The sequence below is a fragment of the Coccinella septempunctata genome, chromosome 7, assembly GCF_907165205.1.
Source record: "Coccinella septempunctata chromosome 7, icCocSept1.1, whole genome shotgun sequence".
NCBI classification, from domain to species: Eukaryota; Metazoa; Arthropoda; class Insecta; order Coleoptera; family Coccinellidae; genus Coccinella; species Coccinella septempunctata.
Window position 1 is genome coordinate 27,228,455 of NC_058195.1, and position 119,343 is coordinate 27,347,797.

Consider the following 119,343-nt stretch of genomic DNA (forward strand, 5'->3'; position numbering starts at 1 on the left):
GCAACAATATTCAGCAGCCGAAAAAACCAAAGCTAGGGCTGCCGTTCGAAGAGTGGCTGCATCAGCACCCCATGAAGTGCCAGCTAGTTTATGGAGAATATTATTCCTGGTTTTTAACTTAAGACGCAAATTTTCCAAATGGGCTTTGAAATTCAGAGAGGAATCCAGTTTAACTCCTAGATATTTCGGATTGAAGTTATGTTCCAAAAAAGAATTACCGAAAACTACACTCAATTTTCTATATTTTTGATGATTATTCAAATGGAAACACGAAACCTCGGTTTTATTTGGGTTAGGACGCAAACGCCACTCGAAAAAGTAATTCAGGGAAATAATTAGAAGTTTGAAGAAGAGGAAAGCTCCCGGAAGCGATAAAATAACGAATGTTATGTTAAAGAAATTACCTAGAAAAGGTATAGCCGCTCTCACAAATATCGCGAATGGAATTATGAGGACAGAACACTACCCAGAAAAATGGAAAACAGCAGAAGTCATAGTATTCAATAAACCATTCAAAGAGAAGAAGTTTCCACAAAACTACAGACTGATAAGTCTACTGTCGGCGTTAGGAAAAGTAGTAGAAAGAATTATCGCCACGAGGCTAAATGAGGAAACCGAAAATCTGAAACTAATACCACCAGAACAGTTCGGATTCAGAAGAGAGCATTCAACAGAACAACAATTATTAAGGCTCACAGAGTTCATAACAGAGGGATTCCAAAATAAACAAGCTACAGGTCTTGTTTTACTAGACGTCGCCAGAGCATTCGACAGAGTATGGCATGAAGGATTAATATATAAGATGAGATGTGCTGGATATTCGATCAAAATATGCAAGTTGATCAGGAATTATCTCAAAAATAGAAGATTTTACGTGAAAGTGGGAGGAGAATGCTCCTCAACAAGAGATATAGAGGCTGGAGTACCCCAAGGATCAGTACTTGGGCCACTTCTGTATAACATATACATCCACGATATTCCGAAAAATCCAAGAACCATGCTAACGTTATATGCTGACGACACAGGCATAGCAACTCGACACCGCAACCCAGAAGTAATAGAACGAGTTCTACAAGAGACGATTGACGAAACAAATGACTGGTGCATAAAGTGGAAAATCAAGCTCAATGGACAAAAGAGCCAAGCAATATTACTACAGAAGAGAAGACTGCGACCCACAACGAAACTGGATGTTGACGGCGAAGAAATCGACTGAAAAATGAAGCCAAATATTTAGGAATAACGCTTGACAAAGGACTTACTTGGAAAAGTCATATCAAACAAGCAATCGACAAAACGAAAGCAGCGATGAATAGACTCTATCCTCTGATAGGAAGAATAAGCCACATGTCGAAAGAGACAAAATTGAAGATAATCAAAGCCGTTGCTAGACCTCAACTGACTTATGGATCAGTTGCCTGGGGCTTCGCGGCAAAGAGCCATATCAAAAGAATTCAGGCCACTGAAAACAAGCTGCTACGATGTGCAATAGATGCACCCTGGTTTGTCAGGAATAGACAGATCTATAAGGACCTGAAATTATTGAAAAATTCAATAAAGTGTTAATCCAATAGAGGATAAACACATAAATCCCAGCACGATAGTGTGCGAGAAGTAAACCGACCAAGAGATGAACGGTTTATAGGCAAATGCCCGGAACCAAAATTCAAGAAGCAGTTGAGGGTTTTTAGTTGGTCTCGAGCTCACGAGAGTGAGAAATCCCACACTGTTCCCCCTCAGGAGAGGGTGGTTCGTCTGTCTTGCAGTTTTTCCCCCTGCTACACCAAAAAAAAAAAAGATGTACGCCGTTTTAACTGAAGCAGGAGCACAACTTCGCTGTGCACAAACGGTGAAATCTACGGAGATCACGTTCGGACTATTTATCCCTCGACACGCGACGTAATTCATTAGGTGAAGTAGAAATTATACGTTCATTGTTTGCATTATGAATGCAACAAAATTTGCTGTGGAATATTTAAAACAAAATTTTAATTCATTGAGTTATGAAGAAAAACTCCACGTTAAAAAAAATGGTAGACCAAAACCTGAACGGCATTACTTTTTTGCGCAGACAAATTTGAACAGTATGAAAACCGTTTTCCAATGCAGCATTTAGATTCAACAGTGGACGCATATCCATTTTTTGATAAAATTAGGTTGAAAACCGAATTAGAGATTATTTACAGAAGACCTGATTTCAGAAATTTTAGCGGTGCTCTCAATTTGTTGAAACTCATCATTGAAAATAACCTATAACTGATATTTTCTGCCACTTTGTCCCTTCTCCAAATACTTGTGACAATTCCGATGACGACAGCTGAAGTAGAAAGAAGTTTTTCAACATTGAAGAGAATTAAGACCTTTTCAAGAAGTTCGATGATTGAAGAAAGACTTAAGGCACTAGCGATGCTATCTATAGAAAAAAAATTTATTGAAAATTTACAAAATTTTAACGATGTGGTTATAGATAAGTTCGCTCCAAAGAAGGAAAGAAGAATGGATTTCATTTTCAAACACTGTACAGAATGGTGAACACTTATGTAAATTCGTGAACCTTTCTCATTCAATAAAATCATTGGCTTTTTTAATTTTGTGAACCCCTGCCTCTTAGGCCCACGAGCCGCCACTGGCTGTGGACGGACTGGCTGAGGCTACTGTCAGCACAATACAGAAGATCTCTAAAGACAGAAGTCGCGGCTATGAGGAGCGATTTAGGGGAGTTACGGGACACCGTCAGTTTTTGCTCCAATAAAAAACAGATTTTGAGAGCAAATTGGCAGGTCTTAATGAAGTCTTGAAGCTCGCTAAGGAAATCAAAGTGGAAAAGGATTTCCTTAAAAAAGAAATGTCTAAGCTGCACGTAAGATTGGACAAAATTGAACAAGATGCAAGAATAAACAATGTGGTAATAATGGATATACCCGAAAAGAAGGATGTAAGTTTGAATCATGTTGTTGGTCGGATTGCCGAGTATGTTGGCATGGCGTTGGAACCTGATGTTTTGTCATCAGTTACCCGGGTACCCACAAAAATTGTCGGCAAACCAAGGAACATTGTGGTAAAAGTCGTCTCCAAGTTAAAAGGGGATCAAATGATGTCAGCAGTTAAGAGCAAGCGGTTAGAGTTGGGGATGAAGAGTGCCTTCAAATTGGATGGACTGGCTGATAGATTTTACGTCAACGCACACCTCACTACCAAAAATAAAATTATTTTTAAAACGGCTCGTGCGGCTGCCAAAGAAAAGCGTTATAAAATTGTTTGGACTCAGAATGGTAGCATACTGATGAGGAAGGACGATGCGTATAAATTTTTCATGTTCAGAGTGAGGCTGACTTAGCCAGGCTTATCTGATCGGCAGTCAGGTTCACTACTTACGCACATTCAAAGATCCCGCTTAGATGGCTCTACACGTTTTGTATCAAAATATGTGTTGTTTACGCAGAAAAGTACCTTTTAAGATGAATATGACAGCTAATTCTTTCGATGTTATAATGGTTACAGAATCGTGGTTGAATGGGAGCGTAATCGATGGTGAACTGGTGAACGATGAATACACTATTTTCAGGCGAGATAGATAAGATGTCTAAAATACTACTATTTGCAAGCATCAACATTTCAGAAAATCGGGGATATGGGATCAGTTTCGTGGCGGCGCCACCATGTCATTTGCTTCGATCTATCCTTGTTCTACCAGAGGAAGTAGAATGATACTCTCTCGTTTCATTTTGTTTTGCGTTGATATCGAACATCGATCAACGAGTTCAAAACATGAGCTGGCCCATTTATCAGCTGTTAAGGAATATTTGTGATTTATGTTTAATTTTCGTTGTAAAAACAAAGCTGTTCTATCGAATAAGGGTTCGAAGGAGTATTTACTATTCTTCTTCAAGGTAATTACTGTTTGACAAATTGTATTCATGAGGAGAGTAATTCAATTTGATTTTAATAAAACACAGTTGATTGGTCGAATATCCAATATATTCAGTTGACGGATAGGGAATTTTCACTATATCTACTCAGGAAGAATATTCAAAGAACAGACTCGAATAGAGATATGTATTTCTGATTCTCAATACATGCTCACAATTTACATTACGTATCTCCAATACAGTTTTTTTGAAATATTGCTGAAGTTGCCATAAAACTTAGCTATATCCGTCCCGAATATTCTGGTTCTGCCTCAAATTCCAACAACACCGAATTCTTAGCTATAATAGTTCTTGATTGTCCATACAGTAAACTGAACTTAATGAATGACATGTTAAATAAATGAATGTTCTACACCCTTTCTCGAAACTAATACATTTTCACACACCAATAATCGCTTATAAATACAACATATTCGTAAGTCGCAAAGTATTCAAATTATTTTCAAATATCAATTGACAATGCTCTGTCAAATTCTAAACAGGGCTACCTACAGTGGAAAAAACGAAAATGATCCCATATCCCCACGAAATTAAAAACAAAATCGAATCAGTGAATACACCAGAGTTTTAGACATCTTAGAGATAGGTACTTGAAAGATGGCGGTGGTGTATTTAGTATTGTGCACAACGAATTGAACGCTAGGGTCGTACCGGAGTTCGAAAGTGGCGAAGAAGACAAGAGTAATATTCATTTGTGTTGTGTGTACCCAGCAAACACAATTGCATAACATCAACGTATCATACATATTGCAACGTTCCATGTTACATAGCAAAGTTCCGTACATGATCTATCCGTTATCTGTCCAACGAGAGCTCTATGTCCGCCTTACGCTATGTATACTGTAACGAAACTGCAATATTAAATGTTCGGTACACATATAGGTACTTTGTACCTTACATGCTATGTGCAAAGGATGATAGCTCTGGTACAGAACATCTGCTACCAATTTGAAATATAACCTCAATAAATACAAGGACATCCAAAATTCAATGGATCGCCATATTTGATGAAATATGTACTTATTTTGGGCAAAAACTGTACCAAAACGATAATTTATTGTTGCACCTGATTGATTGTCAGTATTCATACTTGAGACTTCTTTAGTAACCTATGTCTACGATCCGTGGTTGTCTCCCGCTCCGACCTAAAATTCCTTATCATTCCGGGCTCGAACCTGCTTACGTTTCGACATCTTGTGTTCCTGAGTGGTCCCCTCCAACCTATCTAGCTATGGAAACATGTGACTATTCATATAAAAGCACCATATTAACTGTATGGAATAAAAATTGCTTCTTATATCAATGCGGAAACCAAATAATTCTCAAAACTCGAACTAAAATCACATTTTTTATGTTTTAAAAAATAACTCGAGTATTTGCTTTTCATTTGTCACACAAAATCATCAGATATACACAATATTGTATCTCTGACGAATGGAATCAGGTTTACTATCCTTGCAAATATTATAATAAATTTGTTGATGCATGAATGTGAACATTCAGCATAATCACACAACCCTTCTTTTTTCTCCGAACGTCAATAATTGAGGTTATGAAAGTTGAGTTACCAAAGTTCATTTATAATTCGCCTATTTTGGCGGATTCTATCCGCTAGTAGTAAGAAATTGAATAAAACAGTTTCGATAACAGCTACTTTCAGTACTGATGTTTGTACTTTTTTACGATTCAATAAATCATACCATAAGTTTCATTGTCGGGATGACTGCTGAAAATTTAATACTTATAAGTATATGTTATGTGTACACTCTCATATCGTAATAATATGGATTTAATGCTCTGATTGCTACATAAAATTAACAGAATATTTGAATGAAAATTGTGCATTTATAAATTAATATACCATATACATAACATTCTCATTCAAAATGATACATATCATAGATAATACGAAATTGATATACCATATACTTTTCATGAAAAACATAACAAATTAATGTATAATATATGATACATAAATATTATATTATGTTTGATATGTATCACGTGAAATGACAACGTTATGTATATGGAATATTTATTTATAAATCCACAGTTGTGTTTCAAATGTTCTGTTTATGTTATGTAGCATGTAACATGCATGTAACATGTTGGTTTGCTGGGTACATTGCGCCGGGAACGACGTGGCGGCGTTCACGAACAGGTTGGAAATCAATAAATCGAAGGTTTGTGATTCTAATTTGTGGTGATTTCAATTGCACATATCTAAGGTTGGTGAGTCAGTCCTCATGTGACTTTTTGGAAGCATTGCAATTGGACAATAAATATGCAAGTTTCATTGATTCTTTGAATTTTTTGGAATTAAAACAATTCAATAACATTCTTAACTGGAAAAATAAAATTCTTGACTTAATAATAACAAGATGAAAGTGGACAGATTCAGGCGATGCGAGACTCCTTTGGTTAGTGAGGATGACTATCATCCAGCAATTGAATTTTTATTTGATATCAGTGTTCATGATTATTTGAGAGAGACTTCCTCGTATAAATTAAATTTCTGAACACGCAACTATGATGACTTGAATTCCGAACTTCTCGAAGTTGATTGGTGTTCTCTGTTCTGTAATCTAAATGTAGTTGAAAGTGTAGATGTTCTCTATGACTTATTGCGAAAACTTATTTCAAAGTATATACCTAAAATTTAAATAAACAGAAGATTTCTTTGCTTCTTTTGAAAAGAGTTTGTGCGTGAGTGTTTCTAAAAGAAAGTATAAATTTCAAAAAAAGAATCTATAGAGACATTCATCATTATAATCAGTTCAAGCCGTTGAGAACTCTTTCAAAGAGACTTATATCAAGGGATTTACATAACTATCTTGAAACCATTGAGCAAAAGGTTTCGTATAATTCAAAAAAAAAAAATTTTAATTAGAGGAGAGTACCCGAATACCGCACAGGTGCCTTTTATCGCACCATCGATTTATTTGCAACCTTATATTTTGGAGTACAATTCTTTGTGATTCTTATGCTATAGAAGGTGGAGTGTATTCAAAGTATAATACGGCTACGAACAACTAGAGGGCAATAGGGTTGAAAAATGTGAATTCAGCTATACGGAGTTTTTCAGAGATTCATTCAGTTTTATGCAAAACAGGTGAGTAAAATGTTTCGAGTTGAGCAATTATTGTATTTATAAGCTCCGAACTGTATTTAGAGCGCACAGAATAATATTAGAAGTTGATATAAATTATGTTTTCACTACTCTAACCTTTGAAGTGTAGTGTGCCCTAATATCGCACCCCGTTCTCAGAAGACTCAAAAGGTGAAAAATGGATTAGACGTTGCCAGTGTTTGAAATGGGGGCATGAAGAATGCTCCAATTCGGAAAGTAAGAAGAAGTTTGACTTCTGTTTGACTGAATGAGGCGTCCTAATATCGTCCACCCAAATGTGTCCTATTATCGGATATGCGATATTAGGGTACCATATTCAGTTTTAACAAAATGTGTTAACTATTTGTTTTTCATTAATACAGTTGATTTATGTTTTTTCAAATAAACTTTTGATATCATTTGTTGTTTTATTGATAATCACATATATTGGAAGCTCATAATCAGAGCTCTGAAATAATTTCCTTCAAAGATATGAGGCATTCAAAAAAAGGCAGCGATTTATTCCGGTTCTGTTTTTGAGCCTCCATCGAGTTCCCACGAAAAATATCGAGAATATCTACAGTGGTGACTATTTTGGGGAGGTCTCACTATCCAGAGCGAGTGTTGAAGAGGCTTTAAAAACATTAAATCCTAATAAAGGCCCGGGTCCGGACGAGATTCCGCCGGTATTTTTGAAAAATTGTCGATGAGTCTCTTGCTTTTCCATTGACTATCATATTCAATCGAACGCTCAAGGATGGTGTTTTTCCTCATTATTGGAAATTATCTATGATCATTCCTGTTTACAAGGATGGCCGAAACGAATTCGTTCAGAATTATAAACCGATAGCTATTATTTCAACTATTCCCAAAATCTTTGAATCCTTTGTTTACAAATATATTGCACATCATGTGAAGAATTTAATTGTAGAGAATCAGCACGGTTTCATAAAGGGTCGTAGCCTGGAAACGAACCTGATTAGCTTGGTGGAATATGTTTATGAGTTATTTGAGTCACATCAGACGGACGTAATTTATACCGATTTAAGCCTAGCCGCACATTGAAGGCAGTCCAGCACAGTACAGTCGAGCCTAGCCTAGTAGAGGATTTTGTGATGAATGCAATCAAATAGAACGCCGCATATTGGACGTAGCAGAGCAGAGGCCTACGTGACGTAGTAACACCATTGTATAAAGACCACATGTGGTCTTTATACAATGACAGTACTCTGCCCTGCGTCGGTTGTGGAGTGCGCACAGTTTTCCCTGCAGAGTGACCACGTATTTTCAAATGAAACGGTTAAATTCCATGAAAATGGAATTGATGATTGAATTGGTTCGCAAAAATAAAGTGCTTTATGATACGAGTCACAAAGACTACATGCGAACAAAGTACAAAGATGAAATCTGACAGGAGATTAGCAAGGAATTTAATTACTCTGGCGGTAAGTGTTTATTACATTCGAATTGTTTCGATTTGTATATTCGTTAATTTAGACATATTTCCTAGAATTTCCTCGGATAAAAAAACCTCATTTGCGCTTGCTAGCGAAATAAATGATTCATCATTTTCATTGTCAGCATCTGTCATCTCTGTTGTTATTTTGAGTACAAAATTATGAAGACTTTGCTATTTTTGTCAACATCACATTCAGTGACATGCAGTGACCTCAAGGTTGGAGCTGAAGGAATATAGGGATAGACAAGGTGTTCCCTCAACATAATCTTTATTTAAATAAAAAGTAATTTGTTTATAATTTATTAAAAATGTCCATGTTGGACAGCATGTTGCTGCCATGGCACAGATCCAGATGGAGAATTGAAGCACTCTGTGTATTTTTCTCTGATTAAATATGCCTCATTAGTACTTCGTATTCTGTTTGGACGTATGGGAAGTAACTGCGAATCTGAGAGCTGCATATATCGTTGTCCTCTTCGAAAGTATAATTATTTGTATTCACGCAGAGAAAATTATGTAGTATACATGTAGCTTTGTATGAAGGCGTAGAAGGGACACATAATATTTTAAAAATATTTTTCCTTAAATTCCGAGTCGGAATTTTATTTACTTCGAAACCGATACAGGCTAGATGCACAGGGTGTTGTTCTAAGACGACATAGATTATTTCTCCATATATACAGAGGGGGGGGGTCTGGGAGCTGAATGTTATTTTATGGTTACTATTACAGTACTGGGGTGGAGGGAGGTTCCTTACCTCTACCTGTCTACGACCATAATTTCATAATTATTCAAAAACATGGACCCAATGACAATTTTCTCCAATGAAATATGTCAGGTTCAATATTTATTAAAGAACAACGTGTTTATTTTGTGAAATCTGAATCCTCTCATGAATATCTCAACATATTTGGAAATGAACCAATTCGTCATAGATTTGCCTGAGGTTTTCTCACCATTGTAATGACCTCTTCATGTAAGAAACATCCTCGGAAACATCAAAGCACACCGGGTGTACCTCGGGGTGTACTGATTTCTTGTCCATTGAGCCTCACGAGTACATATGAGAAGGAAATTTTTTCATAAGATATCCGGAATATACCTAAAAAACAGTTAGATATGTCTAAAAAAATATTCATGTCATATCATGTCATGCCTGCAAAAGGTTATCATATCATTGTTATGACCTCTCATGGACGAAAACTCAAATAATAATGTACACCCTGTGACCGCTTTGAAGTTGGCAGACTGTTTCCAGCAGACTGTTTGACGGAAATAGCCGAACGCTTGGACCAGTGGCGCACGGTCGCAAATACATTTCTCATGCGAATGTAACGGAATTCTTAGTTTTTTTTTTTTCACAGAAATAAATGCGGCGGAGCTTTAACATATTAAATATGGTGAAACGGATATTCCATGAACAAATTGCGAACTTCGGAAGGACAGTGGGTGAAAAGTTGAATACTTAATATTAGGTTTTTTTTTACGAGGAAAACGGCGACGCAGCACAAACAAATTTTGTACGATGGATCAATAGGGCTAAAGGAACATTTTGATCAAAAAATTTCGGACTTCGGATGGGACAGCGGGGTTGAAACTTTAACCCCTAAATTTCATAATTTTTTTCACAGGGAAAACGGCCGCGGAGCACAAACAAATTTTGTACGATGATTCAATAGGGCTAAAGGAACATTCTGGTAAAAAAATTTCGGACTTCGGATGGGACGGCGGGGTTGAAAGTCTCACCCCTAACATTCATAATTTTTTTTCACAAAGAAAACGGCGACGGAGCACGAACAGATTTTGTACGATGATTCAGTAGGGCTGAAGGAACATTCTGGTAAAAAACTTTCGGACTTCGGATGGGACGGTGGGGTTGAAAGTCTCACCCCTAACATTCATAATTTTTTTTCACAAGGAAAACAGCGACGGAGCACAAACAGATTTTATACGATGATTCAATAGGGCTAAAGGAACATTCTGGTAAAAAAATTTCAGACTTCGGATGGGACGGCGGGGTTGAAAGTCTCACCCCTAACATTCATAATTTTTTTTCACAAGGTAAACGGCGACGAAGCACAAACAGATTTTGTACGATAATTCAATAGGGCTAAAGGAACATTCTGGTAAAAAAATTTCGGACTTCGGATGGGACGGCGGGGTTGAAAGTCTAACCCCTAACATTCATTTTTTTTTTTTCACAAGGAAAACGGCGACGGAGCACAGACAGATTTTGTACGATGATTCAGTAGGGCTAAAGGAACATTCTGGTAAAAAAATTTCGGACTTCGGATGGGACGGCGGGGTTGAAACTTTAACCCCTAACATTCATTATTTTTTTTCACAAGGAAAACGGCAACGGAGCACAAACAGATTTTGTACGATGATTCAGTAGGGCAAAAGGAACATTCTGGTAAAAAAATTTTGGACTTCGGATGGGACGGCGGGGTTGAAAGTCTCACCCCTAGCATTCATAATTTTTTTTCACAAGGAAAACGGCGACGGCGCACAAACAAATTTTGTACGATGATTCACTAGGGCGAAAGGAACATTCTGATCAAAAACTTTCGGACTTCGGATGAAACGGCGGGGTTGAAACTTCAACCGCTAACATTCATTATTTTTTTTCACAAGGAAAACGGCGACGGAGCACAAACAGATTTTGTACGATGATTCAGTAGGGCTGAAGGAACATTCTGGTAAAAAAATTTCGGACTTCGGATGGGACGGCGGGGTTGAAAGTCTCACCCCTAACATTCATAATTTTTTTTCACAAAGAAAACGGCGACGGAGCACAAACAGATTTTGTACGATGATTCAGTAGGGCTGAAGGAACATTCTGGTAAAAAAATTTCGGACTTCGGATGGGACGGCGGGGTTGAAAGTCTCACCCCTAACATTCATAATGTTAGGTTAGGTTAGGTTAGGTTAGGTTAGGTTAGAGGGGAGCACAAACAAATTTTGTACGATGGTTCAACAGGGCTAAAGGAACATTCTGGTAAAAAAATTTCGGACTTCGGATGGGACTCCTAACATTATGAATGTTAGGGGTGAGACTTTCAACCCCGCCGTCCCATCCGAAGTCCGAAATTTTTTTACCAGGATGTTCCTTTAGCCCTACTGAATCATCGTACAAAATCTGTTTGTGCTCCGTCGCCGTTTTCTTTGTGAAAAAAAATTATGAATGTCAGGGGTGAGACTTTCAACCCCGCCGTCCCATCCGAAGTCCGAAATTTTTTTACCAGTATGTTCCTTTAGCCCTACTGAATCGTCGTACAAAATCTGTTTGTGCTCCGTCGCCGTTTTCCTTGTGAAAAAAAAAAAATGAATGTTAGGGGTTAAAGTTTCAACCCCGCCGTCCCATCCGAAGTCCGAAATTTTTTTACCAGAATGTTCTTTCAGCCCTATTGAATCATCGTACAAAATCTGTTTGTGCTCCGTCGCTGTTTTCCTTGTGAAAAGAAATTATGAATGTTAGGGGTGAGACTTTCAACCCCGCCGTCCCATCCGAAGTCCGAAATTTTTTTACCAGAATGTTCCTTTAGCCCTACTGAATCATCGTACAAAATCTGTTTGTGCTCCGTCGCGGTTTTTTTTGTGAAAAAAAATTATGAATGTTAGGGGTGAGACTTTCAACCCCGCCGTCCCATCCGAAGTCCGAAATTTTTTTACCAGAATGTTTCTTTAGCCCTACTGAATCATCGTACAAAATCTGTTCGTGCTCCGTCGCGGTTTTCTTTGTGAAAAAAAATTATGAATGTTAGGGGTGAGACTTTCAACCCCGCCGTCCCATCCGAAGTCCGAAATTTTTTTACCAGAATGTTCCTTTTGCCCTATTGAATCATCGTACAAAATTTGTTTGTGCTCCGCGGCCGTTTTCCCTGTGAAAAAAATTATGAAATTTTAGGGGTTAAAGTTTCAACCCCGCTGTCCCATCCGAAGTCCGAAATTTTTTGATCAGAATGTTCCTTTAGCCCTATTGATCCATCGTACAAAATTTGTTTGTGCTCCGTCGCCGTTTTCCTCGTAAAAAAAACCTAATATTAAGTGTTCAACTTTTCACCCACTGTCCCTCCTCCCATGGAATATTCGTTTCACCATATTTAATATGTTAAAGCTCCGCCGCATTTATTTCTGTGAAAAAAAAACTAAGAATTCCGTTACATTCGCATGAGAAATGTATTTGCGACCGTGCGCCACTGGTCCAAGCGTTCGGCTATTTCCGTCAAACAGTCTGCTGGAAACAGTCTGCCAACTTCACAGCGGTCACCCTGTGTACATAATTATTCTCGGAATTATACTCGGAATTTAACTAAATTCCGACTTCAAAGTCGGAATTTAAGGAGAAATATTTTTAAAATATTATGTGGCCCTTTTACGCCTTCGTAGCTTTGACAATATCATCCACCGTTTCCAATTTGCATTCGAATAGTCTTCGATATACCCGAAATCTGGCTGCTAGTATTCCAAAGGCACATTCCACGGTCTGTCGAGCTCGAGATAATCTATGATTAAGTTAAACAGAAAATTCGCATGGAATGAATTGTAAATATGTTGAAATTGTTTCTTTTTTTCTTTTTTCTGTGACAATATAGGATGTACCTACTACTCGAATAAACGTCATAATTATTATTATTATTATTATTAATTGAAATAGGAAAAATTGTACCTGTAATTAATAACTTTATTTCTATAATTGTTGGTAACTTGAACTTTTGGAAATGGTCGCATCGGGTTAGTTTTCAAAGGGAAAGCTTCATGTCCTAAAAATATTTATGCCGTTGGCGTATTGTCTAACAGAAGCACGACAGGAAACGTTATTTCGCAGGATGAATCACAAGACTTTGAAAGAGAAAATGAAAACAGACTTGACAATGAAGTAGACCATGTAGAAGAATCATGATGTTCTGAACGCAATATAGTAGCTTCTCCCGAAACACCAAATACAAGTACCTACTAAAAAACGAAAAATTGATGTCATGTTGCAGAACACCCTAGAAAAATTATATTATTTTACTTCAGGTTCACCCATACTTCTGGTGTTGATTGAAATTATAGGAAGCACTTTCTGTGTGATTTTGAAACAACCTGTAGAATTTTCTTGGCCTTCGATTGTGAAAACGGGACTAAGAAATATTACATGGACGTTGAATAAGAAATTATTCAACAGTCCATTACTGTAACCATCCATAAGTATGTTTTTTTTAGAAATTCAAACCGAATCTACTTGTATAGCCTTAGTACAAATTCGAGTAGGTTTATAGTTTAAAGCAAGAGGGTGCTGTTTAGTTTTCAAGGAAATGTTTTATACATTTCAGTGAAAATTAATAATATATGATTGGATAAAGCGCGATAAATATTTCACCCTGCGTTCAATTACTGACAATAAATGCAAAAAAGGCTATTATCATTACCTTCACACTACCTCTCCAAGTTGCAGGCCCCGGACTAAGGTGATCGGCGCCCTGGGCAAATGGTCTACTGGCGTCCTTTTTCAAGTAATTTTTTTATAATAATTGCTTAATACGGGGTTTTAACAAACAATTACGTATCACAGTAAATAGAAAAACATGTCGTTCATTGAAAATTCTATAGCCCTATAGATTTATTATTCACACTACAAACCAAGAATTAGACATTTGAAAACTTGAATTTTAAAATTAGAAGCTTTCAACTTTGCAAATTTATTAACAATTTCGGAGAAATCTCTACTAAGAGTAAGGTCTTTTTCACAGCAAAGAACCATTAGAGAATTAAATTTACTGCCTGAAACCGTTGATCTTCTCGAATTCTTGAGCCTGGCTAAAACAGAACAACCTCTTTCTGCGAGGCGTTCAACCTCTCATAAATTTCGGCGCCCACTAAAATTTGGCGCCCTGGGCAAATGCATAGTCTGCCCATACTATAGGATGGGTCCTGCCAAGTTGAAACTTACCCATCTTGGACGAAATACGACATTCTCAGCTCCTACTTATTGAAAGAAAACCCTAGCTAGCATACTGGGACAAAAAACAAATATTATATTTTACATACTACAACATTACAAAGGTAGGTATATCAATGTAGATGAAGTGAGTTCTCGAGTGAGATTCATTTCACTTGTTTGTGCAAATTTCAACTTAGGTCCTGAAGAATATTGTTGTGATACTGTAGACAGCTTTAACGATCTGAAAAAAAAAATTCTGTGAGCAAAATATATTACTCTGCTAGTAGCATGTGCATGTTCTACGAGTTATTATTAAAGAATAATTAGTATAACTGATCGTGACCTGAATTTTAATCGAAAAAATTGGTAGTAGAAGTAAAAGGTATTTTCAAAGGCGACTCTGTTCTTCACAGATTTCATTGAAATTAATTTTCTCACATATACAGCCGGAATGTCTTTCTGAATTCAGACCCGGAATTCAGAATCTGAACTCAGAACGTCTGAAATTGTATGTATGTAATTCTGATATGCAGCACACACGTTCTGATTTTTCCAGATTATGAAATTATCAGATCGATCTATCAGAGTGTACTGAAAAGCGCCATTAATTCAGGATATCAAAATTTAAGATGTTAAATATTTATCGCTGCTTTCGTTATGTCGATAGCTTGTTTGATGAGACTCTTCCAAATCTTTGTCGAGCGCATTACCTAAATATTTAGCTTCATCTTTCCAATGGATTTCTTCTCCATCAACTTCTATACTTCTCCAACTACAAATTGAGACTTATCACACTCGAATTGATTTTAAACAAATTCAAAATGAGAATAAGCAACTTCGAAATGGTAAAAACCATCGAATTGGGAATATACACTCATTCAAAGTAGGACTGAACAATATCATATTGAGAAAAGTCATTTTCATTTTTGTTTCATATTTCAATAGAATTGTTCAGAAGTAACTTAAGGCGGAAACATATTGCTATTGGCGAATCCAAAAATCTAGAGGCCCTCTGCCAACTGAATTACGAAACTACTTTGTCAGTACTGCAAAGTCAAAACAAGTTTTGTTTCTTATGTTTTCTCTTATCTTATATACGTTGTCAAACACAGTATTATAATTATTATTTGGAGAAGTTATATTGAGATCATTGTCTGGGTTTCTGAATAGAAATATTGATTCCGAAAAATATTGGAAAAGGTATTTACACCAGTGCTTTCAACTGGCAGGAGTTAGCTTGAACGATTTTTCTTTGCGAGAGTTTTCTGCTTAACACGTTGACTGTCCCATGCATCACATAAAGATTTTCGCCAGGAGTTCATGAGTCGTATGTGATTCATTTAACGTTCAAAATAAATATTTTCAATTTTCATGAACACTTCAGTGTCTGCGGTTTTAATGGGCTGAACGTCTTGAAGAAGTATGTATGGATAACCTCAATCTGGGGTTCCAAAATGGTCGTCACGGCGTGGTGGGTACTTTCCCACACGTCCCATTTTGGAGCTCCAAAATTAGAAATATTTGAAAATAATAATTTAAATCAACGACTAAGATAAAACTAGAAAGTAATTTGATGTAAATTTTGTGTATGGTTACGTGATTGTGTTGCTTCTTTGTGATTATTGATCACCGCGTGACTTGTTAAAGACTATTTTTGGGGATTGGTTATACCAAGCCTCTTGCAGTTCCTCGGGACCCCAAGAATACAACGACCAAGATCTAAACTGAACTGTTACTGGGTACATAGTCTAATTGTGCTGAGCCCAGATTACCGTCATCCTGGTTTAGAGGGGCTGCTAGCCGGGGTGATGTGATCACCAAGAAATAGAAGAAGAAGAAGAAGATAACCTCAATCGTAAAGAATCATACTTGATTCGAGAAACGTCAGCATCAAGTCTTCTATTGGACTTGAAAATTTTGAACACTTCCAAATGGATGGAGAAATAATTAATGTGTTGGACGTGGGGGGTGAGAAAAAAATTAGAATGGGGACAGTCAACGTGTTAATTCAATGGACGATTTAGAAATAAAATTCCATAATTTTCATACTTCCAAATGAATGCCTTTTCTCATCTGTAGAACTTGTTCCATGAGCCGAATCATATTTATGTCTCTTGAGATTTCAGTATGAGGAATACCTATTTCATAACATGGAATTGAAATATTTCAAATAGAAACTTTAAAACTTCCACATACACGCTTTACTTATTAAGATGTTTAGTTTCTACCTCCTTCACAAACTCAGTATATGCTACCTCAACATTATTACCTAGGTTTACTTCAAGAAAGAATCTGTGAAATAGAAGGAATTTGTGTCTAGGTACAGTGGATCACCAATATCATCGCTCGATTTTAATCCACAATTCATTCCTTTCAAATGAAGTATTTCCGAAGAATGTTGATCTTTCTTTACGAAACTAAGTCAATCAATTCACTTTCGATAAATATCTTGATTTACTAGAAAAACTCTGTTAGGCCGTACAATCTCGAAAAGAGTACTGACAAACGTCAAAGTTTGTTTACATTTCGCAGCGCGGTAATTGGATTCGCGAATCACGTCACGTAAGCTCACGTGATATCATGGATAGTCACGTCATACTCCGGAGACTGCAGGAAACCATAGATGAATTACTCAAATGGTGCATCAAATGGAAAATCCAAATCAGTGGAAGAAAGACTCAAGCAATATTACTGCAAAAGAGAAGATTGAGGATGGAAGAAAACCTTGAAGTTGATGGAGAAGAGGTTGAATGGAAAAATGAAGCAACATACCTAGGAGTGACGCTTGACAGAGGACTTACACGGAAAAACCACATCAAATGTGCTGTTGATAAAACAAAATCCGCAATGAGTAAACTTTATCCAGTCATAGGCAGAAGAAGTCATATGAATAAGAACATCAAGTTGACGATGATTAAAACTATTGCGCGACCACAACTCACATATGGATCGGCGGCATGGGGCTTCGCAGCCAAGACCCACATCAAGAGAATACAGGCCACTGAGAATAAACTCCTTGGAATGGCGATGGACGTACCCTGGTTTGTTAGGAACAAACAAATCTACAAGGACTTGGAATGGGAACCAGTTACAGAATTTATGAAGAGAAAGGCGGAAAAGATATTCGACGAAGCCAAACAACATCCAAATGAGGGTCTACGAAGATTAGTCGACTACGATCCAACGGAAGAAGCTAGAAGGTCAAGAACCTACCACCGAAGACCGAGAGATCAGTTAAGGATTTAAATGTAACCAAAGAAGAGCTTAACCTATAAAAGCTATAGGCAGCATACAACTATCAACAGGACTATGATCGTGTGAGAGTCCAGAAACCATAAGAGTCAACTGGTTAATAGGCAAAATGCCCGGAACCTATGAAGAAGCAGTTAAGTGTTTTTAGTGGGTCTCGAGCTCAGAGAGTGAGAATCCCCACACTGTTCCCCCTCAGGAGAGGGTGTGTTCGTCTGTTTTGCAGATTTTCCCCCTGCTACACCAAAAAAAAAATCAAAAAAGGTGGTTCAAAGTTAGTCTATGCATTTTATGGGTAAAAAACTGCCCAGAGACACACTGACGGTACCTCACGATATCATACTCACTCACGTGAGGACCACGCGTGACATGACGTGATGAGAAGTCTGGATAAACACATCTTGCATTGCGTGACGTGATTTACCTCAATATTATTTGGTTGTTTCTCGAAATAACTAGAGAGACGGTAGATCTAGCTTATCGGTAGATTTTTGTTTGATGGTAGATACAAATTCTTCGGAAAATGCACCTCATCGAATTAAAAAACCACATCAATTAGTATAGCCGACTCCAAAATTGAAAAACGACGTAAAAAATTTCTCCGTTCCCCGTACACCCATCTATGAGTTTCATGCATTCCTCATGTCCGTTCCTAATCCGTTAAAATAGAAAGAACATCGAGAGATGCTAAAAAGACACGGTATGTCATGAAATTCTATGAAATAATTGTGGTATAAGAATTCATATATCTAATAATAAGCTCTGCCTCTTTCTGATACATGGTTTTACGAATTGACAGGAATGAAATGATTTAACTTCACAACCATTCGAATATTTTCGACCTTAACCTATCAAATTGTTGATATAGGGTACTCTAACGATTTGTCAAAATCAGCTGACCCTTCATTGCCGTGGGGCACACAAAGCTTTTTATTATCAGTGTAAAGAGGCATTTCTTAGAAAGTTATAGTCTAATCACTCTAATCTAACATAGGGAAGAATATTTTTTCCAAAAACATGCACAAAACACAATTCTCGACCAAAACAGCATGCGAATCAATGGAGGGAAAAGCTTGTGTGCCCCACGACAGCGAATGCTTAGATGATTTTGACAAATCGTTAGAGTTCCCTATTGGTTTGAATTAGGTTCAAACTCAGGTTTGCATTACGTAGTAATTTGTATTTCATCGTTGATTTCTAAAAATTAGAAGTCCAAATTCATTTTGCAACGCTCGGATTCATGTCAAAAGTGAAATATTATGTGTTTTCCACAGAAAACCTGCGGAGTGTGGAGATTAACAAAAGTTATGTTGAATCAACAAAATTGTAGGACTGTGAATACATTTTTCTAGGTTGTTCACTATCGTATATTATCTGCATTGTATCTAGATAAGTCTGTTATTGTCTTGAAATTCAGTTGAGAGTTGAGGTTATAATTCTAATTCAATTTATGATTGTTTTTTCAGTACTGAAATAGTGAAAAATCGACATCTATATCTATAAAGCTCAACTGTAGTTACTAATATCTCATCTTCTAAATATTCTTATTGCCAAATTGAATATTGTATTGCTTCTATTGAAGCATGGAGCTGAGATAAGTATGATGTGTACACGTACACGCGATATTGAAACTGGTATAAAACACTAATATGAAACGAACTTGTTATTATGTCACTCTTGAGTTTACTGAGTATGGAAAATACCATTCCTATTCGGCATTTATTATTTCACATATTATCATAAAAGGGTGAATAGTTTTTATTATGCACTTATTTGGTTTGATCTCTTTTCGTTTATTCATCTGAAATTTGAAAAAAAACGGATACATTCTCGATCCCAAAATTTGTACAAGAATTTGAAATAAATCATCATTCGAATTCATTCAATCATTCAACGTCTAATATGAAAACAAACTAACCAATATATTGATTGTCATTTTCGAACTTCTAATTCGCGCATGCGTACAAGTGGATTTCTCCCAACGATTTGGCTTCACTTTTTGTCGTAGTCTAGAACGCGTGTTATCAATATTGTTATAATAGATATATGTATGAATTTGATTATTGTCAATCGAACCGTGTATACGGCCATTATTAATTGGTGTTTGACGACAATATCTTTAGAAGAGCTTCTTATTGAAAAAGTGAGAGGGTATGCCTGCTTGTACAATGCAAAACATAAGGATTATCGGGATGCACATACGACAGACAGCTTGGGTAAATATCAGAAAAGAAATTGAAATGCCAGGTAATTATTGCCAAAACCACTTCAATATCCTATCGATAATAACGTTTTACATAAACTATTTACGTACTTATTATTTATTTGATTCAATTGATAATTTATAATGAATTCAGCACTGAATCACTTCTCGTATTGCTATGATCTCTGCTTCTTCTAACGCACGAAGCGAGAACTATGATTTCTACAAACTGTGGTTGTATTTCTAGAGCCTTACGAAAACATCTCCAAAATCCCGAATGAATTTTCAACTACACGTCTTGCTCGAGACAGTCTATAGTTGAATATTTTTTTCAGTTCATTGTTCTGTAGTGCACTCCTAGCATATGGTCGAAGAAGATAATATGATTTCAAAAGAAAAGCCCCATCTCCAACGATGACGTATGGAAAGTTTCCCCCGTTTTCTAGTGTTGTTGGCACTGGCACATTGAAATTGTTATTCTGGAATCGTCTACCCACCATCACTTTTTCTACCATAGGAACCTACTGCTATAAATTTGTAATCCGCATACACTAAGGCCATAAGAACTACCGAGTGGGCACCTTATAGTTATGAAATGGAGATCCAGCATTTATCGGTCTATCGGACACTGTATGTTAATGTGTTTGCCATCTATTGCGCCTATGCAGTTCGGAAAATTCTACATTTCTTTGAATCTCAATGGATTCCTTTTCCATGTTGTTTCTGTAGCATGTGGCATTGTAATAGGGGCCAATTTTCTCCATATAACATCACAAGCATCGTGGACGATTTCACGAACAGAACTAAATCCCATTCTAAAACTGAATCCAATGCTTCTGAATGAGTTTCCAGTCGCTAAAAATCTAGAACAAATACACAGAGTACACTGAATCAAGTTTGTAGTAATTTTATATAACTAATTTCGTCGTGCAAAATTTTATCAAAAGGGCCTGCTGCTAAGGAAATTTGGGATAAGTTTCGGAGGTGTTTCGTGAATTCAAGAAGCAGGTCACTCGACATAAAAAGAAGTGTGGCAGGCGCCAAAAAGGAAGTTGTTTGGAAATTCGAAGATCAGATGACATTTTTACTACCATTCCTTGAGACCAGAAAGTGAGTTTTAAAATATCAGTTCACTTTAAGTCTATAGTTATTCACAGTTCATATCAGCATATAAGTAGAAGAGTACCTAAATATACTAATTTTCCTTCATTGCAGGACGCACATCAATTCAAATGCAAATCAAATTGATACAGAACAGTTGCTTGATTTGAGGACTTCACAGCCCGACAAAATAATAGTTGATCCACAAAGAAATGCAGAGGCTGAATTTGGGGACCAATCACACCAGCCTTCAACTGAGCATATCGACGGGAGTGTGGAAATATCGCAAAGGAAGAGACATAAAAGAATTCGTCAAAATATATCATTAGCTCAATTCGAACTTGTAAATATTTTGAAGGAGAGTTCTGCACTCAGAAGGAGAAAGTATGAAGAACAAGGCCCATCTCGAGATCATACTTCTTCCTTAGTATGTCGAGAATGACTAAAAATTTGCCGAAGGCCAAACAGTATAAATAGGAAATTGTACCCATTGTGTGAGTTAAGATTTAAAATAAAAATACGTAAAAAGGGTCTCAATCTCACAGTTTTATTTCTCGAAATTACGACCGGTTTCGGGATGTCTAAACGCATCCCATCTTCAGGTTCCTACAAAAGATTTTTTCCTGAGATGTTACCCAGGTAACAAACTAACAATAAAATACCAACCTGTGATGGACTACAGTTACAATCTAGGAATTCGGTTAAAAATTCAAAAATTCAAAAATACAAACAAAACAAGCATACATAGGAAAGGTGTTAACAAAATGGTGGTTTTATGACGCAGCAGTAGAGATAAAAGTTTATAGCGCTATCTACATTTTCACATTGTAAAGGATGACAATAAACAACAGATAACTACGAATTAAGAGTAGGAAAGAAGATTGAGAAAAGGGAACTACCCTCATATTCTGTTTGGACGTTCAATGATGTCCGGGAGTTAATTTTATGTCTCATAATTTCTAAATTTTCCAAACAATTCAGTTTACGACCTTTTTCTACAAAATGGACGACTTCGAAACAGTCATCGGTATCAAGATTGTGGTTGGTCTCAAGGATATGCTTGGCAAATAAGGACTCACATGAATTATTTCTAATACACCTTAGGTGTTCCTGCTTTCTAATTTTAAAATTTCTAAAGGTACGACCAATATATACGGCACCACACTCACATGATAGTTTATACACTCCCGACCTATTTAAAATCGGGACTTTGTCCTTGTTATTAATGATTATATCTCCAATAGTTTTATCAACTTTAAATGAAATAACACAGTCACCAACCTTCGACAATGCATTCTTAATTCGGTAGGCTGTTGGATCTATGAAAGTAAGAGAAAAGAATCGTTTGTCCCCTTTTTTTGCCCTGTGTCACAGTTTGTTAGAGGAAATATCTCATGTAAGAGGGAACGGTTTCTGCACTTTTGAACAAGTTTGTCAACTAAATTTAAGTAATATCCATGATTGAAAGCGATTTGTTTTATAATCTTAATTTCATTATTAAAAGAATCATTGTTCAATGGTAAGCTACAGGCTCTATTAACGTAGCTATGTAACGCGGCTATTTTATGTGAAAAAGGGTGGTTAGAATTGTTGTCAATGATAACTCCTGTGTGGGTATGTTTTCTATATACTTCGAATTTATGTTTACCTTCTACGTTAATGATTGTGAGGTCTAGGAAGTTTATTATCTTATTTTCTTCTATTTCCATGGTAAATTTGATGCTATCATGTTGGTCATTAACTAAGTTCAAGAAGCTATGCAATTCTGAGATGGAGCCAGTCCATAAAAACAAAATATCATCCACATACCTATGATAGTAGAGGATCAGTCTTCTAAATATTAAATTCCCTAATATGTACTTAGTCTCAAAGTAATTCATGAATAAATCAGCCAAAAATGAGGCAACAGGTGAGCCCATAGCCAGACCATCTTCCTGGACATATGTGTTACCGTTGAACATGTAAAAATTTTGCTGAAGGCATATTCTAAAAAGGTTCATTATATGCGGTAGAGCTGTGTCTGCTAAGTCACTGTTCACCAGGTTTTCTTCCAAAATGACCAGGAGTTCTGTTGTTGGAATGTTCGTAAAAAGGTTCGTTACATCCCATGACACGAAGAAACCTCCTTCTGGGATTTCCACTTCTTTAATCCTGTCTGCAAGGTATTTAGAATTGGGGACAGTGTACTGAAATTGAATGTTTGTGTTGGCTCTAAGATAGTTGTTAAGCCACTTTGCTAGTTGGTATGTGGGGGAAGATATAAAGGACACGACTGGTCGTCATCTAAGACAGATAATGCACATAAGATGGTTTCACAAAGTTTCAAATGCAGAAGTCTTGCAGCGCGCGAGTTGTACAACAATTGAGACTCAAGTAACGAGGGCTCGACTGAGATGGAGCGGCCACATTCTGAGGATGCAAGACACAAGACTCCCCAAAATAGCTCTATATGGCGAATTCACTGAGGGAGCCCGGAAACCAGGAGGCTAGTACAAGCGGTTCAAGGATACACTACATCAATCCCTAAAATCAGTTAATGCCAATCATAACTGGGAACAACTAGCATTAGACAGGTCACAGTGGAGGTCTTTGGTACACAGTTATAATGGAGACTCGAGAAGGATACAGCGGCGGCTAGATCTGGTTGGTGACTATCCATGCCCGGAGTGTGGTAGGATATGTAGGTCACGGTTGGGACTCTACAGTCACAGGAGAGCACACAGTCGCAATTAGCCCTGAAAAATTATAAGTCTGTTCGCCCCCTTTTTTTTTTTTTTCCTTTTTTTTTCTTTTTCCTTTCTTTTTCTTTTCTTTTTGTTTTCTCCCTTTTTCGTCTTTTTGTAGATTCATTCCCGGCAACGGGATAACCCAATGAATGATGATGACGACTGGTCGAATGGGCATCTCATCAAAAACATCTGTTTTATGGGTCTTGATTAGACCATAGAGTCTGGGGATCAGTGTGTAATCTGGTGAAAGAATAGATGACGTCCTATCATCTATGATCTCACATCTTTTGATGACCTCTTTAACTTTTTTGATAAATGTTGGAAGTCTGGCATTGGCTAGTGTAAAATTATTGGATACCAGGAATTGTTCGACCTTCCTGATATAGTCAGTTGTTCTTAGAATCACAACTGTGTTGCCTTTATCAGCCTTAGTAACTGTGAGTTCATTAGAAGTTAGTTTATGTTTAATGGATCTGTTGGTTTTCAACTCTTTATAACTTTGGTAGCCATTGGGGGGTTGTTAATTTCTCTTAGACGTTCTCTCAATATTCCCTTGCATTCATCTCTCACAACTTCTCTCGATTCTGCTCCCAGGGTCTGCAAGATGCTCTCAGTTTCTGCAGCTAAGATTTCCAAGTTTTTCAACTGTTCACCTTTGTTTTGGGTTTTGGGTTTAAATTTAAAACCTTTACTGAGTAGTTCGTTTTCTTCGTCAGTTAAAGGTACGCCCGAGAAGTTCAACACTGGGGGGTAAAAGGTATACTCAGCTGGGTGGTCATAGTCAGAGTTACATATATTATTGTGACGTTGGTGGCTTTTCAACTGATGTAATTTCTTCCTTAACCTATGTCGTTTAGTGTTGTCAATATTGTCGCAGGTTGAATGAATTCTAGTAAGGTAATTGGTCAACCTATCGTGTTCCCAATGGTCTTTCAACAAGTCATAGATATACTTAAGTTGGATATCTATTCTTTGCAGGCTTTGATATGATCTTCTGATTTCTTCTTTAAGGATACTTCTTGTGAGCTTCTGGAGCAGGATTAGGCTACTCGTCGAAAGTCTGGTCTTATTAATTCTAATATTGATATGCTTTGGTACGAGTCCTAGTTTCAGGCATCTATTGTTGAAGAAGATGTCCGCACGGTTGCATGTTCTTTTAATGTGCAACCTTTTGTAGTGATGGGTTAAACTGGCTAGACTGGCGTTTCTCAAATAGGAAAGTGTACCCATTGTGTGAGTTAAGATTTAAAATAAAAATACGTAAAAAGGGTCTCAATCTCACAGTTTTATTTCTCGAAATTACGACCGGTTTCAGGATGTCTAAACGCATCCCATCTTCAGGTTCCTAAAAAAGATTTTTTCCTGAGATGTTACCCAGGTAACAAACTAACAATAAAATACCAACCTGTGATGGACTACAGTTACAAACTAGGAATTCGGTTAAAAATTCAAAAATTCAAAAATACAAACAAAACAAGCATACATAGGAAAGGTGTTAACAAAATGGTGGTTTTATGACGCAGCAGTAGAGATAAAAGTTTATAGCGCTATCTACATTTTCACATTGTAAAGGATGACAATGAACAACAGATAACTACGAATTAAGAGTAGGAAAGAAGACTGAGAAAAGGGAACTACCCTCATATTCTGTTTGGACTTTCAATGATGTCCGGGAGTTAATTTTATGTCTCATAATTTCTAAATTTTCCAAACAATTCAGTTTACGACCTTTGTCTACAAAATGGACGACTTCGAAACAGTCATCGGTATCAAGATTGTGGTTGGTCTCAAGGATATGCTTGGCAAATAAGGACTCACATGAATTATTTCTAATACACCTTAGGTGTTCCTGCTTTCTAATTTTAAAATTTCTAAAGGTACGACCAATATATACGGCACCACACTCATATGATAGTTTATACATTCCCGACCTATTTAAAATCGGGACTTTGTCCTTGTTATTAATGATTATATGTCCAATAGTTTTATCAACTTTAAATGAAATAACACAGTCACCAACCTTCGACAATGCATTCTTAATTCGGTAGGCTGTTGGATCTATGAAAGTAAGAGAAAAGAATCTTTTGTCCCCTTTTTGCTCTGTGTCACAGTTTGTTAGAGGAAATATCTCATGTAAGAGGGAACGGTTTCTGCACTTTTGAACAAGTTTGTCAACTAAATTTAAGTGATATCCATGATTAAAAGCGATTTGTTTTATAATCTTAATTTCATTATTAAAAGAATCATTGTCCAATAGTAAGCTACAGGCTCTATTAACGTAGCTATGTAACGCGGCTATTTTATGTGAAAAAGGGTGGTTAGAATTGTTGTCAATGATAACTCCTGTGTGAGTACGTTTTCTATATACTTCGAATTTATGTTTACCTTCTACGTTAATGATTGTGAGGTCTAGGAAGTTTATTCTCTTATTTTCTTCTATTTCCATGGTAAATTTGATGCTATCATGTTGGTCATTAACTAAGTTCAAGAAGCTATGCAATTCTGAGATGGAGCCAGTCCATAAAAACAAAATATCATCCACATACCTATGATAGTAGAGGATCAGTCTTCTAAATATTAAATTCCCTAATATGTACTTAGTCTCAAAGTAATTCATGAATAAATCAGCCAAAAATGAGGCAACAGGTGAGCCCCATTATCCCCCAGTGTTGAACTTCTCGGGCGTACCTTTAACTGACGAAGAAAACGAACTACTCAGTAAAGGTTTTAAATTTAAACCCAAAACCCAAAACAAAGGTGAACAGTTGAAAAACTTGGAAATCTTAGCTGCAGAAACTGAGAGCATCTTGCAGACCCTGGGAGCAGAATCGAGAGAAGTTGTGAGAGATGAATGCAAGGGAATATTGAGAGAACGTCTAAGAGAAATTAACAACCCCCCCAATGGCTACCAAAGTTATAAAGAGTTGAAAACCATCAGATCCATTAAACATAAACTAACTTCTAATGAACTCACAGTTACTAAGGCTGATAAAGGCAACACAGTTGTGATTCTAAGAACAACTGACTATATCAGGAAGGTCGAACAATTCCTGGTATCCAATAATTTTACACTAGCCAATGCCAGACTTCCAACATTTATCAAAAAAGTTAAAGAGGTCATCAAAAGATGTGAGATCATAGATGATAGGACGTCATCTATTCTTTCACCAGATTACACACTGATCCCCAGACTCTATGGTCTAATCAAGACCCATAAAACAGATGTTTTTGATGAGATGCCCATTCGACCAGTCGTGTCTTAACTTAACAACTATCTTAGAGCCAACACAAACATTCAATTCCAGTACACTGTCCCCAATTCTAAATACCTTGCAGACAAGATTAAAGAAGTGGAAATCCCAGAAGGAGGTTTCTTCGTGTCATGGGATGTAACGAACCTTTTTACGAACATTCCAACAACAGAACTCCTGGTCATTTTGGAAGAAAACCTGGTGAACAGTGACTTAGCATTCACAGCTCTACCGCATATAATGAACCTTTTTAGAATATGCCTTCAGCAAAATTTTTACATGTTCAACGGTAACACATATGTCCAGGAAGATGGTCTGGCTATGGGCTCACCTGTTGCCTCATTTTTGGCTGATTTATTCATGAATTACTTTGAGACTAAGTACATATTAGGGAATTTAATATTTAGAAGACTGATCCTCTACTATCATAGGTATGTGGATGATATTTTGTTTTTATGGACTGGCTCCATCTCAGAATTGCATAGCTTCTTGAACTTAGTTAATGACCAACATGATAGCATCAAATTTACCATGGAAATAGAAGAAAATAAGAGAATAAACTTCCTAGACCTCACAATCATTAACGTAGAAGGTAAACATAAATTCGAAGTATATAGAAATCATACCCACACAGGAGTTATCATTGACAACAATTCTAACCACCCTTTTTCACATAAAATAGCCGCGTTACATAGCTACGTTAATAGAGCCTGTAGCTTACCATTGAACAATGATTCTTTTAATAATGAAATTAAGATTATAAAACAAATCGCTTTTAATCATGGATATTACTTAAATTTAGTTGACAAACTTGTTCAAAAGTGCAGAAACCGTTCCCTCTTACATGAGATATTTCCTCTAACAAACTGTGACACAGGGCAAAAAAAGGGGACAAACGATTCTTTTCTCTTACTTTCATAGATCCAACAGCCTACCGAATTAAGAATGCATTGTCGAAGGTTGGTGACTGTGTTATTTCATTTAAAGTTGATAAAACTATTGGAGATATAATCATTAATAACAAGGACAAAGTCCCGATTTTAAATAGGTCGGGAGTGTATAAACTATCATGTGAGTGTGGTGCCGTATATATTGGTCGTACCTTTAGAAATTTTAAAATTAGAAAGCAGGAACACCTAAGGTGTATTAGAAATAATTCATGTGAGTCCTTATTTGACAAGCATATCCTTGAGACCAACCACAATCTTGATACCGAGGACTGTTTCGAAGTCGTCCATTTTGTAGAAAAAGGTCGTAAACTGAATTGTTTGGAAAATTTAGAAATTATGAGACATAAAATTAACTCCCGGACATCATTGAACGTCCAAACAGAATATGAGGGTAGTTCCCTTTTCTCAGTCTTCTTTCCTACTCTTAATTCGTAGTTATCTGTTGTTTATTGTCATCCTGTACAATGTGAGAATGTAGATAGCGCTATAAACTTTTATCTCTACTGTTGCGTCATAAAACCACCATTTTGTTAACACCTTTCCTATGTATGCTTGTTTTGTTTGTATTTTTGAATTTTTGAATTTTTAACCGAATTCCTAGTTTGTAACTGTAGTCCATCACAGGTTGGTATTTTATTGTTAGTTTGTTACCTGGGTAACATCTCAGGAAAAAATCTTTTGTAGGAACCTGAAGATGGGATGCGTTTAGACATCCCGAAACCGGTCGTAATTTCGAGAAATGAAACTGTGAGATTGAGACCCTTTTTACGTATTTTTATTCCAAACAGTATAGTATCAAATTACACTTGAGCAATTTGGTATTATCGACAGAAGTAGAACATCAGTAGTCAAACTTATCAAATTCGGACCTACGACATGAACGTTCGGTGCAAGAAAATTCCTCCACTACACCTCTAGGTGGCTTCCACACACCAAGATCAACAACTTCTATAACAGCCGAAAGTCAACCTACCCCATTTGAAGTAGGTGGTATTTCCTGCTCGGCTGCTGATGACTGTTTTACGTATCATGCTTATAGAATGGAGATGTCTAATTCCATCAATTAGTTTTGATTTTTGTTTTCTATATTTGAATAAACTATTTGTTTGATACATTTTCTCACTTTCCTCAAACAGACAGCTAGCCTTTCATGGGTGGTGATAGCTCTTCGAAATGGGGTATTCATTTTTTTGATATCACTCTCAATTAACCGATGTAAGTAATCAAAATCTTCTTTAATCATACGGAAGTAAATTCGAAAACGATTCGGGTCTTTTGACAGTTGTGGGAACAATGTATGAAATTCCCCTAATTCTTCTCTATGTTCATTGATATCATGTACCTAAGATGTCTAAAACTCTGGTGTATTCACTGATTCGATATTGTTTTTAATTTCGTGGGGATATCGGACCAGTTTCGTTTTTCCCACTGTAGGTAGCGCTGTTTAGAATTTGACAGAGCATTGTCAATTGATATTTGAAAATAATTTGAATACTTTGCGACTTACGAATATGTTGTATTTATAAGCGATTATTGGTGTGTGAAAATGTATTAGTTTCGAGAAAGGGTGTAGAACATTCATTTATTTAACATGTCATTCATTAAGTTCAGTTTACTGTATGGACAATCAAGAACTATTATAGCTAAGAATTCGGTGTTGTTGGAATTTGAGGCAGAACCAGAATATTCGGGACGGATATAGCTAAGTTTTATGGCAACTTCAGCAATATTTCAAAGAAACTGTATTGGAAATACGTAATGTGAATTGTGAGCATGTATTGAGAATCAGAAATTGATAAATCTATTCGAGTTTGTTCTTCAAATATTCTTCCTGAATAGATATAGTGAAAATTACCTATCCATCAACTGAATATATTGGATATTTGACCAATCAATTGTGTTTTATTAAAATTATATTGAATTACCCCCCTCACGAATTCAAGTTGTCAAACGGAAATTATTTTGAAGAAGAACAGTAAATACTCCTTTGAACCCTTATTCGGTAGTGTTGAAATGTTGACAAATTTGTTTTTACAACGAAAATTGAACTGTAAATCACAAATATTCCTTAACAGCCAGTTCATATTTTTGCACTCGTTGATCGATATTCGATATCAACGCAAAACAAAATACCGAGAGAGTATCTTGGACTTCCTTTGATAGAACAAGGATAAAACGAAGCAAATGACATGATGGCGCCGCCACGAAACTGATCCCATATCCCCGATTTTCTGAAATGTTGATGCTTGCAAAAAGTGACAAGTGCACACACCAGTGTTTTAGACATCTTACATGTACCTAAACTCGTTTTGAACTCTCGCCAATTATGATAGAAGTAGCCACTATCTCCATTTCTTCGTCCCATTCCGTAGCACTACTCGAGGAGGGAGGAGGTCATCTTTCAGAAAACCAAACAATCAAACAAAGCCCTCCTGTTTTCGTGGCTACTCAGACGTCAGCAATATTTCAAGGAAACTGTTTTGGAAATACGTAATATGAATTGTGAGCATGTATTGAGAATCAGAAATACATTAATCTATTCGAGTCTGTTCTTCAAATATTCTTTCTGAGTAGATATAGTGAAAATTCCTTTTCCGTCAATTGAATATATTGGATATTTGACCAATCAACTGTATTTTATTAAAATCATATTGAATTACCCCCCTCACGAATTCAATTCGTCAAACGGAAATTATCTTGAAGAAGAAAAGTAAATACTCCTTATTCGATAGTGTTGAAATATTGATAGATTTGTTTTTACAACGAAAATTAAACTGTAAATCACAAATATATATTCCTGAACATCTGACAAAATGGGCCAGTTCATATTTTGAACTCGTTGATCAATATTCGATATCAACGCAAAACAAAATAAAAGGAGAGAATATCATACCTTTGGCAGAACAAGGATAGAACGAAGCAAATGACATGGTAGTGCCGCCACGAAACTGATCCATATTCCTGAAATGTTGATGCTTGCAAAAAGTGACAAGTGCACACACCAGTGTTTTAGACATCTTAATTACACTACACTAAGAAACAGACGAAAAAACTTTATATGACATATGACTATATATTCACTGTGCTCTCACTTTGCTCCGTCTAAATGGAAAGTAAAATGCACCAAAAAATGGGCTCTTGTAAATTATTGAATGTATGACAATTTTAAAAGTCGAATCCCATCAAATGATATTTATGTTTGTTCAAAGTAAGCCTCAATATACTGTCTAAATATGAAAGAATCAACCATGTATCTTCCAATACTCGGTGGGTTCATAATCATAAGACAATGAATGTATGTCTAAAGGTAATATATATTTTGTTGTATTGATTTTTGTAGAATCCTGAAGAAGTCCTGTGACATGCGGCGGAAACGTAGATAAAGAATAAAAAGTGAAGACTAACATCTTGTTCCCCAACATTCCCTCCTTAACTCTTATGTACAACGATTCTTCAATACTTTACGGAATTAACCTTAACATCATTCAATACCCTCTGAATGAAACGCGCTACGTAGTGAAATGAACACCGAACAGAACTTGCGCACTGCGTGAATAAACTGGGATGTATGGTGGAACGTCCGTCGTAACTTGAATTTTGAATTGTGAATGTTATTTTCATGAAATGAGAAAAAAATATGACTGGAATTGAAAAGTATAATATCGCAAAGAATGGAAATCACCCAATATTAAGTATCTGTGCCCGAATTGGACCAATATGGAGAACTGAGAAGCAGTGGATTGTATTAATTTTCAATGATGTTCAAAAATACCTTCAAATCACCGGGTGTTGGTGGCGTTGTCGGGAGTCAATGAAACTCACACTCTGGCCAGAGTTCCACAATTACTGTTCTTTATGCCGGAAAATCTTTAAGTTTGAAATCGTTGAAAATATGAAAATGTTGAAAATGTGAAAAAATGCAGAATATATCGCACTGGAAACACAGGATAGACGCAGTCAAGAGTTTGCAATAAAGTTTTTTTGAACATGTGTATTTCGCACATATGAATTCTGTGCACACAGATTAAAGAGAAATTTGATGGCATGTATGGGGAGGAGATTGAACGAAAACGATAGGTACTTAACATTAGCTGAATGTGACTTGAAAACAATTATTTTCAATTGAAAACTATTGTATGTAAATTCAATCTTTTTTTTTTTCAAAAATCGGAAAGTGCTGGATCAACTCCACACACATCTACAGACGGCATGGCAAGCCTTGGCCAGCTTCTGAACGAACGTTTGAGGAAACGTTCACACGACATGCTTCAATACTGAGGATGCGGGCGTGGGAGGCGGCGGAACTTGGGAAATTTTTTATATGTAATATGTATTAATGTTAATTAGAAACAAAATAGTGAAGTCAGCCGATCGACGGAGGGTGGAAAATACGTCAGTCGAGCGCGTGAACTAGGGAAAAAATTTGAAAATCAAGTGATTTCATCCCGAATGAAAATATCTCCATAAGATTTCTTACATATATGGAAATATAAAAATGACGGTCAGCAGCGGGGGAAAGACCGTCAGTCAGAGCAAAAATGTATGAGCGCGCTCATGCATTTATACGGCGTGCGGAAAATTTTCAATGGTCCGACTGATGACTTTTTTCTCATTAGTTAATCAGCCTACGGATATTTTAACATTTATATTTATTAAAAATATGATTTCGATGAATATCAAACGGGTTTGTTACGATTCACCCATGATACATGTAGGTAAAGCAGCAACATCATATAACATACTTAATTATGTATATGCAATAGGCCATTCATATTTTTATTAATTCGTTATCAACATAATCAACATTCAAATAAATCGATAAGCAAAGGTAGATGTGCATGGCTCCAAAGTTGGGCGATGTATGCCGTTCGAAAGAAATGTTGGTTCAGTTCAGCCTCACAGGGCGGGAATAACAATCCGTCAATTTTTTTTTCCAAGTTAAGTGGATTGCAATCATCTTAACTGCCGTATGCTCTATTGAATGTTAACACACGAGCAGTGTTAATATCATCAATCCATATATTCTACAAACATAGCTTTCTAAGTATGTGAACAATTGATCGAGGTTACAATTGGAAATTTGCTTGGATGTACGTTGGAGACTTCCCGAGAATTTCAAATGTTTTTTTTTCCTTTACGGTAAAATGCTGAGTTTGAATTGCGTCCACTGAAGGCATGAAATCCTGGCAATGCAGAGCACAAATTTGGACCCAATGATGCAAACAATTTGGTGACATCAATGAATGTCTGATTATTGCCGGTACCAACATGCATCGAGATTTGGACGTTCTTCTCGATGAAATTCATATTTCCCAACATAATGATCAATATATCTGTATCAGAACATCGCATTGTTACATGAACATCAGATTTCAAGTGACAGACAGGGACACGTTAACAATAGATCCGATGATCGTTCAACTTTACCTTGTTCAACTTCATTTTTGTGGCATTCCATATAGTTTACGAGAACTGTTTTATTCCCAATCCACGATGCCATGTGATCAGTCAACCAATCGTCTATTAGAAATTTAACGAGCGCTTCTTTGAAATAAATGCGGTGGGTGCAGGCGTGGGAGGCGGCAGAACTTGGGGAAAAATGCGAAATTTCCAGTGATTTTATCAGGGCTGAAATTTTCTATATGTAGTATTGATGTTAATCAGAAACATAATAGTGAAGTCAGCCGATCGGCGGAGGGTGGAAAATACGTCAGTCGAGCGCGTGAACTCGGGGAAAAAATTTGAGAATCAAGTGATTTCATCTCGAATGAAAACATCTCCATATGATTTCTTACATATAGGGAAATATAAAAATGACTGCAGCTGCGTGTCTAGCGGGGGAAAGACCGTCAGTCAGAGCAAAAATGTATGAGCGCGCTCATGCATTTATACGGCGCGCGGAATTTTCAATGGTCTGACTGACGGTCTTTCCCCCGCTAGACACGCAGCTGACGGTCATTTTTATATTTTCATATATGAAGGAAATCATATGCAGGTGTTTTCTTTCGGGATGAAATTAGGTACTTGATTTTCAAATTCTTTTCCCAAGTTCACGCGCTCGATTGACGTATTTACCACCATCCGCCGATCGGCTGACTTCACTATTATGTTTCTTATTAAGATGAATATTATATATAAAAAATTTCAGCCGGGATAAAATCACTTGAAATTTCCCTTTTTTTCCCTAGTTCCGTCGCCTCCCACGCCCGCACCCATCGCTACTTGACCAGCGGACGGTCAGTTTCGTCATTTGCAATGTGACTACAACAGACAGTATTTCATTCAGCCGGAATGAAATTCCTTAAAAAAAAGCCCCTGCCTCCCGGACTACAACGGGCAGACGAGCAAAAAAATCAACGGTAACTGTGAGAAATGAACTTCAAGTTTATTTCCTTAACCCTACTCTTTTCTTCCCGTCTGGCCCCCCGTGGCCCCGTGCCCCCCCCCCCCTAAATCCGCCCTTAGATAGATAGATAGAATAGTTTATTGTGACATAAACATGAATCGCAGAGGCTGAAGCCTGTACGCGATATACAATTACTTAACATATAAACATTATTACAGTAGCCACATTTAAAATAAAATCTTATTCCGAATCAAAACCGAACCAACGAAGAAATCGACGAACTAGAAGTGTAGTATAGTATTACCAATGCATCAACCAGAGTCCAATCCGAGGTAGGCAGGAATTCCTGAGTATGAAGGTTGATTTATTATTATAAATTAATCATCGATCTGAAATATTTTCTTCCTTTTTCAGAAATCCATCCTTTCATCATATTTATTTGTTTCTGAACTGGTCTTATGTCTTTCAGGTTCTTCGGGATCATGCAATATATGCGTGGAGCTAGGTATGTGAAGCATCTTTGTCCAATTCGCTTTTCAGCTCTAGGAATCACGTGGATTATCTTACCCCTAGTTTCATACCTACTTTCGGTTTGTCTTAAAGTGAGGTGAATTTTCCTTGAACAGATGGCCGTTAATATCTGGGATACAAACAACTGGTGAGGATTCATTGCCCGTGATAAGACGTATAATACGTCCGATGGAAACAAATGGGGCTTTCCATGGATTACACGGAGCAACCATTTCTGGATCACTTCTACTCTTTTCATGTGGCATTCGTATGCTCCGCCCCAGGCAATAATTCCATACTTTATTAGCGATTGGCATAGAGCATTATATATCTGCATAAGCTTTTCTATGTCCAGATACTTTTTAAGGTATCTAAATTTGATAGAAGGCATCTGAGTTGTCTCACCAAATTGTCTATATGTATGTTCCATTTCAGGTGTCTATCGATTGTAATGCCGAGATACTTGATGGAGTCAGTTTCGGGTATTGGTGTGAAGTCGTTGACTTTCAGAGGACCCAAGTTCGGGAGACCTGACTCATAGGAAGTAAATGGTAAGTACTTTGTTTTTTTTTACGTTCATTGTTAATTTATTCATCTCAAACCATTGTTTTATTTTGGAAAGGTCTTTTTCAGTCTCGGATTTTAATTCTTGCCATGAATTTCCCTCGTACAATATGTCAGTGTCATCCGCAAAACTAATGATCTCGCCTTTCTTCTCCATTAGTAATAAACTATTCATATAAACTAAGAACAAGATTGGTCCCAACACTGTTCCTTGGGGTACTCCACATTCGATATTTCTCAGCTTACTAGAAGAATCATTTATTTTTACAAATTGGACCCTATCAGTTAAATAGTTTTTCAATAATTCATATGATTTACCCCGAAAGCCATTTCGGTAGAGTTTATCTAAAAGTTTTTTGTGTGAAACAGTGTCGAAGGCCTTTTCAAGGTCTACAAAGACACACAGACCTGTTTTCCCACTATCTAGTCAACCATAAATCTTTCCCATCATTCTCCTAATTGCATCCTCGGTTGATTTACCTTCTCTGAACCCGTACTGGTGTTCAGAAAGAACCTCATTTTTTTCTAGGAACTTGACAATTCTCACCTTCAATAATTTCTCTAGAATTTTAGCTACATTCGATATAAGGCATATCGGTCTATAATTTGTCATCTTGTCCTTTTCTCCTGATTTGAAAATTGGTTTGATGACCCCCACTTTGAAAATTCTGGGAATTTTAGCTGTTTCAAAACACATATTCGTCATTAACACAAGGGGTTCTACTATTTCTTCTTGGATGTTTTTCAGAAGTTCTGGTCTAATTCCATCAACTCCAGGAGATCCTCCGTTTTTTAGTGATTCTATCACCTCCTTCACTTCCTTTGGAGTTGTCGGGAATAGAAAAAATGTTTCATTACAAAGAATTTCACACTCTTTCTTCTCTGAAGTATATGGTATCTTATCTGCTAGCTTTTTACCTACTTCGTTGTAATATTTGCCGAACTCCTCTACAATTTGTTCCGTGTTTGTTACTTCCTGTCCTTCATTATTAATAATAGATTTTATTTCTGTTTCAGGTTTGGATCTGCCGCAGAGGTTATCCACGTAAGACCAAAGGGATTTTGTTGTTGAAGTGTATTTCGCGACAAAGGTGTTCATGTAATCTCTTTTAGCGTTCCTGATCAACTTGTGTAAAATATTTCTGTATCTTGTATATTGTTGTTTCAACTCGATATTAAAATCATGTTCCACCATTTCCTTGTATAAATTGTTTTTCCTGTTTATGGCTTTAAGTAATCCTTGAGTGATCCAGTCGCTTTTCCCAGATTTCCTATGGCTCAGCCTAATTTTTGTTGTATGTTTCTGTGTGTAATGCCTTATAAGATCAATAAACAATTCTGCGAATGAGTCTACATCTTTATTCTTCATCAAAACGTGCCAATCAATTCCCTTTAAATCATTTCTTAATTGCTGATAATTAATATAAGTTTTGTATCTAATTACTCTTTCGGGAGTTTTTTCTTTCAGGTTGAGGCATAAACTAATTGTATAGTGATCAGTGATTCCCGTACGAACAATGAACGATCTACTCTGGTCTACAACAGATTGTCGACATCCCAGAAATATATGGTCTAGGCAACTACCACTAGAAGGCCTAGTTATATCATTTATATATGATTTGTATCCAAAAAAACTAAAAACATTCATGTATTCATCAACTATTTCATTGTTCGTTAAAAGATCAATGTTAATATCTCCTACAACTAAATGATAATCCCACATACTCTTATTACCTGTTGTTTCAATGTAGTCCGACAAATCTCTATTAAACTTTTTTGGACATCCTTTTGGTGAACGATAGATTCCTGTTATTTTAAGTTTTTTATTTTCAAATACAAGGTCTAATTCCACCGCTTTAATTTCTCCAATACTTATTACATTTCCGTTGAACATCAAATCGTTCCGGACATACACCACAACCCCATCATTTTTGTTACAAGCTCCATAACTGTACATACATGTGTATCCTTCGATTTTATAAAGATCCACGTTTCCTACCATGAAAATTTCTGTTAAAACAATTACATGAAATTCATCTGCATATGTTCTCAACACTAGTTTGACCTCGTCAAAATTCTTGTCGATACTTCTTATATTATTGTGAATGATTTTGAATTTTGATTACATGTTATAAGCCTCTAGGTCCCCAACATAATCTATATATTCTGCCTTATATGTTTCCCCTTCAAAATCCCTCAAGAATTGATCCATTATATACAATTAAACCTAAAATCGATGAAACAAATGGAGTTTACCTCGGTTTTCTAGCCTCCCTTCTTTCCTTTTCTTCCGCTGTTACTAGTTTTTTGCTCTTTCTTGGCACTACCACTCCCCGAAGACTGCTTTGTTTCTGCTGTTACCAGTTTTTGTTCTTTCTTGGCACTACCACTCCCCGAAGACTGTGATCTCGTTCGGCTCTTTATTTCCCAGTCCTTGGTTCTTTCCAGCACCTGGTTGATCGTTGAAATCTCCTTGCTAATCTTTGAGCCCTCTTCCAATGTCAAGTGTTCGTGTTCAGTTAACATCTGTGTAAAACGGGTTATGGGGGCCGGGCTATTAGGTGCGCTGCTTACTAAATCGGTTGGTATGTTTGATGGACCTTCTTCAAGATGAGCCTGTGGTCCCAATCCAGTTTGATCCTTCAGTTGCTCCACAGAAAATTTCTCGCCATCCACAATCCGGAACCTCCGCCAAATGTATGCCCTTTGATTGTTCGCTCTTGCCACGTTCATTTGTTGGCGCAGTATTTTGAGATCGTTACGATCCTCTTCACAAAGGTCTTCGTTTATGTAAACACGGGATCCCTTCAATTTATGTCGGTTCTCTATAACTTTAGACTTGGCCAGAAAAGATATAAATTCGATTTTTATGACTGGTTTAGTTTTTCCCAATCTGTATATATTATTCACTTCTGTTTCTAGCAGATTGATGATTAAAAGGGCATTCAGTTTGGAGACAACGTAATTTACCAAACTAGAACCATTAGGTTCCAAACCAGAGATTATAATATTATTCTTCAACGACCTTCTCTTTATCTCCAATATTTCTCTTTCTACTCTGGAGAGTCTCACTTCACAGTTTTTCAATCTTTCATCCGTGTCAACCCTCACCTGCTTTATCTCTTATTATTATTATTATTATTATTTATTGTTGAAGAGTAGAGGTAAAAACCTATAAACTCACTAGCTTACAAAAATTAAAAAAAAAAGTAATATTCCACCAATAAAGACATAAAAAAAAGAACACTTCACAAATTACTCCCACAAAGCTTCCAACGATCGTAGCGGTTTTTGAAGTTGTTTACACTGCTGGACTCAACCACCGATCTGGGCAAACCATTCCACTGATCGAAGACCCTGTTCGACAGAAAGTTTTGACGTACAGTAGTCCTAAAAGGTTCCTTGGCCAGCTTATGAGGATGTCCTCGTAGATTACCTCTATTGAACCTGTACAGATGACGCAGATCGACTCCGAATTTATTATTAATGGCACGGTAAGTCACTATCAAGTCGCCTCTCGCACGACGATCCTCAAACGATCCCAAGCCAAAAATTCGCAGCCTGGCAGCATAGTCCGGTCGACTGTGGGCAGAAAAAGGAATCCTAGTGCACCACCTCTGGACCGACTCAAGTAGACTGCTATCACTCTGAAGAGTCACCCACCAAGCAGGACCGGCGTATTCTAGAACTGGTCTCACGTAGCTTTCGTATAACAATTTCATTGTCTGGATGCTGCAGGAACTGAAAGATCTTTGAAGCATGTAAGTTATTCTTTTAGCTTTAGCACAGACAGATGAGATATGGTGTGACCAGTCCAGATTTGGAGTGACAATCAGCCCTAAGTCTCTCTGCATCTCAACTACGTTGAGAGTCCTTCCAGCAAGTGTGTACGGTATATGAGGGTTTCCCCTTCCCATGTGCAAGACAGAACACTTGTCAATGTTGAGTGGCAACAACCAGTCCCTCGTCCACTGAACGATAGCATCGAGATCGAGCTGCAGCTGATTGATATTTAATGACGGTACTCCGTATATTTTAGTGTCATCGGCATACAACAGGCACTTGGATCCAATAAAACCAGGAAAGTCGGCCGTATAGAGTAGAAAAAGGATAGGTCCAAGAACCGATCCCTGCGGCACACCACTTAGCACATCCGCCGCCGTCGATGAGAAATCTCTGCCAACCCTAACCTTAAAAGTCCTTTGACTTAAAAAAGATTTTATCCAGAGTAACAAGCGGCCACGTATTCCAAGGTGTTCTAATTTTTTGAGCAATTGTTTGTGAGGTACACGGTCGAAAGCTTTCGAAAAGTCTAGATATATGACATCTATTGGAATTCCCTTGTCGAGCGCTCCACTCCAATCGTTTACTGCAGAAAGGAGATTAGTGAGGGTTGATCGACCTGGAACGAAACCGTGTTGTTCTTTTGGGATTAAGTGGTTAGAATCAGCAAACTCCAAAATTTGATCTGCCAATATACGCTCGAATACCTTGGCGACTGTTGAGACCAAACTTATGGGCCGATAATTGGTGGGCAAGGTCTTATCTCCACCCTTGTGAATCGGAGTTACAATTGCTGATCGCCAATCAGATGGTAATGTAGAAGTTTGGAAAGATCGCTCGAAAAGAAGGCATAGAGGCTTTGCGAAACTCTTGGAACAACGAGAAAGTAAAAGCGGTGTGATCCCATCGGCACCTGGAGCAGAGGAAACATCCAGATCCGATAAATGACTTTCCACAAGTTCTTCAGAAAAGATTACATCGTCCAAGTCGAAAGGACAGCGAGGGGAGTTAACTGGAGGTATGCTGGAAGTAATCGAGAGAGAGAAGTGGGAAACAAATGAATCAGCAAGAACATTAGCAGACTCGAGTGTACTTGAACAAAGATTGCCGGAGCCATCACGAACTACCGGGATAGAGATCTTGCCATTGAGACTGCTACGCACATACTTGAAAAATCTTTTTCTATTGCTGGGTTTAGCAAGGTTATGCTCGAACTGTTTTTTGGAGGATGAAATTAAAGAAGATACGTAATTGGAGTAACGTCGATGATTCTGATAATCTGCTATGCTGCCACCTCGAATAAAACGTTGCCATAGACCCCGTTTGATCTTTAAGGCCCTAACAATATCCCCGCTGATCCAAGGCTTCAATGGGTTATGCTCGGAAGTGATCCAGTTTGTATTATTAGCAACCACACTATCCACGATTCTCAGAAACTGGGTCCACATATCATCCACACCACTGCAATCCTGAAAAGTATCAGACCAATCTACATTTAGTAGATCTGCAGAAACCTGTTCGTAGTTTATTTTCTTGTATTTTTTGTCCTGCAAGCTTGGAAGTATGTCGTTATAAAATTGCAATTGCGTCATCAGCAGAACATGGTCAGATTTACCGAGAGGAGGCAGGTATTGTATATCAGATAAAAGATCAGGATCAGAAGTAATGAAAAGATCTAAAGTAGAAGGTACTTGACCCTGTCTATATCTAGTTGGTTGAAAAATCACTTGTTGAAGTCCTGAATTCAACAGTAATTCAGCAAAAGGAAAAGACGGTGAACCAGAAGGTGGGAGCGTGGTCATTGGCCACCCAATATCAGGGCAGTTGAAGTCACCAGCTATCAAAATATTACGACGTGAGATAGAAATTTCTCTCAGAAACTCAACGAGTGCCATGTCACTCGTACTTGGTCTAGGCCTATAAATGCATGCCAGCGTAAAGGAAATGTTGGAATTGGAGATGTCAATGAAGAGATTGTCAACACCTGACCAGTCTTTATGGAAAGTGGAAATTTTGAATGCGTTGACAATAGAGTTGTTCAGATAGACACATACTCCGCCATATCCAACTGTACGAACACTATCCTGACGAAAAATGGTGTAACCAGGAATGTGACAAATAGAATCGGTAACTGAGGAATGTAGCCAAGTCTCCGTTATCAATAAAATCGAGGGTTTGTGGGTGTGAACAATGGACAGAAGTTCACTAAACTTGGACAGCAAAGATTGAGCATTGGTGTAGATTACAGGCCAAGTGGTTAGCGTGGGCGGTTTTTTGAAGAAGATAATTTCTTGGATTTTTCATCCGTGACTATAGTCGGCTTTCCTTTAAGATATCTTATAGTCAAATGCTCCTCCCCCTGCTCACTTCTGCTCCTCAGATCTTTTCGGACCTCATCCAGTTCATCCAACTGCTTCCTCGTCATGTCACTCCGAACAATCACCTCACGAAACTGCGCGCTGCCATGCAGGGATTTTTTATTACGGAGAATCCTCCTGACAGTCTCACTATTGGAGAAAGAAACCTTCAACCACCTTGGTTTATCAGAAATCTTGCCTGGTATACGTTTGAACTGTGTCATGAATTCACTAGCAGCCGGATGTACGTGATCTATAACGGCTTTAACGTTTCTCTCATCCTCCGTGCTCTCTGTTAGATTGAGCAGCAAAATGTTGTGCGATTTTTCTATGCGATCGACAATCTCAGGAACATCCACAGATGCAGCAGCAGATGGGGCAAGACTCAACCGGGACTCCAGAGAAAGTATCCTCTCAGATGTAGATTGGAGATCCCCCCGCAGCCCACCCTGAGACTCCTGCAGAGCCGAGACATCGGACCGAAGAGCTGAAAGACACTGTTGATGATTCGAAAGCAATTCTGTATGTTCATTAATAGATTTTGAGCAAGAGGCAAGCTGCGTGAGGATCTCATTCTGACGCCCCTCCATGCGATGTACGCTAGCAGCAACCTCACCAATACGGCTCATCATCTGATGGAAATGTTCTAAGGTGAGTGGAGAACTATCCGTGGCCGAAGACAAAGATAACGATTCAGGATTGGTCGGAGAGGAGACTGGATGGGTTCCAGCAGAATTACTCCTCAGTCTGCGCTCCCTAGACAAGCAGGCCGGACATGTCCAAACCTCACCTCTTTCCCGAAGAAAGTCGACTTCCCCAGAGGTGAGATCTTCTCTTAACTTTTCAAGTTCCTCCTTGATTGTGTTAGTTTGTCTGGCAAATTCAGTTTTTAAAAATCTCCCCAGTTCATCATTTACTGCCATCCTTCCTTTTCGATATCTTGACGTGTATGTTACGCTTTATACTTCTTGCTTGTGATACCCACAAGATGTTGTGTGATAAGCGGGATATCTCAGGATGAATGATAAATTCCACCCAAATAACCGTGAATTGACGCAAAAAAAATGCAATCTCTTTGGGAATCACTCAGTCAATATTTCAATTCTCCACTTGGATTTCCTCTCTTATAGTTTCCACTGATATTTAAGATATATTCCGTCGTTAATTCACGAAATAACATGGAGCGCTCGAATTCACAACTACTCATATGGCTACTTCGATAACGAACCTTGGATGAATACATTGCAAATATCACAAATAGACAAATATCTCGGGAATCAAAAGATGTATCATTGATTAATGAAAGTGAGTCCGCATTGTCCACATAATTTGCATATCCAGAAGAGAACGAAAATGAGAAAGAGTGCCTAAAATTCTCCTTATTTTCCTGGAAATTTGAAAATTGTACCATAAATCGGGTGAATTATATAAAAATATAAAATTCCAGATATTGATGCTCTTATTATTCAGGGTATTCAAAAACAATTCTGTATTATTGCATAGTTTGAAGTTTTCAATAATCAAGGAATGGATTGACCTTTTTATGATCATGAGTAAAAAACAGTTGAAAAACGTGACAGAAATAATATAATATACGTATTAGAAATCAATCACGGCTATCATCCTCAATGTTGTTTATTTTTCATTCATACGAACCTTCAAGAAAAGCTCCATATCAACGAAGAAAAATGGACCTACTGTAACACCCAATGGTTTCTGAGATCGTTTCATCATCAGAATCAGTAATTTTCTTGTTTTATTGTCAGCTTCGTACCAATTACTCTCATATATGGAGGTAGAGATTGATCCGCTCTGAAAAATAACAGATAGGTAAATATGTATATGGATATTTGCATTTGAAAAATTTTTGTGCATACTGAATGAATTGAAGTTTCATGAGAATATTCGCACAAAAGTATAGGGTGGTTTGGTGGTTTCAGAGCTTCTGGCTTAAATGAGTGGAAAAAGTTCGCTTCAATTATGAATAGGATTGAATAAGAATAAATTAGTTTAAAATATCCCCATGTATGATTGCGTTCAACGAAAAAAACAATAAATTCAATAAATTTGAAGATATAAAATCTCCAATTGAAGAATTGATCTACATTATATCGTTACAAATCTAACAGTATATCTCGAAAATTTCATCCTTGAACTTGAATTTGGTTCGTCCCTTCTACTAGGTGGGAAATTATTGAAATATCTCAACGAGCTAGTCTAGGATTTTTTGTTGACTTTCTACCGTGTTGATTTTTTCAAACAAATATTCCAATGTTTGTTCTCGGAAATGAAGATTGGATTGAGCAGTATTCAATATGAATGTCTGATAGAACTGTTGAGAACTGTTGTTTTCCCGAAATTTTCGCTAATATGATCGAATAGTCCTGAGTGCATCTTGTGTTTTTTTATAGTCTGATGTATTCTCTCACTTGTGAAATTCTACAGCATAATATCACATTCTGATTAAACTTTGGAAACTGCCTGATAAATGGCTCATATTGACTTCGGTAAGGCATTTTTCGTAACAGACTAACAACAAGTTGAACACAGCTTATTATTAAGATCCTCCAAATTTTCACCCCAATTCACTGTGTGCTTAGGAACTTATCGGCTTTTCCAATTACATTTCCCCATTCGCCGGTACATTTATAAATGAGTTATTAACAGCAGAAACGAATCTCAAGAAACTGATTTCACTTATTTTCAAGATTCAAGAATACTTACTCATTAGTTTGATTGCGTACCAACTTATATACGCATTTTTCTGTTTGAGTTTATACGTTTTCCAAACCTCAACTCTTGTTACTTAGGTAATAATAATAATAATAATAATATACACAATAAACACGATAAACATCACCCCAAAAGCTCAATAGAACGGACAGAGCTGCCACGACATCTTGGGGGTAGAGGAATTGTTGATTTGTCCAACCGTATGACCCAGGAAATTGAAGAACTTCGAAAATATTTTCTGAGCAAGGCCACTTCATCAGAACTCCATCAAGTAGTTTGTGTTGCTGATACTTCTACACCGTTAAAGCTATAGCAGGACAACTTGGAAACCGTCGAACACTCTGCAGAAAGTAAAATGCAGAAACTGATTGGCAAACCTTTGCATGGGAGGCACCAGAACGAGGTCAACCATGATTACGTCGACATATCTGCGTCGAACTACTGGTTGACTTCCGGAAGGTTGTTTCCTGAGACAGGGGGCTTCATGCTCGCCATCCAGGATCAGGTGATTCCAACAAGGAACTACATGAAATATATCGCCAAGGATGCCTCAGTGGCGGATGATAGCTGTCGTTATGGCTGTGCGACACATGAAACTATCCAGCACATCACCGGAGGATGTCAGAAGTTCGCGGGCGCGGAGTACAAAAATAGACATGATGCCGTTGCCAAGATTCTTCACCAAGAATTGGCACTAAAAAACCAACTTCTAAGTTGGAAAAAGGTTCCTTATTACAATTACCATCCGGATGCTGTATTGGAAAATGAACATCACAGGCTATACTGGGATCGCACGGTTCTCACAGACCGAAAAATAACCCACAATAGACCAGACCTCATATTGCTCAATAAGGATGAGGACAGAGCACTATTCATCGATGTGGCGATTCCAAATAATAACAATCTTCTAGATAGGCACACTGAAAAAATTTCAAAGTACAGAGATCTCGAGGAGCAAACCAGGAGACAGTGGAAGCTGAAAGATGTCATGACCATCCCTATTGTCATATCATCCACAGGCCTGATACCGAAGAAACTACTAGAGAACTTGAGGAAACTTCAGTTAGACGAAAATATCTATAGAGTCATGCAGAAGGCGGTAGAGTCATTCGGGGCAACTGTGCGCACTTTTGCCTCTCAAGCTATACCTTGTTCCAAATGATGAGGCTAGGAAAATTAAAACATATTCATAAGTTAGAGAATTTTCTAATCTATAAAAAAACATCAAAAAGCCAACAAACAAAAACGTTTTCTTTCCGCAAAAAGAAATTTAATGGTGAAAGTCGGAGTGCGTTCACATGCCCCGTATTGCGGGTAAGTACGCGCACCCTCACGGGGTAAGTGAACGCAGTGCCTAGTGAACCACACAATCAAAACAAATTACAAAATAATGACATCAAAATGTTACAATATTGGAGAAATGCTGTTTATTGTCAATACAAAAGCGCCTTTTTATAAGCACTGCATTATTGTTCGTGCCACTGAACTAATGCCCATATAATGTATCTATCCCACACTTACACGCGCGCACTTTCCCCAGTAAGCCAAAATTTCTTATAGAGTTAAGCATCTAAGAGAACCTAAAATTTTTTATTATATATTCAGATCAATATGCCCATGATCGAATAAAATATTGTTGAACACTGTCGGACTCGGAACTTGGACCTGGCAGAATTTGCAGAGATGCTTAAATTTAACAAGAAAACTAGTGAATTTGATTGATTGCAAATAAAAAGTTAACGAAACGTCGCACGTCGCACTCCTATGAAAAACTAATTTGGGGATTCTGCGCCCTTGCTTCACCCAAATGAACCCCTCTTTCATACATTGCAAAGTCGAGATATACGCACTGCGCACACTTACCCACTGCGCTCAGTTACCCCGAATGACTCTACTGCTCGGAACGGCGAGAACTGTACGCAAGTACATGGGGAATGCAGAGGAACACCGTCTGCTCCGACAGGAAGTGCGGGTGGAGCAGAAATCCAACCTACAGCAGGGAGGCGAGGAGCGACCCGAACCCGACCACCACCACGAGCCCGAAAACCTGGAAAGGGCTCAAACAGAGCTTAATCCCTTTGATATCTGAGATATCTGGGATGAGTGAATTTTCCTCAGGGGAGGAGTGTGAAAGCCGCAAGGCTAAAGTCATAATAAATCTTTATTTCACCCAACAGGAAAATCCCAATTATAGGGTAAAGTATTACATATAACGTGTTACAGTTCGGCCAATCACTTTATAGAAATATAAGCATAAGAATAAAAGGCAAAAACAATATGCAACCCACGCTCAGAAAAAACCCGAAACCGAAATATAACGAAATAAAATGTCAACTCTCAAATCAACACAAATTCAAACACTCAACCTAACCGAACACATTCACCTCTAGTCTGTCAGCACTTCGGCATATTTGTACGAGTAGGCAAATGAAACACAATTGAAGATCTTGTCACCAATCTTGGTACGTTGAACGTTACTTCAGATACTAAATAGGGGGCGTCTATTCTGATAAATCCGCTCCACGCTCAGGAAACCTACCAGTACGCCTGAATGTTACATATTTGAAAAACTTCCTATGTATGCGCTCCATTGGTACAAGATGACTGTTGTAGATGGGAAAACAGATCAAGTTAGCATACGCTAGTTTACTGACCACGTATGTGAAGTGAAGGCTTCTGAGAATCGATAGATCTTCAAACTCCGAAGTGGATCTGAGTACAAATCCCAATGTTCTGCTAGCCTTAGCACATATTTCCTCAATGTGCGGAACGAAACTGAATGTGGTTTCAAACAAGACTCCTAGATCATGAACTTGATCCCTTACATTTATGAACGTGTCATCTATATGATAGTTGAAGGCAACTGGTTGTGATTTCTTCGTGAATGTGACCTTAAAACACTTCTCCATGTTCAGTATCAGCTTGTTACGCAAACACCACTCGTGAATATATTCTAAGCATGTCTGAACAGTTATGAGTCTAAAGCATTAAGTATCCTCAGGTAGATCTTGAAGTCATAAGCAAACGCTAACACTGGACATCTTAGGGGGGTAAGAAGATCGTTTATATAGATTATAAACAACAGTTGCCCCAAATTGGACCCCTGCGGCACGCCACATGGGAGAATGTTGTTGTTGTTGTTGAATGTACTCAAATGATCTGAAACCGTTGTAAAATACATAATTTACTCTTCCCTTCAAATATGACTTCAAGAGTCTCACATATGCAGGACTGAGACCAAAGGATGATAGTTTTCTCAGAATAATATCATGATCAACCGAATCAAAAGCTCGCGATTAATCAGTATATACCACATCAACCTGTGAACTGTGAAATCGTCGCCAAGTTTGTCACAGTAGATCTTCCTTTTATAAATCCATGCTGCCGATTAGAAATATATGAGATGACGTTAAAATAAATATGTTTATGTAATATTTCCTCGTAAACCTCAGCAAAATTAGACAGAATCGAAATTGGTCTGTAATTATCAACCTGCGATTTGTCTCCCTTCTTGAATATATGTACCACACGTGTTCCATGGCTGATGCAAAAGTTTCGAGTTGAAAGGCAGATATGTCAGGCGGCACATAGATCACACAAATAATGAACGGAGAGGGAACAGTACCCCGGCACAACACGATATCCACAAGTGGAACAAGGTCCCTGAGGAACTTATTTTCGAGTTATTCAAAATATATGCTGTAAGAAGACGCAAGTAAGACGCCACCACCACGAGATCTATTAACATTATAAAATTGTCTATCACCCCGAATAATGCTATAGCCTGGTGGACAAATTTCACCATCAAGAACAGACTCACTGAGCCAAGTCTCACTCACACTTATTACGTCATATGAAAACTCACACAACGATTTGAAAAACAGCGGTAGTTTGGTATTGAGTCCTCTAGTATTTTGATAAAACAATGATATAAACTGTGATTGATTTTGAACACACCTAGAGGCCATTTTAGCTGGGATAGACCAGTTGGTGGGACTCAGTTTTCCGACGCAGAACTGACGGCTGTTGGCACACCACCTATATACCTTATTCTCAAGTTCGACTCACCCTCGGACAGGCGGCGATCTAGTTCCAACCTGACACTTTTAAAAACAGATATCTGATTAGGTGTTCTGTCCGGAGAAACCGACAAATGCGAGAACTCCTCTTTAATCTTTATGTTCTTGAACTTACGCATAATAGTAAAAACATACTCGGTGGTAGACAAACGTACTCTTATAGGTCGAGAACGTACACTTTTTAAGGGAACACATGGGATGAGGTTTATGACGGTGCTGTGATGGGCTTGGAAAGAGTTTTTGCGCTGCTGTCTGCGTCTTCGTTAAGTGTGAAAACCAAAAAAACAGAATTTATCACTTTTTGCCTTAAAATAACTGAACGAACAGCATTTGAAACGATATTTCTGCATGAGGAAAACTGTGACCAGGTGTGCTGTCAGTGTACTGGCATTAAGAAAACCGAGTCATTAAAGTATTTGGGGGTCATTATAGACCAACATCTAAGATGGAGTGAATATACAGCTCACCTGCTGAAACGGATAAAAAAGTTGTATTATGTTTTTTATTATATTCTTAATGTTCTGTCACGTAAGGTATGTTTCCAGGTGTACGAAGCTTTGGTATTATCATTGTTGAGGTATGGTATTGTGGTGTGGGGTGGTGCTGGTGGAACTAATATGAGAATACTGGACATAGTACATAAGTCCATAATAATAAAATTTTGAATGTTGGGAGAAGTTTTGGAACTGACAGACTGCATGTAGAATCCCAGCAATTAAGTATTAAACAACAATATATATATGAAGTGTCATACTGAATCAGATAAAAAAGAAGAAAAATCTTGTTCTGCATGCAGTTCAAACGAGACAGGTTATGAATGAGAATCTTATAATACCATTATTCCATAAAAAAACATTTACAGAGTAGCCTTTTGTACTATGGTCCCAAGTTTTATAATCTTCTCTCTTATGAATTGAAGGCATCATTTAGACAAAGGATTAGAGTATGTAGGAATCAACTCCGAACGTATAATATGAGATTGAACACAAGTAGATTCGAGGTTGTTCTTTCTGCATAATAGATGTTTTCGGGCCGAGTAGCGGCCTGAACCCGACCACCAGCAAGAGCCCGAAAGCCTGGAAAGGTCTTCAACAGAGCTTAATCCTTTTGATATCTGAGATATCTGGGATATCAGAAAAATGATGTGTGAGAAAATAAAATCTACGCCTTCTCTTAGAAATTTTTTTCTCTTTTTTATTAATTGTTCAATCAAAGTCACAAACTGTCTTCTGAAGTCTGAAGTGTGTTAATCTCAACTCGGGAGAAGACCCATACCCCATATTCTTCAAAAACCGATCTGTATTTTTAAATAAGTTCAAGGATGAATTGATTGACCTATTGAAGTGAATCATAGTATCCAAATATGAATCCCTTGTTTGGTTTAAACTTTATGAGAATTGAAAATATCAATGAAGACATAAGCTGATCACGGATGTGGAGTGAATTGAATAAATCATTTACCTACTCATTTAAGTTTTTCAGGCTCCTTCAAGATAGCTCTGTACGTTCTTTTAACACGCACTGAATTTATTTGGCTTAAAATCCATAATTGAACTAGAAACTGAGTAGAGTAATATGATTTTCACCGTCACCCACCTGAAGATGCTACGTAATAACGAAAACCGTTTCGTGGTTAAATAACTCATGTTAGTGAAAATTATGTTATAAGTGTGACACCCTGTGTTGCGAATTTTTCTATGAACGTTATTGAGCAGAACAGAGTGATGAAAATTACTGCATTATTCTTGAACTCACCTCCTCGATTAATATTTGACCATGCCAGTAAACGATGAACAGCTGAAAAAAGACGAACATGGCACAAGCTGCAGTGAAAATATTGGATGCAGTCAATAGAATTTCACTCTGAAAAAAGATATTTCATTGAGATTCAAATTAATTAAGATTTATGATTAATTAATTTACATTTGGATGAGGTTTTTAAGACTATATAATTATGTTGAGATTCTTGTGGGTGAACGTAACATTAACGCAAAGGAATTGTCTTATTTGACATTGAATTAGTTAATTAATGTAGTCTAAGATCCCACTGCAGAATTACTACGTTCATTACGTACAGAGACAAACACACATTTTCACATACGTTTATGGATAGGAGAATACACTGATAACACCTCAGCCGGTCAAAAGTTGCCGCAAGTAATTTTAATTAAATTAATGTTAATCAATATTCCAAGAGAAATTTCGTTCACTCCATTTTGAAATAAAATATCATCCACATCATAACAATGCATGTAAAGAATACTAAAATCCATAGCTGCCGTTGCACACTCGACCGCAACTACCTCGCAGCCAGGTGTAAGCAGGTAACATTTCGATGTATTTCTACGTTCATGACGTACACGGATGTTTTTGATATCAAATTAAAGCTAATTTTGTTTCGAATAGGATGATGTATGGCTGCCTGTGGAAAAATAGCCGCAAGTTAGGTCTGCCATCTGTTAAAATAGCGAGATATCCGAAATAAAGTAAGAGAGTTAGACTCATTTCGCACCATCGGGTTCTTACCCGATGTTCCGAATTATATCTACTGATATTATGGGATCTTTCACACATGTTCCGGTTTAGTTTTGCATACATTTCTGGGAAGTTCAACTCCGATAAAAGTAGAAAATGTATTATGTAATTGAGCTAACACATTTTCAGTTGATGAAAAAAGCTCTGATTGCGACGACGATAGTGAAGAAACACGAAAAAAAATTCTTCAGATTTAATCCTACATTTGTACTTGATGAATAAATTATTTTTTATTATAAAATAAATCTCTTAATACTTTGAGTTTTTTTCATAATATTCATTACGTAATTATAATTTTGTGAATGTTAAGTCGGCTGGCATTCACCATCCTCATCTAACAAGTGGCGTTGCGCGTCATCTCTTTCACTTTATTTCAGATATCTCGCTATTTTAACTTGCGGCCATTTTTTCACAGGCTGCCATACATCATCCTATTCGAAAAAAAATTAGCTTCAATTTGATATCAAAAACATCCGTGTACGTCATGAACGTAGTAATTGTGCAGCGGGATCTCGTACTAATGGCCATATGCACCGTACGAGACTAAACGTCCTTTAGTTTCCATAGAGATTCTATGCTTGAACGTAGTTTTAGAGCTTAAACTTCGTTTAATCAAGTGGTGCATGCCATACGTACGGCCGTAGGTAAATCTGCCAAAGTAATCCATTCAATTTCGACTAGTTATAGGGTATCTCTGAAAAACTAATTCGAAATTTTCAGGAGAACGAAAAAATAAGGTTGAAAGGGCTCGCACAAACTTTCTGCAATCCCCGATAGGAATGAAAATGGGCTTTTAAAATTTATTTCAAATCAAAGACTTTCTCTACTTAGTGGAACAAAGAAGTTACAGGTAGGGGGCATTTATATTCAATCGCCATAATATGTTCATTTGGTCTTCAAACATTTGAAATAAATTGTCTCGAATGAAAGACATAATGGAATAATTTCGACAAGTTTAGGATCCCATTCCCAAATATGAAAGCCATTTGTGTACTTAACCAAAGTGTAACAAAGTTTTTTCTTAGAAATTATGTTAAGAAACGAAATACAGTATTAGGAAATAATTTGGATAATTTGGACAATATAGGTATCGTTCAGTTTTTCATTGTATTAATATGCTAAGAAAGCTTTGGTCTTAAAGAAATATAATACTGAGTACTAGAGACAGGAAGGTTATAGCTATGTGAAGCTGGCACACCCAAATGCGAATTTTGAAACAAAAATTTCAGGGTCGTTTGTCCATCATAGGTCCACGTTTGTCCACCTGTTTTTTTCATTTGTCCAGGCACCGTTTTAGATATATCGGAAAAAAACTTTTTTCGGTTCATTTTATGAGCAGCACCCCCATATCGCAAAAACTTATTTTTGATGGTACATATCGTTTGTCCAACGTAAATCCACTTTTGTCCACCAAATTTTTTCATTTGTCGACCCACAGAACCATAGAAATCAATCTTTGAAAATTTTTGAAAGTTTGAAGTTAGCACCCCCAAATGAAAATTTTTGAACCAAAATCTCAGGATCGTTTATCCATCGTAGGTCCATGTAGGTCCACCTTTTATTTTCATTTGTCCCGGCACCGTTTGAGAGATATGAAAAAAGAAGTTTTTCTGTGCATTTTCTGAGTACCACCCCCAAATTGCAGAAACGTATTTTTAATGGTGTAGATCGTTTATACAACCTTAGTCCACTTTTGTCCACCAAATTTTTTCATTTGTCCATCCACAGAACCATAGAAATCCATCTATTCAAATTTTGGAAAGTGTTAATTTGGCACCCCCAAATGAAAATTTTCAAACCAAAATTTCAGGATCGTTTGTCAATCATATGTCCATGTTTGTCCAACTTTTTTTTTCATTTGTCTAGGTACCGTTTGAGAGATATGGAAAAATAGGTTTTTTCGGTGCATTTTCTGAGCAGAAATTAATCAAGACCGAAAGGTTGCACCTAGATGGATGAAATCCTCAGATTTATTATAAGAACAGTTGCTCTTTCAGAATATGTATCAGATTTCCATCTACGGTTACTTTTATTGTGAGATGAACGACTCGAAAGCTGACCTTCCAAAAATCCTGAAAAAGATGGGTTCGGTTAAAAATTCTTCAAGATGGAACGGTTGCACCCATATGGATGAAATTCTCAGATTTATTACTAGACGAGTTGCTCTTTCAGAATATGTATTACATTTCCATCCATGATAACTTTTATTGAGGGATAAATTACTCAACACTGACCTTCAAAAAATCTTGAAAAAGATGGGTTCAGTTAAAGAATCGTCAAGACTCAACGGTTGCGCCGAGATTAATCAAATTTTCAGATTTATTACTAGAAGAGTTGCTCTTTCAGAATATGTATCACACTTGCATCTACGGTTACTTTTATCGAAAGATAAACGACTCGAAACCTGACCTTCGAAAAATCCTGAAAAAGCTGGGTTCAGTGAAAAATTCGTCAAGAAAGAACGGTTGCACCTACATGGATCAAATTCTCAGATTTATTACAATAAGAGGTGCATGATTTTGTAGGTGGACAGGTGAAGTAATCGGGTGGACAAAAGTGGGCTAACGTTTAAAAAACGATATTTACCATCGTTTTCGCAATTTGGCTGAAGTATTGAGGAAATGCACCGAAAAAAATTATTTTCAATATCTCTCAAACAGTGCCTGGATAAATGAAAAAAAAAAAAAAATAGGTGGACAAACATGGACATACGATGGACAAACATGGACATACGATGGACAAACGATCCTGAAATTTTGGTTTAAAAATTTTCATTTGGGGGCCATCGTATGTGCCAACTTCACACTTTCCAAAATTTGCATAGATGGATTTCTATGGTTCTGCGGATGGGTAAATGGAAAAATTGGGTGGACAAAACTGGACTTAGGTTGTACAAACGATCTATACCATTAAAAATACGTTTCTGCATTGTGGGGGGGTGCTACTCCAGAAAATGCACAGAAACAACTTCTTTTTCCTTATTTCTCAAACGGTGCCTGGACAAATAAAAATAAAAGGTGGACAAACGATACTGAAATTTTGATTGAAAAATTTTTATTTGGGGGTGCCAACTTCACACTTTCAAAAATTTTCAAAGTTTGATTTCTATGGTTCTGTGGGTGGATAAATGAAAACATTTGGTGGACAAAAGTGGACTCACGTTGGACAAACGATCTGTACCATCAAAAATAAGTTTTTGCGATTTGGGGCCCAACAAACACAATATACAGCAACTGTACAAATACTGCACTAGAAGTGCCACCAGAATGCAGCACAGAGATTGCTGTACTGAAACTGCACAGTTTCGGTATTGATAATTCTGCATTTTCAAAATGCAGTTTTTGATGTGCAGTAACTGCACAATTTTTGTATTGATAATTCTGCATTTTCAAAACGCAGTTTTTGATGTATAGTGACTGCACAGTTTCTGTATCGATAATTCTGCATTGTCAAAACGCAGTTTTTGATGTACAGTAACTGCACAGTTTCTGTATTGATAATTCTGCATTTTCAAAATGCAGTTTTTGATGTACAGTGACTGCACAGTTTCTGTATTGATAATTCGGCATTTTCAAAACCCAGTTTTTGATGTACAGTGACTTCACAGTTTCTGTATTGATAATTCTGCATTTTCAAAATGCAGTTTTTGATGTACAGTGACTGCACAGTTTCTGTATTGATAATTCGGCATTTTGAAAACCCAGTTTTTGATGTACAGTGACTTCTCAGTTTCTGTATTGATAATTCTGCATTTTCAAAATGCAGTTTTTGATGTACAGTAACTGCACAGTTTCTGTATTGATAATTCTGCATTTTCAAAATGCAGTTTTTGATGTACAGTAACTGCACAATTTCTGTATTGATAATTCTGCATGTAAAAATGCAGTATTTTATATTTAGTTACTGTACAGTTTCTGTATTGCTAATTCTGCATTTTACAATGCAGTTTTTGATATGCAGTGACTGTGCCGTTTCTGTATCTGCAATTCTTCATTTCAAAAATGGAGTATTTGATATAGAGTTACTACAAAGTTTCAACAATCATAATTCTCCATTTTTCAATTCTGAAGTCTGAAAATGCAGTATTTGATAAACAGTTTCTGTAATGCTGCAATGCGTCCAGTGTAGGAAGGTACGATCGGTAGAGTACGTTATTGACGATTATGCCCGAAACGTCTGTCCTCTGTTGGAAGTAGGAACGTTTAACGTTAGTCGTTGGGCGTTATGAAGGTTGAAGAGACATTTCATAAACAGATTTAATTCAATAATTGAAGACTACTTTCATTACCAAAATATGGAGTATATTGTAGCGGCGTAGTTGTACCCATGGTAGAAGAATACTTCATCTCACCATGGTGGTACCAGAGGTAGCCAAACGATGGCATCACTGCTCTCGACGGTTACGATCACAGGGTAGCATATACGTCTATTGCGGTGCAGCATATACCAAACGATGGCGCCACCGGCGACGTAACCGGCGTTTATATCAGGCACGAACTACGCTGCTTCGGCGATTGTCGTAGGTAGCTGCTAGGATTCATGATGTTACTGGGTAACTGCACAATGACTGCTGCACACAAAGTGCAGCTTGCCGTACAGTTCTTGCACAGCTATTGTTGCATTTAAAGTACAGCTTGCTGTACACTGGTGTTTACACAGTGACTGCTACATTTAAAGTGCAGCTTGCTGTACAGTTTGAGCACAGTGACTATTGTATATAAAATACAGCTTGCTGTACAGTTTTTGCACAGGGACTACTGCACATAAAGTGCAGCTTACTGTACAGTTTGAGCACAGTGACTACTGTATATAAAATACAGCTTGCTGTACAGTTTTTGCACAGTGACCAAACTGCATATAAAATACAGCCAGTTGTACAGTTTTTGCAGTTAACTGCTGCATTTGAAGTGTAGCTAGCTGTGCAGTTTTTGCAAATTGCGTACTGCATTCAAAGCACAAATTGCTGTACCGTTTTAGCACCTAACTGCTGCATTTGAAGTGCAGCTTGCTGTACAGTGATTGCAATACCATCGCTGTTTTTAAAGTGCAGCTGTGACTGTATATCAACTGCAGTTTGTACTGCACATTAACTGCACAGTCCACCGGGACATATACGGTCCTTTTTGGTGCAGTTACTGCATTACCGTCATTGCAGTCAAGTGAAGCAACGATGTGCAGTTTTTGTACAGTGACTGGATTTCAGTGTTTGCTGGGGGGTGCTGCTCAGAAAATGAACCGAAAAAAGATTTTAATGATAAGTCTTCAATTCAAATTTTATCTGCTTCAGTTTTTGAAAGTTCTATCAATGGTGTGAAAAATTTTTCTCTATACGCTTTTAATTCGTTTAAGAGTCCAAGTAATATGAATAAAATACCAAAATTTCTTTTGAAGAATTCAAAATATATATAAAAAAAATAGATTTATATCTTGAAACTCGAACTACAAAGAGTAGTTTGTTTTTCGATAGAATAGAAATGAGGAAATATTCAGGATTCAGGTCTCGTATTTATATATTTTTCTCTCTTCTTGGGGTTCAAAATTCTGATTGGTGGATTGAAAATAAAAACGCACGTAAAAAAGGATGGTTCGTTTGTCGACGAGCTTTATGAAGCGCAAAAAACTACTGAAAAGAGGGGTAAGCACACATGCCGATGCGCGACAGTAATATTTATGACTTGATTACGGCACTTTTGAATATGCCGACGCCCGACAGAAATATTTATGACTTGATTACACTTTTGAACAATTTATATTATTTCTTACCCCGGCATTACTCGTTTGGAGGAGTATACATGGAAACGGAGTTGTGATCTTTCGAATTATTCTGTATGGCGCTCCTATTTTTTTATCTTTTGATATGTGAAAAAAGAATGAATGCACAACTGTGATTCATAGTTTTTCATGAACATCAAATTAGGCTTCGCTATAAATCCACCTGTATATTCCTCCCTCTGCTAACATTCAATGGGTAGTGGCATAAATAAAACATTTTCTCCGACAGTATGAAGCTGTTTTCTGTGTCATACGCAATTATTGGCTGGCATTATAGTTATTTATACAACAAGTGAGTTAAATGAATGTTTATTCATGAAAAGAAAGTTTAATCCACGAGCCCATTCATTTTGATGAAAATTCGAATAATGAATACTTTTTAGAGGAAATATATAATACACCGTCATTAAATCACCCATTGAGTACGTCATTATTGACGTCACGTAAAGAACGTCGTTATAACTTAAATGACGTTCATAGTACGTCATTTTTGCGTCGATGACGTTCACTGTCAGTAAATCATCAATTGAGTACGTCATTATTGACGTCACGTGAAGAACGTCCTTATAACGTCACCTTCAATGATGTTTATAGGACGTCATTTTCGCGTAGATGACGTCTACCGTCAGGAAATCACCAATTGAGTAAGTCATTTAGACGTACGCTTGCTCCCTGGCAATATTTCATTTCTCTAGTCAATTACAAACATTTTAATTCACTCAGTAGATAAACGTCAACTTACCCTTGTTACCATGGGTTAAATATTGTCGTCTTTTAACGTCAAAATGGGATAAAAAAAATGTATCTTTACCATCCATATACAGTGGGAAGAAAGTATTTCGGAAATCTCATACCTTCGCTTTTTACTACTTTGTAGAAAAATATTCTGAAAGCTGTGTACACTGACTTGTTCACTAATACCGAATCGAGTAATCTCGGATTGAATTTTCTTGAAAGATTAGTTCTATTGCAATAGAACTAATCTTGCATGCATGTCCACCGACCGAGTACAGGGTGGGCAAAATTCGATGGGTTTGAATGACAGTTATGTAACCGTAAGAGCTAGGGAAAAATGGATGGCCCGTTTCCCACCTCGATTTTCAAAAGATTGTTAATGGCCAAACACAAAACCCTCTATCCTATCTCTATCCCTCTATCTTCTTTTGTTTTCAAGTTATAAGTGAAAACTCATTTTTCGGCTCTTCGTACTGGTGCCTCTATTTCGTAAAGTATCAGTGATTTCGGAAAACAAATGTTACATTCTACAGACACTTTTTCATGTAGAATGCAGTGGCGTGGTACATGATTTTTTTTCAGTCCGCCACTTCAGAGATGTACTGATAACTTTAATTTTTTTGAATATAAACTCTGTGTTTTTTTTACATATTGTAGTCCCTTATTTTTTCTGATTCAAAATATATAACATACTTCGTGTCTCTGATTGTTCTTCCAATAAAAAAAATCAAAAACTAATTCAGTTCAAGTTCATTGATAATAATATGATAATGAACTTTATGTTCGACTGAATCATAAACACTTTATTTATGAATTCGTTTAGTGTCCATAATTGACTACTTTATTGGACACCACTTTATTGGACACCACATTATTGGACTCAACTGTCACTATCATTCTGTCAAATAAATATACTAAATGCAAATAACACTTTATTCAAGGAAGAAAAATTGAACTTTGACTTTAAAACGAAATTATGAATAACTTTTCTAAGCATTAGTGTGGTAGTGAATATTAAAAACACATTTTTTGTTATCCTAAAAATGCAATCCTGGAGAAGTCGAGCTCGAAGTGGAAGCACACTTTTCGATCTGCAATACTCTTGATGCTAGCATCAACTACTTCTTGGCCCAATATTCTGGTGGTAACACTTATTTTAGTACTCTCCGATCCATCTATGTAGTCCATAGCGAAGAACTTTTGTGAGCTTTCAATTCACTATTGTATTTATTTTATTTATTTATTTAGTTTAAGTGTCTCGACTTCGGAGGTCATTGACACGGTTACATTCTATTTTTTAACTATATGTGAACAATGTAAAATTTCAAATCTGACTGTACAGTTGTGTTGCCTTGAGGTAATTGATCAGATTTCCAAAGTTTGTGGAGTTGTGAAGAATTTCCTTTAGGTTCGACTCTAATTTGTAGGATCTCCTTTCGTTTTCATAGTGCGAGCACTCCAACAGAAAGTGTGGGATTGTGAGAGGGCTGCTACAGTGGTGGCACGTTGGGGGTTCTTGGTTGCTCATAAGGTAGCCGTGAGTAATTCTACAGTGTCCAATCCGAAGCCGTCTGATTATAGTTTGGTCCCTCCTTTTCATTGGTGGTAATTGTATGGGGTCCCATACGGAATCCTGTATATTTCTTAGTTTTCCTCTAGAGCAGCTCCACTGTGCTTGCCATTGCTCGTTGACTGATCTTCTGAGGTGGGTTCCGATGTCTTGTGGAAGTTGGATATGCCTTATTGGGACATTGGAGATGGAAGCTTCTTTGCAAGCTCGGTCGGCAGTTTCGTTGCCCTCAATCCCCACATGTGATGGAACCCAAATTAGTACGATTGATGTCCCGAGGTGCGAGAGTGTCTGGCATTGATTATGAATTCTTTCAACAATGGGATGTTGGGAGTAAGGATTTACTATTAAGTGTAGCGAGGCTAGTGAATCGGTGCATATTGCTACCTTTTTAGAATTGAGATGAGGAAGTTTCAATGCTTGAAAAATGCTGAAGAGTTCACCTGTTTGAATGCAACATATGGTCGAGATCCGGAATTTCCCGAGGATGGAGTTTCGATTTGTAACTGCACAGCCCACTGCGTTTTCAGTTTTGGAAGCATCTGTGTATAGAGTTTCATCGAACGAATACTTTTCTAGTATCTCTTGAAAAGACTTCCGATAGAGTTCGTTTGGGACGCTATATTTTTTGTGTCGGCTTAGTGATGTGTCAACAAGTGGGAGGGATTTTAACCAAGGGGGAGTCTTAGATATGGAGTAGGGAATGGTGGCAGAGAAAGAGATGGAAGTGGAGAGATTTTCAACCATTTTTGGGAGAGGAAGACAGCGTGTGCAGTTGGATGGCACTCTGTCTCGTGTGTTAATGAGAGAGTAAACAGGATTTCTCGGGTTGGCTGACACTCTGGCAGCATATGTTAAAAGCATTTTTTGGCGACGAAGTTGGAGAGGAAGTTCGTGTGACTCACAGTAGAGACTCAAATTTGGGCTGGATCGGAACGCTCCAGTGCATAATCTGAGAGCAGTATTGTGGACGACATAGAGGGAACGGAGTGAGTTTTTTGATGCTGTAATATATACAAGGCTGCCGTAGTCCAGTTTGGATCGAATCAGAGCTCTGTAAACAGCAAGAAGCACTCTTTCATCGGCTCCCCATTGGTAATGCGCTAGGGTTTTGAGAATGTTCATCTGCTTCAAACAGTTTCCTTTTATTTTTTGAATGTGACGTTTCCAGGTAAGTTTGGAGTCAAAAGTCAGTCCGAGGATAGTTAAGTCATTCACTATGGGGAGAACTACACCGTTTAGACAGATGGAGGGTTGCTGCGAGCTCTTACGTCTTCTGGAGAACTTTATGACCTTAGACTTGTTGGCGGCGAACTGAAATCCACTAGATTTCGACCACAGTTCGAGATTGTTCACAGCATTTTGTAGGAGGGCACTGGTGGTATTTGTGTTCTTTCCATGACAGTTAAGATAAAGGTCATCAGCAAATATAAAGAGCTTGACTGGAGGGGAAATTGAGTTGTCTATATCATTGATGGCAACTAGGAAGAAGGTTGTACTAAGTACAGAGCCTTGGTCAAGTCCGTTCTCAACATAAAATGGTTTAGACATTGTGCCATTTGCACTAACTGAGAATGATCTGGAGGAAATAAATATGATCAGGAACTCCAAAATTCTTCCAGAGAGACCGATTTTCTTAAGATTTCTTAAGACGGTGGAGGTTTTCGTAGTAGGGTAAGCACTCTCGATATCTAACGCAATAGCGACGACATCTTGATTGAGTTGTAGCGAGTTTGCTATGTGAGTTTGGAGAGAGAATAAGTTGTCCATAGTACTACGATGAGCTCTGAAGCTCGATTGGTATTTGTTTAGTAGGTTGTGTTTCTCTAGATACCAGAGGAGCCTGCGATTAACCATCTTCTCTAACAATTTGCATAGCGTGCATGTGAGTGAGATCGGCCTGAAAGAGTTTGGGCAGATGTCAGTTGCGCATCTTTTCTTGACTGGAATAATGGTGGATACTTTCCAAGAGGATGGGAATATTTGATTAGCCCATATGTTGTTGTACAGCTTCAGGATAATCTTTAACGTGTTGCCGTGTAGGTATTTCAGGAATATTACAGGAATATGATCAGGACCAGCTGCTGAGTTTTTAAATGAGTGAAGAGAATTAGTGAGTTCATCCATGGTGAATGGAAGGTTCAGCTCATTGCAATCAGGGGATGGTGGTGGGAAGTTTTCTTCAGGTTCGGCAGAAGTCTGAGTGTCGATTGTCTTCGAATGATAGTATTGTCCAAGAGTGTCAACTATGTTTTGACTGTCTGTGAGAATTGAGTTGTTGTACTTGACTGCTGGGATTTTGTAGGCAGTACTTTTTCCTTGGATCTGGTGGATTTTCTTCCATACTAGATTAGTTGGTGTGTTAGGTGTTATGGAATTCACATAAGTGGCCCAGGAAGTTCTCTTACTTTCTTTGAGTGTTCTTCTGCACTGAGATCTAATTTTCTTGAAATTTACTAGGTTCTCTTGGCTGCGAACTCTACGGAATTTATTAAGTGCTGTCTTACATCTCCTCACAGCTTCTGCGCACTGATCGTTCCACCATGGAACAATCCTTCTTGAGGGGTCGAACGAGAACTGTCCCACATATACTTCTGCGCTTGAAATTATTATGCCAGTAATGTGTTCTACTGCTTTGTCCATATCAAGGGGGAGGACGGATTCAGTAAGTTGTTCGTTTATGTACTGACCAAATCCGATCCAATCGGCTTGCTTTATTCTCCACTTCTTGATGTTTTGCGGGGTTTTCGGTGCATTATTCGTGACAAGTATCGGGTAATGGTTGCTGTCATAGAGGCAATCAAGGGTGTTCCATGTGAGGTGGGAGCCGGTACGTGCATCACATAGGCTGAGGTCAATGCTCGAGAAGGTGGAAGACATGTTGAAGAAGGTGGGACTGCCCGTGTTCAAATGATAAAGATCAAGGTTATTAATAACTTCCTGCACTATGTGTCCTCTGCCGAAAGTATTGATAGAACCCCACATTATGCTATGGGCATTAAAATCTCCGACCAGTATGAAGGGTTCTGGAAGTTGATTTATGAGGTTTAGGAGGTCCGCTCTTGTGAGATTGAAATTTGGGGGAATGTAAAGGGAGCATATTGTCATTTTATCTGGGAGGAAGGCTGTTGCTGCAACTGCTTCCAAGTTGGTGAGTAGGTGGAGTTGAGTCGAATAAATATCGTCTGAGATAAAGACACTGGTGCCACCGCTAGCTCTCGAATATTCTGCTCTAATATGATGATAAGATGTGAAGTGTTTCAGGTTATTCAATTTGTTCTCTTTGAAGTTCGTTTCTTGTAGGCATAGTATGTCCGCAGATGTGTCTAATATTATTTGGTGAATGCGCTCGATTCGGGGAAAGAAGCCATTACAATTCCATTGCAGTAATTTGAAAAGTTATAGTATAGCATTATTGTGATGAGGGCACAGACGGTTGGGAAGGGACAGGAGAGTATTCATCATCACTAGAGTCCAATGGAGTAGATGTCGTAATACTAGGAATACTTTCCGTTTCCATCGAGCCATCAGCGAGTTGTTGCTTGATTTTCTTGGATAGTCGTGTGAAGCGATTTTTCATGGATCTTTCGGAAAGATGTGGGTATATAAGGTGCATATCCTGTAGTAGGCCTCGGATGTTGTTCGTGAACTTTAATGCTTCTTCATAGGGGATACTAGAGCCGTGAGTGTTTTCTATGAATGCGAAAATATTGTCTGTTGGAAGCGTAAGTGCATTGGGGTTGGTGTTGTATACTTGTATAATATCTGCTTTAGTTTGATTGGAGAGGCTGAATTCGGTTGTGGTTTCTAATTTACGTTTTTTCTTGTTGGGATTCTTAGGGGATGGATCTACTGGTGTAAATTTTTTTGGTGGGGCCATTTTTGCTGTGGTATCACTCGAAATTTCAGCAATCTCATCAGGTATGCTGGTGACATCACTAGGAGTGTCTACTTCTGAACGACCTCTTTTATGTATCAGAGGTAGATTATCGAGAGATTGGGTATCCTGTGCAGTGTTTGGATGATCAAGCAGTTGTGGTTCTGGTGAACGAATGACGTTTTCATTTTGGGAGGGGAGGCTGAGGCTTGGGGGATAAGGACAGGAGTTGGCAATATGACCTGGCTTCTTACAGAGGAAGCAGTCCATTTTATCTGTGGATAGGAAAATTCTGTAGTCGGTGTCTTCAAATGAAATAATGGTGGAAGTTTGTAGTTCGAATTTTTCAGAATTTACATGGACGTAAACTTGCCGCCTAAAGCTCAGAATGTGACTGAATTCATCGCCTGGGATTCCAGCTTTCAGGAACGATATGGGTGAGGACATCTGCAGGCCGCAGCTTTTGATCGCTTTTTCGACATATTCGTGTGGGATGCATGGGGAAACATTTGATATGATGATCCGTTTCGTAGGTGAGATGAGTCTTCGAATCGGAACTTGAGTGTTGTTAACATTAATTGTTGGATGGTTTGAAATGAGATTGTCGACAATATTCAGACTTGAAAGATAGATGCATATCCTATTGTTTGAAATCCTTGATGCGTAGGTTATCGATTTGGCACCAACTATTTGACTTACAGCTCGGACGAAATCTTGAAGTTTCAGGTTGTCATCAGAATGGAAACTATTGCTTGATCTTTTTTTGGATATGTAATCTTTGGAGTCGCTTTGGCAGCCGATGAGTAGGTCGAATTGGGTTGAGAAACATTTGAAGTATAAGAGGTTGACGGTTGTGATGGATTATTCAAAGAAAAGTTGAAATTTGCTCCACTCTCGTAGTCAAGAGCGTTGCTCGTTAGTTTGTCTGCCATTTCGGCAGATGTTAGTTTGGTTGTTTGCCTCGAAGCGGCGCGTGAGACCGCCTCGAGTATTTGAAGGTTATCGTGACACAGATAAGTAGGGTAGTCGATGGTTGTAAATATTGTTTCCAAAATGCGTTAATTTTCAAGGGATATGGAATATTCTATCACCAGAAGATAGACAGATCTACATCTTCAGGAGGAATCACACAATCTTCCACATAAGAGTCACTTTTGAGCACAAAAATTCACTTGAAAACTGGAAGTACGAAAACACGTCAACACTACACTCGTCAAATCTGACAGTCCAATTCACTATTGAATGAGCCAGAATACTGTATTTTGTTGATTTTACAATTTCCTTCGTTTTACAGGACTTGTTATAGGCTGCGTACATATTTTTATAAGCACTTTTAAAATTAATGGGTAAGAGAGATTCTTTGTCGCTTAGGGCTAAATTTTCTACGCTTTCTTCTCCAGCAGTATCCATTTTTTGGATTATTGTGACGTTTGTCACAAAATTAAGGAAGTAAACAACTGTGTTTACTAAGGTTGCTAAGGTCGCTGGTTACTAAGGTAAGATAATCAAAAGCACACTTAATGTTTTTCAGTGATAAGCCATTTCAGAAAATAAAATTTCTGCATTGCAGTCGAACATAAAGCTTTGTATGCAACTCGTACATAATTAGGCTTTATGGACTTGCCCAAGTTATTGGCCTCGCTCGCTTTGCTCGCTCTGCCATAAACTTTTGGACTCGTCCATAAAGACCTAATTTATGTACTTGTTACATAAATAGCTATTATGCTCCTAAATTGTGTCAGGTTATTATTAAATGACACATACTTTGCCGTTAGTGGATTCACTTACGTCCAGTTTCATAATCAAATTTGAAGTCACTTTAAGCTTAAAGCTTCATTTACTGTCATTTTTAGTAAAGTTAAAGGAAGCTTTAAAATTAAAGGGACTTTAGATTTGATTATGAAACCGGCCGTTAGGTTTATTATTCAGATATTAACGTCCAGTTTCATAATCAAATTTAAAGTCACTTTAAGCTTAAAGCTTCCTTTAGTGTCATTTTTAGTAGGGTTAAGGGAAGCTTTAAAATTAAAGCGACTTTAGGTTTGATTATGAAACCGGCCTTAAAATTGTAACAACCTTGTGGATTTCAAAGAATTAAATTCATTATTAATACTAATATGAGAGACTTTGAAGATCACTTACATTCCGGATATTCGAAAGGAAGAAAAATTTTTCAATATAGAATGAATCACTTTCAAGAAATTTAATAAACCTGGATTCAACTGAATAAGTTCAGGAACCTTTTAACTACTAGATAATTTAAATACCCGTACCAAAGCCTTTTCGAACACCGTCACTAATAAGGCTGTGCCACTACTAGTAGAGGTTTATTGGTAAATAGGTGAATCAATTTTTAAATTTCTACATTATGAAATTGTGGATTTTTTGTTTTTTTTATTGTCCACATATGAATGCTTCATTCGAAGGATAATTTCCTACTGTTTACAATTCTGTATAGAGCAGAGCTGTTTCTTCAAGAAATTAGTGAATCACTTTAGCCTTGCGGCTTTAACACTCCTCTCCCAGATATCTCAGATATCTAAAGGACTAAGCTCTGTTGGAGCCCTTTCTAGGTTTTCGGGCTCGTGGTGGTGGTCGGTTGGATTCCTGCTCCACCCGCACTTCCTGTCGAAGCAGACGGTGTTCCTCTGCATTCCCCATGTACTTGCGTACAGTTCTCGCCATTCCCAGCAGTACCGACTTCTGCATGACTCTGTAGATATTTTCGTCCAAGTGAAGTTTCCTCAAGTTCTCTGGTAGTTTCTTTGTTATCAGGCCTGTAGATGAAATGACAATAGAGATGGTCTTGATCTCTTTTAACTTCCACTGTACTGGTATGTTCCTCTAGATCTCTGTATTTTGAAATATTTTCGGTGTGCCTATCTGAGAAAGATTGTTATTATTTGGAATCGCTATGTCGATGAATAGTGCTCTGTTCTCATCCTTATTCAGCAATACGAGGTCAGGTCTATTGTGAGTTATTTTCCGGTCTGTGAGAACCGTGCGATCCCAGTAGAGCTTGTGATGTTCATTTTCCAACACAGCATCCGTATGGTAATTATAATTAATTATAATAAGGAAACTTCTTCGAAGTTTGTTTTAATGCCAATTCTTGGTTAAGAATCTTGTCAACACCATCATGTCGACTCTTGTACTCCGTGCCCGCGAACTTCTGACATCCCCCGGTGATGTCATCCGGTCATCCGGATGTGGAGGAGGTCCTCCCTTATCTACTGGAGATCACAAGGAGCAGCTTGGCATTGGGTCGAATACCTAGAAAATGGAGAAAGGCAAAAGTAACCTTCATGACAAAGTAGAGAAAAAGGACGGGACAAAACCATTTGCTTAACATCGTTTGTTCTAAAAACGATGGGGAAAGTAGTTAACAACTACATAAGAACAAAACATCTGGAGAAAACACTACTTCACAATTGTCAGCTTACAGGGCGGGACGTTCAACGGAGACCGCCCTGTATCAGGGCGTGTGATCCAGAGAACTCTGAATAACAAGGAAATCGGCATATGTGCCTTCCTGGATGTATCTGGGGCCTTTGACAACACAATACACGTGTCTGTCAGTGATGCACAAGAGGCGAGGAGTGAATGATACCATTTTAAAGTGGATGTATTAGGTGTTAACGACGGGTATAGCTGAGACATCGTTGGGCGATGAAACCGTCTTTGTCACAGCTACTCGTGGAACACCACAGGGAGGGGTCTTATCTTCCCTCTTATGGAGCCTAGTAATAGATGAACTTCTACATAGGCTAACGGCGCTCGACTTCGAATGTGTAGGCTATGCTTATGACAGTCCTAATAGTAAGAGAAAAATTTGGCATTTTCTGCGACCTAATGCAGAAGGGCCTTAGAATTATTGAGCAATGGTACTTGTCAGTGGGGCTGAACATCAATCTACCTAAGACCAAAGTAATTCCGTTCACGCGGAAGAGGAACCTTCCAGCCATGAAGACGTTGACATTAAACTTATCTTGGAGTAGGGGGTCTGAAGTCACATAACTAGGAATAACCCTGGATAGCAAACTTCTGTGTAATAAGCATGTTGATAATGCTATTGTCGCAGCTAAAAGGGCTCTAATGGCGTGTAGACGTCTATGCGGCAGGAATTGGGATTGTAACCCAAAAATACTGCGATGGATGTACGTCATAATTGTAAGACCTATAATCACATATGGGCAGTAGCCTGGTTTGCTAAGGTGAGTCAGGCAAGTACGAGGAGAAAGCTCGACAGAGTACAAAGGCTTGCCTGTTTGTGCATAACGGGAGCTATGAGGACTTGCCCAACTAGGGCGCTTGAGATCATCACAGACCTCACACCTCTACATCTATTGATTGATAGGGTAGCCCATGAGGCCATCCTCAGATTATCTAAGGAAGGAACAGGTAACGAGGGAAGCAATAGTCAGAGAGCTTGGTTCTCTCTGAACAGCCAAATGTCATCTGCAAAACTTCCCAGTGACTTAATGATCAAGAAAGTAAGCATTGAGAAAAACTTCAGTACAACGCTTTGTAAAAGAAAATATTGGGGACGGGAATACACCGACTTCAATCTCAAAGAAAATACAATAAAATTGTATACACATGGTTCTAAAACCGCTACAGGAGCTGACGTTGGGATTTACGGGGCCAATACCAAGTATGGACTATCGTAAGGTTCCTGTACAAGCGCCCGTCAAACAAAAATACTAGCAATCGCAATCTAGACGTAAATCTAGAAAGAAACTATCAGAAGTGTGATATAGCTATTCATACAGATAGTCAAGAAGCCGTAAAAGCACTGAGCTCCTATGTCATTGATCCAAAGCTGATTTGGGAGTGCCGGAACAAACTCAATGAGGTAGGCAAGAAAAATAAGGTCTTTTTTATCTGGGTTCCCGGTCATTTGAGAATCGTAGGAAACGAGAAGGCCAATAAACTTGCCAGAGAGAGTGCACAAACGCCACTCACTCACCCAGAACCTTACTGTGGTATAAGTAAATGCACCTACAAGGAGGAGTTTATGGAGAAGGAAAAAGCCGAAAGGGAAAAACTCCGGCGGAATCTCCCAGGGATGGATCACTCTAAAAAGTTCCTTCGGAACTTTGAAACTGCTAGGTCCAAAAAATATCTGGATCTCAGTAAGAACCAACTATACTTACTCACTGACTTTCTCATAGGACATTGTCGCCTGAAGAAACATCTATTGAGAATGGGTTAGTCGGACACTGACGACTGTAGATTCTGTGAGGAGGAGGAAGAAACTCCTATTCACCTGGTTACGGAATGCTGTGCCATTGCAAACCAAAGGAAAGAGTTCTTTGGACAGATATCGATTGAAATTCATTCTGGGAGGATTCTGCATTTCCTGAAACTTTTAAGGGTTTTCACTGCCAATCTTTGGAAAAACGTGTAACGTTTCGTTACAATATAAAATTATAATTTCAAAGTTCTTTATTTTCAGTTCATTGTCAGGCAACAATTTTTTATAGTTGATTTGCTCCTGACAAATTAGTAATAATAATAATAATAGTATCTTACACCATTGTATGGTAGATGAGATTTTGATAATATATATATAATAATAAAAGTGCAAGAATTCACGCAGGAGTAAATCGTTTATTCCACTTTCTTAATTCATTTTGTTTTGTGATGGGCTTTTTCTCTCACCCTGGACCCCCCTCACTTTTGCTCGGGCGCCAGTGGGGCAATTAGTGAAACCCCACCCCACTCACTGAATCTCCAAAGAATTAGAGAGCCCGGGTAGACTTGAGTATCAATGGAGAAGGGTATCGATAAAGACTAGGGTGGTAGCGACTTCTAAGTGTCTGCTTTTTAACGGTCTTTAGGCGTTAAAAAGAGTACTTACCTCTTCTAACTACACATCTAGATAAAACTGATTAAATAAATTGATTATCAACGTTATTGTATTGACCATCACTGCCAAAATAATTGGCAACAATTCGCAAAATTTATAATTGCATCATCAGGGCTCTAGAAATACAACCAGAAGTCAGAAAGCTACATCGCAACCGAACAATTTGATACAACCTTCAACCAACAGAAAACCAAGAGGAGTACAATCATTTAAAACAAAATATAAACACGGACAACACATATAAAAAGGATTCTTTTCCTGAATGATATGAATATAAAAAACATGAATTTAAACAGAAAAATATAAAAAATGTAAAAAAAAAAAAAAAATAGATTTCTCTCGAAATACTCACATTCACAGTTGTGTGCTTTCTTTGGTCTATTAGAATATCACCGTCAAAAATAAAACAGTAAAATAACATAATGGGCACTATAAAATTCATCAAAAATATCAGGGTAGCAGATATCCAGGAGAGATGAATAATTCGTCATATGTACCAGTCCAACAAGAACAATAACACAGGAGTGACAACATGTTTGAAAACAATTCAGGTGTTGAATCTTCCTAACAAATAAAAATATGAGGAACTAAGTCCATCTCTTTTTTTATACAAATCATCTCCTGTAATAATCTTTTTTTTATAATTAGACTGTGATGCTAAAATTGTTACTTCACTAAAGTTAAAATCATGTCCAGTATCTCTTTTATGTTCTACTAAAGCAGTTGGATTCTTTTTAATTAAAAAATTTTTACAGTCATTAGAATGTTCATAAATTCTTTGTTTCAGATATCTACCTGTCTGACCTATATAATATTTTGAACAACTTATACAAGGTTCCTGATATACCACATTTGAAATCAGATCTTTTTCTGTTTTTGATTTCAAACGAGATAAGAAAAGGCTTCGAAGTGTATTTTCACTTTTCTGTGCAACTCTCACATTATCAAATTTTTTCTCGATCATATTTTTGATCCTCTGCGAAAGGGCATCCACGAAGGGGATCTTAAAATATTTAATCAACTGACGCTGTTCATCATACGCCGAAACATTTTGGTTCAAAATTTTCTTCACCAAAGACAAGGGAAAATTATTCTTCAAAAGTAAATCAACGATATATTGTTCATTTTTTTGGTGGAATTCAGGATCAGAGATTCTTTTACTTCGGCATTTCAAGTTGTTAATGATATTAATTTTTTGATGAAGTGGATGTTGCGAGTAAAAATTCAGGTATCTCTCAGAGAATGTTGGTTTATGGAACCAATCAGTCTTCAAAGAACCATCCGAAGCGCGATAAACCTTTACGTCTAAAAAGGGTAAACTATAATCTTCGCTTTCCAACTCCAGCGTGAAACGGATTCTGTTGTGAAAACTATTAAAAACATTCACAATATCATCCCGCTTGGACACTGGAATAGCCGTGAAAATGTCATCCACGTACCTATAATAAAAAGGCAACGAAAAAGACAATTGATTTATGCAATCACTCTGTAAATCCTCCATTACCATATCCGAGCTGACCGGTGCTAAACAATTACCCATACCTAAACCAAAAATCTGCATATAAAAATAATTATCAAACTGCAGATAACTATTAGAAGTGGCAAATTCAAACAATTCTATGAAGGAATCTATGTCTAAGGAAGTATGAGGTTCTATTAAATGCCACTTTCTCCGGATCAAGCAAATAACCAGATCAACAGGTATGTTACTGAAAAGCGAAGTCGCGTCTAAAGCTACATTCACAATCAATTCACGGGCCGAAGTGCACTTCGGCACGGAAGCTTAGCAGATGGCGTTCTCCGTTACCATTCACAATGAAATTCAAGACAAAATTTCTTGCAAGTTGCAAACTATCACTTCGGCAAGGAATTTTGTGCCGGCTATAGATGATGCTGATGCTTATGTTTTGATCAGTTACATTTTTGATTCATTTGAGTATTTGGTACCAAGATTATTGCGAATGGTAAATTTCGTGCCGAAGTGCACTTCGGCCCGCGAATTGATTGTGAATGCAGCTTAAGGATATAAGGACGTAACCCTCTGGAACATTATTTTGTCTTATATTTTCACAGAAATGGAAAGAATCTTTTATATATCTGTCATCCTTTATGAAGGCATGATTCAACAGGTCTGACAAAAACTTTGTTAAGTTGTAGGTAGGTGAATTCACAAATGATACTATAGGGCGCAGTGGTGTATTAGGTTTATGTATTTTTAATAGTTTTCACAATAGAATCACTGGAGTTGGAGTGGAGCTGGAGTTGGAAAGCGAAGATTATAGTTTACCCTTTTTAGACGTAAAGGTTTATCGCGCTTCGGATGGTTCTTTGAAGACTGATTGGTTCCATAAACCAACATTCTCTGAGAGATACCTGAATTTTTACTCGCAACATCCACTTCAACAAAAAATTAATATCATTAACAACTTGAAATGCCGAAGTAAAAGAATCTCTGATCCTGAATTCCACCAAAAAAATGAACAATATATTGTTGATTTACTCTTGAAGAATAACTTTCCCTTGTCCTTGGCGAAGAAAATTTTGAACCAAAATGTTTCGGCGTATGATGAACAGCGTCAGTTGATTAAATATTTTAATATCCCCTTCCTGGATGCCCTATCGCAGAGGATCAAAAATGTGATCGAGAAATTCGATAATGTGAGAGTTGCACAGAAAAGTGAAAATACACTTCGAAGCCTTTTCTTTTCTCGTTTGAAATCAAAAACAGAAAAAGATCTGATTTCAAATGTGGTATATCAGGTACCTTGTATAAGTTGTTCAAAATGTTATATAGGTCAGACAGGTAGATATCTGAAACAAAGAATTTATGAACATTCTAATGACTGTAAAAAATTTTTAATTAAAAAGAATCCAACTGCTTTAGTAGAACATGAAAGAGATACTGGACATGATTTTAACTTTAGTGAAGTAAAAATTTTAGCATCATAGTCCAATTATAAAAAAAGATTTTTACAGGAGATGATTTGAATAAAAAAAGAGCCTAATTCTGTCAACAAAAGATCTGACATTGATGAACTTATTAGTTCCTCATATTTTAATTTGTTAGGAAGATTTAACACCTGAATTGTTTTCAAACATGTTGTCACTCCTGTGTTATTGTTCTTGTTGGACTGGTACATATGACAGGTTGTTATTCGAATTATTCATCTCTCCTGGATATCTGCTACCCTGATATTTTTGATGGATTTTATAGTGCCCATTATGTTATTTTACTGTTTTATTTTTGACTGTGATATTCTAATAGACCAAAGAAAGCACAACTGTGAATGTGAGTATTTCGAGAGAAATCTATTTGTTATTATTTTTTTTTACATTTTTTATATTTTTCTGTTTATATTCATGTTTTTTATATTTATATCATTCAGGAAAAGAATCCTTTTTATATGTGTTGTCCGTGTTTATATTTATGTTTTAAATGATTTTACTCCTCTTGGTTTTCTGTTGGTTAAAGGTTGTATCAAATTGTTCGGTTGCGATGTAGTTTCCTGACTGTTGGTTGTATTTCTAGGGCCCTGATGATGCAATTATGAATTTTGCGAAACGTTGGCCATCACACAAAGTGGTTTCTCCTAATAACGTTCCCAAACCCAACAAGTATTTTCACCTTGATAATTTACTGGAACGAAAAATCTATCTGTTGAACAAAATAAACGTTCAGTTGAAATAGACGGTAAATACGGTTAAATTTTGTAGGGTCACTGCAGAGGAGTACGGTGGAAATAGACGGTAAATACGGTTAAGTTTTCTACGTTCACTCCAGAGGAGTACGGTGGAAATAGACGGTAAATACGGTTGAATTTTGTACGGTCACTCCAGAGGAGTACGGTAGAAATAGACAGTAAATACGGTTAACTTTTGCAATCCTGGCAAGTCACTCCCTCTGTCGGCGGAAATCGGTACGGTGGCTGGTCTCAGTCCAATTGCAGTGCACGCTGTCTCTCGCTCTCTCTTTCTCTCTCTTTCTCTTTCTCTTTCTCTCTGTGTCCCTCAAAATGGCTGCCAGTCAGACAGCAGGTCGGAAGAAACAGTCAACCTGTAACTTGATCGGTCGGAAGTCGGCAATATATCAACAAAATGAGCACCAAAAATACGGTAGGAACCCCAAGCTCTCTTGGGACCCAACGGCGGTCGAACGGACGAACTGTCGCGGAAACCGGCACTACATAGCCTACAATAACTAGATCAAGTTTAAACGGTAGGTAGGTATTTTCAGCCAGTCCAACGGACTAAAGAGAGCGGAAAATAGTGAAAATGTCACTCCAGGTATGCAATACGGAACGAATAAAAATGCTACGAGTGGCTTGCCTTGAACTTTCAAACTTGTCGTAATTCTAACTGTACTGCACGGTAAAACACCTTACACAATTTCCTTGGCACCTAGATCTCAACTAATTTGCTCTTGATCTTCAGCGCCGGGCGTCGAAGAAGTACCCCTCTCCGCAGTCTCCGCGGAAAACGGTCACCACTATTGGTAACTCATTTCCCCATTGGATATACTGAAATTGTTCGGACCTTTTTCGAGTCAGAAAAAGTATGGTTGAACGGATAGAATTCTAAAATATATGAATTCTGAAAACAAAAGTCATATACGGTTTCCGCTACAAATATGGGACTGGTCGGTGGACAACAATGACATAATATCAATCGGTACAGACCCCCTGTGATAATATAACGGTTTTCTTCCAAAATATTTCGATTGTCAGGTTGAGCGAAAATCTGCCTCGTCACAGTTCCAGAGATTGGTAGTGAAAACCCTTCGAAGTTTCAGGAAATTCTCTGGACAGGATTGACAGGAAACTTGTAGGAGTGAGGAATTATCCACGTTGAAGCCGTCCCAGATATTGGATTTCATCAGATCTCTGGAACTGGAAGGCGAGCTGTAAAGGGAGCGATAAGAAAAGCTCTGTTAGGGGGCACAATAGACCTTAGGTCGCAGTGAACTGTAACTCCTTTCCTACTATATATTATACTATATATACTATATCCTTACAATGGTCACGCCGCCTTTCTCAATATTCTTGACTTCATCAGCTTAGATCAGCTATTTCCGTATTTGGCACGTCTTTTGAGAAAAACTTCAGAGTAAGTTTTCCGACGATTCGGGACATCGACATTATCACAATTTTTTGTTTTAGGCATATTATTTCCTCTTTATCCTCAATCAGTTTATCCATTACCTACTGACAGTAGCTCTCGAAGTAATGCGTAAGTGTCATTATTCTCGCATTTTTTGCAATGAAATTTCAGTTTTCTTTTTTTTTTTTGAGATACTTACATTTTCCTTGACGCCAGGCCAGCACATGACTTGCATACTTCTTTCATACAACTATCACACCCTATCATTGGACCCTTCTCGGGAGGTACACTAGTACACTGTTACAAATCCAACACTCCATGGTAACCTTTAGTCTTAAATATTAAGAGATTTCGAGGAGAAAAAAGGAAAAAAAAACAGGGAAAAAACACCCTCCACTTTCTCGGGCCGATCAGAAAGACTTCGAATAAACAGACATGGTTGGCCCAGGAAGAAGCAAGGTAACCCTACAGAAGATAATTCACACAGGGAAAATTACAGCCATGTATTCGTTGAATCATTTCAAATTGAACACAAAGAATTTACTGGTATCACCAAATTACCGCACAACACGGTTATCAACCTTTCAGCATATACTCTCTTTCTTCCATCTTCCATATAGATATTTTAAGCTGTTAATTGTTTCTCGCACAAATATGAATTTATGTAGAATTCTCCCCAATTTTCTTGCCAAATATTATATATCATATGAACATCCCATTTCAAAGATTCATCGATCAATATGCCAAGGTACCTTACAGATGATGTTTTCGGAATTCATCGTTCAAGTGTCTCCAATATCCACTGCCACGCCACTGCTTCACTCGACTTGAACGATATTTTGTTTTGTCTTGATTGACAGTAAGCTTATTCAGTTATTACCATCAATGTTTATGTATAAAAAAGATAATCTCGTAAGTAGTTAACTTTCTTTTACTGAGATTATCATTTATTGCTACCATTTGTTTTTTGTTGGAGAGGTAGCTTTTAATCAGTTCATAAATCGATCCCCCAAACCCATAGCTGTATAATTTTTTCATCAACATTTTTTATGACTGACTGTAAAAAATGTTTTTTTGTTGTGTAGTAGAATTCATCTCTTTTCTATTCTAATATACCTAATAGTCGTACTTACACAAGTTATGACGAAGCATTTTCTCATTTCCAAAGCTCCGCATATTTTTTAAAAAGTTGACCACGCAAGCATTCATACATATTTCTTTCAACAAGAAGACTGAAACATTCAACAAATGAAATATCTATAATATTTCATGATTAAATGTGAAGCCGTGATTTTTTTCGAGTAATGACATTAGGTATTGATGAAGTTTGTGGCATATCAATTGGAGCATTTCAAATAGTTATTTATAGTATAAGGGATGTAAGTAACATTTACCAGTCGAGGACGAGTTTGCGCCCGAGCGATAGCGAGTGCTGGCAAAAGAGTTCGAAACATAAGCAGTTTTCATTTTATCAACAACGTCAAGTTGAGAATTCGTATCGAAAAGTTTGATGTTTCAGATATTCAAGAATCAGCGAATATTGCTTGTTTATCTCTACTACCGAAAAAGTCGAAAAAAAAGATATGAAGCAGTATATAGATCCTTCAAGAATTGGTGCCGAAGCAAGACGGCTACTGCAGTCTCAGAAACCTTATTTTTGGCGTATTTCCACGAGAAAAGAGCTTGACACTGAAGTCCTCATCAAACTTATGGTGTGAATATTCGATGTTGAAGTCCACCCTTTTTATACAGGAAAATATAGGCATTTCTAAGTATCCAAAGCTTCGAGGATTTTTGAAAAAAAAAGATGGTTATAAACCCAAAAAATCGAATGTATTCAACAGGAAGGATGTGAGTAAGTTCATGCTTAAAGACCCCGATGATATAAAGGGTGTTTCATGAGTCGTTGACCATAGCCTAAAGGTGAAGCAGGTCATCCAGGCCTTTCAAAAAACTTGCTTGTTTTGTATCCCAAGGCTATTACTTTCGGAGTCCGGGGTGATTCATGAATATTGGCCTAAAATTTGCGATAGCCACAACTCTGGACTGCAAAGTCCGATTTCATTCAAATTTTATGGGTTTGTGCACTCTTCAGAATGCTCTTCCAAACGGTTCATGAAATATCAATATTTTCAGGGCAGTACTCAGAATATCGTGATTTTTCATTCAAGCCCCAAAATCTATATTTTTTACATCCCTTACAGAAATTTCATTATTGCCATGAAAAACTACATAATTTATTCAATTATCACTTTCCAATACTTTGCATGGCACACTTGTCACAAGGGAATAGGAACCGGACGATGATAATATTTATTGTCCTTTGCCGCGATCCTGAGTTATTTCAAATTTTTTTCAACTCCTCTTCATTTTAAACCCTCAGAACATACTGAGTGTTCGGAAAAAAGTGTTTCAAAGTATGCAAAGTCTAGCTTTAAATTCTATTGAAATTACATATTGAATTTAGATAAAAATGATGTAAACCATCTTGGAAAAAATAATCCGTAAGTGTATTTGATTCATAACACATATAAGTATTAAAATTTATTCTTCAACAATGAAAATGTACTATCATGAGATGTTCGAAATGGAGTTCTTACACATTACCTAGCGCTTAAAATCAGATTATTTATTGCCCTTATATCATATCGGTATTTTGTTTAACTTCTGCACAGGATTCTTCTATCCTCTGCCGCCAATGCTCCTGTGAAGTCAGAAGTTGTCGCGGAAATAATGAAATTTTAGAATTATTTCGATTGTTGAGTGTGCACTTACCCTTTTTTGCGAGTGGACTGTATTTTCCAATGACGAAATAACATGCGGTGATAATCTACGTATATAGCTTTGCGGCGGTTAATTTCATACTGTCTCCTGTCTCTCTTCTTAAACTCCACATGACACGGCGCACATGTGCAACCCTCAACAAAACCCGCGTGATTCAAAAATGAAAACAAATAAGAAAGAATAAAAGAAAAACTGAGGTGAACTTCTATCCCAGCAAAACAAGACAAAAATAAAAATGATCAAGTGGAAGAGAAAATACCGAACATTCTCCCCCACTAAATTAAGCAATAATTTAAATACCCTTACTAAGCTCGGCATTTGGTAAAGGACACAATTTTACCAAAGCCCTCCTTAGAACGCCATTCTTCGTTCGTACATCGGCAACTCTCGCAACCTCATCTTTTCCATAATAAAGTTTTTGAATTCGCCCTACTAACCATTTCATTGGCGATGTCTGGTCATTTTTTATGAGAACTATTGTACCGATCCCAATTGGGTGCGAGGCGTTCAACCATTTACTTCTTTGTTGAAGTGTGTGCAAATATTCTAATTGCCACCTTTTCCAAAAGGATCGAACACATCGTTGTAAAAATTGGAATCGGTTCAATCTACTGATATTTAAATGGGCTAAATCAGGGTCAGGCAATGACGTCAGAGGTTCCAAAGTTAAGAAATGTCCCGGTGTCAAAACTGACAAATCATTAGGATCATTACTCATTGGACATAAGGGGCGAGAATTTAATAGCGCTTCAATTTGCGTCAGAAGAGTGTAAAACTCCTCGTAAGTCATAATCTGTTGACCCACAACACGATGAATATGTGTTTTTACAGACTTTACTCCTGCTTCGGCCATACCGGCGAAGTGTGGCGAACCAGGTGGATTAAATTTGAACTTGATTGTTTCGCGTTCAGCAGCTTGCTTCATTAAAGTGCCCATTTCCCTACTTGCGCCTGTAAAATTTGTACCGCAGTCAGATATTATACAATCGCAGCGTCCTCTACGAGCTATGAACCTCCTCAAGGCAGAAATAAAAATCTCGCTTGTCATATCTGAAGCCAGTTCCAAATGTATGCATTTAGTAGCCATACATACAAACAGACAAATATATGCTTTATGAGTCTTAGCACCGCGTACTTTACCAAGTGTTATAGCAAAGGGACCGGCGTAGTCGAGACCAACTACTGAAAACGCCTTTAACTGAGAAACGCGAAAGTCAGGAAGATTACCCATAGGGGGTTGATAAGGCCTTGGTGATAAGCGCCAACACTGTTTACATCCTGATACTACCCTTTTGATGGAACTTCGAGCTGATAAGATCCAAAATTGCTGTGAAATCAAAAACTGAAGGGTTTGAACACCCGGATGTAAGTGAGTGATATGAAAATGTTGAATTAATAATTCCGTGAAACGACTCCTTTTAGGTAAAATTGCAGGATGCTTCTGAAGGAAGCTCAAATTTGAATTTCTTAAACGACCTCCTACCCTGAGAATATCATCTTTATCCAAAAAAGCGTTAAGTTTTCTTAAGAATTTTGATGATGATTTTTTATTTTTCAATTTCTGAATTTCATCATGGAAATGAAAAACCTGAACATATTTAACCAGCGTCATTAAGGAATCATTAAGCTCCTTCACTGTGAGTACACCAGTTCTTTTGTTCACAGAATTTGCAGAATTATATAAAAATCTTTGAACATATGCGAGAATTCTTTTCAATTTAGATAATGTAGAACAATCTTGAATTAGTGTCTCGATAAAATTCGGAATATTTAAAGTGGTAAGAGTCAAGAGTTTTTGTTCCACCTTTTCATCAGACAGATTCACACAATTCGGATCGAATTTACTGACTGGCCAGTATTCGCTCGACAATTGAAGCCATTCTGGGCCGGAAAACCATAATTTATTTTGCAGAATTTCACCAGGTAACAATCCACGGGAGGCACAATCTGCCGGATTGTTGTCTGTTGAAATATGTTGCCAAGAAGCTGGGGGTATTTTATTCTGAATATGAGTTACACGATTGCTTACAAACGTTTTCCACTTATGTGGAGATGATTTAATCCAATGAATGACAATCATACTGTCGGTGTAGGCATATACATTAGAAAATTTAATTTTGTTATCGAAAATTGTCAACACTTCTGACAGTAAATTAGCAAGCAATACCGCGGCGCACAGTTCCAGACGGGGAACTGAAATACTCTTCAAAGGAGCAACCTTTGTTTTTGCACATACAAAAAATACATTAACTTTACTATTTTGTCGAACCCTAAAATATATGACCCCGGCATATGCCTTCTCAGAAGCGTCGCAAAAGGCATGAATTTGGCATTCATCAAAATTGTCAACAAGAAAACGCCGAGAAATCCTAAAATCTGATAACATCGCGAAAGACGATTTAAACTGGTACCACTTTTCACATATTTCGCGAGGCGGCGTATCATCCCAGTTGAGACCTAAAGTCCAGAGACGTTGCATAATCAATTTCGCGAAACATGTCAATGGTGCGAGAAATCCTAAAGGATCGAAAATTTTGGCTATATCGCTCAAAATACGTCTTTTGGTGTAACCCACAACAGTTGAATCTATAGTATATATGAAAGCATCCAAGGATGGTTGCCATCTCAACCCTAAAACCTTTATGCAGGAGTTTTCATCATCGAAAGAAATCGACGAATTATTGTTGTAACGATATTCAATTGGTAAATCATCTAGAAGTAATGGAGTGTTGGATGACCATTTGCGCAATTCAAAACATCCCCTGTTTAAAATATTAATCAATTGATCGCGAATTAACTTTGCTTCATCTAAACTGGAACACCCAGAACACACATCATCTATATAGATATCATCCTCCAAAATATTTGCGGCCAGAGGAAAATCATTGCGTTCATCTCTGGCTAACTGCAAAATGACTCTATTTGCTATAAATGGTGAGGAAGACAAACCGAAAACTAATCGTTTTAAGCGATATTCTCTAACCTGATCATTTTGCGAAAACCTCCACAATATCCTCTGATAATCTTGATGCTTAGAATTTATTAGAATTTGTAAAAACATTTTCTTTATGTCAGCAGTAAAAACGATTGAATGCACCCTGAACTTGAGTAATATTTCGAAAATATTATTTTGAAGTTTCTCCCCCACCAAGAGGGTATCATTCAACGATATTCCTTTCGACCTCGTAGATCCATCGAAAACTACTCTGAGCTGTGTGGTAGTACTATCTTTCATTACGCAGTGATGGGGTAGATAAAATATATTTTTCTTTGCGATAGGATTGTCACTATTCTCAACCTCAACTTCCTCCATGTAATCATGTTTGAGATATTCATTCAAAAAATCTGAATATTGTTTGAATACTATTGGTTGTTTGTATAAGCGGCGTTCAAGCGAATAAAAACGGCGCAGAGCTAACGAGCGAATATCTTCCGAATCAAATGAAGGTTCGGAATTCTTGAACGGTAAATTGACAGAATAACGTCCAAAATTATCTCTTTCATGGGTCTCAGCGAAAATTTTTTCACATAACGCATTTTCAGGCGAACATATTGATTTGACTGAAGGAACTTCCTCAACCTCCCAGAATCGCCCAATCAAGTTATCGACCGATAAAGCATTATTACCCAGAGCTGCGAAAAATGTAGACACATTGGCCGTAATATGAGTATCATAAGCGTTATATTTACCCATAAGTATGTAACCGAAAATAGTGTTGATAGCTACTGGTTCATTTGCTTGTCCTATAACACGACCTTCTTTTAAAATATGTGGAAAAATATCGGCTCCTAATAGCATATCTACCGGAGCAGGTTTATGAAATGAATCGTCGGCTAGTTGGATATTATTCAGGTGAACCCAATGAGTATGATTTAATTTCGAGACCGGCATATTGGCACAAAGCTTGGGTAAAACAACCGCATCGATTGTAAAAATAGGAGATATTTTTCCAACAGGCTTTATTTTACATGTAACACCACCCTTGGATGTCATGTCAGTCATATTTCCAAGACCCTGTATCGAAAGTGAGTAACTGAAACGTGATAAACCCAACTTATTCGCACATTTTTCGGTGATATAACTTGTTTGTGAATCACTATCTAATATCACACGGACCTTTTGAAAGTTACTATAAGAATCAGAAACCTCGACTATTGCAGTTGAAAGTAAAACACCAACAGCTGAAGACATCATTCCAGAAAATGTGGAAATGTCTGGTGACTTGGAAGTACTAGGCAAAGGTTGAGTTGTTTGAGAACTGAGTTCTAGATTATCGGAAGAAGAGTAATTTTTAGTTAGATCCTTATTTACGTGTATGCTTGAATGATGTCTTTCATGACAAAAATGACAAGTTGATTTTGACCTGCATTTATGAATCGAATGTTGCGAACTTAAACAATTTGTACATAGTTTGTTTTGCTTGACAAAAAAATATCTGTCATTAGGTGTTCTGTTATGATATTCAGAGCATTTGTAAATTGTATGATCCTGTTTACAGAATGAACAGGTAATAGTTGAATTTTTTATACCCTTAGAAGCGTTTGCAAAGTATGTTGAAGACTGTTTTGGTCTCGAATGAGAGGAAAAATTTGGAACATTTTTCGAACTGGTTGATAGCGTGTTTGAGGATTTACCCACTGAGAGATCAATAGCATCAAGCGTATTACATCTTTGTTGAACAAAGGCAAACAATTTTTTGAAAGAAGGTAATTCATCGGATGCCACTGGATTCTCAAATTCAAAACGTGAAATGGTTTCTTGATCTAAATGTTTTGTGAAAAGATAGTATAACATGAAATCCCATTCCTTCACTGGAATACCCATATTTTCGAGCGCGGCGAGGTTCTCTGTGTAAGTGTCCAGTAAAATCCTCAAATTTTGAGTATTCTTTGAATTTTTTATGATAATAGCATTATCAATTTCTTGCAAATGAGCAAAGGCTATAAGTCTTTTGTTATTATAGCGTTCTGAAAGTGATTTAAAGGCGATCGCATAATTGGCACTTGACATTGGCGTAGTCTGCACTAGAGTGAGAGGCGGACCTCGTAAAGACGAAATCAAATAATTGAATTTCTCTATGTTCGAAAGAGAGGTATTATTATGAATGAGATTTTCAAACATGTCCATGAAGGGTTTAAATGTTTTTATATCACCTGTGAACTTTGGTATTTCAATCTTGGGAAGTTTAACATTATGATTACTGGTTTGAAATATTGTAACGTTTTCTTCGCTTGATTAAAACGTCCAACTTATTAAAATTATTTATTTACACTTAATACACACTTATAACTCATAAACTAACTATATCACAACTATTTATTTCCACTCGTATTTATTTGCACTAGTCGCTTGCACTGTGAACTATATCTGTACTTGTACTTGTCCTTCCTACCTGCTCCTCCGCTGGGCTTATATAGGCGCCGGAAACATTCAGGTACCTTCGTGAACCTTTCGCGATTCTTCCAGAAGGAAGCGACCGCCCTGGTTCTCGAAAGGTCCGACCGCAAGGGCCGGACTGGTTACACTGTCCCCTCCTTAAGACTGTTCTGTCCCAGAACAGATTTAGTGAATTCCTCCGGGGACCGTGGCGAAACTTGCACTCATCACCATTCCTACAGTAGCCATTCTGATGGAAGTAGCACTCCACAGTTTTTCCAGGCTCCCTGGCCTGCTTTGGGTTGAAACTGCACACCAGGATCCGTATACCAGTCCCCTGAAATACCACCTCCAACATGCTTCGCACAACTCGCCAATTTAGCTGGTCCAATCCACAACCGAGCTTGGGAACAGCTAATTTCCTAACCCCAAAGCGTTGAAGGTCTTCTTTCAAGCTTTGCAGTGCCGTCCATAGATTCTGATAGGTCGGCTTCTGATAGGAATGTTGCTTTGTGACTAGGTAATAAATGAACCGACCTTCAGCCTTCAATTTCAAAACTTTCCCGATTCTTGGCTGCTGTCGTAATAGTTGTTCCTGACGTCCAAATTTATTTCTGAATACTCTGGCTATTCCTTTGCTCATACGAAGGTCCTCCGCTACGCAATGAGCGAGAGAGTATTCCTCAGACACGGTAAAGAGATCTTGATGTACTTCCTGTGTAACGCCGAACCGTGCAACGCGTGTCTCACCATAACGATCCATAAACTTCTGGTAATCGCTGCTACCTTGCATCGGGGCTTCCACAAGTCGTACCTCTTCTTTGTCCTGCGCGTACGGGGCTAATCGGTTGAAATGGACAACCTTTGGTTTTCCCCTGGGGAGCTTCCTTATCCGGTAAACTACATCATTTATCCTCTTGATTATTTCATACGGTCCCTCCCACTGTCTCTGCAGCTTTGGTGAAAAACCTTTCTTCCTTTGTGGATTATGTAGCCACACCAGATCCCCAGTGGTGAATCCACCTTCAATAGCCTTGATGTCGTAGCGCATTTTCATTCGGTCACTTGCTTGCTGCATTTGATTGCGCACCTTGCCATGAATGTAATCCAGCTTGTTCCTTAATTTACTAACGTAGTCCTCCCCAGCTACGTCTTCTCCAGGCTTACATCCAAACTCTAAGTCGCAAGGCAGTCTTATTTCTCGGCCGAACATTATACTGGTTGGAGTTTCCTTGGTAGATTCTTGAACCGAAGATCTATATGCCATGGTGAATAGATGTAAATATTCATCCCAATCCCGCTGGTGATCAGAAACTACTTTGGCTAGATGTTTTCCCATGGTCCGATTCATTCGTTCGACCATGCCGTCTGATTGTGGATGAAGAGGTGTAGTCCTTGTTTTGTGAATTCCCAATTTGCTGCATACTTCTTGGAATAGCTTCGATTCAAAATTTCGGCATTGATCACAATGCAGCTCCAGAGGTATTCCAAATCTGCAGAAGAATTCTCTGACCAATTTATCAGCTACCGTACTTGCCTCTTGATTAGGAATACCGTAGGCTTCCACCCATTTCGTGAAATAGTCCATCGCTACCAAAATGTACTTGTTTCCATGGTCTGTTTCGGGAAAGGGGCCAGCGATGTCGATAGCTACTCGTTCCATGGGGGATCCGACGTTATATTGCCTCATTGGTGCTTTTCCTTTACCATAAGGTCCGTTAGCAGCAGCACAAACCTTGCATCTTCTACACCAATCTTCAACGTCCCTCTTACAATTTAGCCAATAAAATCGCTGCCTGACTTTTTCCAACGTCTTGGTTATCCCGAAATGTCCACCTGAAGTTCCATTATGTAGTCTGGTCAGAATGTCTGTCACACGGCTCTTTGGCACAATCAACTGAAGTCTCTGCTCAGTTCCATCTTCATTTTCCCAACAACGTTTCAGAAGACCTCCATCAATCTTCAATGTTTCCCATTGTGCCCAATACGACTTTACATTCTGGCTCAGTCTGGATACTTCTTCCCAAGTAGGTCGTCTACCGCTCTTCTTCCAACTCAGGATTACTTTCAAGTCGTTATCTTCCTCTTGTGCTCTTTGAATTTCCTCGGGTAGCCAGTCATCTTCGATTACGGTGGTCCGCCTTAAATCGATCTTTTCTTCCAGGCGCGAACAATGGCTGGAATTCTGGGGACACTCAATGGTTTTGGTCAAGCCATTGTCTACCACTGCGACTCCTTTATTTTCCCAGCTGTAGCCCTTTCAAATTCTGGACGGTTTTGCTTGAAATGCCTCCTTTTGTTGCAGTTCCAGCACACAGCATCCTTTTTCCCAGCAAGCAATATTCTGCGGACTTTTTCTCTGACAATCTCCTCAACAGATCGATCTGTTTCTTGCTCTTGTCTTACACGAAGGTGTCCCCTATGCGACGCTTGCTTCGCTGCTTCGATTTCCAAAGCCTGGGCTAAGGCATCATCTATAGTTCTAGGGCGTGCTAGTCTCAGGGCTTGTTGTATTTCGCTATCTTTCATCCCATCCACGAATGTCTGGATTGATAGCTGTTCCAGGAAGCTATCTGGAGCAGATGGATAAGCCAGCCTGACTAATCTCGCCACATCAGCTTCAAACTCCTGGAGATTTTCCCCTGTTTTCTGCACTCGGTTCTTAATTTGTGCATGGTATACTTGTTGCAGATGAGCATCGCCATATCTCATCTGAAGTTTCGATGTAAGAACTTCGTAACAGGCTTGTTGACTCTCCGGGATCGTCTGGAGGATGTTGAGTGCCTCTCCTCGTAGAGCTATAATTAATGCCGTGGCTTTTTCGTTGTCGTTCCAATTGTTTACCAGGGCAGCAGCTTCAAACTGTTTTTGATATGTCGACCAGGGTATTTTTCCATCAAAAGTTGGAGGCTTGATCTTCATTCTACTACCTTCGCCGTCATTTTCCGCTTTCGCTGTGCTGTAGGGTGTTGAAGCCAGAATATCTGTTCTGTTTGACATTCTTTTCAAGGAATCTATCAACTTGGAATGATGTTCAATTATTCCTGCCATTTCTTCAAACTTGCCGTTAACCTTGTCAAACTTTTCATCAACTTCGTCAAATTTTCCACTCACTATATCGAATCTCTCGTCCACTTTCTCGAATTTTCCATTTATGATTTCCAGTTTCTCGTCCAATTTGTCTGTAAGTTGACTCACCACATCATTACAATTTTCCTTAATCTGGTCCATTTTTTTGTTCAATTTACAAGAGTTCTCGTCCATTTTCTCGTTTAATTTTCGAGAATTTTCTTCATTTTGGACCATTTGTTCATTCAACTTACAAGAATTCTCGTCCATTTTCTCATTTAATTTTCGAGAATTTTCTTCCATTCTTTCGTTCATCTTACTCAAAAGGTCCATTACAGCTTGAGTCTCCATTGCGTTCTGTAATCTTGTGGTCACTGGCATGAACAAATAACCGAAAATATTTATTTAATTCGAGCGATGTTGAACCTCACACGTGACACCAATGTAACGTTTTCTTCGCTTGATTAAAACGTCCAACTTATTAAAATTATTTATTTACACTTAATACACACTTATAACTCATAAACTAACTATATCACAACTATTTATTTCCACTCGTATTTATTTGCACTAGTCGCTTGCACTGTGAACTATATCTGTACTTGTACTTGTCCTTCCTACCTGCTCCTCCGCTGGGCTTATATAGGCGCCGGAAACATTCAGGTACCTTCGTGAACCTTTCGCGATTCTTCCAGAAGGAAGCGACCGCCCTGGTTCTCGAAAGGTCCGACCGCAAGGGCCGGACTGGTTACAATATATCCCCAATCGTGCTAGCGGAAGTTGTAACACTATGTTTCACCTCGAAAAACTCCTGAAGTGCTGTTTCAATATAGGAATAATTGAAATCAAAGTCTTTTCTATTTGTTTCCTCTTTACTTATGTCTTCATCATTGATGGCCATAAGAGATATGAGAGTTTGATGATGAGACTTAAATTCTTCGCGGTATGTATCAAGATTCTGACACAAATTTTTGAACTGGGCGCGTTTATTTATATCAATTTTAGCCTCATCAGCAAATGCCTTGATTTCAACAATCTGATTCTCACTCATTGTTCTAAGAGCTCTAGCTTGTTTAATTTTATTTGTGTTTGCCATTTTCGAACTTATAAATTAACTCCGAAACCCCGAAACGGCACGGCACTGATCAAATCAGCTGTTTCAGGAATGAAATGCGATAAAACACAAAACCTCACAAAAAACGACCAGATTTGTTGTTAGCAGATAAGGCGTGCGAATTTATGTCGCAGTTGAATGATAATGGAATCAATCAATTTGAAACGAAATTATATTGCAATGAAAACTGCAAAATTGAATTCTAATGAATATCAAATTTATGAAATAAAGAACAGGAAGAAATGCACCTCTAGTTATGCGGAGCGATCCTTGGCACGAATGGACCAATTAATGTCGCGGAAATAATGAAATTTTCGAATTATTTCGATTGTTGAGTGTGCACTTACCCTTTTTTGCGAGTGGACTGTATTTTCCAATGACGAAATAACATGCGGTGATAATCTACGTATATAGCTTTGCGGCGGTTAATTTCATACTGTCTCCTGTCTCTCTTCTTAAACTCCACATGACACGGCGCACATGTGCAACCCTCAACAAAACCCGCGTGATTCAAAAATGAAAACAAATAAGAAAGAATAAAAGAAAAACTGAGGTGAACTTCTATCCCAGCAAAACAAGACAAAAATAAAAATGATCAAGTGGAAGAGAAAATACCGAACAGAAGTGTCTGTCACTTCTTTCACCCTCAGTTCCCACTGAGTGTTTCAAATGAAAACGAGTTGAACAGAATTTAAAAAAAAATTTGAATTCTCGACCGAAGACAGCATTTCGGAAAAATTACATAAAACATGTATTCGATCTGTTCCTTCATTGTTGTTTTATGAAAGGAAATAAAAAGGTTAAGGTTTTTCGGAAGAATACATTTTAATATTATAGTTATGTGTGTGATGAAGCAAATACACTTAGGAATTCAATTTTCCAAGAGGATTTACATCATTTGTATCTAAATTCAGTATGTAATGTTATTTCAAAAGAATTCACAGCTCGACTTTGTATACTTTTAAACACTTTTTTACGAACACTCAGTATGTGCTGAGGGTTTAAAATGAAGAATAATTGAACAGAATTTGGAATAATTCAGAATCTGGGCAAGGGACAATAAATATTATCACCGAAGGAATAAAAACAGGACCGCATTTAAAAAAAAATGACATAAAATATGAATTCGTCCGCTTCCTATTACCTTGTGACAAGTGTGCCATGCAAAGTGAAAACTGAATTCGTTAAAATGGTTTATTATCATGATATTCTGTGTACTGCCCTGAAAATATTGATATTTCATGAGCCGTTTGAAAGAGCATTCTGAAGAGTGAAAAAATCAGTAAAATTTGATCTAAATCGGACTTTGCATTCCAAAGTTATGGCTATCGCAAATTTAGGTCAATATTCATGAATCACCCCGTACCTCCGAAACTAATAGCCTTGGGATACAAAACAAGCAAGTTTTCTGAAAGGCCTGGATGACCTGCATTCACCATTGGGCTATGGCAAACGACTCATGATACACCCTGTATACCTATTGATGAAGGTCGTAATGGTAATGGGGGTTGCTGGGACTTGCGTTGTAAGGAACTCTGAAATGAAAATGGACAATGTTAAAATAAGTCAAGAAGTCATAATTGTGACCATTCTTGACTCCAAAAATGGAATGTTATGCACATTCACACTGATAAAAAGTAACCAAACTCTAGTTTGCCATTTCAAAATAATTCAAAAGTACATTGATATAAGATCCCACATGACGACTATTAATCCGCGCTTCTTTATGCGATATCAAAATGGAAAGTGCTTAAACCAACCTGTCGAAAAAAATACGTTTTCGTCAATTCCAAGTAAAATTGCGAAATTTCTTAAGTTTGAGAACTTCAAAATTTATACTGAACACTCTTTCAGAAGAACGTCGGCAACGTCGATTTTTTTTGGTAATTCTTTCACAGTACAAAATAGCTCTTCCAGGTAGCTTCTCAGGATTATCCATTCATGCTGTGAAACCCTGTATATTAAAAAACTAAAGTTGTAATTGTACAGAGGAAAAGGAAACCATAAGAATGAATGGCGGTTACTTGAATAAATGGAACTTATAGTTCTCTAAGAAGCTTATAGTGTGTTCAACTTGTTCCACGTGAATTAAGAATTCATAACCTAATCTATACTCACTGCGAGAATTGATACGAGAAATCCAGCAATTTGGGTGGAATGAAAAAGAAAATCACACAGAATGAGGTACATCGTGATTGAGTTGAATTTTTTTAAATCCCTGTAATAAAAAAAATCAATAAGTAAATCGACTAATATAGATAATCATCTTAGAACATTGAATAACAGGAAAGAGCTTTTAAGAATAAGCGTAACAGGAATTGTGCTACGGAAACGGCCATATTGGTCTTTCAAGTTAGCATTTGAAAATTGAAGAGACCTGGAAGTCATACGAACAAAGTGATATTCAAACTTCATTATGGTCTTGAAATTTGAGGGAAATGAATCTTTGGGATAGTTTAGTGCGAGTACTTGGTGTTTGAACCTCTTTTCGGAGCAACGTATACGTATACAGAGTCTAATGTGAATGTATGCGAATTTTTGTATAATACGTGTCCTCTTTAGTTTTTCTGGAATAACAATCTTTTGTGTCTCTCAGATGCAGTATGATGTCCATTGGAAGTCTAACTATGTTATTTACCTTGTGATACATGAATCACTAGCGCCCAACAAATTAATTGCGATATCTTTTACTGAAAAAAAGCTCTTTGATGAGCAAAGACCTTTTTTTCTGGGATGGGGGTAGTGTAGCGTTCTACACGCGAAATTATTCGCTGGCCTCTTAATTTTTATTGATGAGGCTATTGGATGAATTGATGAGATTAATACCTTAAACATCCTTTTTTCCATAGATATTCTATGTTTAAACGTCGTTTCAGAGCTTAAACTTCGTTCAATCAAACGATGCATACGGCCATAAATGTATCTTATGTACGCAGTGAACTCTAAAAGAAGTTTAGAGTTCAATGTGTGTACGTGATACGTGTCTGATGCGAGAAACGTTTGATCTCCTCCTTCTTTTCTATTCCCGATTCGAATCGAGTAAGTTATCGACAAAGGAATTCAACAATCAGGATCAGGTCCAGATTTGATACCTTCAATATTTATCAAGTCGTGTGCCGCTTCACTTGTCTATCCTCTTCATATTATTTTCAATCAATCTCTGCGTTCCGGTATATTTCCGAAATTGTGGAAAATTGCTAAAGTTACCCCTATTCATAAAAGCGGAAAAATTAATTTGTTGTCCAACTATCGACCTGTTTCCATTTTTAACCACTTTGGTAAGTTGCTCGAATCTATTGTAACTGACTACCTATATCACTGAAATCGAAAATTAGCACCAGACAGCATGGTTTTTTCAGAGGCAGATCGGTTCTCACTAATCTGTCGCCATACATCAATTACATATCCGAAAATATGGATCGGCGTGTCCAGGTAGACGCTGTTTACACGGATTTGTCCAAGGCTTTCGACAAAGTAAATCATGCAACACTTCTGCAGGTTCCCTTAGAATATGGTGTGGGATCAGATTTGTTAAGTTGGATTGAGTCATACTTGTGTGAAAGGTCTCAGTATCTTGTTATGGGGGATGCTTGCTCGTCTCTTTACAATGTTGAATTGGGAGTACCCCAGGGGTCTCATTTGGGACCACTTCTCTTCAGCTTGTATATCAATGATGTCTGCCGGTATCTTGTTTATGTGAATTTTGAGCTTTACGCTCATTAAAATGTACCTAGCTGTGAAAAGCTTGGAGGACGTTCAGAGGTTTCAGGGTGATCTTAACAGATTTTGCGAGTTCTGTTCTTCGCTTTACCTGTCTCTGAATGTTAGTAAGTGTAAACATATAACTTTCACCAAGAACTTCAACATTGCGAGTGCACCTCTGTGACTCTTTGGCTTGATTGTGGAAGAGGTGACAGTTGTTAAAGACCTGGGAATATTTCGGGATTCGAAGTTGTCATTTGAACATCATATTGATAATGTTGTTTCTAGAGGCTTCAGAATGATCGGTTTTGTTCTGAGAATTACACGGAATTTCAAGAATGAAGAAACCATGAAGGTTCTGTACTTTTCACTAGTCCGCAGTATAGTCGAGTATGCAACCCAGGCCCAGAATGGCCAGGTCCGCAGGTCCGCGATCGCGAAGGGCCCCCCACATGACCTACAAAATTAAAAAAAAAATTGAAGTTTTTGTCTTGTTAAAGGTTACTTTGTGTTGTTGGTAATGTTTAGTTTACATTTTCCAAAAGTAGAAAACTTCAAACAACAGTTTATATCTCGCCGTGTATACGAAAGCTTTTTACGAGCTGTGTGGTGAGTTGAGTTACATTGTTGTCCAGCAGACAACTGCACAGCGATGCTCTATCAGATATGTTGATCTTTCAGAAGGGCCGCGCAAGCGCATACAAGTCGATTGCCGTTTGCTAAATTCACAGCCCACTAGCGCAGTTTTGTTTGGTTAAATGTTTAGTCGGTGAGTTTCGGTACATGGTACATTGTTTGCGTAATTAAAATTACGAATATACGAACGGAATAAAAACAATGAAAAGAACTTACAAGAGTGGTTTTCAAAAAAGAGAGGAAAAAAAGAAAAAGAAACAAGAAGCTTTCCAGTATGCCAGTTCAATGTGTACGTGGTTGAAACTATCAAGCTCTACCTCCGAGAGGAATGATGACACGACTGTAGGTAAGATCATCGAAATTTTAGATTATTTCATTATCCTTGTTATGGGCGAGTATTCTTTGAAATTTTGTTCTATTTATTCTACATTAGAAATGTGAATAGTTTGTCGGTTTATTCATCATTGGTCAAAATATAACAACGTTCGTGGTTTGAATTCCAAGACCCATCAGTTTCTGATGGGCTGCTTCTAGGTTGTATGACTTCATAAATCGCAACGCAAATCATTTTCAGAATTCAAGAACACTTATTCTCCTATTTAACACCCTGTTGAGAACTAAACTCGAGTATGCCTCGCCCATTCAGCATATGTGTAGCCTTATGAACAACCTTTGTGAGATGTGTGACATCTTCTTTGACAATTTCAGGCAGAGTAATGATAATTTGTTTTTGAGTTTTTAATTAGCATTTGTTAATTTTTCTGTAATTGGGTTTTTTAACCTGAAGAAAAATAAAGCTGTTCATTCATTATTTAACTTTTTTAAAACGAAATATATTCGAAACGATACGTTTTTTGTTGTACTCTCCAACAGTTTCAAGATTTCATATCGAAAAATATTGATTTCACGAATGGAAATATGAATTCGAAGGTCATATCAAATTTTTTCTCTTCGTGCAAATACTACTTCCATTTGTCTCAACAAAAGTTAGGTATTGTTAATCTAAAAGAACTGAAGAATGTGAGAAAAGAAATGTTTAGTAATGAAGAAAACTTTTTCAAGCAGCAGAAATATACGTGATTTCTGGCCGTGTGAAGTTAGTGAAAAGTTAACAAATTCTCAAATTAAGCTCGATATTTATTTAGTACTCAATTTATTCTAGTTTGTTCTGAATGAAACATTTCAAGCATCGAGTCACTGGTAGTTAGAGAAGATCTGAAGATGTTAAGAATTTTCAAATGTGAAACGGACCCTTAACCTATGCCTACCTCTTTTCTTTCATAAGTTTTAACGCACGTAGTTGATTCTGAACACAAATTCATCAAATAGTCTAACCACTTTAACCCAGTATATTTCATGATCTCTGGTATCCATACATGCTCGTAAAGTGACAACGCGTCGATCGCTTATTCGTGTTTCAACAAGATTTCCGAAGGGCTTAATAATGCCAAGAAGTACTCGCAAGCACTTCAGGGATTACTAAGCACTAAGCACTGGTTTTAAAAAGTGCTCGGGAGCACAAAAAGGATTCATGTGCTTTCACAAGTACTAAGCACAAGCATTAAGCACAATGCTTTGGCAGAGCTCTGCAGTATAGTATGGTCAAGGGGATCCCCTAGTGAAAACAGTGTTTTTCTACATTATGCTTTTTATAACCATTGTATGGTTTTATTACCTTAAAACATTGTTTGTTATTATATTATTTGTCATTAGCTATATCGCAGCTACAGTGCGATGGAGAGTGCACTTTACCACCTTCGAATCAGTCTGCAACTGCATCAACTTCTTCTTGTACAGTTGAGAGGGGTGAAGCGCCTGCTTGTAATCAGCGACAAATAGACCATCATCCACTGTCTCTTGTCGGCGAACCAAGTACCAATTCTGATTCAGAAGATGATGAAGAAAATCAAGATACCTATGATGCAGCTAAGCAACAACTTGGGTGTTTCATTTGTCCAAACGAAAGTGACCCAATCACGATTAAAAAAGCTTTCATGAAGAAACATCCTATTCAAGTTGTAGAAGGAAAAGGTACAAAATTGCCATTTCAGCCTTCCAAACTTTATTACCGACATTTGGCAAGTGGTGAAAAAATACACCGAAAATGGTTATCATATTCCATCCAGCTGAATAAAGTGTACTGTTCGTGCTGTATGGCTTTTGGAGATGAAGGACACAGAGACTCTACCTTTATTACTGGTCATGATGTTTCTTCAAAAAATGTGTATAAATGGGTAGAAATACACGAAAACTCTACCCATCATGAACTTGCTGCGAAAGCAGCTTTCTAATGTCAAAAGGGCTATGATATTTCAACTCTCCTGAATACTCACCAAACTAAACAGCATGAAAGTGAAATTCGAACTAGAAGATTGGTAATCCAACGATTGATAGATATAGTTTTGTTTATAGGAAGGCAAGGCATTGCCTACAGAGGTGACAAGGCAGAAGCAGCCTACGCTCCCGATTCTGTACAAAATCATGGTAATTTCCTTGAACTGGCTATGTTGGTGGCTAATTATTATGTAATTTTGCAAAACCATGTACAAAAATGTATCGAAGACAGCAAAAAGCACAGACTAAAAATGAAGGACGAAAGAGAAGCCACAGGAAAGCAATCTAAAAAATTTATTGGACGAGGATCAATGTTGACTTTTTTATCAAAGACTTTCATCAACAAGTTAATCAAGATAGTGAGATCGATCGGTCGGAACATTATTTTGAAAGACCTCCAAGATAGCATCATCTACAGCGTAATGGTGGACAGCACCCAAGGTATAGCTGTCATAGACCAATTGGCAATATGCGTACGCTATGTCGTTAAAGGAAAAGTATATGAAAGACTTTCAGAAATTGCAGTTGTTAATGACTCAAGTGGACTTGCGTTATACGAGCTTATAAAATTAAAATTATCTGAGCATGGCATTGCAACGTCAAATATTATTGCTTGTTCGTTTGATGGAGCCAACAATATGAAAGGCTGTTACAATGGGCTACAAGCCCATTTGAAAAAAGAAAATGAAGATCTTATTTATACTCACTGTATGGCACTTGTTGTAGCTGACTCAACAGTGAAGTTACTACAAGCTGAGAACTTGTTTGGTTTAGTAAAAGAATCAGCGGTATTTCTGAGCTCATCGCACAAGAAAATAGCCGTCTGGGAAAACGAAACAAAAAAAAAAGCATACTGCTCATGACAAGTTGTACAGATTGCAAAAATAGGAGCGACGAGGTGGTGGAGTAAACACGAGGCACTTTCATCAATTGTTGATGAAGAATTCTCAATCAGTGAAGACAGTGTAAATTCTGCTAAATTCTTTAATTTTATTTCTGTTTCCTTAGAAATCTCTGATGGAAGTTTTGATAGCAAATCTCGATTCACAGCAAGAAACCTGTTAAGTCAATGGTCCAAATTTGAAAACTTGTTTATGTCGTTTATTTTACTAGATTTATTTTTGGTCACTTCCCCTGTTTCTAATTACTTGCAAAGTAAAACAATTGATTATGCTTTAGCCTGGAACTTAGTACAAACACTGCTCCAGCAAGTTAAGGACAAAAGGAATGACGCGCATTTTGAAGTATTATACGCAAAAACAAAATCTTATGCGAGTTCAGTTAATCTCAAGCTAGACGAAAATGACATTGATGTTGAGTTAGAGTTGGATTTTAAGAGGAAAAGACCGTCAAAGAAAAAATTGATGCCCGGTGAAAAATCGAAAGATGAAGCTGACTCCATTTCAATAGTTCAATATTACAAAATTGTATATTTTGATATTTTAGACTGTGCGAGGATGAGTATTGAAGAGAGATACTGCGCAAACAAAGACGTTTTACAGGATTGCTCTTGGTTGGACCCCAAAAAGTTCGATTATATCTTGAAACCCGAAACATTTCCCACAGAAGCCCTGCACAGTGTTTCTAAATTATGTAAAATTGAAAGAAGTCGGGTGTTGGTAGAGCTGCGACAGTTTGCTCAACAATACTCCAACTTCATAGCGGCAGAGTCCACTGAGAACTACAGTGACAGATGCAGTGACGAAGAAGACCATTCGAACCCAACCGAAGAGGCGGAAAAAAATGATGATATTTACTGCTCTGAAAAGAGACAATGTTTCCAGTGTCTGGCATGTGCTTTTTCTGTTCTGTTTCAACTTACCCAATCTGGATTGTTTACCAACCTGTATATTGTATATAAATTTGTTCTCAGCGTACCTTGTACCCAAGTCACATGTGAACGAGTTTTCTCCAAACTTAAAATAGTCAAAAATCGACTTCGGTCATCTTTAGGCCAAGACCTTATGTCCAGTCTGCTTTTAATTAATGTTGAGAGGGAGCTTTTTTATGATCTGGACAGAAATAAAATAATAGATGAAGAGGCTTCAACTAGTGAGTTGCTTACAAAGAAGCTTTTACTCTAGGCCTAGGATAGGGGAGTAAAATGTTGAATCATCCAAGTTAATGAGTTATTTATTCTATAGTATAACGATATTTTAAATTGTTAAATATACAGGATTTTTTAAAGATGTTAGTATTATTATTCTAATCCGTAAAATCCGTTTGTTATTATTTTCATTACATAAATAATTTTGACAAAATTCGTTAATACTTTGGTGTGAATAAAATACTGCACCATATTTTGAACTCTGTTGTAATTATTGACAGCAATTGTTTTGTACTGGTTTGGTATCCCAGAAATACTGTGAATTTCTCAATTTAATGAATAATTAAGTCAACAGAAGTCGAAAATCATAATATTGGTATAAAAACCTAGCTGAATTTCTTCTTCTTTTTAATTGCCAAAATACCGTAAAAACGCGTTATCATTATTTTCAAGCTATGTTCAAAAATTTTCCGGGTGAGAGCCCCTGTAGAGGGCCCCTTTACAGGTTTCAGCTGAGGGCCCCAAATGGTCCCAGTCCGGGCCTGAATGTGCCCAAGCGGTAGTTTTGCGAGAAGAAGGGTGGACATACACAAGAATTGCAGAAAGGTTTGGAGTTTCCCATACAAGTGTGTCCAGAATGTTGCAGAGATTCAGGGAGACAGGTATGAATGTCCGAAGATCAGGACAGGGTAGACCACGGATAACAACTGCCATTCAAGAACGTTACTTGAGAGTTTCTTCGTTGAGACAACGGTTTGCAACCGCTCGCCTCCTTCAAATTCAGCTTGAGCAAACTCATGAGGTGCAAATTAGCACTCAGACAATAAGAAATCGCCTCAGAGAATATGATTTAAGGCCTCGTGTCGCGGCAAGAGACCCAGCTCTTACCCCAGCCCATCGAAGGGCGCGTTTGGATTTTGCGAGAGAGCATATCCATTGGGAAGAGGCCGATTGAGAAAGAGTTCTCTTCACAGATGAGTCTAGATTCTGTCTCTACCATTGTGATCGACGTTCCCTTGTATACAGACGTCCACAGTGAAATTTCCTGAATACTACTGGTTTCGGGGGAGGATCGATTATGGTATGGGGTGGAATATCTTTGACTGCTCGCACAGACCTAGTGGTCGTTGATAATGGAGCTATGAATGCTGATAAGTATATAAGGAACATTCTTGAAGAGCATGTAGTGCCATTTGCCCCATACATTGGTGAAAATTTAATTTTTATGGACTATAATGCCAGACCCTATCGTGCGCGCATCGTTCAGGAGTACCTTGAAGAGGTTGAAGTCTCTCGAATGGAATGGCCAGCAAGAAGTCCAGATCTCAATCCGATTGAGCAGGTTTAGGACAACCTCAAAAGAAGGCTGAGAAGTTCAGAAAATCATCCAGCTACTCTTAATGACTTAGTAATCCAACTCGGAGAAATCTGGGAAGGATTGGATCAGAACATTTTAAGATCACTCATTTTGAGTATGAACCGTCGTTGCCGAGCTGTAATTAGCGCAAGGAGTGGAAATACCAAGTATTAAATCACTTATCAGCATTTCAGTATTTTGAAAATTGTTAATTTCTCTTCTTTCACATAAGATTCGATGAAATCCTGAATTTTTCTTCTATTTAATGTGTCTTGTTTCGTTCAAAACCTTCCCGAGAGAACATAAAAAATAAGTTATAAAGTCAATGTAGACTTAACTTCCATTAAAATTGAGATTTTCAGAATGTGCGTTATTTTTTTTGCGCAGTGTATTTTCTTTAGTGCAAGAAACCCCTTAAATAAGGGGTAAGTTGTTTTATCTTAATCGCATGTACTTTATTTTTTATTATTGCTATGAATTGAATTTAAGAATAAATTTTCAGATTATTTTAGGAGGAATGCCTCTGCCATTTTATTAATTTTTTTTCACGAAATTTTTTTTTTTTTTATGCCTATGTATTTATATACTTGATGCATGTTTTATTGCTATTTTATTTTTGCATTTGTTTAATTTCTATTACACTTCTGTTCTGAAGCAATTCCTTATGAATGCCTTGAGATCTTTTCCTGAATTTTTTTTGGCAGACATCTTGAACGAAGAAAGTTACACAAGTGTTATTTTGTAAAAGAATACTTCACTTGCCAGAAGTGCCAAGAATGTTATGATGACATTATTCATGCATGATTCATAACATTCTCTGTGAAAAATGTATTTTTGCAGATACATTTCCCAGGTGAGAGTATGCGATTTACTTCTATGGGCGCAAATCCGCGAAAATAGCATGACTCTTTGAAAAGATAGCCGCTAAAAAAAGTGACGCGCCTATTTTGACTTCCGATGGACGAGTTCAGAAACGTTTGCCAACCTTGTAAATAATAGAAAAAACTCGTCTCGTTGTCGAGACCAGACCTGATATTTCACTTTCGAGACGAGACGAGACTTAAGTCTCGTACGAGAGTCTCGCAGTGGAAACTTCGTGTGCACAAGCTTCATTAAAGCGAACCGAGATCGGCAATGCTTGATTGAAATTCAAAACCATCAATCGGCGGTAGTATATCATTTCACATCTGACATTAATAATTTTATGTTTAAATTTCAAATCAAGGGAATATATAGTCCATTCAAGAATGATTAACATCTCGGGTGGATATGGAAAATCGAATTCAAGGTGGTAATAACCCATAAGTTAAGATTTTGTGTTTCTGAAGTCAGGTTGCTATTGTGAATAAACAGTGGTCTACAGACCTATTATATGTGAATCTATGCGCCGACCAATGATAATTTGAATTTTGAACTGCTGTTCAGGTTCTTAACTTGATCGAACAAATTGGAAACATAATTGTATCAATTTCGAATACTGATTAATTAGCTCGATATTCAAATATTTCTTCTTTTCAAATACTTTTCTAGGTTATATTTCTATTATATTCCAGTTCTGTGATTGAAACTACAGAAATTATTGAACATCTTTTGTGACCAGATATTAAGCTTCGTCTGGACTTTCAAGGCATACTGGGATGTCCGTCATTCTTGAATGGACTATATTTATATTTATGATTTTTATAAATGACAGATAATGGTCAGCATTCTTTACCCTTGGTCTCATCTGTATCTGTTATTATTCCTGATAATGGAATAGGAGCTCCATACAAATTATTCCATACAAATTACTTCATCTCAAACATTCTTCTATCTGCATTTTTCAGAGAGAAAATGAAATAATCCTTATTTTTACGAATCGTTCGAGTTTGCGGCTCATTCGGGTCGAAAATTTTCCCCTTTCAGTTTTGTAATGAAATATTTGTTCGACATTTCTTGTAAAATTTTACTACTTTTTCTTTGGACTTATTTACAACACGTTTAATTATGTATCGTGGGTAGTTGACGACGACACGCCAGGGATGAATCGTGGAGATGAGTACAGATGACTAGAGGAGAGCAGATGAAAACGACGACGGATGTTTGCTCATCGGTGTTAGATGACGACGATATGATAGTCAATCGGTACCGCTTCCGGAGGTGGAGCAAGAGTGACGAGACGGAGGAGCGAGGGACGCTCGAGACGATGCAGAACCAGATGGCAGAAAAAAATTTCGGAAAAATTTTCGGAAAAAATTTTCAACAAGATAATGTTGAAAATTGAGAGGGAAATGGAGAAAAAACTCCAAGCATTATTTAGTAAGCTAAGTTAATGGACCTTACGGATATTAGGATGAAATCCCTCAAGATAATCTCGTGGAACATAAACGGAATCAACACTCGGAAAGCCGAGATAGAACAAATAATATCAGAAAGACAACCTGATAATCAGGTCGATTCTGTTTGGAAATAGTAATATGGTTATAGAAAAGATATTGCTATCACAGCAAAGTTTGAAAAACTGGTATTCTAATCATTGATTTTGAGCAATACGATCTGTCAATTTCTAGAAGATCTTGTTATTTTAGTTTGCTATATCATCAATATCATTTAAGTACTTGCTATTTCATAACAAAGTTGGAAATGGCAGTGAATCTCTTGTTTTTACATTTCTTCCAAGCGTTAGAAATTTAGAAAATAGGCAAGTTATTATAAACATGCTTCGTGTTAGTAACTTTTTGGAAACCTTCACTTGTACTTTTCATTTATAGCGAAAATATGAGACTACGATTTCGATATATTAGGGACACCAGTAATTCATTTGAATTGATTGATGAAAAGTTTCTGGAACTGTTTCGCTTGAATAAGGAGAGAAGATTTGAATAGATTGGTAGAGGAACCGACCAGTAAAAATACAGTTCCTTTTTACCTATAAGTGGGTGAAAATCCATAGAGAATTTCTAGGAGATTGATTATCAAATCAATTCCATCTGATTTATTGTTGTTTTCTTATTTTCAGACATGATGCACAGTTCAACCAAAAACTCGCAATCCAAATACCGAATAAAACATTAAACCAAAGAGTATCAATTGATGATACTCAACTTATTCTTCTTTTCCATAGAACAATTATAGAATTACATGTTCTTTTCTATGAAATGAGAATCTCACCCTTCAAAACAGTGTTATCAGCTCAAACATTCGATTATTTTTCAACAATATTGCTATGGCCAAAACTCATAACCAATCTTGCGTAAAACGGTGAAACAGAATATTCGTTCGCTCAGTCATATTGCTATATATTATAATTATAACAATGTTGTAGATTTAGCAATGTTATAACAAGATGCGAACAGAATCGACCTGATTATAGCCCTACAGGAAACAAGAATAAATCGGAACAGACGACTGAATTTCATGAATTATGAAATATATAGATGTGACAGAAATACAACCACCGGAGGAGGAGTAGCAATATTGGTGAAAACAGATCTGAAACACTACTTTAAAAGAAGATCCGACGAAACACAAAGAAAAACAAAAAAAGTGACGATTGTTGCCGAATTAAATCGGCAAAGAGTCGAAATAACCTCGGTGGCGTATAAGCCACCACAAAACAATTTATTGGAAGAAGAGATAAACAACATGTTGGAGGGATCAAACCCGAAAATCTCCATCGGAGATTTCAACTGTAAATCCCCATTATGGAACAGCATAACAGAGAATAGAAATGGCAAAAAACTCAAGGATCTCGCCGAAAAACAAAATGCCATAGTGATTGGACCAGAGCTACCGACATATCTTGCTTTTGGTAGAGGAATACCAGATGTAATAGATATCGCGATATTGAAAAATATAACTCAAGAATTCTCGATTGAAACTTTGGAAGATGGAACCTCAAACCACAATCCCGTGGAATTGACAATTGGAGAAGAACCAAGAGAAAAACTGCTGGAAATAAGAGAATATACCAATTGGGCTAAATACAGCCATTTAATACAATCGGAAATAACAGAAATTCCAACAATAAGCACTCCAGAAGATCTGGAATGTGCGGTTGATAAACTGGAAGAGATTATATTGAAAGCTTACTAAAAAAGCACGAGAAGAGTGAAGAGACCAGCACCAAGTCATCCGCATGGCGATACGCCCAAAGAAGTAAAAGATCTTATACAAGAAAATCGAAGTCACAGAAGAATATATAGGGTGAACAAAAATGATCTAAATAGAAGGAACCTCAACCGACATAGCCAAGTTCTGAAAAATGCCGTGAAAGATCTAAGAACAACAGATGGAACAAAAGGGTTCAAGAACTGAATACAATCGATCATTCTGCATGGAGAATGCAAAAAAGCCTACGAGGAGAAAAGACTAAAATTCCACCTCTACATGGAGAAAGGGGAATGGCTTATACCAATACTGATAAGGCAGATGCATTGGCGGACTCGATCGAACGAGAAACGAGAATAAATTACAGGATAGACGACGATAATGAAGATTTGGAAAAACTGGTTGAAGAAAATGATGAAGAAATGGATGAATTACCAGCGATTGCTGAAATAGACAAGCCAACATCGCCAAATGAAATCAGGGAAATAATTAGAAGTCTGAAGAAGTTGAAAGCTCCCGGAAGCGATGAAATAACGAATTTTATATTAAAGAAATAACCTAGAAAAAGTATAGCCGCTCTAACAAATATCGCGAATGGAATTATGAGGACAGAACACTACCCAGAAAAATGGAAAACATCAGAAATCATAGTATTCAATAAACCATTCAAAGAGAAGAAGTTTCCGAAAAACTACAGACCGATAAGTCTACTGTCGGCGTTCGGAAAAGTAGTAGAAAGAATTATCGCCACGAGGCTAAATGACGAAACCGAAAATCTGAAACTAATATCACCAGAACAGTTCGGATTCAGAAGAGAGCATTCAACAGAACAACAATTATTAAGGCTCACAGAGTACATAACAGAGGGATTCCAAAATAAACAAGCTACAGGTCTTGTTTTACTAGACGTCGCCAGAGCATTCGACAGAGTATGGCATGAAGGATTAATATATAAGATGAGATGTGCTGGATATTCGATCAAAATATGCAAGTTGATCAGGAATTATCTCAAAAATAGAAGATTTTACGTGAAAGTGGGAGGAGAATGCTCCTCAACAAGAGATATAGAGGCTGGAGTACCCCAAGGATCAGTACTTGGGCCACTTCTGTGCAACATATACATCCACGATATTCCGAAAAATCCAAGAACCATACTAACGTTATATGCTGACGACACAGGCATAGCAACTCGACACCTCAACCCAGAAGTAATAGAACGAGTTCTACAAGAGACGATTGACGAAACAAATGACTGGTGCATAAAGTGAAAAATCAAGCTCAATGGACAAAAGAGCCAAGCAATATTACTACAGAAGAGAAGACTGCGACCCACAACGAAACTGGATGTTGACGGCGAAGAAATCGACTGGAAAAATGAAGCCAAATATTTAGGAATAACGCTTGACAAAGGACTTACTTGGAAAAGTCATATCAAACAAGCTATCGACAAAACGAAAGCAGCGATGAATAGACTCTATCCTCTGATAGGAAGAAGAAGCCACATGTCGAAAGAGACAAAATTGAAGATAATCAAAGCCGTTGCTAGGCCTCAACTGACTTATGGATCAGTTGCCTAGGGTTTCGCGGCAAAGAGCCATATCAAAAGAATTCAGGCCACTGAAAACAAGCTGCTTCGATGTGCAATAGATGCACCGTGGTTTGTCAGGAATAGACAGATTTATACGGTCCTGAAATGGGAAACCATAACGGAATTCATGAACAGAAGAGCAGAGAAAGTATTTGAAACAGCGAAAAACCATCCGAATCAAGAACTCAGGAGACTAGTGGACTACGACCCAGAAGAAGACAAAAGGAGAATGCGAATTTACCGAAGGAGACCAAGAGATCAATTAAAAAGAGATTAAAATAACAACAGAAACTTATTGAAAAATTCAATAAATTGTTAATCCAATAGAAGATAAACACATAAATCCCAGCACGATAGTGTGCGAGAAGAAAACCGACCAAGAGATGAACGGTTTATAGGCAAATGCCCGGAACCAAAATTCAAGAAGCAGTTGAGGGTTTTTAGTGGGTCTCGAACTCAGGAGAGTGAAAAACCTCACACTGTTCCCCCTCAGGAGAGGGTGGTTCGTCTGTCTTGCAGATTTTCCCCCTGCTACACCAAAAAAAAAAAAAAAAAACAGAATTCTCACGATATCTACCCCTGGCTGCGCCCCGAGAGATGACAGCGCGGATTGGAGACCAGGGCCCAGCAGGAGTCAAAGAAGAACATTGGTCCGTCGAGGGGGGGATCCCTTCCGTGAGGGAAGCTGAAAGGAGCGAGGTGGTAGGTGCCAAGTGGAGGATCGCGTGGTGTCGTCGCCCGCATGTGTGACAACACTGATCCGAACTGCACGCAACTGTAGCATGGAAAGCCGACATGCAGTTTCTACACAATTGCCTCTCAGTCACGAAAGATTGCCTCTGGTGGATGTTCCTGGCCTTGAATTCTCGACACTGGCGAATGGAGTGATTCGCGTAGCAATACACACAGGCTGAGGACGGAACTAGATGAAGCAGTGGGGCGTACTCCAGCGTATGAAAGGGGGCGATAGGATGAACCAGGGGATGATTGACCAGACGATAGAGTAACAGACGCTGAGGCCGCTGGTGATTGAGGTCTTGACGATCTCCTGGGCGCAGACGATCGGGCCACTGTCGATTGATGAATTCGATCAGTTGAACGAGAGTGGGAAAATCATCAGAGGATAACTGCCCTTCGAACAACTGGCAAGATGGTTCATCGAGGTTACGCAATGACATAGATAAACGAAGATAGTCTGCCAGATCTGATATTGGTAGCAGGAGTGAAGGGCCTGATAAGCCAGAAGATAGTTGGCCGAATTCATCTCGAATCCGGAGATCACTGATGCGGCCTCACCGGAAAGAGCCGACGACAGCAGATAAAATTTCTGAACGGCGCCAGAAAGGTATTTTGGTTCACTAGGACGTCGAAGAGAGCAATAAATCCGGGCCATTACTCAATTTTACCGGAAAAGCAGGGCAACTCAACCCGAGGAATCGGAAGCTCAACCGACGATGAGGAAGGCGCGGTAACACTGGCAATAGACGAAGATGCAGTTATGCGGCTGTGGGCGGCACGAATATGTAGGCAGGTTTCGAAGAATGCTGCAAATTTGGAAGGTGATTCGTCACGCTCAGACTCCTCCAACTGAGAGTTGAGTCTGACTATCAAGTCATCAGCTTCCCTGAATGATTTTTCCACCCTGGTGAATTCAGTCAGGCACATGTTAGCTACCTGGACCTCAGTGGTCAAACCCTTAACTAAATTGAGCAGTGTGGAAGCTGCGGCGAATGCATTCTCGCGCTTGACCATCGACCCCGGAATGTAAAAAGAATAAAACTATTCACGGGGATTCCGAAGAAGCAATGAACAGACGATTGTTTGATTAATTATTTATCAGTGAAGATAATAAACAGATGACGTTGGGTGCAACAGTCGAAATTACAATAATAATACTGTAAACTAGTAATTATTCCAAGATGCGAATTTACTTCGAAAGAATTCCGGAATAAAGACCTGATGCACACATATGACAGCGCGATAAGGATTGCCGTGTAGTAAATTCAATTGATTTATCCGAATTGAAACAAAATGATGAATTCGAAATTTAATAATCAGATGAACAGAAATGGAAAGAATAGACTGAATTTAGGGGATTTTAGATTAATTCCCGGGTTTCCCGGAACCAATAATTGGTCAATTGCGATCAACTTCAGATGATTTATAGATATTGAGCAACTGAACAAGTGAAAATACTCTTACCTACCCTAAAGCAGGCCCTTCACGTACAGTTTTTCTTGACTCCCGATGCGACGCTCCTTCGCTCCATTCCAAAATTCGAACGTGAAGGGTATGTTCCTGGATCGTCTCGCATCTGACTCGGCGCGAGACCTTCCAACCGGTCTAAATTCCTGGAGCGAATGGATTCCAGGAGCCATTAAAAACCGAACGTGAAGGGACGACTCTCGCGGCGCTCCAATTCGAGGGAGGATAGTCATATCGTAAAACATTGAAAGAAACAAGGAAAGAACTGCTTTCTTTCGAGGTTTTTTCGCAGTTCGTAAGATATTTTTGAAAGATAGACGCTTTTTTTTTGAATGGCGGGAAACTTTTCCACTGAATTCATTGGATTATATCAATTCTTCCATGCTTATGGAAAATTAAATGCAGTAGATATTCCAACAAAAATTTCAGGGTGTTTAAAATTGTTCAATTGATTTCTGCAAAAGCATTCAACCGGATGCATTCAAGGCCACTCCTCATGAAAATATCGGAATTAATGAATGCTGTAATGTGTGCTGTATTGGAATGCACGTGTAGTTTCATCACTACACTTCGCTCCAGGAATCACGCGCCGGTAGCATCGCATCGGGAGTCAAGAAAAATTGTACGTGAAGGGCCCGTTTAACTAGTTGAAGTCGAAACTCAGCTGAATCCCACTGGTCTGTTATCAGAAAGGGGGTTCCTCAGGGAAGGGAAACACGGAACCAACCCTCCTTCTGCACTAAGCTCCGTGGCACGATAGATAAAGGAAGCACGGCACTTCACTTAAAGTTGCTCTATATTACTTTGATTCACTCAATATAGAGAGATGACAGATGGTGCGATGATTTCGGCGATTTATAAGAAGATTATTAAGGTTTTGTGCGATGATACGAATAGGGTAATGTCAGACGCGGCGGTTTTGTCCGAGACGTTTCTCGAGAGTAGAACCGTATCGGAGAGTCGTCAATGGGTTTCAAATGGACCATGTCAGGCGTAGCGGTATGAATCGGCAGGCGATTTTAAAACCGACTCGAAGGGTCGTCGGGACCACTACCCGCCTCGGTTTTTTTATGAGCCTTTCGTACAGTCATCAGTGGTATGTATATGGAACATGTCAGACGCGGCGGTTTTATCGTTTTATTCACGACCTCACATCGCCTTGTATTTTGGATATAAACCGACGCGATTACATCGACGCGCGTGACATCGACCAGACGAACGCTAGCGGGAACCGTCTCGGTCAAAACCGCAGCGGCGTCGCGTCTGACATTATCCTTAGTTGTCGTGATTGACAGACGACAAAGTTTTCCTTTCGTCGGCGCCTGACAAACCGGAATCAGGCAACCCAATTCACGATCGAACAGAATCCGTATCAAAAGTACTTCTCTAGTTGCTATCGAATCTTCGTAAACCAGCACAAGCGGGTGACCTCCCTTCTGGGTGCGAACAGAACAATAACCTTCTGTTTTTCTGATGTAATAACGAGGCTCTAGCAATCAACTTTCATTGATTACTCTGTCACTGTAATCGTTGAGTAGAAAGTGAATTTGTTGCACTTTCTCAGTGTCTTAGTCTTCGAAGACTTCAAGTGACTTCTAATTTGAACTACCCTAGTTTTAGCTGAATAATGATCACTCTGAGTTTATAAATGTTAGTATTTGTATTGTATTTTCTACATTTCTGTATTAGCTTCATGTGGGTGACTTGTTTGTTGTTTTCACACTTAAATCTCCATAACTCAATTATCTGGTAACAGTACCTATTGGGGATACATAGGTTTAATTTTGATACCAATCTGTAAGAGTCCTCCGTCATGGCATTTAAGAAAAGTTATAGCTCTTCTTTTAGCAGCGTCTTTGATATTGTTAGCCTCGAAATAATGCGTCAATCGGTGAGGAAACATTGTCCAGTCGTTTGAATTAACATCGAATTCACGTAAATGATAGACCACATGTTTAGATAGTTTATTTGAAGTCGATTTCCTTGATTATTTTGTCGACAATCTCGCCAAATTTCAGTTTCCAATCTCTTCGTCGCCACATGCTCAACTTTCGTTGCTACGGAAGCAATATGTATCAGATATCCAAAACTTTTGCTGGTGGCATTGAATATTATTCTAGATGGCATATCCCATCTCGAAAAGTTGATGGATGTGAACGTGCCCGCTAAATTTTATGGCAATCGGACCACTTAACTGATTTGCATATTCATTTCATCGCTACAAAAAAAAGTAAACTCACCTTATTATCGCATGATGCTCCAAAACACATGTTCTCATGCATTGGTAATAGTTATCTGCAAGGGAAACATCTTTTTGGAAAAAGGTTTTAGGATTACTCAGGACGAACTTGAGCGTTTTCAATCTACAATTCAGATACAAAATCGGAGCTAACACCAAAAAGTCACCAGAGACGACGATAGCTCCAACCATAATGGCTACAAGATTCAGGTAAAAATGTGTGCAGAAGTAGTATTTCTGATCATTGAAAGGCACCCAATAAGTAAAAGCAAACGGTTTCACAAAAGAAGGATCTGCATCTTTATTCTTCGCGTAAATCATCATTGATATTATAACATTTAAGCACAACGTTAGCGCCATCGTCATCCTGTAGAAATTAACAATCTTGAAGGGGGTGCGGGAATGCTCCAAATAATTTTTTCGTATATCATCATGAGATTTATTGCTTAAATATTCTTCTTTCTCGAACATTTCATAAAGCAATGATTGGAATTGAGCTGTTCTTGAAATAAGAATCTTGAGTACTGTGACAACCATAGTGAGTGAGGCTCCGAAGTTAAATGCAAAATCCGGGAGGTTTTTGGCAGATTTCGTGAGAAATATAAAAGTGGCTGTAAAATATACCGCCAAAATCAACATTGCAAAGCTATATATTTTATACAATTTAGTTTTATTCAAACTCCAAAACCCGACGTAAGAAAACAACTTGCGAAAACTTAAGAACAGTGGTGAATTCGACATTATTTGGCTTGCACTGAATGAAATCAGGGATAATAATTGTTGTTATAAGGCAGGCAAAAATTCACAGAATGACGTCCAGCTTTCTTTGGTGGGCTTGCGATCGTATAATTATGGAGGTGTACCGCAACCTGGAATATTTCCAATTCATTTCCGATTTATTCTCGCACGAACGATATACTTTTTATTGAATAAACAATCACGTATTTTTTCTTGATGGTTTGAAATTATGGTGTTTCATAATGTAAGAGGCGAGCCATACACATTTTCCCTCCTACTTTATGCTCCGAAAAATATAAGCAAGAGGTTTGAAATAAAATACTTCGCGTGATAATCTTACGGAATTGTATTCAAGTCATGCAGATGATAAATAATTAAGATTCTGAGAATAAGGACGAATACATTTCATCATACTCCTTTTGATGTAACTGATTACATTCTGCAGTCAATCGATGAATCTAAATGTTCAGCTCTACTTCTGCTCGACTTCAGTAGTGTTTTTACACGGTCAGGCATAATACTCTTCTTGCTTCTTGCTATTATTAAGTTCTTGTGGGGTATGTGGAGAGGCACTGAAACTATTGGGAGTCTTATCTCAGTGGTTGTTATTAAATCGTTAAATTGGGTAATAAAGTTTTAAGTGTCAGACAGTATTGAGCGAAGTGCCTCAAGTCTCGGTTTTTGGGCCTATACTGTTAATCTTGTACACTAGCCAATTTACCAAGGTCATTAATCACTGCAAAGTGCGCACTGATCATTTCGATCTCTTCCTTTATTTCTTCATTGATGAATAGGATATTGCAGCCACCACTGTATAAGGTTTTTCTTCGGGATCAGGAAATTTGATCATGTCTTGCAGAAATTGAAAGAGTTGAGATTGCTCCCAATGTGGCTACGTTTTGAATATTATGCCCTTTGTATTGCCCACAATATAATTTCAAAGAGAGGGTCACCTTATCACTCCAACAAGCTGAGGTATAGATCTATACAACACCAACATAAGATATCGAAATTTATTTTCATATCTCCAACACCGATCATCAACGTTTGAGAGAAGTTTTAAATGTAATACCTACAATTTATACAATGCAATCGCTTATGTATTCGAAGAGCTCAAATGTGAAAAATGTTAAAGAAATATCAAGGATTAACTTCTCAGCTGCTGCTAGCTCAATCATCTGATTGTCTTCGAAACATATGAGTTTTCTCTCTGTATTTTTCACTCTATAGCATGTTTTTTCTATATATTTTTTTTTTTGACAAGGGTTGAGTGGTAGGTACACCTCTGGGTTCACTTTCCCTAAGGATTTCTGCTGGAAATAAATAACTTATTTTTGTTTCTATCATCATATGATTTCAGCGCGGGTATCATTTCATGAAAAGTATCTAGGGGTGCAAATATATCATATTACGAATGCCTGAGATGCTCTAAAGTGGGCGATTCCATGTATAATCAGAGTGAGATCGAACATTTGCAGGGTATAAAAAAGTCTGGAATGGAAAAAAGCCTAATATTTTTGATGAAGGTGAGAAATGCATCTTTTAAAAATAGGTTCGTACAAGAGTGATTTTTCTGTATCAGCTTAAAGTCATCTAGAAAACTCTGGATAACAAAGAAATTGCAATGTGCGCTTTTCAATACATATCTGGGGCCTTTGACAACATAATGCACGTGTCAGAGAAGCACTAGTGAGGCGAGGAGTGAAATGATAACATTAAAATGGATGTATGACTAGAATAGCTGAGAAGCTACTAGCGGCATACATGTGTAAACGCCTTTAAAAGCTGATGTATTTTGAAGGAAGGATGGAGGGTCGGAGGATGAGGTTACCAAATTGAAGAGATCTAACCACAGACCTTCGGTCTCCTCAAAATGCTGAAGCTCCGTAGGCTTTACCAAAAAAGAAAAAGAAATTTCTCTCTTTCAATTCAGTCTTCTATCGTACTCAAAGGTCATGAAAAAAAAAATAGTGGAACAAACAGTTTTTGAGTAGTAGTATTCAACTTACAGTGAGATATAATTCCTTATCCTGTGTCAATTTACGTTTTCATTTGTGAGCGAGAGTTTTCCGGCAATTCTGACATTCTTACATCAAAAGCTATCGATTCATTAGTATTTATATCTTTCTTATTTTACTTTCATTATACTCTTCTGAATCGAAATTTCGATTGGCATATTTTACAATATGAAATATTCTCATCCTTATAATCAGATTCAGTAAAGAGTCATGGGGAAATTGTGGAAAAGGAGGTACAAAAGGAATGAATCAATAGTTCAAAAACATTTTTAGCATGCATTCCTGTGGACACTAATCGAACTCTGGATATTAACGTTTCTTCTAAGGTTGATATGTAGCTAACAAAAGTGTCGTCTGGCATCAACGATTCTCCAAAATTTGCGTCCGCAATTCTGCCGTAAGTATCTACTTTTCGGCAGTTCCTGCATAAATAAACCTTTTAACGATTAACGCTTAGCTAAGCGTTAAATGTGTACCTAAATAAAGTTTATTAGATAGATTTCTTCCCTTGAAATGGCAAAATAGATTTGTAGGATCTAGTTCTTCTGTCTTGGATCTGTAATTTCGGCAGTCTAAACAGCTGTGTTTTTCAAAAAAAAATTTCAACAGGTATCCACTAATATACTGCTCTACATTTTTAGTTGGTAAGTAACTTTTCCTAAAATCTGCGTTTGTTATCTCAGCAGGCAATTTCGTAACATGCTCAAAATGTCAAAATGAATTGAAAACAATTTGAAACAATTTTGTAGGTACCTCTAACGCAAAAATTTAAGAGGGTTTTCAATAAATAGTCATAATTCACTAATCCTTCCAGAAGTCATATAGGTACATGAATAGAAATAATGTGAATAAAAAAAATCTTTATTTATCCATTGAGATATAAGATAAAGAAAAATGAAACAGTAATCCATATATATGTCTCATGTACAGGTTTTATCCTTCTATGGGATCTGAATACTTATTTGTCAATTCATGTTCCCTTTTATTTTGTAATTGTTATAAGGAGCAAATAAATATTATTATTATTTTTATATGTAGGTTCTTTATAATTGTCTAGGGTATAGGAAGGTTAATTATATTTATGTTACTGGTTTCACTCTTGAAATAGCCAACACACAATTTTGATACAACCTTTCGTCTTCAATATTCTAAATAACGGTCGCGTCTCGACTAATGTTATTTTTCAACCCTTTTCATAACTGAATACTATAACGTCTTTTTCAATTTCCGTCCAAATTGACAACTCTTTCTAGCCTACCTATTTTCTATAAATATAACATTATCCAACAATAGAAACAATAACTGAACAACACTAACAATAACATCAAGAATAGCTTCCTACATTCGGCCATCCTACTTTGAATCCGACTCGGATTCTCTGATTCTACCAAGGTTTCATAAATTTTGTACATATGGAAGTACAAATTGGTCCATTATGATCACCAACTTTCAAAACAGCATCTCTTCCATTATATTTCACCTTAGCGGAGGTCCTAGGTATTCTCTGTGGATGTTGATTTCCTCTACAACTCCAACACTTTCCTATTCTCCTATTTTATATGACTCTGGTTGCCTTTTTTTCAGATCATAAGATTCTCTGCTTTATTCTTGTACACTGATATTTTCTGCATATTCATTTAATTCAAATTCTTCTTGGATCAGTATAGTCCACAATTGATTATTTTTTCTCCTTCTTTGACTAGTCTTTCTTCCAATTTCCTATTCGTACTTTACAAAGCATCATTTTCGAATTTGATCCCTTCAAACTTTTGATCTAACTCTTGGAGCTGTTGAATCAGTTCTCAGTGTTCCTTCCTAAGTTTATCCTCCCTTAGTCTTAGAATACATTCATCCGTACTTGCTTCAATATCTTCTTAGAACATTTTGTTGATAAATGGCCAAAACTAGAACGAACAAAGCACAGCACTTTTTCAGGACATTCTTTAGAGAAATCACTTCTGACTCCGCAGTTGAAACAATGTCCTAAATTATTTTTCTCATGTTCTGTGTCACCTTCATCTTTCTCAGTTTCTCGTTTCCATTCCTTACTAGATTCAGTTTCTCGATCTTTTTTTCGCTCTTGGGGTGATTTGGTACTTTTAATTGGTCATATAACTTCTGTTTCCTTTTGAATTCAATAAAATTGTCTGCTCCGTATAGAATAACATCCTGAATACCTTCAATGATGTATTGAACCACAGCTTCTGATTCAATATTACCTCTGCTTCCAATTTCCTTCATGATTAGTACATATTCGTTTACCGTCTCTTCTCTCTTCTTAATCCTTGTCATCAATAATTCATGAATTTGTGCACTACTTTCATGAATCTCAAATTCTGCAATTAATTTTTCTTTCAGAGTCGACTATACTTCATTCAAATTTATTTAAGCAGTCGGTTGGCCATGGAATAATTTTCTCAAGTTTTTGTAACTGGAACGGAGTAAGGTTGGCACACATGAAATGTCGTTAATGTCATAACGCTGTTGCCACAACTAATATCAATTTTTATTACGAAAATGCCGAAAGTAATTGAAAAAAGAGACAGGGTTTCAGGAAGTGCTATTTAGAATTCAGGTCCGCTCATTCAAATACCCTGATATTAGTGATATTCTAAAATCCACTATACGTCAGACGGTAGCGAACATTTTCAATGTAAGTGAATTAATGTAATGTTTCATCTGAATCTAAACGACTTATATTTCAGCTGAATGTTTCAACATTCAGGAAGATTGTGAATGAAGAGGATGACAAAGAATTTCCTTCTATTGGGAGACCTAAAAAAGTGGTGGCATTTGAGAATTTCATGTTTGAGTGAATTAATGCGAAAAGTTTACTAGGCAGGATTTTCGATGAATGTCATCGTAGAATAAGTTCCCGAAAATTGATTTTTCTTTTTTTCATTTGACTTGTCCTATACATTGTAAATGTAATTAATTAAATACCTAATTAATAATTATTATTTTGATATCAATATGTATTAACATGCACAGCCACAAATACGCGCCAGTTGTCTGTTAATAGTTTATTCATGTGAAATTTTTGTTCAAAGGTGAAGTTCATCTTGACTTGAAACTTCCTTTAATTCCTTTTACTTATATTGATTCAAAATGATTTCTGTTGAAGAATTTAACATTCTTGTAATTATCTGTTAATTCCTGCGAGAGATACCCATTCCCAACCACTGCATCATATGCATTTCATCTCCGGGTTAATATTTTTTAAATCTACAACTGATGTATATAACGTATTCAAACTTTAGCCAAAGAAGATAGCGAACATTAACTCTCCTCAAGCTAGTGCATATTATAATATTATACTGATCTCTTGTATTTTCTATACAAATAACTGGATTTGGTATGCCTTCAATCAGTTTGTATAAACTTCAATTATGTTCGTCACATATTTTCAAAGAGATTCGACATTGTGATAAAATACGTAATAAAGTAATAACATAAACTTTTACGTGGAACGCGCAACACAGCGTTGATTTAAAACCCAAAAATGTTTTGACAAGCGTCATAACCCCACATTTTCGTACTATACAGAGTGAAATGTGTCAAATTTCCATGGCCAACCGAGTGCTAAAATAAAAGTGAATGGAGTATACATTGTTATTCCTTTCTTAGACTGAATGAAGAGATCCGCAAGTCCTGTCAGAGAGTTCCTTGCGAATATCAACTTTTCAAGTTCATTCCATTCCATCAACTCAGAAATTTCTTCATAATCCTCAATCCATTTTCCAACTGGATAATTGTCCTTTCAATCAAATGGTCTGATAGTATCCTCCCCATCTCTGAATGATAATGAAAATGAACCCTTCATTTTCACAACTAATGAAAAAGTCTTTCCTTTTCGCTACTAAATCAAGTCTAACCCCAATAGTGTTCAATCGTCTTGCTCAAGTTTTCTACCATTGGACTCCATACGTCTCTACTTCATTTTGAATCTATGTACGTCTTGATTTCCCGGATGTCTTCTTCCTTTCGTCTTCCTTGATTAGTTTGTAAATAAATCTCTCGTCAAAACTTTGTTGAACATCTAATTCGACAAACATCAAGGAAAAATGTCACCTTGTTCTCAGCTTTTGGTTTTCTTCTTCATCCCGGACGATCCCCCAAAATGTAGGTTTTTATAATTGTCTAGGGTATATGAGGGTTAATTATATTCTTCTTATTGGTTTCACTCTTTTCGGCAACACACAATTTTGATACAACCTTTCGTCTTCAATATTAAATTCGTCGTAACTTCTGTTATATATATATATATATATATATATATATATATATATATATATATATATATATATATATATATATATATATATATATATATATATATATATATATATATATATATATATATATATATATATATATATATATATATATCCATTGGATTAATAAAGGATATAGTTCAAAATCATACTTACCTGCCAAGTGAGGTTCTGGAGAACGATAGATACAAGCTGTACTGGGACACATCAATAATAACCGATAGGCCGGTACAGCACAACAGACCCGATATCGTCCTGTTGGATCGTGAAAAGAGTGAGGTCAGGATCATCGATGTAACAATCCCCGCGGATGATAATATGGAGAGAGCGTACACCGATAAACTTACCAAGTATCATGACCTTGCATTTGAGATGAAGGAGATATATAGGCTAAAAACAACATCTGTCATCCCCCTTATTCTGTCTGTGAATGGGTTGGTCGAATCACATCTACCGGAAAACACCCTAAGGCTAGGACTCGAAGAGAAACTCGTCAGCCTAGCTCAAAAGGAAGTCATCCTGGGAACGGCCAGAACAGTGAGGAAGTTCCTGACAAGCCTGTGAGAGTATCTTGGCATCTGTGCTCGGCACTCTCACTTACCAACCCGTGTAGGCGGTGGAAAAAAAAAAAAAAAAAAAAAAAAAAAAAAAAAAAAAAAAAAAATATATATATATATATATATATATATATATATATAGTTATAAAGTGTTAATACCACCTCCAAAATAGTAACTCGTTTAACGCTCTCACCTCATATATATCGATGTCACCTCCGAAATCGGAGGTGAAAACGTTTTGCCTTGTTTTTTAGCTTGTTAGATTCAGGAGGCTTCAGGGACCAACATATCAAAAAATCGTTTTGAGGTCACAACGCACCCCCTTTATGTACTGAACAATCTTTTAGTTCGAGTGTATATCACTGGCGCTAGTGTGCTGAGCTATATATCACAGAATTGCTCTGAAAGACTCTTTGCTTGTTAGCACCTCCGAAAATGGCAACGTTGTACTGTGCAAGCAGATGTAGACAGGCGGAATATCAGTATACGGAGGAATTAAGTAGTGAGAGGCGCAGCGCGTTTTCTCCTCCATTATTGCAAGCCAGGTGGCATATCTCAACGATTTTTTATCGCATTCCTTTGTAGGGGAAAGAATCACGTGAAAGAGAACCAATCTTGGCTCTCTCGAATGGGATTATGACTGTTTATATTTCATCGTGCGTATATCTATGCATCCGTTGAACTTCGTTCATCTCAAGCTAACACTATAATTCTGAATTTGGCGAACTATTTCATTACCTATCTGAAAACGAATCGATTTGAGTCTTGTCCATAATGATATTTCTTCTCTCTATGGGAATGATCCATATAGATAATACTACCTATTAGTATAACGAATAATCAGTATTGTTACATTGCATATAATAAAATAACCTGTTCAGAGAAAAACATTTTTTGGATAAGAAAATTCAGATGTTAATGGTGATGAATATTCAAGGACAATGAGCCAATCCGAAAATTTTCATTTCAGAATCAGGAGAAAAAAATGCTACAAATTTCACAATATCACAGAAATGAACAACGTCGGCTAAACCGAATGTTGGACATTGTGTTATTTCAAAAGGAACGCTCTTTATATTTTTCTTGAATCAGATTTCTCAATGATTTTGAGGAATCCTTCGCTCAGAAACATCTCTTTTATTATCGATTATGTTTAAATATTGGATTTTCCCGAAAATTTGAAGAGCTTGTATCATCTCTCTGGTTTAAATATTTCAGTGATGTATCATAAAGAAAATTACCAATTATATCGAAACAAGTAAGATTTTATGAAGAATTCGCCAGAACAGATTTGCATTTATCGATAGATCATACAGGGTGTAAGGGAAAAAATAAACAATATTGAAGTCTTTGGAAGGCCTCGAGTCAACATATTTTGAAATTGCAACCATATATTTGTCAAGATATAATGAATCTTCAAAATGAAGTTAATAATATAGATACATACTCGGATACATATGATTGAGATACAGATGATTGATTAACTTCTACTATCTAAAATAAAAAGGTACATAGGTAAAATATAGCTATATACAGGATATCTGTAAACAAATGCGAAGGAATAAGGGAGATGATTCCTTAATGAAAATAAGCGGGGGTATTTCCTGTGAATTTTCCAAATCGACAGACCTTCCAAGATACAGCCTTTGGAAGGCGATGACGAGTTTACAGTTTTTAATTTTTTTTACAGGTTCTAAAGAACACTGAGTCATAAAACTATACATATTATGAAGCACTGAGTAGATTGTTACCAGTTTCAACTTCGGCAAGCTCGTAGTTTAGGCGGTAAATTGCTATCGATTTTTTCAATGTGTCTCTCCCTTAAATTCAAAAATTTCTGTGAAAATGTTGAAATTTGAGTTATTATGCTATTGTCATAGAAGTATACGAAACTAGCAGGTCGGGGGATCCAAGATTTCGGGCCGATTCACCTTAAAAAAACATTATAAAATGAATTTCGTGAATACCTACCGAGGCTGAAAACCACTATTCTCCGCTATAAAAAATTAGTATTATTCCAATAATATACCGACTTAATGAATGCTACGTTGCTATTACTATAAGGCCCGGTTGTTCAGTTCAGGATGAGGCCGAGATTTAAGATGATCCTAGATAATCTAACAGAACTGAACTGAAATGTCAAAATCAATCTAGGATAAAATTTAATCCCGAACTGAACAACTGCTATACATGTAGAGTTTCGGATTATGCGAGAATCTACAACTTTTTCTTCAAAACAACAACTACGCTGAAGGAAATGTGATTGACTATTAGCGACGCGGAATATCAACCATCTAAATTCTGTAGTCCATACAAATTTTTTTGAACTCTCATCATACTATATAGCAGTCGGACACTGAAATCCGTCATTTGTCAAAATGAGTTGTCAGTTCATAGACTGACCAACATTTTCGAAAGCTATTGATCTATTAATTTAATCGTTCTATAATTGGTCCTAAATTGACAGTCGTATTGTGAACAACTATATGCAGCGGATTATCTTAACACGAAATAAATTCTGAAATGTTTCGGATCATGAGGCTAATTGAATAAGTATCTTGTTCGTATCATTTGTTGAACTTCATTATTCTAAATATTCTTCAATACATGAAAATATAATTCAACACACATAATTTATATCATTGCTCGAAAAGTTTCGAGTCTTGAGGCGAATAGAATATTGAATTATTTATATCATTATTTGCCGAACTTCAAAGTTCTGAATGAATTAAAATCTAAACTTGACAATATACGAGATAATTTTCGCAAGAGTTTCAATGAAATCTGAAAATTTTCATAATTCTGGAGCATTCTTGACATCAATAATTCTCGAATCATTCATGGAATAAATTCGATTTCATCCAATATAACACGCAAAACAAAATGTTACTTGAACTCGACATCTTGAGCAATTCGTTCCTAAAAAGCCCGAATCAGGTAGAAAAGTTTGAACCCTTCATATCAGAATTAACACGTGTTTTGCAGTAAACAGATGCCGATTTCATTTCGGATTTCGGGCAATGTAACCAGGGTCGACGTTGGGTAAAGGGATGAACCAGAGTCTCTGGATGAACGTTTCTCAAAACAAGAAGAATTTGAATTTTCATTTATTTCAAAATTTTCAGAGTACAAGGAGTATACAGGGTGTTTCACGAGTTAACAGACAAATGAAAACCGTGAATAGAGGGATTGCGCTAAGTTCAAAATCACCCCATATACAGGATGACCCAAAACTAGTGAATCAAACGTCACACCACGATAGAGTAAACCAAATATTATCGAATGACACCAACATTAGTTCGAAGAGAATGTACCGTTTCCAAAATAATCAGAATTTTATTAAAATACCGAAAGTGCCGATTTTCGAACTATTTTTCTTAATCACAGGTCCAGTTTGTGAAAAAGGATATCGATTTTAAATTATATTGAACTAAGATTATTGTTATATCTCCCTTAATTGAAATTATTTCAAGTAGTTAATCGATAACCATAACCTAAGTAAATATAAATTGAAACAATTGTTTTTCTACATGATTTTTAATACTCAGAATAAACAGGGGTGATAATATGGGAGAAAAACGCTATCCTCAACCACAAATTGGCCATGTGATTGAAAAAATAGTTAGAAAATCGGCAACTTTAGGTTAGGATTTCTCAGAAACGGTACATTTTCGCTCAACTAATGTTGGTGTCATTCGATAGTATTTGATCTATACTCTATAGTGGTGTGACGTTTGATTCAATAGTTTTGGGGCAACCTATATATAGGTTTCTTCGGAGTTTTTTGAAATTTCTCGAATTTCCGTTTCGCTATAACTCCTGAAATTCTCGATCAAGTCAACTGAAAATTTATATTTAGCCTTGAGTGATTAACTTCATTGAAACAGAGCATTAAACTTCGACAAAAATCAGGACCGGGCTCAGTGAGGCTTTACTTAACTTCAAACTCATAAAAACACCGTGTATGTAGTTTTTTAATCATAATTTCAACTTTTTTGTTATTTACATTATTATTGTCTCAAAATGAATTGATTTTTGGGTTGCCCCACCTGTTGATCATGTTCTAGAAATAATTGTTTTGGTCAGACGCCTCTAAGGATTAGAGCACTTCATGAAAATATATTCAAAAATTCTTAATTGATTTTTTTTTGGAAGAATATTCTGTTGAATGTGTTCAACAATTATACTTTATTCGTTCTACGAAATAGTCATCCACAATGATAAAATGTTTCAAAATTGATAATATCCAAATATGTATGGAAAAACAACGCTATCTTGAAACTAAAAATTTAAACTTGATCTTCAGAAAGAATCTATTTTTCTATGGACAACTAGTTGTGTGAATGAAAATAAAGAAAGAAAAAAAGAACAAAGAAAACATTTTCAATTCCATTTTTAGATATCGACATTTGATTGGCGATCATATTCATCCCATTAATTAATGTGAAGTAAAAGTCAATATGCAGCGCTGTTTTTTCCAGAGGCATTTCACCACCAAACAATTATTCATTAAAAATAATCCACTGACAAGACATACCAAAGTTTCATTGATTTTTAGAAAATCAATGCAGATACCTGAAAAATTCAAAATTATGACGAAAAAAACTACAAACAGAGTGTTTTTCATGAGTATAAATTTGAATATAGCCTCAATGACTCATTGAGGCCTGTGTTCGTCAACTTTTAATGTTCTGTATTATTGAAACATACAAGTTTAAGCGGATAATGAATTTTTAGCCGAATCCAACTAAAATATTTGGAGTTATAGCCGAACGAAAATTCGGGAAATTTTAATAAACTCCTCTGTATATCGGAGACAGAATGGCTAAGACATATGAGGTGTTTTTGAACTCAGCTCAATGCCCTCTATTCACGGTTTTCGTTTGTCCGTTAACTTGTGAAACACCCTGTGTACTGAAAAATCGCAAAAGACTCCTCGAGCAATTAAGAAATGCCATTAAATCAAGGAGTTTCTTTTGATCCGCTATGATGAAAAATGTCAATATCCAGCTGTTATTATTATTTGGGGTGATTAATCAAAAATCCGCAATATCTCGAAAACCAAGGCACTTTTACCAAACGTAAAATATATTTATCTGAACCGTCACAGAATCCTCTATGTATTGAATATAAACAGACATGAATACAAGCCAGTGGTTTCGTTTGAAGGTGAAGCTCCACTTGCTTCAAACTTCTTTCAATTATTTTGACTACCATTCACGCAAGATGGTTTTTGTTGAAGAATTCAATATTCTTGTAATTATCCGTTCATTTCTTCAAGAGATATCCATTCCCTACCACCTTTGAGTATTCAACTCAACACTGCATCAAATGCATTTCATCTTCGGTTGATTTTTTTGAATTCTAAGAAGATAAACAACAGTAACTCTCCTCAAACTACTGATCACTTGTATTTTCATGTAAATAAATAGATTTGGTATGTCTTCAATCAGTTTGTATAAACGTCAGTTATATTCG

The 119,343-nt window shown here is 37.3% G+C and overlaps 1 protein-coding gene and 1 long non-coding RNA gene across 2 annotated transcripts; one reads left to right on the forward strand and one right to left on the reverse strand.

The window, feature by feature from the left end:
- Positions 1-14,489: 14,489 nt before the first annotated feature.
- On the reverse strand, positions 14,490-88,291 carry LOC123317146 (odorant receptor 30a-like). Its single transcript, XM_044903537.1, has 4 exons — positions 88,199-88,291; positions 50,034-50,141; positions 43,123-43,278; positions 14,490-14,664 (listed from the first exon to the last, which is right to left on the reverse strand). Exons 1-4 carry the CDS (start codon positions 88,268-88,270, stop codon positions 14,617-14,619), a joined length of 384 nt encoding a protein of 127 aa, XP_044759472.1. The 5' UTR covers positions 88,271-88,291; the 3' UTR covers positions 14,490-14,616.
- Positions 34,880-37,272, forward strand: LOC123317147. The gene is made up of 3 exons (XR_006538141.1): positions 34,880-35,129; positions 35,198-35,313; positions 36,344-37,272. It is a non-coding gene; the product is annotated as an uncharacterized LOC123317147 (long non-coding RNA).
- Positions 88,292-119,343: the final 31,052 nt, after the last annotated feature.

Bases quoted from the DNA above. Each gene is read 5' to 3' on its own strand.
- LOC123317146 (XM_044903537.1), bottom strand. From the start codon at position 88,270: ATGTACCTCATTCTGTGTGATTTTCTTTTTCATTCCACCCAAATTGCT. The intron at 50,142-88,198 runs GTGAGTATAGAT...ATCTTTTTTCAG, and splicing joins TTCTCGTATCAATTCTCGCA to AGTGAAATTCTATTGACTGC. The intron at 14,665-43,122 runs GTTCGTATGAAT...TTTTTTTTTCAG, and splicing joins ATATGGAGCTTTTCTTGAAG to ATCGTTAAAGCTGTCTACAG.